This window comes from Carex rostrata, chromosome 7 (genome assembly GCF_964058835.1).
Source record: "Carex rostrata chromosome 7, lpCarRost1.2, whole genome shotgun sequence".
Classification (NCBI taxonomy): Eukaryota; Viridiplantae; Streptophyta; class Magnoliopsida; order Poales; family Cyperaceae; genus Carex; species Carex rostrata.
The window spans coordinates 10932393-11072604 of NC_135924.1; the positions used below are offsets into that span (position 1 = coordinate 10932393).

At 34.4% G+C, this 140212-nt stretch overlaps 9 protein-coding genes across 21 annotated transcripts; 4 read left to right on the forward strand and 5 right to left on the reverse strand.

Annotated features, from left to right (window-relative positions):
- Positions 1-11779: 11779 nt before the first annotated feature.
- On the reverse strand, positions 11780-40254 carry LOC144556778 (aspartyl protease family protein 1-like). Of its 5 annotated transcripts, XM_078305217.1 has the most exons (11): positions 18137-18255; positions 15957-16186; positions 15119-15251; positions 14757-15004; positions 13883-14107; positions 13372-13507; positions 13214-13284; positions 13033-13132; positions 12745-12811; positions 12441-12512; positions 11780-12120 (listed from the first exon to the last, which is right to left on the reverse strand). In XM_078305217.1, exons 1-11 carry the CDS (start codon positions 18203-18205, stop codon positions 11888-11890), a joined length of 1584 nt encoding a protein of 527 aa, XP_078161343.1. In that variant the 5' UTR covers positions 18206-18255; the 3' UTR covers positions 11780-11887. The 5 variants fall into 5 exon arrangements, with proteins under 5 accessions (XP_078161343.1, XP_078161342.1, XP_078161340.1 ...); XM_078305216.1 differs by lacking the exons at positions 15957-16186; positions 18137-18255 and adding an exon at positions 39693-40171; XM_078305214.1 differs by lacking the exon at positions 18137-18255 and having other exon boundaries at positions 15957-16702.
- Positions 29399-32733, forward strand: LOC144557528 (uncharacterized). Of its 2 annotated transcripts, none has more exons than XM_078306108.1 (2): positions 29399-29528; positions 30200-32733. In XM_078306108.1, the coding sequence occupies exon 2, from the start codon at positions 30281-30283 to the stop codon at positions 32417-32419; it is 2139 nt and encodes a 712-aa protein (XP_078162234.1). In that variant the 5' UTR covers positions 29399-29528; positions 30200-30280; the 3' UTR covers positions 32420-32733. The 2 variants fall into 2 exon arrangements, with proteins under 2 accessions (XP_078162234.1, XP_078162235.1); XM_078306109.1 differs by having other exon boundaries at positions 29499-29528; positions 30203-32733.
- A 25141-nt stretch (positions 40255-65395) lies between the features above and the next one.
- Positions 65396-69990, forward strand: LOC144556494 (putative protein phosphatase 2C 60). Of its 4 annotated transcripts, none has more exons than XM_078304859.1 (5): positions 65396-65662; positions 66045-66481; positions 66943-67310; positions 67659-67895; positions 69584-69990. In XM_078304859.1, exons 2-5 carry the CDS (start codon positions 66169-66171, stop codon positions 69836-69838), a joined length of 1173 nt encoding a protein of 390 aa, XP_078160985.1. In that variant the 5' UTR covers positions 65396-65662; positions 66045-66168; the 3' UTR covers positions 69839-69990. The 4 variants fall into 4 exon arrangements, with proteins under 4 accessions (XP_078160985.1, XP_078160986.1, XP_078160987.1 ...); XM_078304860.1 differs by lacking the exon at positions 65396-65662 and adding an exon at positions 65673-65768; XM_078304861.1 differs by lacking the exon at positions 65396-65662 and adding an exon at positions 65778-65841.
- A 1917-nt stretch (positions 69991-71907) lies between these two features.
- LOC144556986 (Pseudouridine synthase family protein) lies at positions 71908-74326 on the forward strand. The gene is made up of 7 exons (XM_078305505.1): positions 71908-72293; positions 72374-72517; positions 72602-72868; positions 72989-73188; positions 73276-73354; positions 73766-73941; positions 74058-74326. The coding sequence occupies exons 1-7, from the start codon at positions 71958-71960 to the stop codon at positions 74170-74172; spliced, it is 1317 nt and encodes a 438-aa protein (XP_078161631.1). The 5' UTR covers positions 71908-71957; the 3' UTR covers positions 74173-74326.
- A 921-nt stretch (positions 74327-75247) lies between these two features.
- Positions 75248-78907, reverse strand: LOC144556495 (Sept9 (DUF616)). Of its 2 annotated transcripts, XM_078304863.1 has the most exons (7): positions 78438-78907; positions 77944-78114; positions 77665-77736; positions 77233-77429; positions 76637-77052; positions 76090-76274; positions 75248-75739 (listed from the first exon to the last, which is right to left on the reverse strand). In XM_078304863.1, exons 1-7 carry the CDS (start codon positions 78514-78516, stop codon positions 75366-75368), a joined length of 1494 nt encoding a protein of 497 aa, XP_078160989.1. In that variant the 5' UTR covers positions 78517-78907; the 3' UTR covers positions 75248-75365. The 2 variants fall into 2 exon arrangements, with proteins under 2 accessions (XP_078160989.1, XP_078160990.1); XM_078304864.1 differs by lacking the exon at positions 77665-77736.
- Positions 78908-81223: 2316 nt separating this feature from the next.
- Positions 81224-84799, reverse strand: LOC144556781 (Zim17-type zinc finger protein). Its single transcript, XM_078305223.1, has 4 exons — positions 84547-84799; positions 84375-84469; positions 83502-83753; positions 81224-81576 (listed from the first exon to the last, which is right to left on the reverse strand). The coding sequence occupies exons 1-4, from the start codon at positions 84644-84646 to the stop codon at positions 81418-81420; spliced, it is 606 nt and encodes a 201-aa protein (XP_078161349.1). The 5' UTR covers positions 84647-84799; the 3' UTR covers positions 81224-81417.
- A 2496-nt stretch (positions 84800-87295) lies between these two features.
- LOC144557407 (uncharacterized) lies at positions 87296-90728 on the reverse strand. 3 transcript variants are annotated; one of them, XM_078305974.1, is made up of 5 exons: positions 90467-90728; positions 90132-90383; positions 89482-89619; positions 88647-89288; positions 87296-87997 (listed from the first exon to the last, which is right to left on the reverse strand). In XM_078305974.1, exons 1-5 carry the CDS (start codon positions 90578-90580, stop codon positions 87722-87724), a joined length of 1422 nt encoding a protein of 473 aa, XP_078162100.1. In that variant the 5' UTR covers positions 90581-90728; the 3' UTR covers positions 87296-87721. The 3 variants fall into 3 exon arrangements, with proteins under 3 accessions (XP_078162100.1, XP_078162102.1, XP_078162101.1); XM_078305976.1 differs by having other exon boundaries at positions 90132-90386; positions 90467-90624; XM_078305975.1 differs by lacking the exon at positions 90132-90383 and having other exon boundaries at positions 90467-90709.
- Positions 90729-94566: 3838 nt separating this feature from the next.
- Positions 94567-107398, reverse strand: ATR (Ataxia telangiectasia-mutated and RAD3-like protein). 2 transcript variants are annotated; one of them, XM_078305112.1, is made up of 17 exons: positions 107167-107398; positions 106500-106644; positions 106146-106258; positions 105730-106064; positions 105137-105261; positions 104899-105043; positions 104151-104660; positions 103986-104061; positions 103221-103515; positions 101859-103112; positions 101036-101552; positions 98211-100955; positions 97272-97841; positions 96557-96874; positions 95943-96248; positions 95306-95500; positions 94567-94845 (listed from the first exon to the last, which is right to left on the reverse strand). In XM_078305112.1, exons 1-17 carry the CDS (start codon positions 107324-107326, stop codon positions 94678-94680), a joined length of 7977 nt encoding a protein of 2658 aa, XP_078161238.1. In that variant the 5' UTR covers positions 107327-107398; the 3' UTR covers positions 94567-94677. The 2 variants fall into 2 exon arrangements, with proteins under 2 accessions (XP_078161238.1, XP_078161239.1); XM_078305113.1 differs by lacking the exon at positions 106500-106644 and having other exon boundaries at positions 107167-107290.
- Positions 107399-133738: 26340 nt separating this feature from the next.
- LOC144556821 (transcription factor BHLH3-like) lies at positions 133739-136581 on the forward strand. Its single transcript, XM_078305275.1, has 4 exons — positions 133739-134407; positions 134784-134945; positions 135251-135418; positions 136042-136581. The coding sequence occupies exons 1-4, from the start codon at positions 133901-133903 to the stop codon at positions 136126-136128; spliced, it is 924 nt and encodes a 307-aa protein (XP_078161401.1). The 5' UTR covers positions 133739-133900; the 3' UTR covers positions 136129-136581.
- Positions 136582-140212: the final 3631 nt, after the last annotated feature.

Consider the following 140212-nt stretch of genomic DNA (forward strand, 5'->3'; position numbering starts at 1 on the left):
AGAATATAAGATTCGAATTAATATTTCTCTTTCTAGCTGATTCCAATAAAAACTGAATTTTTGATATTTCCAAATCGATACTAATGGTGGACCCTATTTGATATTATTCTCATCCAAATATGGAAATTCACTTTCGATTCTAAAAAGTATGAATTCGTATCCACTGCGCTAACTCAAAAAAAAATCTTTTGAGTTAATGCATTAGAACTGTTCGATCCGCTTTAAGATTCATGTGAACTAGATTCACACTAATATTAAAAGAATCTCTGAATTATAGATTGTAGCTGGATTGGTTTTGTTAAAATCAGACGATCAAGATAGGTTAACTCAAAAGTCGCTGTGTATTGGGTGCTTCTGGGAGTGAGAAGTCGGAATAGAAGAATTAATAAGAAAAAGAAAATAATAATAGAGAAATCAAGCAATGGCGACAAGAGCGACAGGAGCGAACTTCCAAGCGACAAGGGCGATTAGGAGGAATTTTCAGGAAACGCACGACAACCGCCAGGCAAGACCTCCGACGGGCCTTAATGACAAATGGGAACGAAAGGGGCTACCAGCTGCAGCGCTGCCGCGTGGAGGGAGACAGTATTTAAGGCAAAACCACCTGCAGAAACCATTCAATGGAGCGACACGTACCACTCAACAGCAACAAACAAATGGTAAAACTCATAACATTAATGAAGAGGGAGGGTGGCACACGGTGGGGCCACGAAAGGTGAGAGGACTAAGGGCACCGCAGAGGCACGTAAGCGGGTACAGTAACCAGTATCGTAATAACTCAGGAAAGACTGATGGGCAAAAGAAAAGCTTCAGATCAGAGGAAACTGAAAAGGCTTTTGCCCAAGCATTCAATGAAAGGCGTTGTTTTCGCTGCCTGGCAAAAGATCATAAGAGATCTGAATGCAGGGAACCGATGAGATGTTTCAAATGCAATAAATTAGGCCATACAATTGGTAGATGTGTCTTTAAGGAAAACAAGCAGCCTATAAAAGAGATGAAGGAACAACTGAAAACACACACTAGAGTCTCTCCAGAGATCACTTTCAAACACATCGTGCAAGCAGAGAAAGGCAAAGAGAAACTGCCAGAAATGGAGCCCTTTTGGAATGAAAGGCCAGAGGAAGTGCAGATATTCTTGCCGCAAAGGCAGGTGCTAGCACCACAGACAGAGCACTTACGCAGAACAGGAATGGTGGTCATGGTTCAAGGCCAACCAACACCAGACATTCCCAGAATTCTGGCCAGAAGGCTGGCGCAGGAAGTGGGATGGCAGCCTAGAGACTATGAAGTCATGCCAGGGAATGAGGAAGATCAAGAAGCGCCTTTTCTGGTAACATGTTTAGGGGAAACCCATCTCAGAAATGTAGTTTGGAATAGTCCTTATACCATTAGACCAGGGGTGCAAGTAGGAGTTATACCATGGGACCTTGAGTGGCACACACACTATGACCCACCGCCATTCCAGGCGTGGGTAAGGCTGAGAGGATTGCCATATGCCGCCTGGAATGATACTGACATTCGAAAGGTAGGGATACAGCTGGGAAGGGTGACAGCCATATTGCCGTATGGTCGTCAAGTAGGGCATTTCCGTTACATCACTGTTAGAATAGCCTGTGAACATCCAGAAACCATCTCGAAATTTGCCAAGTACCATGAGGGAGTTAGATCAGCCAGGGTTAGAGTCACCTTACTGCATTGGCGCCCGTACCAGGAAGGGCCATACCCGTTGCCGGAGGTGGGATGGGGTAATGGACCACAGCCACCGTTTCAACCCCAACCACCTCAGCAGCCGCCTCAACAGCATAACCAACCAAATGGTCAGCAAGACAATCAACAGGGAGTAAACCAATCTGGAACCACCGAGGAAGACCCAAACTCTAGTAGTAGCAATGCATCGAACAGTGTCAATATGGTGAGAGGGGAAATGAAAAAACTGAAATGGGTGTGCAAGATCAAACCAAAAATCAGGCAAGAGTGGATGCACAAGAAGAGAGATGAAGTTGCACGAAAGGTCACACAGAGAATGGGCCATACTGAAGCCGCACAGATGTGGCAGCAGTTGACATTCCAACGGTACAGGGGGAACTTTCAAATTTTAAGAGGAAATCAGGTACTGGCAACGATAAAAATGTCACTGACAAACGCGGCCATGTCCAATCCGACTGTAAGTCGTCTTAAATGCAAAGGACTGCCTAAACGGTTACCAAGGAACTTTTTGCAGGGAATGATGGTAGTTGGTAAAGATGCAGAACATGCGGGGGTTCTCCCAATGCAAGGCAAAAAGGCAGTACAGATAGTGACCCATGAAAGTACGGACCAGTACGAGGTTATTAATGAAGGGCAACAGGATTACCATGATGGAGGGCACCAGAATTATTATGGGTCGTTTGGTGAAAAAGCCCTCAATCCCCTGCAGAAAATGGAAGGCCCAGTGAATAAAGAGGAACCTCTCCAAGTTATACAAGGAACGGTTGGGTCCTTAGAAGGCCCAAACGAGAAAATAAATGGGGGGGCCGAAGATGGGGAATGGGCGCACCCACCTGGTTTTCCTGAGCCCAAATACAAAAATCGTAAGCAACAGCAGGAGGTGCGCAGAAGCCCAAGAAACCAACCACGTAAGAAGTATGCAGAGGAGAGAAAGCCTAGGAAAAAGAAATTGAGAGTCAATTTTGAGGAGAGGTCGGAGCCGATTGAGGCAGAATTGGCAATACAGCTGGTCAAGGATTCAGGAGCGAAGGTTAACAGTGACATAGAAGCGATGTTTATGGAGGCAGCTAAGAAAGGAGCAATAACCATTCCTACTGGAGGAGCAGCCATACTGGCCGGTATCTTGGCGCAGCAGCCCCACTCCTTTGATGTATGAGCAAAAGGAGAATCAAGGTACGGAGGTACCGGGGGAAGGGTTTAGGGAAGTAGAGTTAGTCTTTATGTATCTTATGTTTTTGTATTTTCTAGTTTCGGCCAAAAGAGTGCCACCAAGGGGGAAAAAAGGGGAAATGTTTTGGCTTGTCAGTAGGGGAGTGTGTAATGAAACCTGCAATGTTAGATGCAGGGAATCCGAAAGTTATGTTTATTTTGTTGAGAGGGGTCACTGTGTACGTGGGTATGGCACAGCGCTCCAAGATAGTCCACTGTATGATGACGGCTTCAAGGGAAGCTTCATATACAAACTCTCGACAGATGTATCTTTAAGTTTTTAAATGCAAGGAAAACAAGTTTATAAGTTTTTCTCTTGGAATGTGAGGGGATTAAATGATAGAAATAAAAGATTGTTAGTAAGGCAGCAGATTAGGGCGGAAGCACCACATGTGATTTGTTTACAAGAAACCAAGTGGGATAGAGAGAATGCAGTACACATCAGAGAAGCGCTGGGAGCTAATATGGATAGCTATGTTCAGGTGCTGGCACACAACACACCCGGGGGATTACTGATAGCTTGGAATAGCAGTGTTTTCACAAAAATTGAGCACACAAGCGGTACATACTGCTTGTCGGTGGACCTCGCACTCAATCTAGACAACTCAGTCATTAGAATCACAGGAGTTTACGGCCCAGCCACATATGCGCAAAAGCAGTCATTCTTCAGAGAAATCTCTGACTCCAAACCAACTCTGCAACTACCTTGGATACTAGCGGGAGACTTTAATGTCACGCTTAACCCGGCTGACAGATCCAACGCAAACTACCCACCGCACCAGATGATGCAATTTCGAGAATTAATTAGTAGGTTAAGCCTCATTGACATGCAGTTACAAGGGCGACAGTATACATGGTCAACAGCTCAAACACATGTAAGACTAGATAGATTTTTAGTCACTGCAGAATGGATGGAAGTCTTTCCAAACACCACTCAAAGGGCTATCTCGGCAGCTGTGTCAGATCATTGCCCGATTCTTTGTCTGTGTCAAACAAAGTTCCCAACAGCTAATGTTTTCAGAGTGGAAAACACTTGGCTAAAAGAGAGCCAATTCAGGCAACTAGTAATCAACTGTTGGGGGTCAATGCAAACAGCAACCGACACAACTCTCCTTAACAAAAAATTTGCAGCACTGACGAAAGAGATCACAACTTGGAAAAAGGGGTTTAAACAGAGAACAAACCAACAAAGGAGGCTGTGTATGGAATGTGTATCATGGTTGCAGCAGCAAGCTGAAATTAGGGTGCTAACCGAGGTAGAGATATTGTTACAGCGCATAATGAAAACCAGACACAACCAATTGATACTAGATCAAGAGGAGAAATGGAGACAAAGATCAAAGCAAACATGGGTCAAGGCAGGTGACAAGAATACCAGATTCTTTCACCAAATGGCATCCTTGAGAAAAAGGTCAAACCATGTGGATGTGGTAGTGGAAGGGGACCTACACATACTGGAGCATAAGCAAAAGGCAAGGGCATTTTTTCAGCACTTTACAAAACTCATTGGGACACATCAGGAGCAGCAAATGAGTTTTGATTACCAGACACTCTATGAGAACCAGTCACAGGCACTACAACATTTGGAGGCACAGATAACACCGCAAGAGGTCGAACAGACTGTGAAAAAATTACCCCACAATAAAGCCCCGGGACCAGACGGTTATACGGGGGAATTCTTCAAAAGCTTCATTGATTTGCTGCTGCCAGATCTAATGGCAACATACAATCAAGTAATGGAAAATCAGACACCATCTCTCTACCCAATGAACACCTCCTACATAGCCCTTATACCAAAGAAGAAGGGTTCTTGCACGGCAAATGATTTCAGACCAATAAGTCTCATTCACTCGGTCCAAAAGATCTTCTCAAAAGTAATGGCAAATAGACTGCAAGGGGTGATACAGCAGCTAATCTTGCCTAATCAAACGGGCTTCATCCAAGGCAGGCATATAAATGAAGGTTTTCTATACGCTCAGGAAGTGGTTACGATGGCCACTAGACAAAAAACTCAGATAGGGCTATTTAAAGCCGACATATACAAAGCTTTTGATACCCTATCGTGGGAATTTCTGATTCAGATTTTGGAGGTTAGAGGTTTTCCCAGGAAATGGATCACTTGGATGAAAGGGGCAATACTACAAGGAGCTTCAAGGGTTATACTGAATTCAGTGGCAGGGAAAAGAATTCAGCTAAGGAGAGGACTGAGGCAAGGGGATCCAATTTCACCATACCTCTTCATTATAGCCATGGATTTCCTAGCCAGATGGACAAACAAGCTAGTTCAATTGAATCTACTTGCAGCACCTTTCCCACAGTGCCAGTCATGCTTGCTTTTTGCGGATGATACATTGTTCATACTCCATCCAACGCAGCAGCAGGTTCAGTTTCTCCGAATTATACTCAAAATCTTTGCAGAACTGTCAGGATTGAGAGTAAATTTGCACAAATCTGAATTTCTTGCTACAAATATGGATGAGGAAAGCATATCACACCTGGCATAGATAATGGGATGTAAAAAATCGAAATTTCCAATTGAATATCTCGGCATGCCCCTTTCAAACAGGAAACTCACAAGGCAACAGTACACACCACTGATACAAAAGATTGAAAACAAGTTGACAACATGGAAAGCATCTATGTTGTCAATTGGAGGAAGAGTCACACTACTCAACGCCTCACTCACTGCCATGCCAGTGTACATGATGCAAACATTTCTTTTACCAAAATGGGTAATTGAAAAGATAGACAAAATAAGAAGAAAGTTTTTGTGGCACGGCCATAAGAACCAAGAAAGCCGATACATGAGCCTAGCTTCTTGGGAGCTGATAACTACCACCAAAGCAATGGGAGGTCTGGGTGTGAAAAATCTTCACCTATTCAATCAAGCACTGCTTGCCAAAATAATGTGGAGCTGGATAAACACGCAACAACCAACCTGGATGCAGTTACTTCAACCTGCAAACCAGGCTCTCAGACCATGGGACTTAGATACGGCAACACCTTTTTGGAAAGCATTGAATGGAATAAAGCCTTTTTTCCAAATCTCTGTCTCCTTCACACTCGGCTCAGGGAACCGTATCAGTTTTTGGCATGATGCATGGCTGGACACTCCACTCAAGTACAGTTATCCAAACCTGTATAACCAGCTGCAGGATAAAAGCATATCGGTGCAGCAAGCAGTACAAGAGCAGCAGTGGAATATACAGTCACAAGAACCCTTGGCTGAGGAAGAAAGGCAAACCCTATCCCTAAGGATGGCAACCATTGTATTGCAACCGGGGAATGCCGATACCCCCTACTGGAAATGGACCAAGAATGGAGAATTCACAGTCAGGTCTTTCTATTTTTCAAGAAAAACAACACCCCATGTTATCACAAACCATTGCAGAATCTGGAAGCTTAGAGCACCTATGCGGGTAATGGTTTTTACATGGTTAATGATGCATAACAGGATACTTACAATTGACAACCTCATGATCAAGGGGTGGAACATGGCCAACAGATGCTCTCTATGCATCAAGCAAGAAGAATCGGTTAAACACATCTTTGGAAACTGTCAGTACACGCAGAAGGTGAGAGCAAGATTAACGGAAATAATTACAGGGATAACATGGGACAGTGCATTTAGTGCAGGAGAATTTGGAAAAATCATTCTGGAAGGACATGATTGGAAACTCCGAAGGATACAAACAACTTTGTGTTTTGTCATCTGGAGAGAGAGGTGTATGAGAATATTCACAGAGAAAAGGAAAACCCCCACAGTTCTGGCGGAAACGATCAAGGAAGAATTTACAAGCTGGTTCTCTGAAGTAGGCGAGTCAAGTTTGGCATAGAAAACCATTAGGGACAAATGCAGCACTTAATTTAGGAGTTACAATTATTTTTTCTCATTTTACGATTCAACTTTTCAATTTAGTTTTATTTTATTTCTTCAGACTTTGTATTTTTACCCGACACCGCTGGTGTCCATTATATGAAATATGGGAGCATGACTCCCCCATTTCTACTTCAAAAAAAAGATAGGTTAACTCAAAAGATGCTCTTTTGAGTTCATGCCAGTGTTATCAGAATCAGACCGGACTGGTGGTTCAACCGAAAAAAATCGGATCAGGTCATCTGCTCGGTTCGGTTCCTTAAAAGGATCGTTTATGCTCTTATACCGGTCAAAACCGGTTAATTGGTCGGGTTTTATTAAAAAAACAATGAACCAGACCAACAAAAAACGGTTCAAATCAACTTTCTTTTACGGTTCAATATTTTCGTATATTTCTCTCTTTCAACCATATCACTTTTTCTTCGCTCGTAAAACAACAAGATCCTCTGTATTATCCAACAGAAGTATAGAATATATGTGATTTCTTACTATATTCTCAATTCTCGATTCCTCCTACGCAAGTTTTGTACAGCTCAACCTCACACCTCAAGGATGCATATTTTTAAGGCATAGTTTGATACGAAATCACAAAAGTAGCTGTCAAGATCAAATACTCGAAGTAATCTCATGTAATCACATTGATAGAACACTTGAAAGGTTGTTACTTGAGTTGATTTTATTGAATAAATCTATGCATTTAATTAAGGTGTTTGATGAAATGCTCAAACGAAAATGCATTTCTGAACATGCATGGATTGACTTTTGTATTTACAGCGCATTTCTAAACGTCATTACTTTTTGCTTGATATACATGGGTTGATAATATGTATGTCTTTAATCATGGGTGCACGTGGTGTGTTTGCTACATTTTGTGCTTGTATTTTGATTTCCTCCCTAAACCAACTCAAGATTTTGTTGTTCCTAGTTTTTGATGGATAATGGTCTTGGATAATCCTCATAGGAACACTTCCAGTGCTACTATGGGGATTATCAAAGACCATTATTTTTAATTTGGTGATCTAGTCACAGTTGTTGTAATATAAAATACAGAGTAGATAGGTTTAAAAATCAAAGCTCACTTTTCCTTTGTTTACTTTTCTGGTTCGAGTTGTATAATCATGTAAAGAAAACTTGCATTTGAAAATCAACCCAAAATATAATGTATCAATACTAACTTTGTCTATGTTTAGGCATCAATGTTTTTATTCACACTTCCGGATTATAAATTATAACTGTTTTAAAAAACCTGCAATTGAACTGGTTGATCCATCGGTTAGACCAGTGAACCGTTAACCCGGAGTTCTGATAACATTGCTATATGCATTACAGCTTCTAATAGGAGCTTAGATTTGAATACATGGGCCAATATATTTTCTTATTTAGAAATATAAATCACTAAATTATAAGTTTAGAATGGCAATACTAGAAAATCACAATTATGGTTGTGAACATGTTAAAAAATTCAGAATTGAATCTCATGACAGGCTGATCCAGTTTGATCCAATAAATTAATATTTTAAGTTATACATGGCTCAAAATATTAATAAAAAGTTATTACTTCTATAGAGCTATACTCGTATTCTCGTCAGGCGAAGTGTAATCCTATATTTTAAAAAAAAAAAAAAATCAAACAATAAGAATTTGTCAGATGTGTGCATTTTTTTTTTTTTTTATTAGACAGGTTATCCGGAATCTTACCACTAAATTTGCTTACCATATATAGTTAATTACAATGTTCTAAATAGCTCTAGCTATAGCGGCGCTATAGCTTTTCTGGACCATAAACGCTACGCTATGAGATAAAAGTGCGCTAACTCAGCTACGACCGCTATGCGTGACACGCTATAGCTACCGCTATGCTACATGGACTTTTTTTTGCAATTTATATGGACTTCTGTACTTCTATTCTTATTTCTAATGCTACATGATCTACTACGATAAATATACTAAACCAAACTATGTGCTTCTATTTTTTATTTGTGATTTATTCTCTCATTCTATATCGAGAAATATTCAAATATTAATTCTTCCTTTTGATTGCTCTTCGTATAATATTCATTTGTAAAATTATTATCATTCGTTTCAATTGAAAGCTGATTTTAATTATTATTATAATATATAAAATGTTTAAATATATATACTGACTTCATTTACCTTATAAAATTAATTGTTCTTCGTCTATTATAATATGTAATACTATGAAGTATGAACTATTAAATGATGTTACTTTTTAGGTTCTTTTTTTCCTTCTTATTTACGTAATTGATAAAAATTATAGATTTAGATTAGTTGTCATTTAATTGTTACCTCAATTCTTTAATATTGATTGTGTTGATAATTAATAGAAATATAGAATATAAAATTTGAAAAGAAAAAAGCGCTATGTATGATAGCTTCCGCTATAGCTACGCTATTCACAATAACTTTTTTTTTCGCCTCCCTACTATGCCGCTATAATCGCTATTTAGAACCTTAGTTAATTAAGAATGTAAGTATAAGTTTTGCAATACAAAGTGATCTTAATATGTTTGTGGGAAGTTGTTGGATCCATATCTAGGAAATAAATCTGCTGTGATCCATAGGAATTACAGGGACCTGTAATTCTAAATCCAACCTTTCATTTGTTTTGAGATTCGTGCATAAAAACAACTTCGGTTAAGATTCGTGCATTTAGAAAAATGAAAGGTTTGATTTGGAATAACAGGGACCTGCAATTCCTTTTAGATCGGAGCAGATTTATTTCCCCATATCTATGATTCATATATGTAATGATTTTTTTTTATTTTTTTTATTTTTTTTATTTTTTTTGAGAAAGGAACGAGGGTCAAGTCTTCTTTCATTCATTGATAAATATATGGAATGAGGGATTTCTCTTCTTAACTAGCATGTGAGGTGTGACTATCAAAAAAGAATGGTGGGATGGGAGGGACTAATTTACTGATTAAGGAATTGGTCATTTCTTCGATGGTGGTGACGCCTATACAGACTTCTAAATTCACTCTGAACTCAAACTGCAAGGGCAATAAGGTCAATTAATGAGAGGCATCAACACATAGAATTTAGTTGATTAAAGTCGAAATTTTTAAAAATACCATAATCTAAAAAAATAAACTAAAAAGCCGTTGATTCTGATAATTCGAATTTTGATACGACCTCATTCCTAAAATGCGGACTCATTTACTGCAGACTGCATTTAAGAAATGCAGACCATTACTAGGGTCTCCATTCCCTAGATGCGGCCCCTTTTTTTTTCTTTTTTCTTCTCTCACACAGAAAATGCGGTCGAACTTTTTATTATATTATTTTTTAGAGTTAATTTCTTGTGTGCCCTTCAACTCTTCCTTAATTTCTTATTTATCCTTCAAGACTTCAATATATTTTATTTATCTCTCAACGCTTCTCATTCTTTCTTATTTACCCTTTACACTTAGTCAACACACTTTAATTTTAATATTTCCGATTATACCCCTCCTTTATTTCTTCTTCTTCAATTAAAGCAAATGAAAGACATGTGAGAGAGACAATGGTGAACTTAGTCATTTTTGAGCTTCTCCTTCGCTTCTCTAGTGAAGCTTTTTTATTCGCAGCAATTCGAATCGGAGTGCGAGTTGTAGTGTACAACTTTTTTATTAGCAACAATTCGGATCGGAGCTTTTGAAACAGATACATTATTTTTTCTTGTGCAGTTTTGATTTGTAGTGCTCCTCTCTCACATCGTTACTTTAAAAATTTGTCAACTGAAAAATAGAAGAAATCAAATTAAAAATTCATTCCTTTATTGCCTACTAATCAATGAAACAAATCCCTGTCTCTACGCAATTCTCATTTTATTTGATCCAAATTTTTCAGCATAGATATAATATATCAAACTGACAAGCTTTGCATCTAAAACCTAACTTAAACCCAATTATTATATATCAATCTAACAAGCTTTGCATCTGAAATTCTAACTCTAAACCACCAATTATCTCCATTCGAAAGCATCAATTGCCCCTAATGTAGTACGTGAACCACCAAACTCGTAAATATTAAGCAAAATTATAAAGCCAAAATTAAAGAAATTTATTGAGAAGTAATATTAAAATTTTATTTATACTGCCAACTTCGCATCAATTTGGATCCAAACTTACGCTACAACTCGCACTCCGATCTGAATTACTGCGAATAAAAAAGCTTTGCTAGAGAAGCAAATGAGAAGCTCAAAAATGGCTAAGCTCGTCATTGTCTCTCTCAGATGCATTTCATTTGCTTTAATTGAAGGAGAAGAAATAAAAAATGGGTATAATCGGAAATATTAAAATTAAAATGTGTTGACCAAGTGTAAAAGATAAATAAGAAAGAATGAGAAGAGCTGAGAGGTAAATATAATATATTGAAGGCTTGAAAAGGTAAATAAGAAATTAAAGAAGAGTTGAAGGTCAACACAATAAAATGGACAGCTTCTGAAGTTGCTTTAATTTTAAGCCACTGATTTTATCCATTTACAATAAAATGGACAGCTTCTGAAGTTTGTCAATGCTTCACTTAATCACTTTACGCTCTCCTGCATGAAATTACCTTTCGTGACACGTGTACACCGGCTTCTCTCTCTATAAAAAAAAACACAAAGAAAGAAAGTGGCTGCATCTAGGGATGCGGACCCCAGTAATCGGTCTCCAGTAAATGAGTCTGCATTTTAGAGATACAGTCGTGTCAAAATTCGAATTTTTCAGAAATAATGGTTTTTTTTATTTTTTTATTTTTTTATTATGATATTTTTAAAAAATTTCGGTGATTAAAAGTTCATTTTTCTATTATGATATTTTTATTATGAAGTTCTTTAAATTAAAATTTCTAAAAAAAAAATCAACTATCGGTGGCATGATGCATGCTCTGTTTGCACCATCAAGTTAGTAGTATGGAGAGCATGACAAAGCAAGACTATGAAAATTTCTTCTTCGGCTTTCGTTTGATCCATATCCAACTCATACGAAGAAGACAAAAAAATAAGATGAAAAATAAAACTAGATAAAGAATTCAATTAATCTATAAATTAATGATAACATTCAGAAAACTAAGGATAACAGAGATACAAATGAGCCTGAATAGAAAAGGTTAACACCAGTATCCATCAATAACAAAAACCATAAACAAAAGACTTAGTACAATATTCAACATGGTAGAGGGGCAGAATTTTGGGGCCCACGATTTTGTCCTTTTAAACAGAGTTGTCCCTGGGGCTGGAGCTTCAACGGCTGGTGGCGGGGGAGAAGCATTCTTGTCTGTAGGAGGAGGGGGAGAAGCGTTCTTGTCTGTAGGAGGAGCTGTCGAAAGCTCGGTACCGTAGCCTGTAATTTTTTTTTTAGTAGGGAATTTGTACTATAGAACAAAAATATGAAATGGTGATGCTATGCTGTTAGTTTTGTACACAGGATCCGTATCCTCCCAGGTACCTGATTCAACACAATTGAAATGGACGGACTAGATTTATTCTCAGCCGGTTCTTTCCCGGAATGGCACAGGGGGGCAGTATTATTTGTGCTTTGAGATTCGTGCCAAGTTAAAAAGAATAATTTTAGGCCGTCCAATTCAATTGTACTCAGTCCGGTAACCTGAGAGGATGTGAATTCCATTAGACATATCACATATGGAAGGAAGGATTACTTACAGTCATACTTCTCCCAACCCAAGACCATCTTCTCTCGATTGAAGACTACGCGCAGACCCGTTAGAAAATTTTCTGTGCCAAGCAAATGGTCTCAACAAAATTAATTTAGCCTATTCAAACTTGATGGCTAGAACGAAGAAGTGTTTTTTTTTTTTTTTATGTAGAATATGATTATGAAAAAGAGGTAATGTTACTAGAAGTCTCCAAACTTTTAATTTGTGAGAAATTAGTCTCCGAATTTTTATTGTTGATAATTATCTTTCCAAACAAGCGTACAATAATGCAATCAGGTAAGGCTACTCACGGCCAATTACGTTTGTGTCATTCCCTGGCACAACAGCGAGGCAGTATCCAGTTGGTTCTTGACTTGTCTGCATATTAATTTGCAATTTGTGAGCATGCAGATCAAATAATAGATTAAAAGAGGCATAGATTGTATGCCATGCTGCTATTGAGCTCAACCACTACAACCATATATTTTAGGATACTTTTCCTTGTGATAATATATAGTTAACCATAGGTTCTTCTGGGTAAAATTGGACAAATTTTTACTTGAAAAAAATAATAAGAAAAAGGTGCCAAGCCACTCTACCTTGGATGATAGATATACAATCGGATCCAATACAGGAAAGTTGCTTCCACCTTTTGTTGTGAAACTCACTTCTGGCAATACAGCTTCTGTGTCTCCAGCACTGCAAATTGTTAACTTGGATGAATTAGGGAAGTTTACTTCAATGCATTTGATTTTGTCCTATCAAAATGATGGTAATTACCTCAATGTATAGCAATATTCAAAAGGAAGAGATGGATCAGAGAGCCGGGTCTCTTTAACTTGCTCTGTGAACTATAACAATAATTAAAAAAGGTAAGAAATTAAACAAAACAAGAATGCTTGACATTTAAACAATTTTTTGTGAAATTGAACACTTACTGTGGTTGTAAATTCCTTGTAGATTTGATCACTCATATATGAACAGGAAGCACCTGAGCTAACACGAGCTGTGAAGCTAGTTTCAGTGGTTGTATTTCCTATCACCATCCCTTCTATGCTAATGTTATAGTTTGGACTAAACATACAAATTCAACGAAAGAGAAGGAAAGTTACAAATAAGTTAAAGGTCATAATTCATAGTTCTAGACTTCACATGTATTATGTGATTTTGATACAAAAGCAACAGGATATTATCATACCATACTGGCTCAATAGATAATAGAGGATTATATCAGCGACAGGACAAACATTGAAAGAACGCACATTGTAATCTGAAATTAAGCCTATTTTTTTTCTTTTTTTTTCCTTTCATTGACAGGAGGCTTAATATCGCGTTGGGCCAAAAGGTTAACCCACTATGTATTGCGTACAATTGAAAGGGATGGGGGGTCACTAAGCCCACTCCGTATAAGATAAATATAAAAGGAATTATTCTACAAAAATCTCTTACGAATTATTGTTGATATTTAATGCGGTCACAGACTGATTGGAGCTCCCTGTGTCTCCAAAGTTGAGTCTCCCAGAGCCGTCAGAGCCGAAGCACATAGAAAATGAATCTGAAATGAGACCTTTTTTCGCAAGGATGGTAGGTATTGACATATTATCTATGCCAAGACCCATCAGGCCATTTGGAGCAGCCTCATCTAGGAAAGTGCCAGTCTGGACCTCTCCACATCTATAGAAAATATGATTGCGAATTACTAACTAGAATCATTAAACGAATCTCCAAAACAAAAGAAAGGAAAAAAGCCCATTCCCAGATTAAAAACAAATTTTCTCTTGATGAGTAATTAAAAAGTTCCACTTCTTTGTCTCCAGCTAAAAGAGCTGCTTTTTAATTTCTGTATAAATATTGACAAATGATACTGTTACATGGAATTTTACTGGGAATCTGCTGGGTAAGCATATTAATATTTTAATTAACAGCCCTTCTAGGAGGAGGGTCGTGATAAGGCGTGGCGAGCCAATGGTAAAAAAAAAGCCTTTTATGGAAATGAAACCCGCAAATATGACTACGGTTGAGTTTCATTTCTAGCCTACCCAAACTTGTTTGGGATTAAAGGCTTGGTTGTTGTTGCAGCAGTACTTCAGTAAAATGGTATAGTTTTTTTTTTTTTTTTTTTTGAGTAAAGTTGGAGATCAAGCCACTCAATTATTTAATACTCTTGCTATTACAATAAAAGATTGTTTCCAATTTGGTTTCTACCCATGACCTCTCACATAGAGACTGTGTGTTTTTGTCACTAGATCAAAGGCTAGTTCTTGTAAAATGGTTAGTAACTAGTAAGAACCAAGAAATAGAGAAAAAAAATAAAGCAACATACCCAAATACAATTGGAATTGTCACAGTGTCTACACCAGTATCTCCTTTAGCCAAGTATAGAACATCTTCTACTAAGAACCCAGAAGAAGAAGTATTATTCGATGAATACATGATAGAATAGGGGCAGTTGTTGCTCGTCCCTGTGCAAGTTCCACCTAGGTTGGTAGGGAGATTGCACTGGCTGCTGCCGCATAAGATCTCCTTGCTTGTGCTAGATTCATTGGTGTTGTATGTACTCAAAGTCAAGTTCTAACCCAAATTCCAACAATGCATATTAGTCATTAACGAGTTAATTGTAAAATGAAAGTACCTTGTTGATAAGTATTGAAATTTATAATTGAATTTCATAAAAAAGAAGTTTACTCCGTATAAGGGAGAGGTGTCGGGTGCACATTGCTTGCAATTACAAGGCAACCAGAAGAGTTCACTGCCAGTACTCAGTGCCACCAGAAATGTTTGATTAGGGGTCCCCACCGTAACAAGAGCATAATGCAAGCTATTGTTCCCACGTTAGTTATCATATAAGAAAAACAGTCAGAAAATTTTAAATGATCAACATATATGGGAAATTGGGAACATATGCCAGAAAGTGCAATAATTAAAACTTAGGATAACCACACTACAAAATTACCAATCATTGGTGACAAGTTGCACATTGTTGGAACTGTGTGGTACATTTGTGTCTTAACAACACAGGGACTTCCCACGATGTCACCCATCCTAATACTATTCATGCCCAATTCGTGAGGGTTTCATTTCCATAAAGAGGCTGTTTTTTACCGCTGGCTCGCCAAGCCTATCACGAACCCTCCTCCTTTTTCCTGACTTGGGATAGTTTTCTACACATGCGAAGTTGTGTGGTACATTTGTGTGATTTATTTTAATTAATTGTTTGTGACTTTGCGTGACTTTATGGAAAATCCCAACTGTTTAAATACTCTCTGCACGAATCTCAAAGCAAACATAATACTGACCCCCTACATCACCCCCGAATAGGCACCGGACACATCGGTCATGCAAAAGTTGAGATATCTCAGAGGATACGCACTCAGAAGACACCACACAGATAACTGTACTAGAACTATCTAGAAATGTAGAGTTTGTGACCTCCTAGGGACTTCGTTTCGATTAAAATAAAATAAGCCGAGATATAACCGTAAAGACAGATCCAATTTTGAAAGGAAAAACATTATATCCTTACTGTCCCAGAGAAGGTATTTCCAGGGTTTCATTGCCCTCGGCAAATGTGTAAACATTAGTGTCCTCAAGGAACCGACCATGTCGGCTAAGCAGTGCTCGGTCATGCCTTACAAGCTCCTTATAGTATTCTACACTTCCTTCCGGTGCCTCGTCAGGGTGCCATGTTGCAGGGAGCCCCTGTGACTCAGCCCACTGGCGAACCTTGTCAGAAAAACGATGATGGAAATCAACCTGAAATGTATCTCCAGCCACAAGTGTAAAAGTTGTGGTTGTGAACATAAGTAAGAGGTGGAGAAAACTGAGAGGCGCCATTGAATGATTGTTGTGATTAAAATTTTGATTAGAATAGGTTCTATATATAGTGGTGGTATTTGAGGCTGGACGCACCGCAGAATTTGAACGAGTCATGTTACCATTTTGAGTCAATGGAGAGAGAATAGATCAAGTGAGGAGAGAGGCGTTACCTGGAGTTAATGATAGAGGTACTGTAAAGTGGAAGAAACAAAAGGTAGTTTAAATGGTAGAAGATCAGAAGAAGATTTGATTAATGATTAATAACATTGGAAAAAGAGATGATGACCTTGTTGCTACAGCCTACATGAATATAATAGTGAAATGGAAAGACAATTTGCATGAAGTCAATTCAAGTCATTAATGAATTAACTTCTAAAAACAGTGAAGGCTGTGAAGCAGGGTTTACCACCTAATTTTCAAATATTAACGGAAAGAAGACTTGCATGGAGTCAATTCAAGTCATTAAAGAAATAGCTATTTTTGTTGAGAAATGTTCTTTGTCCACTAATGTTTGTCCACAAATTGTCCACCACCTTATCCACTCTAACTGATTTTAACGACTATACTTTCTTTTTATAAATCAGATCTCTCTCTCAATCCTCCGCCTCTCTATTTTTTCCTTTCTTTCGCTACTCTAGGCTGCTTCGCTCCTTTCTTACCTAAAGACGAAATTGCTGTTATTGCTTCAAATCAAGTAATTGCGTATATCACTTCAGGCAGACAAGAGTAAGTCAGGGCTTTAGTACTACACTAGTAATTGCGTCTTTCCTTTTCTCTCTCTCTCTCTCTTTTAAAAATCCTAGCGAGACTCTCTCTCTCTCTCTCTTCTCTTCTGCTCCGGCAGAGACGGTAGCGACGGTCACAATGGCAGTGACGGCCGCGACGACAGCAACGGCTGCGACGGCCGCAGCAGCAACGGCCGCGACGGCAGCAATTGAAAATCTACAGTATTATTTGAAAATTTTACAGTATACAAGATTCAATTGAAAATTTTACTGTATACAAGACTGAATTTTACAGTATACAATATTCAATTCTAATTTTTGTTGTGTACAAAATTCAATTTTATAGTATACAAGATTCAATTGAAAACTTTACTTTATACAAGGATCAATTTTATAGTATGCAGGATTCAATTTTACAGTATACAAGATTCAATTTTACAATATACAATATTCAATTCTAAATTTTACTGTATACAAGATTCATTTTTACAGTATACAAGATTCAGTTTTACAGTATACAAGATTCAATTCTAAATTTTACTGTATACAATATTCAATTTTACAGTATACAAGATTCAATTTTACAGTATACAATATTCAATTCTAAATTTTACTGTATACAAGATTCAATTTTACAGTATACAAGATTCAATTTTACAGTATAGAAAATTCAACCCAGTGGGGAATTTAATAACTAACTCTAACTGCCAATAACCGCTAATAACCGTTAATAACTAACTCTAATTGGCAATAACTTCCTGTAACTGCAATTTTCGAAAGTACAGTTTGAAAGTACATTTTTTTTGTCATGTTGTGCAAGTTGTAATGTTTTTCTAACTATAATGAGACTACTTCAAATAGTTGTTGTATGTTTTGTGATTAACTGATAAGTTTTATGTGATATATTGTATAATTTTACAGTATTCGCGCAAATCAAAGCTGTGGACAAATGATGGACAAAAGGCTGTGGACAATTAGACGCTTCCATTTTTGTTATAGAACGTAATTTGCGCAGTCAGTTCAGAATTCTGGTCAAGTGGCCCAGCCCATATGACAATAACTTGTATTACAGTCAATTTGGAATTTGAATTCAACAATATTATAACGTTACAACTTACAAGTATAGGCAGTAAATATATCTATGTCAACTATCTGAACAAACCTGGTTTGAAAATTCCCTCTTTGGCATAAGAAGACTTGCCCAATAATAAGAAACGAGGTTGCTTATCATTTCTCCGATAACAGCTCTAAATAGCGAGGAAACTTCATTCAGGCATTTCGTCAAACACATGCAATGCTTGTAATGGGGGAGGGAGGATAAGATAGAGGAACACAAAATGGAGCTTCATTGATATAGATCAAATTCTGGTGAGAACCCGAAGGGAAAAATATATAACGAGACAGAGAAAAATTAATTACCGTGATTCCAGAATTGAAATCTTAAAAATAAAATGGTTCAATAAACGCAGCATATTATATTTATATATGTCAAATGACAAATGGAGTCCCGAGTCCGTAAGCTCTCAGATATTTCAAATTTTCATTTTTATATAAAGCCGTGCTAAATTTTTTTCGTGTTTATTACTCGGAAGACCACTATTACAGTGCTTTGAAAGTCGTGCAGAATTCAAATGATAAGTGAAGTCAGGTGCTTCACCGACAATTTTGATCTAAATATATGAAAGTATAGGTTACTCAATGTGTTGAGAAAAGAGAATAATAGGATCCAGTTACCCTCAGATCCATTAAGAATATTCATTATGGGGTTTACTAATTGTAAATAAAAAACAACTTAATCTTTATGTACACTTCATTCAATCTTCACAAGCATAAAAAAATCAAGTTAAACTAAGATTTAACGTAGCAAAAAATCAACTTTATCTCCAGCATTTATAGTATTTTTGCGGGTCCAGTTGTAGCATAGCGGCTCCGCCATGTTATCCAGCTGCTCTATCCTTTTAAGTATAGTTACAAGATTCGTGAATTATTTGTGAATTAAATCTGAATAATTCGTTTTTTTTTTTTTTGTGATGGTGAACTAAATGTCGAATTATTCAGTTGACTGAACTTTGACCGAATTAAACTCGAATAATTCGTGAATTTTACGAATTATCTCTAATCCGGATAATTCCGAATTATTCCCGAATCATAAATTTTTAACTTCGGTGAACGGAATCCAAATAATTCATTTATCACTATGGTCTAAGAAGGGCAATACATGCGCTCCTTGCGGCCATAGCCTGCACCATAATGGAATGTGTATCCCCTCAGGTTACCTGACTAAGTAGAATTGAATCAGACAGTCCGAAAATGAATTGGTACGCATCTCAAAGCACAAATAATCCTACTCCTCTATAGTCAATTGCTAACGGGTTACCCGTGACCCGTTCCGGGTTACCCGTTACGGGTAACGGGTAGGACGGGTAAAGGGGTAGGTCGAGTACGGGTAAAACCCGTAACGGGTAGACGGGTAATTGGGCCAAAACCTATATCCGGTCCGTTTATTACCCGTACCCGTTGCGGGTTGACGAGTACGGGTCCGGTCCGCCCGTTTTTTTTTTTTTTTTTTCTGTTTTTTTCAAAAAAATTTAAATTTTTTTGAAGTGAAACGGGTCGGGTACGGGTACGGGTAACGGGTACTGGTATGCGGGTAGATGGGTACGGGTAACGGGTACGGGTATGCGGGTAGATGGGTACGGGTAGGCGGGTACGGGTTGGCGGGTAGACGGGTACGGGTACAACGGGTTATTTTTTAAATCATGTTATCTGGTCCGTTTATTACCCGTACCCGTCTACCCGTTTGTACCCGGGCAACGGGTACGGGTACCACAGGTAACGGGTACGGACCGGGCAAAACGGGTTCTACCCGTTCCGGGTTTAGCAAATGTCTACTCCTCTATCATCCTGGATCCCGACCGACTGAGAGTAAATCTGAGCCGTCCGTGTGTTTTTGTCTAATGCATCACTGTTAGTTAATTTGCTTTAAAAAGCCAAAGCCCAGAAAATATTAACTGTTAGTTAATTTTTTTTATTTTTCCCTTTGTTTTGGTATCAGCATCATCAGTAAAATGAAGAGGACAAATTAATTTAGAAATCAAATGAATGGGTGCTTAATTGGTCAGTTATTTATTGAGGAAAATAGTAAATAGTAAATTACATAATGGTGCTTAAACTATCACTTAGTTCATGGTTAGCTAAACTAATTTTCATCGGGGTCCCTATTGGCATCTTTCATTTTTTTTTATTAAAAATAAAAAATTTTGGTCGCTGTGAATGGGGCAATTTCGTAAGCCTTCAAGTAGGATACGCATGCATGTTATTTTGACTAATAATAATGATGGCTAGCAGAAAAAACCGATTTTTTTATAAATACCCAAAAGAAATATAAAATTACGAAATCTACCTACTGTCTGATTGAAATTCGAAAAATACCCAATCCGGTTAACCAATAACCGGATTTGGGAAAAACTTCCGGTTAACCATTAACCGGTTACCCATTAACCATTCAAAACAATATATCCGGTTAATGGTTAACCGGAAAGTTGTTGGTTTTTTTTTTTTTTTTGTAAAACAGAAAAATTTTAATTTTTTTTTTGTATTGAAATATTAGAAATGTTGAATATATTTCTTTGAAAATAGATGAAATACAATATAATTTGATTTATTAGAAAGACTGCAACAAATAACCGGATCAATATTTTTCAGGCCGGATTTTTCGCGGCTGTAAGAAAAATTAATATATTTCTTTATGTGTTATTGGAAAAAAATAAAAATGCTTAGATTCTGAGTTATTGATCCCGGTTCAAAAGTCACTTCTATGTAATCCAGAAAATATTGTGATCCTTCTAGGACATTTAATTTATGAAAAGTTGTATCTATTTTTGAAAAAAAAATATAAACTTTAAGTTATTTAATAATTGTTATTAAAAAAGAATTATCAAAATAGATACAAGTTTTTATAAATTAAATGCCCTAGAAGAATTACAATATTTTCTGGATTACATAGAAGTGACTTTTGAACCGGGATCAATAACTCAGAATCTAAGCATTTTTATTTTTTTCCAATAACACATAAAGAAATATATTAATTTTTCTTAGAGCCGCGAAAAGGCCGGCCTGAAAAATATTGATCCGGTTATTTGTTGCAGTTTTTCTAATAAATCAAATTATATTGTATTTCATCTATTTTCAAAGAAATATATTCAACATTTCTAATATTTCAATACAAAAAAAAAATTAAAATTTTCTATTTTACACAAAAAAAAAAACCAACAACTTTCCGGTTAACCATTAACCGGATATATTGTTTTGAATGGTTAATGGGTAATCGGTTAATGGTTAACCGGAAGTTTTTCCCAAATCCGTTTATTGGTTAACCAGATTGGGTATTTTTCGAATTTCAATCAGACAGTGGGTAGATTTCGTAATTTTATATTTCTTTTGGGTATTTATAAAAAAATCGGAGAAAAAAATCTTAACGGTGTGCTTCAGAGAGAGGGAGAACTCTCCCATTAAAAAGAAGGAAGGGAAAATTCATTGATTGTCGAGCTCCTCACGTTATTCATATGTTTCAGAAGAGGGGAACAGAGGGGAGAAGAGGGGAGCTTGGTATTGATTTTTGACGAAATATGTCACTCCGATTCGGGGTGTAGAAATTACTGCTCAGAGGGAAAGAACCCTCGTTTCTCTTCCTCCTCGTCCCTTCCCCTTCCTCTACGGGCGGCGGTTCTTGAGCATAGCCTAAGGGGAATAAAACTTCCAAGGGCCAAAAATGCAACAAGGTGATACCTTAAGGACCTATTTGTAATTCTACTGAAAAAGGGAAAAGGGGTAAAACTGTAAAAGGCACATATAGAGATAGGCAAAAAGTCCATTATGTATGGATCACAGGAGAATTTTCAAAATCATATTCATATTAGATGAAAGCATTTCATATTCATATAAAATTAGTAGATAACTGTTTGCGAAATAAATAATGAATAATTTAGTGAATAAATTGATAGCTTATATACTTTAATTCAACATAAAAAATAGAAGCATCAGGAACAGAAAATCATAAAATAAAAATTATATTTTTTTTATCTCATTAATTTAAAAAATATAAACCATTGATTCAATGAAACGATATAAAATATTGTATAAATCATTTTTTTCTAAATTACTACTCAAAAACCCTATAAAATATTAAATAAATCAATTTTATCATAATTTACTAAATAAAAAATTATTTAAAATGTCTTACAAACCAAACGAGTCATCGTAATAAAAATTATATAGTTATATGTACAAATAAAAAAATTATCATATATAATTTAATATCAATAAGCTAATAAAAAAAATCTTACCCGTATTTATAGCCATTAATTTAACGAAAAAAATTCTAGTTCGTATGAATTAAGTAGACATACAAAAAGATTCTATTGACACCCCAATATAATCTAGAGGGTTCAAATGCCTCCATGTTTTTGTGCCTCCATCATGCCTCCATCTCTCTCCATCATTTTCAAAGTTCAAACAGTCGATCCGAACCGCTCAATCTAACCTCCATACTAAAATATGTTTAGAGACCAAATTTTATATTTTTAGGATTTTTTTTACTATTTTTTTAGATGGGTACAAAATCAGTAAATCTGAACCATCTAAAAACAGTATTTTTGTACCTATCTAAAAAAATAGTAAAAAAATTTCTAAAAATATAAAATTTGGTCTCCAAACATATTTTAGTATGGAGGTTAGATTGAGCGGTTCGGATCGACTATTTGAACTTTGAAAATAATGGAGAGAGATGGAGGCACAAAAACATGGAGGCATTTGAACCCTCCTCTATAATCTAATACCTACATAATTGTTAACCCTCGGTTCCCGTTCATAAAAAAAAATATGAATTGTATGAATTCCGATTAGTAATGTACTCTAATTGTGATTTTCACAAATTAATTACCAATATCTATAAGTAATTATCTTCTAAAAGAAACCAATTTAAAAGTTGTTTAGGGGAAAAAAGGAAAAAAAAAAGGGCAACAAATCTTTTCAAATTGATCTTTGTTGGAAAATTGGAATTAGTAATTCTGAATAAATTTATATGAAACTAGTTAATTATTTTATTTTGTTCATCTATTTTTTTCTAGTCATAATACTAATCCAAATTTAACTTAAAAGTAATTTCATAAATTAAAAAAAAAGTTACAAAATAAAAACATACCGTATTCGTGGAGCCACATGAGTCGCCCTCATATTTCGTTCTTCCATTATTTTTTTTCCTCCAATAAATCTTATCATCAAACATTTAAAATCAAGCTAAAGAGATTTATAAGTTCATGTTTTTTTAGAAATAAGTATATATACGAAGTTCATAATAAGTTTGCTCACGATATTTATAAGTACATATACACAATTTTAACTGTGGGATGATATTGGTACAATCAGAGGCGAATGTAAGTACATCAAATGAGGGTCAATTGACTCCATTCATTTTCAAAAACTAATTATTATATATAGTATTTTTGTATATTTTATAGTAAAATGTTAAAGGTACCTATAAAATGACCCCCATAAAATTTTTGAAAATTTTGTTTAGCTAACCCATTCATTTTTCAAGAAAAAAAATAGATGATTAAATGTATACAAATTGGGGACTTATAACAATTTATATTATTTTTTTTCCAAAAGATGAGAAGCTTCACATTATTGACCTCCATTATTCAATATTTTGCCTCCGCCCCTGGATACAATTCAAGATGAACAAAATCATCTTCAATGTCTAAAAAAGTCTAGTTTTCAAAAACCCGTGCAGAAAATAGTGTAAAAATGAGATGAGACGACTTTCAGATAATTAATGCACACTTAGTTAAATTGATGTGTGATGCTAACTTATTGAACTTAATAATTAATATGGATCATTATTTTTTTTACAATACAAATGTACGTACATTTGTCTTTTAAATTGTATATATTGTATGGTTCAATTCTATTATTTTGTTTCTTCACGTGATTAGGCTTAACAGTACAGTCACATCTTTCTCAATTATATATTGATGAAATAATAAAGGATGAATGTTTTATTTTTATTTTTATTTTATTTTTCATTTTTTTTCCCTGAAGGATCTGTATCCCATAAGATCACCCGAAGAGCTCCCCAAATTTACAATTAATAGTCAATGTCAACTCTAAATTAGGATTAAAAAAAAACTGTTTGGGAGATCCAAGAAGCACAGATCGTTCTATGAAGACAAAAGAATTCAAATATTAATGTCAACTCTAAACTAAAAAACAGAAGAAATTATTTGGGACAATGAAGAAGCACATATATATGTTTTATGAGGTCTAAATAGAGATAACAAGTTGATATTCGTTAAGAGTACATGTCATCTAATCAAGTCTGATTAATCAGGATCAGATCTCATCACACAATCAGAAGACTGCTCTGAAAATGTCTTCATTTCTATCGACATGATCGACTTCAACAAAACACAGAGCATGATTAACAAAGGCATATGTACGCCGAAATTTTTATTAATAGGAAATAAATTAAATAAATATCGATATTAGATAACGGTTTTGATTTTTTTCGAGATATAGAGAAAACGTGATAGTTTATCACGGCCTCTGACCGTTATAGACTATCACGGTCAGAATTAACACCTAATTAATCCTCTTATTAACTAACTGAACCGTGTAGAAAAAAATTGAAAAAAAACCTGGCCGTGATACTCCATCACGGCCTAGAGATTTGTGAAAAAAATAATGCTGGCCGTGATGGAGTATAACAGCCAGAGATTTGAAAAAAAAAAAAAAATCCAAATATAATGCATTGCCTCGGCAGCTCAGAATATAATGCATTTATTGCTGACTCATTCCTTACTTTGGTCAAGGTTGAAGTCAAAGCCTAATGCATCCTAACCCATCGAGACGACTGCAGGCCTAGTGGGCAGAGATTTGGGTCCCACTTGAGCTGATGAGGAAGGATGACTTAACTTAAATCTCTGGCCGTGATAATTTATTGCGGCCAATTTTTTTTTTTTTTATAAATATCTGGCCGTGATGGAGTATTATGGCCTGGGTTTTTTTTCAATTTTTTTGTTGTGCGGTTAGTTAGTAAGGCAATTAATTAGTGCTAATTTTGGCCGTGATGGTCTATAACGGTCAGAGACCGTGATAATCTATCACGTTTTTCCTATATCTCGAAAAAAATCAAAACCATTCTCTAATATCGATATTTATTTAATTTATTTTCTATTAATAAAAATTTCGGCATATGTACGTAGTAGATTGAGAACGTCAATTCATAGGCTCGGTGCATCAGAATTCTCCCGAAAATACGGTCGTGCAAGTTCCTCTGCTGTTGCTGACAAACAATAGAGTTCTCCATTCTAGTGTCCCGTAACAAAATGCCATCTCAGTCTGCTAGTGCGGCCAGATCACAGAACAGTCTTCCCAGCTTGCACTACTACAGAAAATGATCATTGTACACTGCACATTGAACACGGATTTTGCAATTTTATATAAAAACCGTGTAGAAATTGTAATTTTTTGGAAGCCTGAAATATATGTGGGATCTCTACACGGATATTTATCAAAGAATCAGTGTAGAAAGCCATGAGAGAGCTACACGGACGTTTATAAGGAAATATACACGGCTTATTGTTTAAATAACAGTGTAGAAAGCCTTGATAGAGCTACGCGGATATTTAATTAAAGAACCGTGATTCCGTGAAGAAAAGGTAGGAATTGTACATGGATGTTTGTTTTGATAACAGTGTAGAAAGCTTGTGAGAGCTACACGGACGTTTAATAAAGAACTGTGTAGAAAAGTAGGCATTGTACACGGATTGTTGTTTAAATAACTGTGTATAAATCCTTAAGAGAGCTACACGGATATTTATTAAAGAACTGTGTAGAAAGATAGGAATTGTACACTGCACATTGTTTAAATAACAGTGTAAAAAGCCTTGAGAGAGCTACATGGATTTATACTTAAAAATCCGTGTAGAAAGGTTATTGTAGGGTTTTGGTTATATAAAAGGCATTCTTCTTTTAGCGCCGTTTTGATCAATTAATACTCTCTCTGTTGGTCTAATTTCTGCACACAAGGAGGTCAGATCTGAGATCTTTAAAGCTAATTTGTATTTCTCCTCTCTATCTTGCTAAGGTTAGTCACGTATATATATATATTTCTTTTTTTTTCTTCTAATTTTCTGTTACTTATTATTGCTTACTTGCTAAGGTTAGGCACAATTTTTTTTTTGTTTTTTTTTGTTTTTTGTTTTTATTTCCGGCACTAAATCATTTGATGAAAATTTTGAGTTCTTACTCTCTTTTTTCTGTGCCGAATTCTCACATTTATATTACGAACAAAGGTCATCTATTCCATGATTTATATTAAGTTGATTTTATTGCAGGAAACTCAAGTGAGCTAGAAAGATGGAATATATAAGTCACTTCAGCAGACAACGAGAAAATGGATTATTTGAATTTTCGTCGTCAAGCAGCTTCTATAAACCTATTACTCTCAGAGAATACGATTGTGCCGAAATAAAATAAGTTTCCTGCAATAAAATCAACTTAATATAACGTCGGACCGAGATAGTATTTCGGCACAACAAAATAAATTGGAAAAAAAAAAAAGATAATTCTACACGGATATTTAGCTAAAAGTCCGTGTAAAAAGAGGAATCGTACACGGAAATTTAGCTAAATATCCGTGTAGCTCGGTTATATGAAGAGTGACACTGGCAATCAATTGTACACGGCTGTTTATGTAATAATCCGTGTAGCTCTCTTATAATCGCACACGGGTAAATATCCGTGTATATTTATTCAATGATTTCTACACCCTCACAGCGTACACGGCAGGAAATCCGTATAGCTCCTCCATTTATGTCCGTGTGCAATCTCTTTTTTTTGTAGTAGTGTTGTCCAGTAGAATTCTCAACCTCCTCTCCTTCAAAGGAGAGCGCCAGGTCGTTTTGTAGACATTTTGTGTTTGCATCTCTGTTTGCCTTTCTTAGCTTGTCACTTTGTCACACATCTCTTCTTCTTTGAAGAGTTGTTTTTCCCGCTTCGTTTCGGGCATGAATCGGTTTACCGGAGACAGAGCAACTAATTTGATTACCCTAAGTTATGTATAATTATATAAAATTACAACAATCAGCCAGATATTTTTATAAATTTAGTACAAATATATCTTCATTTTAATATCGAGACAAAGGACCTGATTAAATTACAGATTTATTAGAGAGACTTTCAAACCATGTAGTAAATTATACTCTATTTCATGAGCGAATAATGTTATGAATTATGAAATTTAGAGTATGCTTTGTGTAAAATCAAAAGACTGAAAATTAATAGTTTTCTTGGAATTAATCATGACCCATTAGACCAAAAGGCGAACTGATCAGGATTTGACACCAAAAAATAAGCATTTGATATTCATTTCTAAATAAAGAAACCATCCTCCTCCTTTCCACTTAACAAAGGAAGAATATTGTTAATAAACTTCTCAGAAGAGGCCATAAAGAAAAAGATCTAGTAATAGACACTTCACTCCAAGATTATAATTTCTTTACTGTGATTTTTCTGAGTTAAGATTCTCTAGAGTCAGTCTTAAAAAGAAAATGTTGATATTGAAGTCTTTGGGAAATCTCATCAGAGAGAAGGACAAATGATTTTGAGTGAGTCTATGGTACTATGCATATTACGATTTGGCACCGTGCTATGGCTCTATATTCGAGTTTTTAAATTCTAACGGTCGATCCGGACCGTTCATCTTGTTCTCCATATTAATATGTGTTTGGAGACCAAATTTTACATTTTTTGAAATTTTTTTACTATTTTTTTAAATTTATTGAAAATCACTGTTTTTGGATGGTCCAGAATTTTCAGATCAAGTGATTTTCTAAATATCTAAAAAAATAGTAAAAAAATTTAAAAAATGTAAAATTTGGTCTCCAAACACATATTAATATGGAGAACAAGATGAACGGTTCGGATCGACCGTTAGGTTTTGAAAACTCAAATATAGAGCCGTAGCACGGTGCCAAATCGTAATATGCATAGTACCATAGACTCACTCAATGATTTTCTTAAAAAGTTCAAAAGGTGTGGTAGTGTTAGAAAAGAAAAATTGATGTGTGAATTTTAGGATCGTTTTAACAGTTATTTTAGGAATAAAAAATGTGAAAAATTACGTATTCAGAATTATAAGCTATGGTGGAAAATTACGTATTCTGAAAATTTGATTGAGATTAATTAATGTCATGCAAATGAACAAAAAGTATTAGCTGTAAATTAGGAATGCAATATAAGCTATGGTGGAAAAAATGTGCCGTGGCGTGTCGTCTGGTGACTAATACGTCGTGATTTTAGTTTTGTGTTGTGCCGTGCTATGATTAATTTAATTTTTTACGTGCCATGTTGTATTGTGATCAAAATGTCAATTGATGGTCATAGCATACGAATGGTCATGCTGTACTCAAACGTACCATGATCAAACATGACTCGCGTGACCTTTTAATCATAATTTAGGTTAGTTTATTCAAGATTCACCATTTGAACAAGATCTAATGGTATAATTACACGTGACTCGCGTGACCACATGTCATGCCGTGTCGTAATTAAATCTTGCACGTGTTGTGCCGTGTTAAATTTTCTAAAAATAATTACGGCACAGGACACGTGAGTCAAGACACGTAACTGACACCTGTACTCTGCTGTTCTGTACCGTTATGTGACAGAGCCGGCTCCACTATGCTATTTTTCTCACTCTAGCTATAGCTTTCATGTGCATAGTTGAAAATCACAAAAATATTTTAGATGGGGAATAAAAGTGACTTTTCTAAGATGTTCTCCGTCACCAGTTCAGTAAGCATTTCAGTCCAGAATATATGAAAAATATAATTTAAAGTCTACGGAGATCCTTATTTCACATAATGTAAGCCTACTCAAACACAATACCGCATCCAAGAATAAATGGAAAATATATTCAAAGCCCATTGTAGGGCCCAAAACCCAATTTTGTAAATAAAGTTAGACTGGGTTAGAAAATGTCACTGTGTATATATATCAGAAATAATAAAATGAACCATTTGCTTAAAAATCCAATCAAATATAAGATCTACATTTTTATAAAGATATTACAAATATTTTACGGTTTCATAAAGGATAAAATGAATATTTTATAAATTTAAAATTACTTTTAACATAAAAGACAATAAAATGGATAAATTTGTGAATTTTGATGTTTTGATTTAAAAAAATTAACTCCATCACATTGACACTACGGACACCGTCCGATCAGAAATGGAGCAAATAAAATGTACAGATTTCTTAATATTGGTGTCAAAGCAAATCGAACAGTCCGATGTACAGTTAAAAGCCTTATCCATTTCTCTATCCGCTAGCTAAAAACCTTATCCCTCAAATCTCAATAGAAGCCCCGTCTTTCTCTCGCTCTCTTTTCCCAGGTTTGTTTATACTAATACATTGTTTTTGCTTTCGCCTCTTGCAGGCGACTTCCTTCTCTCTCGCTCGCCCCCTTTCGTTATCTCAAGGTTAAGGTTAGTTATCTTTCCATTTAAGTCTATGATAGGAAGAAAATCGATAAATCTTGTAAATGTTCTAAAAATTGAGATTTAACATGGCCTTGCCCGAGCTTAGTTTAAGGTGTCAAAAGGTCCTTGATTTACTTTTATCCCCTTCTATTGTTCTGTTGTGATTTCATTGAAAGGGTTCTCCTTCAACATTGGACCCGGCCGCATAATTTTTTAAATTATTGAATTTCCTATAAACGAGCAAATCAAAATGATTGAAAAAACAAATTGATCTATTATGATTTGTGGAGCCTGCAGTTAATTCGTCAGCTGAACAGTTTTGGAATTTTCCTTTTTTTAATATTTATTCAAATTCATTAAACAAAGGGAGGTAAAATTGTTTGGTGGCCTGTTACTCACAGAGTATGAAAAAATATATTTGTCCAAACAAAACAATAATATAAATTATCTGCCAAGCATCTTTTCCATTGGACCATGCCACCACGGAGCTTCAATATTACGAGCAACTGAAAGTCTGAAACTCATATTTGAATGGGAGTAGTGTCTGAAATTAGTTATGTTCTCAATTTCAACAAAACAGTTTAAATTCATTAAAGCCCATGTTCTTTTTCTCATTTTTCATTTTGTTTTATTGCTCACAATCTGTTTTAGTCATGTGCTGTTATTCTTCAATGCAGTAGTTGAACTTGGAAGCGAAACTCAACCGTGTTAGATAAGATTTTTAACCATACCAAATCAGTCTAAATAAGAATAATCAGATGGTGTCAACCTTATCTCTTGCCCCCTTCCTTTCATGTTCACCTTCACCTTCCCAAGCCCAATCCCAATCCCCATCCCCATTTGCTTCTCACCGAGGCCTCTCCCTTATCTGCTACGCATTCCCCCAGTCTGAATCTCAACCCGACAAACCAAATTCACGGCGTCAACCGCATTGGAAGGGTAAGCTCCAGAAGGAGGAGAAAAGGCCGCGCCGGATAACAAATGCCATTTCTGACCAAGAGGTGGTTAACCAGTTTGACCAGCTGTTGGCTGCCAAGAACCTCCGTCAAATCAATCAATACCTCAAGGACTACACCAAAACCTCCAACAACCCTTACCCCACCGTCTTTTCCCTCTTCACCCGCTTAACCCAAGCTGAAGGAATTGGTCCTGATGAATATACCTATGCAATCTTGATGGACTGCTGTGCACGAATGCTACAGGTCAACCTAATGTTTGGTTTTCTGGGACGGTTTCTTAAAGAGGGTCGCAGAGCTCATGCCAATATCTTCAGCCCAATACTCAAAGGCCTGTGTTGGGAGAAAAGAACTGCTGAGGCTGCTACTATAGTGCTCTACAAAATGGCTAAGCTGGGGTGTATACCTGATTTAGTCTCGTATAGCATTCTTATAAATGGACTGTGCAAGAAAGGTGAAACTGAGAAGGCAATGGATATTGTAGATGTCATGATGTCCAAAGGATATAACCCAAATGTCGTGACCTACAGTACTCTTATAGATGGGCTTTGCAAGAGAGGTGAAATTCAGAAGGCAATGGATATTGTAGATGTCATGATGTCCAAAGGGCTTGATCCTAATGTTGTGACCTACAATACTCTTATAGATGGGTTTTGCAAGAAAGGTGAAATTCAGAAGGCAGTGGATATTGTAGATGTCATGATTTCCATAGGGTATAACCCAAATGTCGTGACCTACAGTACTCTTATAGATGGGCTTTGCAAGAAAGGTGAAACTGAGCGGGCATTGAATTTTCTAGATGTCATGATTTCCAAAGGGTTTGACCCGGATGTCATCACCTATAGCACTTTTATAAATGGACTGTGCAAGAAAGGTGAAATTCAGAAGGCAATAGATATTGTAGATGTCATGATTTCCATAGGGTATAACCCAAATGTCGTGACCTACAGTACTCTTATAGATGGGCTTTGCAAGAAAGGTGAAACTGAGCGGGCATTGAATTTTCTAGATGTCATGATTTCCAAAGGGTTTGACCCGGATGTCATAACCTATAACACTCTTATTGATGGGCTTTGGAAGAAAGGTGAAATTGAGAAGGCAATGGATTTTGTAGATGTCATGATTTCTAAAGGGCATGAGCCTAATGTCGTGACCTACAACACTCTTATAGACGGCCTTTGCAAGAAAGGTGAAACTGAACTGGCATTGAATATTCTAGATGCCATGATTTCTAAAGGGCATGAGCCTAATGTCGTGACCTACAACACTCTTATAGATGGGCTTTGCAAGAAAGGTGAAACTGATAAGGCAGGGGATTTTGTAGATGTCATGATTTCCAAAGGGCTTGAGCCTGATCTCGTGACCCACAACACACTTATAGATGGGCTTTGCAAGAAAGGTCAAACTGAACGGGCATTCAATTTTCTAGATGTCATGATTTCCAAAGGGTGTGACCCAGATGTCATCACCTATAGCACTCTTATAACGGGGCTATGCAAGAATGGTGAAACTGATAAGGCATTAGATTTTGTAGATGTCATAATTTCTAAAGGGCATGAGCCTAATGTCGTGACCTACAGCACTCTTATAGACGGGCTTTGCAAGAAAGGTGAAACTGAACGGGCATTGAATATTCTAGATGTTATGATTTGTAAAGGTTGTGAACCTAATGGCGTGACCTACAACACTCTTATAGACGGCCTTTGCAAGAAAGGTGAAATTAAGCGGGCATTGAATTTTCTAGATGTCATGATTTCTAAAGGGCATGAGCCTGATGTCGTGACCTACGGCACTCTTATAGATGGACTGTGCAAGAAAGGTGAAATTACAAAAGCAAAGGAGTTGTTTGATGAAATGATTTCCAAAGGGCTTGATCCTGATGCAGTGATCTATTGCACTCTTATTGAGGGGCTGTGCAAAGAGGGTGGTGAAATTGAATAGACATGGGGTTTACGGTTTATCTATTATTGATATTTTGGAAAATTATTATATAATGTTTTTTGTGCTAATTAATTTCAGCATGTAATTAAATTGTGATGGAAAAGAGTTTTGGGCATGGAAGTTGATTTATATCATAAATAATATATCATAAGAATTAATTTGTGCTTGAAAAATATTCCTGTACTCGAAATTGATTTATGTCGTAAAGCATATATCTTGAGGATTTGATTTGTGTATTTTTAAAAATGGTTTGTATATTGTGTGATTTGCAGCAATATATTAAGTGGTTTTAGATTGCAGATGACAACGCGCCATAACTAGTCGGATTGCTTCAAAATAAAGGATAATTAAAATGACAACTATATTTGGAACAATGTGTGCTCTTTTCCTTCATGTGCCTCTTCATTTAATTGGATTACACATGTGAAGTTAAAAGCTTAGTTTTTGCTATTAATTGGAAGAATGAGGCTACGGTACTGTGCATAGTGCACTTTGCTTCGTACTATGGATCTATATTTGACCATTTGACCTATCCCTTGATTTCGAGCATATGAAAATTTACTTGAAGGTCAAATTTTACAGTTTTTAGAATTTTTTTTTTTACTGTTTTTCTAAATAGGTCCAAAATCACTTGATTTAAAAATTATGACCATCCTAAAGATTACGGTACTATGATTAGCAGACAATAGCGCCGTGGTTTTTAATAAGTACGAAACTTATTTCTAACATTAACTTTGTCCATATATATACCTAATCCTATTCATTAATAATTGAGATTAAAGATTCCACAAAGGACAAAAAAAAAGTAAATCTTAGTATAAGTGGATTAGTTGTCATAATCTATATTAATGAGATTAATCAATTGATGTCACATATCCAGCAACCAATTGGAGATGACAGTAAAATTATGGAAAAAATAAATGTTCCCATCAACACAGGAAGTTCTCGGCATAAGAGAATGCATAGTTCAGTTAGGTTGCTACTTATGTGACTCTAGCGTGACAGAGTCAAGGAATCACCTCATGTGGGAGTGTCCTTTCGTAAGGAGTTTTCGGAGGGGAATCTTACAGGTTTGGATCCGGGAACATTGTAACCTGACACAGAGGCAAAGGGTTCGCTGCGATGTTGTTTAAGCGGCTGGAGCATGGGCCCTCTGACGAGAGAGAAATAAAAGACTATTCTCTAACAAAAGAAAATTAGTACATGGACTTATAAATGATACGGCTATGGAAATTATCCTTTACACGAGTTCTGTGTAAATATTGAGAGATCACTGTAGTAATTTTGTAAATATTAGTTAGCTGAATAAGAGTAATTTAGAGTCTTATATATAAACTTTTTTATCAATGCATTTGCTAGTGTAAATTTTATGCCAACCATAAAAAAAAAAAAAAAAAAAAAATGTTCCCATCAAAACTTCAATTTGGAAAAAATTTCATCTAAATTTCACATTATAACATTTGGCTATCAAAGATTCAACTCGTTTCTTATTTCCCCGCAAAAATATATATCTTTTTAAAAAATTATATAAAATTTATAGGACTAAAATGAGTTTTTTCCAAAGATAACATATGTTATTTTTTTCGTCTTTATCCTTTAAACGAAAATTAGTGGCCACCATCATTGTTTTTCGAGTGAGATAATTGACTGGTGAAACATTCCGAAAATTTTGATGATCTTTTTGCCCATTGAGAATTATTCTCAATGTTGGATCGGTTTAAAATACATAAAATAAAAAAACTCGAGAGTTATTCTGAAAAAAAAAATAGAAATTATGTTGGTGCTATATTCCTATGCTCTATTGTCACTTGTCCTAATTCTGTATTAGCTACCACCTCCCTCTATTTGATTTTTCAAGGGCAAAAATAAAATGAAACTTGCTTAGGGGTGTCAACGTGTACAGGTCGAGTGGAAGTATTTTTATATCCGTACCTGTTACAAATTGTTTTTATTCGTATCTTACTTTTATTCGCTACAAATTATCTTACTCGTACTCTATCCTTACCCATTATGGTTGTCACATAACGAAACGATAGTGGGTAAATAACGGTTAATACTAATACAATAATTATCTTATTATTTATTAAATAAAATATTAAAGCATATACATTCATTTCAGAAATATATAGTACTTTATTGAAAAAAAATTATGATCATGCTAAGCGCAATTAAACTAATTAAAGTACTCTTCTCATTGCTTATTAATATATATAATTTTTTTATAATTATGCGATCGGGTAACGGGTACGAAATAGGCTTTACCCGTACTCTTACTTGTTTAGATAACAAAAAAAAATTCTTACCTATATCCATACCTAATAAGTTTATGAAAAATAAATATTACCCATATCCATCTTGTCGGATACGGTACGGGTCAGCTAATCAGGTAAAAAATGTCATTGACACCTCTAAACTTGCTGCTTAATTTCCTATGAAATTTTATATTATTAATCTTTATTCACGTGTTATTGACTATAGGTGTGTTGGTTTGGCCGAACAGTTCTTTATGTTTTTTTTTTTTTTTTTTTTTTTCCTGTGAGTTAATTTGGAGGAATTGATGAAAATAAATGGTACGTTGATACACGTTTTTTTGGTGCATTGAAAAAAAAAATGCACTCGTACCTGTTATTTAGAAATGAATTTTTGAATAAGGCTACAGTAATTTACAAAGTAAAGAATATGACTTTGTATTTTTGTTTTTAAAGTATGAACAGTTGATATGAACTACTCTATATAATCGTCATATGAAAACATGTTCAAAGATCGAATTTTACATTTTTTTTTAAATTGTTTTACTAGTTTTAGATACATAAAAAATATTTTGATTTAAATATTTTGGATAATCCGAAAGTAGAGATTTTGTACGTATTTTAAAAATAGTAAAAAATAATTACAAAATATTAGTACGTTTTCATTTAAAAATCATATTGAACATGAGCTTTACAAATTACAATAACCTCCCTCTTTTTGAATTACTTTAACAAAAAAAAAGGCTGCTAAATCCTCCGCAGCTTTTAAGGAATAAGAAATTAGGGCCAACGGCCCACAACACAACTTGCTTTTTCATATTTGATAAAATATGATGTCACAGTGTTGCATTGGAACAAATTTCATATAATAATCGATTGCAATTTAATTGAAAGACCAAAAATATGAAGCTAACAATACCATTTGTTGATACTCAAAGAGGTACTATATGTTGTTTAAGTCAATCTGAATTTCCTATTACATTAAAAAAAAATGAAAATTATATCTTATCATCCATATTTATATCGATCTATATACATGATCTCAGGATGAAAAACTAAAACAAAACTAAAGAATAAAAAATTCTCTTCTATTGTTGTAGTCCTGTATAATTGAGTATAAATCAATGAATAGAATAAAACATAACAAAAACCCCAAGGAAAAGACTCAATGCAGAATTCAAAATTGTAGAGGGGCTGAGATGTGGGGCCCATGATTTCTTGCTCGGCAGTGGAGTGGCCACTGGATCTAGTGTCGCGGGAGCTTGTGCAAGTACTGAAGGGGCAGAAGCTTTCTGAGTTGTCAAATTCTCGCTGCCGTAGCCTGTGACGGTTTATATTTCATTAGTTGGTCAATATATATTATGAGAACCATATAGTCACTGCAACTACATTATGTGAGCTAATTGCTTTATGTTGATTCTATATATATCAGGAGTACTTACAGTCAAAGTTCTTCCAACCCAACACCAATTTCTCTCGATCAAAGACTATGCGCAGGCCCGTTAGATAATTTTCTGCACCACGCAAATCATCTCAACAAAATTAGTCAATTTGATAGAACAAAGAGACACTTTCTGTTGAAAATTGATCGTGGCTTTCAAGATAGACAATCTCAACAGTGCGTATTTCAATAAAGAAAAGAGGACGCGTAGACACAATAAAGTGAAAAGGGGGATCAGGTAAGCTACTTACGGCCAATGATGTTTATATCAGTGCTTGGCAAGACAGCAAGGCAGTATCCAACTGGGTCCTGACTCGTCTGCATATTGCGCAAGCAGATAAATTAAAAAAAAATGGTACATTAGAACTGGCATGGATTGTGTGATATGCTATGCTGCTTTTGGTCTCAACCAACCACTACAACATTAAAACATTCAGACACATATATATCATAGTCCGTTTCTTTGTGATAATAGTTAAATATAGGTGCTAATTGGTAATAATTTGATGAAATTATCAAGTCACTCTACCTGGGTGTATAGAACTACAAATGGATGCAATACAGGAAATTGACTTCCGCCTTTTGTTGTGAGATTAACATTTGGAGATACAATTTTTTTTTGTCCGGCTCTGCAAATATTAAACTTAGATGAATCAGGGAAGATCTTCAACAAAATTGATTCGATCTAAGAAGAACAATAATAATTACCTCATTTGATAGCAATATTCGAAAGGAAGATTTGGATCAGACAGTTGGGTGTCTGTAACTTGTTCTGTGAACTATAACAGCAATAGAAGAGAAAATTAAACAACGCAAGACAAGCTTAAGAATTTAACAAATTGCTCAGAAAAGTTATCCACTTACTGTGATTGTAAGTTCCTTGTAAATTTGGTCGGCAAGTATTGTGAAGGAAGTGCCCGAATCAACCAGAGCTGTGAAGCTAGTTTTAGTTGTTGCATTTCCTATCACCATCCCATCCAAGCTAATGTTGTAATATGGACTAAATATACAAGTACCAACCAAGAAAAAATAAGTAACAACCAAGTTAAAATGTCATAATTCATAGCCTTGTATGTGTTATTAAATTCCGATACCAGTTATCAGTTGTTCTGCAAAAAGCACTTACTAGTTATTACTGTCGACAATTAATGGGGTCTCAGATTGATCAGAGCTTCCCTTGTCCCCAAAATTGAGCCTTCCGGAGCCGTCACTGCTGAAGCACATAGAGAATGAATCTGAAATGAGACCCTTTTTCGCAAGCATATTAGGCACCGACGAGTTATCCATTCCAAGACCCATCAGACCATTTGGCGCACCACTCTTTAGGAAAGAACCAGTCTGGATCTCTCCACATCTAGAGAAAACATAATTTTCCATATTTTTAAGAATTCAGAAACTACAAATTACTATAACCAGAAATCATTGACAATTATTCGCTTTATAAATAAGAAATTTTTTTTTTTTATTTGAGTACAAAATTTGAATAAATTTAGAATGTTAAATTTACATTTTTCAAGGAAGTTTGTGTGTATTCATATTGATGTTCCAGTAAGCGGTAATTCTACAAAATGGTAATAGTAAGAAATAGAAAAATTAAAACAACATACCCAAAGACAATTGGAGTTTTCGTGATGTCTTTACCAGTATCTCCTTTTGCCAAGTATAGAATATCTTCTACTAAGAACCCAGAAGTAGAAGTATTCGCCGAAGCATACTTGATAGTGTAGAGGCAGGTGCTACTCGTCCCGCTGCAAGTTCGACGTAGGTTGGTTGGGATGTTGCAATTGCTGCTGCCGCATGTGACCGGCTTGCTTGTGCTAGATTCATTGGTTTGGTATATACTAAACTCCAAATCCTACCCAATTTTCAAATATGCACACTAATTAGTGCATGTGTAACAAATAAATTTCTAGAATGAAGGTAGCTTGTTAAATTAACAGGATTAAATTTCAGAAAAGAAGCGTACACCGTACAAAGGAGAGGTAACAGGTGCACATTGCTTGCAATCACAGGGCAACCAGAAAAGGTCGCTGCCAGTATCCAACGCCACCAAAAATGTTTGATTTGGTGTCCCCACCGTAACTATAGCATAATGCAAGCTACTCTCCCCAAATTAATCATCATAAATGAAAAACAGTCAGAGAATTTACAATATGTAGAAATATGGGTCATGCCCAAAAGATCAATAGTTAAATTTAAAACTAACCCATATTTACAAAATTACCAATCATATGGTCACAATTGCACATTTTGTTAAGCTGTATGTACTGTTTTGTTATTCATTTCAATCATTTGTTTCATCTTAATTAATGGTGAACTTTTGTTTATGTTAATGTGTGCATTATTATTAGAGTGAGTCTATGGTACTATGCATATCACGGGTTGTTACCGTGCTACGGCTCTATATTCGAGTTTTCAAATCCTAACGGTCTATCCGAACCGTTCATCTTGTTCTCCATATTAATATGTGTTTGGAGACCAAATTTTACATTTTTTGAAAAAAATTTACTATTTTTTTAGATATTTAGAAAATCACTTGATCTGAAAATTCTGGACCATCCAAAAACAGTGATTTTCAATAAATCTAAAAAAATAGTAAAAAAATTTCAAAAAATGTAAAATTTGGTCTCCAAACACATTAATATGGAGAACAAGATGAACGGTTCGGATCAATCGTTAGGATTTGAAAACTCGAATATAGAGCCGTAGTATGGTAACAAATCGTAATATGCATAGTACCATAGACTCACTCTTATTATTATAATAAAATTATTTTGAATTCCTAGTAAGTTAAACCTTGTAGAACAAATTTAACATGTAAATAAATTATATACCAATGAGGATATTTTCCGAAAAAAATTTAGTTAGCATCCCAGAAAATCAAAATTAATTGATTACCACCCTACTGGTTGTTTCTCAATTAATACCACCCACGCGGACTGGGTACGCACACCAAATTCGATTGGTATGCGGACTAGGGATGCGCACCAATTCAGTGTGCACATTGGGGAGGCGCACCACTCAGTGTGCATACTGGATTGGCGCTCCATTTCGATTCAATAAAAATGTGATTTCAAATAGCTAGGGAGCTATCAAATTATAACAGCAGCTGACAGTAGTCAAAGTTGAACGGTTTAGAAAAGCTAAAAAGAATTGAGGAGGACACACCATCATAATATCACATAAAATTATATCACCACCTTCATGTCACTGTTTTTTCATTGCAATAAGCTCATAAATTATATCACCACCAATTGGTGCGCCAACCCAGCATGCGCACCAATTCAATTTGGTGCACTGACTGGGTATGCGTGGGTGGTAGTTTTTGAGATTTGACTAATTGCGTGGTAATCAATTAATTTTGATTTATTAGGATGCTAACTAAAAAAATTCGGGGATATTTTATGGGACCAGTAGTGCGGGTTGCTGTACTAGACCTGTCCAGAATTGTTCAGACTCTTTTCTCTCCATAAAAAAAATAAGTAGCCAAAGAAAAATATTCTAATTACAGAAACAATTCTAATTCGAATTGTTCAAAGACACAATTGGTCCAATTTTTAAAGGAAAACAGAACAGTACTTACTAGCCAAGAGAAGATATACGCATGGTATCATTGCCAGGAACAAAGCTGTACACGTCATCAGTGGCCGCAAGTGATCGGCCACGTCGGCTTAACAGTGCTCGGTCGTGCCTAACAAGCTCCTTATAGTATTCTGCACTTCCTTTTGGTGTTTTCTCAGGGTGCCACGTGGCAGGAAGCCCCTGTGACTCAGCCCACCGGCGAACCTTGTCAGAAAACCGATGGTGGAAATCGACCCGAAATGTGTTTCCGGCGGTGGCGGCGGCGAGTGTGAAAGCTGTGGTACTGAATAGTATCAGTAGGAAGGGGAGAGAAGTTAGAGAAGCCATGAAGTAAGTGCTTGTTGTGAGAAATAAAGTAAGATTTGAATTGGTCTGTTTATAGTGAGAATGAATGGAAATTTGTAACGAGTCAATGGAAGAAATCAATAGAGAAACGACTAGAATTATGAAGAGAGAAAGAGGGACGCGTTTAAAAGTCGTCGTCTAGTCTAGAAGAAAAGGTGTATAAAGTGGAAGAAACAATACAAAATTGTTGTTGGAATGGTCTGTAATGGAGGAAAGATGGAACAAGCATTGAATAATGATTGATTGATACTAGGGGGAAAGAGAAAGAGATGACGTGGCCTCTCGCATCAGGATATAATATAGTGGAGCGGCAAAGATGACCTCACCAAAGTCAATTTAAGTCATTAAATGCATTAAATTTTAAATTAATGTACTATTGCTTAATAGCAATTAAAGACCGTTTATTTTGAAGAACCAAATTAATATGTACTGCTTAATTCTACTTGCTACCATAGTCACATAATTTGCAAATTAAATCCAAATTAAATCTTAATAATTTGATTTTTTTTGGTGATGTCAAATTGAACGCTGAATTGTTCGGTTGATCGAACTTTGACCTAATTAAACCCGAATAATTCGTGAATTTTACAAAAAAAATTCCGAATTTTACAAATTATTCGTAAATTTTTTCCATAACATTTGCTTTTATTTATTTTTTTGCTATCTTGCAAGACTGAAATATCTTATCCGGATAATTCTGAATCATTTCCAAATTATTTCTGAATCACGAATTTTTTATACTCGCCGAACCCAATCCGAATAATTCATTCGTCACTATGCTTTGCTAGTTCTGAGAATGAACCAAAATCTCAAGTAAAAGCAATGAACTTTTACCTATTTAATTTGAAGAAAGTTTAAAATATTGTTAGATTCTCAGTAATGGGTAGAATAATAATATATACCAAAACAATTTGACTTTGGTATAATTTATGAGACAAGCGATCGACACAAATTAATAATTAGAACTCAGAATACCAACCAAATTTATTAATGTTTGAGCTGTCATTAAGTAGTTCTTGATTCCGTAGAATTTTATAATGCTTTCTCATATTTTTAGCAAAACTTATATTGTAAGAATGGCAACAAATTTTTTAATTTAGATTTTAAAAAATAGAATGAGAAATGTTATTTGTTTTTTTTTTCTAATTTTGACGAAAAATTAAATATTTAGAAGTTTTTAATGGGTATGAGTATGACAACCATTATTTTGTTGATGAACTACGGCAAAAAAAAATTTACAACAAAATTAAAGTATTTTGTTTTTTTTCAATATTTTTTCAATCAAATTTTATTCTAGCGTGTACTACTAATCATCTCTTTTGTTTATGTAAAAAGGAAGTTTCTATGTTCTTTCATTTTGTGAAATTGTTATTTTGGGGTAGTTGGTGGAAACTGTTTGAGTTAGGAGCTGTGGTGGGGCCTTGTAATCTCTTTTAAGCTATATCAAATTTTAAATCAGGCTAAATTTCCTTTCAAACCTGTTTAAACAGTGTATTCTAAGATAACTCCAGTCTTCAAAAAGAGTTCTTTTTCTGTAGCCATCTTGTGGCGGGTCGATGTGAAGTGTAGTCTCCATCTGTTATACGAATTGCAACATTACATTAGCAGTAGAATAACATGGACAAGCTCTTACTATTACTAGTCAACTACTCTGAATTGCTAGTTTGAATTGGATACTATGTTTTAAAGTTTAAACCAGTAATAATACTGCCTTCAAAAATGTGCAACCCACTAGGCTAATGTAATCCGATTTGAAAGAAACCAAAAATGAGATGTCTGTAGTAATTAAAAAATTTAAATAGTTGTTGAACACTAAATAAAAATAAGTTAATTTTATTTTTTAAATAGTTGTTGAACACTAAATAAAGTTGTTTTCACTGTGCATAAACTCATGGTTGTAAAGAGTTTTTTCAATATATATTAAAATTAGGGAAAAAAAATATCACTCTAAAAATAAATTAAGAGCAAGTAGACCACAAACTCAAATCTAGAGTGGAAAAAACGTGACGTGTCGTAATTTTGATCTTGTGCTGTGCCGTGATCAAGTTAATTTTTCGCGTGCCATGATTAAATTATAAAGGAGTAGTCACGGCACGCGAATGGTCACACCACGTGAGTCATGCCGTACCCAAACGTGCCTCGCGTGACCATTTAATCACAATTTAAGTTAGTTTATTCAAAATTCATCATTTAATCAATATCTAATGATCCTAATTACACATGACTACGTACCGTGCCGTGATTAGATTTTTTACGTGCCGTGCCAAAGTTTCAAAATATGATCACGGCACTCAAATGGTCACTATATGAGACACGCGAATCATAATATGTAACTGACACACGTACCGTACTATTCCGTTCCGTATTGTAATCATACCATTCCGTACCATAACCATACCGTTCGGTAACAGAGCCGGCTCTGCGTTGTCCATTCTTCCCACCCTACCCAAATCAACGCTTGAATCTATTAATAATTGACATCTGCCGTGTTGAATTTGATCCACTAAATTCTATTCTGTGTGGTAGCCCGGTAGGTTGACTGTACCTTTCATGAGACCAATTAGAGAAAACAGTGCTGAACAAAAAGCTGCCTCTGCTCACATCAGACTATCTCTTTCTCTCTCAGGCCTCAACAACTGATTTGGATTGGATGCAGCAAAAGGTGCAGATACACGGTGTCGGTGCGGATATATGTACGGTCATTGTTACTTAGGATTTGCACATCTCCATATTTTAATTGGATAATTTTATAGTACATGGGGGTCTCCCTCATGAATGGGACTTCACCTTAGGGATGCAAACGGCTTGGATAATATTCAACTGTATTTGTGTCCGTATCTAAAAATTAGATACGGATATATGAATGTTTGTACAGATATGGATATAGATACATATATAGTTTTGAATTTTTATTATTTGTATTCGAATAATATATATATACCATATAGTTTAATATATTTTATGAAAATATTTATGTATATATGTACGGGAATCCGTTATCCGATCTGTACCCGTATGCATCCATCTAATATCTGATCGTATCTGAAAAATAAAAACAGATACAGATATAGTTTTACCACTATCCGATCCGTATCCGATCCATTTGCATCCCTAACTTCACTTCTTTTCAGCTAAGCGTTTCAAATGGATAGTATTTAAAGTGTTTTTCATATTTTAAAATGAGGAGGTTTAAATAATTCATGCTTTTATGTCTTATCATACCTTATAATTTGTATTTTGTTTTTAAAATTTAAATAGTTAATATGAACTGTTCAATATAATCTCCATATTAAAATATTTAGCTTGATATATCTCAGATGTAATATAACTTCTAAAATAATATATTATTGTGTTTCTTTGTTTAAGTTATCAAGCGGTTAATTATGTTGTTTATCATTGGATACGTCTTTAATTTTTTGAAAGAAATATTTATCTGTGCACATATTTTTTTTAAATTTCTATACAGATTGTTTTTATTTCAAAAATTGGCGCTTCCTTAAAAAAAATTCCGAGGTGAAAAAACAGTTCTAGCCAATCCCTACATACATATGTTAATTTTATTTGTTGTTCTTGACTAATTATACAATATTTTTTAAATTAAGAAATCAAGTTGGTCCCACTTTAAGTTGGACTTGAGTCTAATCAACAATATGGAAAAAATTAAAAAGCTACCAAATTAATTAATAATTCAAATGAAGAAATTAAGTACCTGAGCTCAGGAATGTTCAACAATAATGATAATTTTAATTATTTTCTTCAGATAATATAAAATGCTATTGCTTGTTAGTTGGGTCCTAATTTTGCTTAAGAACCGAATCTCCAATCCATATGTGGATAAGAAAATATGGCCAATAAAGTCCATCCGTCCATCTATTTATGATCTGGACGGTCAAGATTTAAGATGGATTTTGTCTTCTCAAAATCAAATGTTTTCTATACTTAAATCTAAACAGTTAAAATCATGAATAAATGGACGGATAGATCATGTTAGTAAGATTTGGATAGGAGATTTGGTTCCCAATAGATCTCAAAATCTCTCATGTATGGTTTTTAGTTTTTTTTTTTTTTTTAAATTATGTCATTCATTTGTCAATAAATAGAGTATTTGGTGAACTTAACTCCAAAATCTATTAGATTGGCTTTAAACAATAAATCCAAGCCGTTGAAACCAATTTATTTCACGAGTGATGAATTTACATGTAAAGTTTTTAGAATTTTAAATTAATTTTGTATAAAATCAAATGGTCAAAAAATGTTCAAAATATTTTACTCACCATAACATACCATTTTCTGAGTTTTGGAATACCATTACTAAAAATCAGCATTTAGGCAATCTTAGTGTATCTTATGAACCAGGTATCAACTCCCAAATTTCCTTTTGGAATGACATTTGGTTTCAGCAGTGTGCCCTATCCTCTAAATTCTCATCTCTTTACAGTATTTGTAGCAATCCAGATATTTTATTTCAGTCGGTTGTTAATTCACAAGGAAGTGCTTTAAAATTTAGGAGACAACTTCATGGAGTGTTATATGTTGAATGGATAGAACTACTTGATCTTATCAGTCATATCTCCTACACACACTCCATAGACAAATTGAGTTGGAGATGAGAGGCTTCCGGAAAATTTACGGTCAAGTCCCTATATAAACTACTAAACTTTCGAGGGCTCAAACCACAAAATGCAATGCTGTGGTGGACCATCCCTGTCCCTCTTAAAATCCGAGTCTTCATGTGGCTCACGGCCAAGAACAGAATTTTAACTAAAAAAAAACTCAGAAAGAGAGGTTGGAAAGGTGATTCAAAATGTCAGTTTTGTCATTTACCTGAAACAGTCAATCATTTGTTTGTTCAATGTCGCTTTACTAAGGTAATATGGTTCTGGATGGGTTCATGTCAAGACATTAGTCAAACTTGGAACTCTTTTTCTGATATTCTTCATTTTGCTAACCAACTACCTTCTTCTCACAGGACCTCTATGCTTTTAGTGTGTAGCGCTCTCTGCTGGACTATATGGAAATATAGAAATGAATTGTGTTTCAACACAGGTAAAGCTAAAAATCCTAAGCAAATTATCTTACTAATAATATCCCTTGTTCAATATTGGACAGGTACAGTGAAAGAACAGGTGAAGATTTGTACGGCTCTCTGGCTGCCATCAGTGCTGGATGAAATACCTTTGGCTAGTTGGCATCCAGATGATGAAGATGCACATATGGAGATAGAGGCTTATGCAGGGGGGGAATGCACCACGCACCATGAAGATTGATATTCAAAGACCCAAGCAATGGATGGACGCATTTTCTGACGACTTTATTAAACTCAGCCCCTATGAGCGTGGCTTAGATTATCTTATGTGTTTTTCTTTCTTAAATACTTGGCTGTTTATGTGCTTTTGTTTTTTGTTGTTGGGATTCTATTTGGTTTATCTTTACGTGGTTGTGGTCTATGATTGTTGACATTTTTGCTCAAACTGGGTGTAATTTACCTTTGTTTCAATGAAACGGGCTTTGACCTTTTTAATCAAAAAAAAAATGTTCAAAAAAATGAATGCACTAAAATGAATGTATAAACCTTATAATTTTGACCGCTTGACTTTATACTAAAATAATTCGAAAACTTAAAATCTTTGCATGTAAATTCATCACTCGTGAAGTAGATGGATTTCAACAAATTGAATTTGTTGAAACTGATATAATATATTTTGAAGTTAAGCGGAAGAACACCCTAGTTTTACTCAATAAATAACACTTGCCAAATACCATGTAGAAAAGTTTTTGGCAGCTAAAAGAAAGGTTCGTATACAAATAAAGGGTTTATTAATTGAGGAGGGTTCAAATGCCTCCATTTTTTGTGCCTCCATTATGCCTCCATTTTTAAAAACTTAAATAACTCAAAGTTTAAAACTTAAACGTCAAAATAAAACCGTTAAATGTGATCTATGTTATTTTCTCTATGTGCCCATAAAAAATTATCACATTTTGATTTTGCTTTTATATGAATCAATAAGTTGAAAAATCAACGTCTAGAAATTATCCATATTTGTATACATTTTTACAAGCTCAAGATGACAATCAAAATAAAGTTGAAATGCCATAATTTTTTACATGTGCATAGATAAAATGATATAGTTCATATCCAACGGTTTTATTTTGAATTTTAAGATTTAAATTTTGAGTTGTTAAAGTTTTTAAAAATAGAAACATGATGGAGGCATAAAAAATGGAGGCATTTGAACCCTCCTCTTATTAATTACATCACATCTCTATTATTGAAACTAATTAAGAACTGTTTCAAAAAATAATAATAAAGAAAATCTTCTCTATTAACTGTACAGATAAGTTTGTTGCATACAAGAAACATGTGAGAAAGCATTTCTAAAAGCGTGCGACAATTGTGGCCTGGAAAGAAGTTTCGTGTCGGCTGCTTTTACACGTTTCTTGTATCATCAACCCATCAAACAAGTGAATAGGAAAGGCACACATGCATTCTATCTATTTTAAGCAAAATAAAATAAAATGGATTCTATCTGGTTTGGTTCATTTTAGATGGCAGGTAGGGTAGGGGTAGCAAAAAAAAGCTCTCGTGAATCGATTGTGGCTTGTATCTAACTTGCTCGCTAACAATTCGTTTGTTAGTAGACTGAGCTGTTAACGAGCTAGCTCGATTCAAAATTAACAAGTTTGAGCTTGGACCTAACTCGCTCGTGAGCTGGTGAGTCAGCTCGATCCAAGTATGAATTTGTGTGAATTTAGTATGCATGAATTTATTTTGTGAACTATGTTTGTATGAATTTGAAGATTTAGTATTTTAGTATGTATGAATTTAGTTATAAACTTAATTTATGGTAATTTACTTTATAATAGATTATCAAATACATTTGGGCTCTTGGCCCACGAGCTTTCACAAGCTGGTTCGACTCGCTCGTTGTCAAAACAAGTGAGCCACGAGCCATCTTTTTCAACTCGAATTCAAATATTGGCTTGCTCATGACTCGTTCGTTGCTAAAACGAGCGAGTCATGAACTTGGTCTAGCTCGAACCAAATCGGCTGGTTGCCAGCCCCTAATAGCATGCAAACACTAATTATGCAGTGTTTACAATGACCATGAATAATTTGAGATATTTTATACAAGTATTAATTTATCTATTGAATTAATTTTATTGGAACAAATATATAAAATAGATAAGTTTATGTTTATTTTGTTTCTCCACTTTCATGACTCAAGGCACTTCAAAGTTATTATGAAGCTGTTCTATTGAGTTGTTATCGTGTTCTTAAAAAATATATTTATTAAAGGATGATAATTTTTAAAAATAGACAATTTTGAAAGGTAAAATTGGATTTAAAATAATTCAAAAAATTTAAGATTTGTATAATAATAAATGACACAGTTACGCACTTAATAATTCGTGCAACAAATTATAAAAAATTATATTTTAAGAGTTATATTATATCTGAAGTACATTAAACACATCATTTACAAATGAGGAAAGAGATACATAATTCACGAGTCATTCGATTAAAATAAATAAAGAGATTAAAATAAAATTCAAACAGATAAGAATTAAAATGTTATAACATAGCTTTTAAAAAACATGAAAACTTAGCATAATATCAAATTATCAATCCAATCATAATTCTCCCATTTGTTGTTTAATTGCGCCGGTTCAAAGGCTGGGATACATTTCCAAATAACTCAAAAATACTGTCTTAATTCATAGCTAAGAGTCTAAGAGGCACAACACGTTTCTTTTGAGGAGAACAGGAAAGAATTTTTTTTGTAAACCATAATAAAAAAAAAAAAGATTTTTTTTTTTCGGGACCGAAGTAGCAATTCGGTTCGTGATATTTTTATAATTTTTCAACATATTTTTTCTCGAAATATGTGTAAACGACTTGGACCAAATTGTCATTTTGGTTCCCAAAAAAAAAGAGACCAAAATGACATCTCGGTTTTATGGTTTTTGTAAAAAAAACAAAACAATCAAATTAGTTTGATAAAATATATTTTTTTATTTATGGTTTCTAAAAAAATTCAACATAAAAAGCGATTTTTTAATAAATAAAAAATTGGTTATGGATTGATGTTTTAATTTTTCTTTTTTCTCTGTACAAATTTAGCAAATACCTATCAAATTTTCATTACATCTCTCCGGGTACTGAAAAGTTTGTGCGCTCTTACGCTGTACCAAATCAAATTTTCAGTATACCTAGTAGTGACAAAAAAAAAATATATTCGGTACGCCATTTTTTTTTTCAAAAAGAAAATCTCTATTAAACGTAAGAAAGAAGAAAAAAAGAGATGTATCAGATATTTGTTGGGTCTGGATCCCCTAAAGTAACTTAATCTTTGGGTTTTGAATCGGGACCGTCCGATTCGAATCTGTCGTTTGAGATTATTTTGCGATTTGAATTCATCTCTCGGAATATGTACGCTCTACTTCGGATAAATTATCGTAAATTCGAATCGGATAATCCCAATTTAAAACTCAAAGATTGGATTACTTCACTGATTTTGAATTCATACTTTGTTTGGGGATATCATCCTCCTTAGAAAAGAAAAAAAAATCAATATTAGACGTAAAGAACAAGGAATACATATTTGATGCGGACATGCGGTACATCTCCTTTTTAGATCTCCTGTCTGATGTACTGTGAAAAGGTCGCAGGAGTGTGACAGATCAAATTTAAGAACTATTCTTTTATTTGCTAAAAGAAAGTTCCATAGAAAGTTATACTTCATTTGCAAAATAACGGATACGTTTGGATGCACTCTCGAATAGCTAGAATAGCTGCTATTTGAAAATAGTAGATGAGAATGGTGATTTTTGGAAAAGTGTGAGAATAGTATTGATGTGGTGCTATTCGGAATAACAAAAATGTTATTTGAATTGAACATTTAGAATAGCGATGAAGACGATTAAACATTTGAGAGAATACTAATCGTTATTCCGACTTTTTGTAGGAATAGCAGAACGCGCTATTCTCGCTGTTCCGAATAGCAATTGAGTATGTTTGAATGGATCGGAACAACGCTATTCTCGTTATTCTCAGTAATTTGCGAACCGATGGACATTGAATCTCGGTCTTATTTCCAATTGAATTGTTTTATCTATATCAAGATTTATGTGTACTTAATTAATCAAATTTTAATTTTGTGTGTAAATTTTAATACGAATCAGACAACTTCAATCTGACATTAAACTGAAATTGATGGGATATTGTTGCGCTGGCAGGAGTTTTTAGAAAAACAAATAAAAGCAAGTTTGAAAATCCAGATGATCGGATGGCAGTATTGCAAGCACATATTCATACAAAAATTATGTTGAACGGTTCGAATCGACCGTTAAAATTTTGAAAACAAAAAAATGAATCTGTATTACAGAACAAATTGTATTATACATAGTACCATAGACTAACTCTATGGAAATGGTCAAACTAGGGTTGCACAAAAAGTTTTTAGTTTGTGATTCGATTTGAGTTTGATTCGAAAAACGTTCGTAATTAATTTGATTCGAAATTAATTGGTTCTGAAACAAATCAAATCAGTTTGGTTCGAATCTTATTCAAACTCAAACTGAGTATAATTCGTTCGAAATTGGTTCGTGAACTATTTAGATTTGAATCTCAAATAATGCAACTAATGACTTTAACCATCAATCTTTAATAATGCATGAACCAAACTTATATCAGAGCTCAAAATTGTTAATATAATGGTAACTTATAATAGGAAAATGCTTCAGCAGCGTAACAAATTAATAAAGAAAATAAGTTCCGTTTGACTAGGCTTATGTCGTGATTTTAATCAATCTAACAGCGTAAAAGGTAAGAGAATTTTGGACTTGCCCATAATTCATCAGTGTGAATTCGTGAAAGATAACAGGAAAAAGGAAACCACGTAAAAAAAACTAATACATAAATTACATGTGGCTGCCAAAAAAATCCGTAGTTTGTAATTTGATTGACTTCAATTTGATTTGAAAAAAATCGCAATTAATTCGTTCAATTGAAGTTCGTTCTGAAATTAATCAAACCAGTTCGGTTCGAATCTTATTCAAACTCAAACTCAAACTGTGATAAGTTTGATTTGATTCGATTCGTTTGCAGCCCTAGGTCAAAGCCTAAGGGCTTTTTTCTGCGGGCCCACGAGCTATTTATTTCTTATAATTATTATTTGTCGTGGGATTTTTTTTTTTTTTGTATTACAACCATATGTCATAATTTATTACATCATACTTGTTCTGTTTTGATCTACTCTCAAATTCCCTACAGCTCATGAGCCAAGTTGTTTCCTTTTTTTTTTTGCAAAATCTCAATCACAGCCTCGCATCCTCTCATCCTCTTTCTGCTCTACTTGCCACTATCTGAGCAGGTAATTTCGTGTCTCGAAAAATAACTTCATTGCGCTACCTCCAAATGAACCAAACAACAGTGGGAAAATATTAAACCAGGCAAATTCAAGCCCCCTCCCAGCAAAAATTCATGGCTTAAATTAATATGACAAACATGCCAACAAAAATTAGATCGTTGTATAAATAAAATAGAGCAGATTTTAATGGAAGAGTCATGTAACATGTTGTAAGTATGGTTCGGCTGCTTGATTAAAATCTGCTATATTTTAAGGTACATTAGTTCAATTAATTCATAAAGTACTTGTTGAAGTAAATAAAACTTAAGTGGAAATACATTGAAATTAATGGAATATTGAACTTTTAATATTAAAAAAAAAAAAAAAAAAAACAAGAATAGACACTATGAGATGGGAATAGACTTTAAAAAGAATTAGATGTAGAGGTACCTTCTTAGAAAGGGGAAAACCCACTCCAGCATAGCCACATGCAATAATCTTACAACAATCATTCATCTATAATTCTATATTATATTATGGTTAAGAGCGTTGACGCAGCCAGGATGCCATTCATTAATTGTGCTTGTTTATGTTATCATCCTCACATTTTAGCAAGGGTGTTAATAATATTTTTATCTGTTATTAAATAAAATGGGTATGGACAAAAAAGAAATTATTCGCTTATCAGATCTAAGTATGAATAAGAAATTCTCCTATAAGAATATGGAAAAGAACAATTATGTACCCGTTATCTTATTGGTTGCAATTTGTTATTGTCTGAGCATAATTATTTTTCTTTTTTTTTAAATTAAGAATTAGGATCCTTTTCTGAAGAAAATAACTTATTGAGTAGTGTTATTATTCGTTAAGAACTTAACTAATATTATTACATATCCATTAATCTAAGCGCAGCAAAGATATGGGTTAAAGGCCCAAAATAAATTTTGGGCCAGGACAAATTTCACAAGAGAAAATAATAAATAAAGTTTGATACTGAGCGGAAAATGAATCAAAGCCCAATTTTGGGCCAAGCCCATTTAATGTTTTCTTTAAGGCCCAGATAATAGAAAATGAAATAAAATAGAAAAATCTGGATTTGGCGTCGCTTTCACGACTGGTAAGCTTCGTACTGTCTGATTATACGAACCACGAATTCTAGACAGATCTGCGCTGTATGAATCAGATTGGACGGTGGGGTGTGTACCAGGAGTGCGTCTCCTCTGAGATATCTCAACTTTTGCGTGACCGACGTGTCCGGTGCCTATTCGAGGGTGATGTAGGGGGTCAATATTTGTGTGCTTTGAGATTCGTGCAGAACGTATTTAAACGGTTGGGATTTTCCATAAAGTCACGCAAAGTTTGAGATATCTCAGAGGATACGAATTCGTGTACGAGATTATGGACCGGTCGTCAACAGATCAAATGAGACATGAGTAGTGCTACTGCCAGCGTGTCCAATCTTACACGTGGCACAAGGCTTCGTGCACATGCGTGCGTACACGCCGGAGTCAGATCTGATTAAATAACGTAACCATCAAATACTCCAAATATTCAAATTTTTGAATGGAACTGTTTTACAAAAAGAAATGATCAGGCTAAGAAAGAAAAAAAGGGCAAATATCACGCTGAAAAATTTAATATGTCGTTGACCGTTGATGTGATGAAAATTGAATGTTATTTAAATTTTAGTTTGCATCCTTGACTTGATATAGAACTGTTTAGAAGAAAAGTCTTCTAACTATTTGCTTTCCGTTTTGGAAAGTGAAAGCATTGATTTTTCCAAATAAAGGTGATTTGGAAGTGACGAAAGCTTTATATTGTCTATAATTTTCCGAAATATAATAATGGAATTATTTCATTCAAGGAAGACAAATGCATAGAATAGTAGAAGAGTGAAAAAGAAGGAGGCTTTTATTCTATGCAATTTTAATCATGTTCGGTATATTTGGAATAGTAAAAGAGTGAAATTTAATTAATTTTTACATGTAAAAAAGTCACTATTTTTCAATTCCACCTCTATCATGAAATAGTATAATAGAATAGAGAGGGGTTAAAGTGTAAAAAATAAGAGTTTGACTGCATATTTCCGTCATAATTCTATTTTTTTTTCTCTATTACATTCAATTTCACTCATGTTCGACTACTATTTTATCATAATTCCTCAATCTTTCTCTATTCCATCACAATTTCTTTGTGCCGAACAAACCCAAAGTCTATTTGCATTAATGAAGAATGGAAATGGAAGTATGGAACTCTTTTGCAGCAAATGATGAATTAAACATCCACTTTGATTTGGTCTGAGTCAGTGTTGTAAAAAACATCTGTTTAGGCTGATTAATCAGTCGATCAGTCGTTAGCGATGACCAAACCGTCATAGATTTTTCCAATTAATCGGTCAATTATTTCTGATTATGGCCGAATATTTTTTATTATTCTCAATTAATCGCTTGGCTGTACTCTATCCGTCCGACGACCGTATACCGTTATTTACAACACTGGTTCTGAGTGTTTATATATATTTTTTTCTATGGGCGTCATTTTTTTTTACTAGGTTCATAAAATTGTGAATAGCGATAAGGTAGAAATGTTATAAAAAAAATTATAATGAATAATAATGGCTACTATCAATTTATTGTTCTATTATAGAAAACTTATAACCAAATTTAGCTCTCATTTTCAATGAATTTGGTAAACTGAAAGTTGTTTTCAGTTTTGACAAATGTTGAATAGAAGCAAGGTGAATTGATTACTTGATTATGACAAAATAGAGGCTGAATGCTATAAGTCCGGGTAAAAATATTTTCGTATTATCCGTCTAAAATAAGATTTTCTTGTATCTACCATTACTAAAAAAAAAAAATTATTTGTATCGGTACATTTTTATTAATTATTCGTTAAGATTAACTAATAATGACTAATTATCAAATAAATTGATAATTAGCATAATATAATTTTATCAAGTTTCTCTGTGAACTTAAATCTAAAATCTATCAGATTGACTTCAAATGATGATTTAGACTGTTGAAATCCATCTACCTTACGAGTGATGCATCTATATGCAAAAAACTTAAAACTTTCAAATTAATTTAGTATAAAGTCAAGCGATCAAAATTAGAAGATTTATAAATTATTTTTAATGCATTCATTTTTTGAACGTTTTTTGACTACATGACTCCATACAAAATTAATTCAAAATTTTAAAAATTCTACATGTAGATGCATCACTCGTAAGGTAGACGGATTCAATAGTTCGGATTCATTATTTGAAGTCAATCCGATAAATTTTAGAGTTGAGTTCAAAAAAGACTTGGTGAACTTAAAAACACCCTAGTTCTACTCAATATATTAAACACGTCAATATCATAAAATATATATGATTATTGATTTCATTATTTAAAAAAATATTAAGTTTTTGTTATAAAATATTGTATAAATCAATTTTATTAAAATTAGTAAATAAAAACTATATAAAATGTTTATAAATTAATTCATCATAATATAAAAGTTATATATAGTTATATGTACAAAATATTTTTGTATATAAATTATATTTATCCATTATTGAATAGAGTAAGAAATAACTTTACTACATATTATTATCTGATAAGCTAACAAATTTTTTCTTACTCTTATCTTACCTATTTGGCTAAAAAAAAAAATCTTACTCATACATATCTTGCCGAAGATGAGACGGATAGTGTAAACGGATAAATTTTTTTTTTTTTGTTCAATGGAATTCTAGACAAACAATTTACAATAACAACTAATTAATTTCTCTTAAGAACCTAAAAAAGTAAAGTATATATACTTTGAGAAGAAATTTTCATAGTATTATAATGAATTACTTTATTTGTATTATACTTTTATATTTAAAAAATAATTTTATCAGTATTTTACTTATTATCAGTTAAGGCATTGACAACAACAATAGTTATCGAATTATAAGATATAATAAATTAAACAATATATTGATCTAAACCGAAAGAACAACAATTTTATAAATACACTAATGATATACAATACATGTGTAATATTATTACCGTAAATTATAACAAAATTTTATAAAATTTAATTGCCCCATCACTTAGAAGTTACTATTACGTTTTCTGGAAAAATTATACATGATCGAATATAATTGTAGAAAATCTATTATTACATAACTGATTAGATAAGTTATTAAATATTTGTAAAAAAAAATGTATTTAGCATTTTCATGGAATAATAGATATGAAATTGCTGTTATTAATTTTTTCTATTACCATACTTTAACTGTGGCAAGTTCGCAAAAATAATCAATCATGCATACATATTTCACCAAATATAGTATGAATCTAATAATATTTAAGTTTCACTGACATTTCTAATTTCTCAGAAATTCAACCCAGAATTATTAGCTCCGATTTAATAAGAAAGTTCAAACATATGTATTGTCTTGAATTAACATCTGCTGAAATTCCAACTAGAATTTCAGAGATCCTGCAATCCATTCTCTGTTTATTTGTCTCTGAAATCCTCTGTTTTTTCTCTCTGAAATCCTGTTTGAAATTTCAACAGATTCAGACGCGTATTGTTGATAAGCCGAAATTGTATCTATTGAAACCTAGGGTTTGTTATGTAAATTAAGCCAAGTTTTGATTAAATTAGGTTTAATTAGGTTAGAAATGTCCAAAAGTTCAAGTTACTGCCCTAGTTATGTTTATTTTACAGGTAATCAAGTGTTTGGAGCTTAACGAAGCAAAACAGGTGAGTCAGCACGAAGATTTGAGCAACTGTCAACATTCATTGCGGCCCGCAACCAAACAAGTCAGAGCCTCTTCATTTCCTGCACTTTCATTGCGGCCCGCAACCAAATCCATTGCAGCCCGAAATGACTTTTACAGATTTTCTGCACGACAAATTCTTAACTGCCTCCACTCATTGCGGCCCGTAATAGATGTTATTGCGGCCTGCAATAAGGCGGTTCAGAGCCCGAGTTTGCTATTTTTAGGGATTTATTTCTAGGTTTCGCTAGGGGGTATAAAAGGGGACCTGTAGAATAGATTAAGGACGTTTTTTAGGAAGAGAATTTCTGGTTTTGAACAAGGAAAAGCAAGGAAGAGAGAAGAAGGGAGGAGAGAACACCATTGATCAACCGGTTTTATTATTTTCTTTCCTTTGGAACTCTTTTATTCTTTTGATTTCATTTGTGCTTTAGCCATGACTGGCTAAAGGCTTTTCTAGGGTTGATTAGGACTGTACTTGAAACTTTTGTTATGATTTAGTTGGTTTTAGTTTATATGTTCTTGTTCTTTGTTATGATCTATTCTTTATTTTAATTGATTGTGAAAACTTAATCGAAATCACATGAAATCTTAGGATTTGGTATTTGCAATTGAGAAATTGAATATTAGGTCCAGACCATAAGGAATATGGTATTTGATAGGTTAAGTACCGAGAGGTGATGCTTGTCTTATACGGGTTTTACCTAATAGTTTAGATAATTGTGCCAAGTACCGAGAGGTGAAAGATAGTTTTCTAGATCAATTGGGACAGTAAGAACTTAATGACTTTAGATTAGAGTAGCCAAGTACCGAGAGGTGACGTTTATTCTAATTTAAAGATGGTATTAATATAGAGATATCACTTTGTACCTACAACATCCAACTGTGCCTTCATAAATATAAGAACAAAATCTATAAACCAATTAATTGTAACACTAGTGGATAGGAACCCTAAGAAACCCTAATTTCTCATACTTGTTAAAAATCAGATTTTGCTTTAAGACTTTAGTTTAATTCATTTTAATCGAAACCAAACCAACCTTTGAACAAACAAAAACCTTTTTACTTTCTTTTACTAAACTAAATTGTTAGGTTAGACTTTGATATTCCAACTTGTCCCTATGGAGACGATCCCTAAGTACTACTAGACAAGGTTGTACATTTGCAACCGAATTGAGCGTGAATTAGGATTTATTACTTGTATTATAATAAACACATCAATTGTCTTAATCAAGCATATAGTGAACGGTGATTCTTCTATTTTTCTATTCATTTGAAAGGGAGAAATTTGACACTTCCCTTTTAGTTTTGACATAATTTTTTCTGTGATAAATTAAAAGAGTTCTAATTCTACAAACCATTAACCTGAAAAATGACTAATTAGCTCCAATTTAATAAGAAAGTTCAAACATCCGTAATGTCTTATTCAAGCATACAGTGAACGGCGATTCTTCTAATTTTCTATTCATTTGAAAGGGAGAAATTTGAAACTTCCCTTTTAGTTTTGACATAATTTTTCTGTGATAAATTAAAAGAGTACTAATTCTACAAACCATTAACCTGGAAAATGACGAATTAGCTCTAATTTAATAAGAAAGTTCAAACATCCGTAATGTCTTATTCAAGCATACAGTGAACGACGATTCTTCTAATTTTCTATTCATTTGAAAGGGAGATTTTTGACATAATTTTTTCTGTGAGTACTAATTCTACAAACCATTAACCAAGTTTCTCATCTCACCATTACTTTTTGGTAGATTATGATATATAAAGCCTTGGGACCCACCGACTTAATGAAATCTCAGATCCTTTTATGGAATTATGCGTATAAAGAAAACAACCAAACAGTATTCAAAGCATTAGTTTGAATGAAAGCAAACATTCAAAGCACTTGGATACCACAAAGGGGGTTTCAAGCTCCACCACTTGTTCTCTGAGTAATGCCTTAAGACCCACCTTACCTCAGTCTCTGCTACATTTTCCTCCTCATTCATGGCATTTTGTAGCAGCCTTTTTTTATTTATAGAAAAAATATATATTACAAAAACCTGAAAAATAACAGAATCTTTTACGATATAAATATACAGTTTCTTTGGTAATTTGCTAAGAAATTACATATTTGATGTGATTTCTTAGCGTGTCATAAAAATAATTTCCAAATAGAACCGGGTTATATTGTTATTTTGTGAAATTTCTTCTCATACCATCGAAAAAAATCATCATTGTTCTAGTTCTTTAAAAAATATATATCTATTTCTTTTCTAAATATAAAAAACCTGAAAAATGACGAAATCTGTTATGATATAAAAGAAACAATATTAAATATACAATTTCTTTAGTAATTCGCTAAGAAATTACATATTTGATGTGGTTTCCTAGCGTGTTATTGATGTGATTATTACAATACAAGTAATAAATCTTAGTTAATACTCAATTCGGTTGCAAGTGTACAACATTGTCAAGTAGTACTTAGGGATCGTCTCCACAGGGACAAGTTGGAATATTAACTCTAACCTAACAATTTAATTTAGTAAAAGAAAGTAAAAATGTTTTGTGTTTGTTCAAGTGGCTTGGTTTCGATTAAAATGAATTAAACTAAAGTCTTTAAAGCAAAATTAGGTTTTTAACAAGAATGAGAAATTAGGGTTTCTTAGGGTTCCTATCCACTAGTGTTACGATTAATTGGTTTATTAAATTTGTTCTATAATTATGAAGGCACAGTTGGATGTTATAGGTACAAAGTGATATCTCTATATTAATGCCATCTTTAAATTAGAATAAACGTCACCTCTCGGTACTTGGCTACTATAATCTAAAGTCATTAAGTTCTTACTGTCCCAATTGATCTAGAAAATTATCTTTCACCTCTCGGTACTTGGCACAATTTTCTAAACTATTAGGTAAAGCTCGTATAAGACAAGCATCACCTCTCGGTACTTAGCCTATCAAATACCCTATTCCTTATGGTCTAGACCTAATATTCAATTTCTCAATTGTAAATACCAAATCCTAGGGTTTCATACAATTTCGATTAAGTTTTCACAATCAATTAAAATAAAGAATAGATCATAACAAAGAACAAGAATATATAAAATAAAACCAACTAAATCATAACAAAAGTTTCAAGTACAACCCTATTCAACCCTAGAAAAGCCCTTAGCCAGTCATGGCTAAGACACAAATGAAATCAAAAGAATAAAAGAGTTCCAAAAGAAAGAAAATAATAAAACCGATTGATCAATGATCTCTTCTCCCTTCTTCTCTCTTCTTGCTTTTCCTTGTTTTTCCTTGTTCAAAACCAGAAATTATCTCTCTAAAAACGTCCTTAATATGTTCTACAGATCCCCTTTTATAACCCTTGTAAAACCTAGAAATAACTAACTAAAAATAGCAAATTCGGGCTCTGAACCGCCTTATTGCAGGCCGCAATAAAAGTTCAGAAAATGCTGTCTGGAAGCTGGCTCTGTCTGATAATGTTGCGGCCCGCAATAACTTCATTTCGGTCCACAATAAATGTGAAAGATGCTCCAAATTTCGTGTTGACTTGCTACAGATCACCCGTTTTGCTCTGTTAAGCTCCAAGTACTTGATTACATGCAAAATAAACATAACTAGGGAAGTAACTTGAACTTTTGGACATTTCTAACCTACTCAAACCTAATTTAATCAAAACTTGGCTTAATTTACATAACAAATCCTAGGTTTCAATAGATACAATTTTGGCTTATCAGTTATAAAAATATTTTCAAATAGAACCGGGTTATATTGTTATTTTGTGCATTTCTTTTCATATCATCGAAAAAAATCATCATTGTTCTAGTTCTTTAAAATATATTTATTTCTTTTCTAAATATAAAAAATGATTTTGCAGAATATTTGACTTGCATATTGTAAAAGCTACCCAAGGCAATTTTGTAAAAGGCTAGTTCTTTAAAAAGTATTTATTTCTTTTCTAAATACAAAAAAATGATTTTGCAGAATATTTGACTTCATATTTTAAAAGCTAGTCAAGGCAATTTTGTAAAGCCTTTTGCAGGATTATTGGAATTGTGATTTTTTTTATTCCCTTGTGTTTATCCAGACGCCTCATTATTTGTGTATTCATTTGATAATTTCCAACTTGATTGGTTCCTTTGACCTTTAGTCTAGACACAAGTAAGGCAAGCGTCGATTTAAGTTTCTAGAATGAATCAGTTGACTCAATTCTTCCTTTCCCATTTTGTCCTTTCTAAAAAAAATATTTTAATATTTTTTATTTTGAGAAATTATCCAGTGCTCTCGCATTCAACCTTCCATTCTATTCTCCAAGTTCAGTTTCTTTCTTTGAACTTATTGTTCTACACCTAATTTTTTTAACTTACTTTTTTTTTCTCTTTCTTCCGTCAAAGAAGAAATTATTCATTTTTTTCTATATCATCAACCACTCATTATATTGCACGTTTTTAAAGGATTTTTTTCTCCTTCATTCAAACTTGTTCATATTTTCAAATATCTATAAGAAATTTTATAATATAAAATTACAAACGTTTTATACTCGATTTTCTCTCTCAAATGAGGACTGTATTGAAGTATTTTTTTTATTCATAATCAAATGTAGACAAAGATCCATATTTTTTTTCAAAAGAAAAGTGGTTGTATAATATATTTGCTCCCTTTTTTTGTATACTACGTATAAAGACTTGTTATGTTAAATATAAATATTTGTATATATAAATATAAGTACTTGCATGCATCAGCTGTAAATACGCTAGCAACTTTCTAAAAAGATGATCTCATTCAAAAATTATTAGTTGAAAAATTGAATTGAAAAATTCTTTGACGAGTGACGACTATTACCACGTCTTCTTATCAATTCTCCAAGTTCAGAATCTTTCTTTGAACTTATTTTTCTACACCTATTTTTTTTTAATCTTACTTTTTTCTCTTTCTTCCATCAAAAAAGACATTATTCATTTTTTTTTTCTATTTCATCAACCACTCATTTTATTACATATTTTTAGAGGACTTATTTCTCCATCATTCAATGTTGTTCATATTTTCAACTATCTACAATTTTTTTTATAAATATAAAATTACGAACGTTTTGTATTCGATTTTCTCTCTCAAATGAGATCTATATTGAAGTTTTTTTTTTTTAATCAAATGTAGACAAAGATCCATATTTTTTTTCAAAAGAAAAGTGGTTGTATAATATATTTGCTCTCTTTTTTTGTATACTATGTATAAAGACTTATTATGTTAAATATAAATATTTGATATATTATATATAAACATTTGTATGTATAAGTATAAGTACTTGTATGCATCAGTTGTAAATACGCTAGCAACTTTCTAGAAAGATGATCTCATTCAAAAATTATTAGTTGAAAAATTCTTTGACGAGTGACGACTATTACCACATTTTCTGATCAATTCTCCAAGTTCAGTATCTTTCTTTGAACTTATTTTTCTACACCTATTTTTTTTTATCTTACTTTTTTCTCTTTCTTCTGTCAAAAAAGAAATTATTCATTTTTATTTCTATTTCATCAACCACTCATTTTATTACATGTTTTTAGAGGACTTATTTCTCCTTCATTCAATGTTGTTCATATTTTCAACTATCTACAATTTTTTTTATAAATATAAAATTACGAACGTTTTGTATTCGATTTTCTCTCTCAAATGAGATCTATATTGAAGTTTTTTTTTTATTCTTAATCAAATGTGGACAAAGATCCGTATTTTTTTCTCAAAAGAAAAGTGTTTTTATAATATATTTGCTCCCTTTTTTTGTATACTAAGTATAAAGACTTGTTATGTTAAATATAAATATTTGATATATTATATATAAACATTTGTATGTATAAGTATAAGTACTTGTATGTATCAGCTGTAAATACGCTAGCAACTTTCTAGAAAGATGATCTCATTCAAAAATTATTAGTTGAAAAATTCTTTGACGAGTGACGACTATTACCACGTCTTCTGATCAATTCTCCAAGTTCAGAATCTTTCTTTGAACTTATGCTCTAATTCGTAAATATAATGAGAGAGAAGAAGAGAATGACAGTGAAACATATCATTACAATTCTAAAGAAATGGGTTGGCAGAACTTTTTGAACATTTTATTATTCAATAGATATATTTTGGTTAAATTTTTATTTAAGTTTTAACTTCAATTTGCTAATTTGCTAAGAACAGTTCAACTTTAAATTGTGCCAAACAAATTTTTAATTAACATAGAAAAAATGTTTCAATACAATGTCAATCGATTTCATGATTATAACATATTTTAATAAACATAGTTATAGGGATTGAGTTGCAATTGTGTACTCGGTAAATTAATGAGTTTGAATTCGATTAGCTATTTAAACTCAATTGGTGTCCTATCCTGACAAAAATTATGAATCCGCACCTGTCTACATTTTAACCTATAAAATCTAAAAAAAAAAAAATTAACTGCACATGTGGTTGTCTACATCTTAACCTATAAAATCTAAACAAACAAATTAACTGCACATGTGGTTTGACGATTAATCCACCTCTGTATATTGATCTGATATAGAAGTCAATGTTGATTTGAAGCTTGTGTCGTTATATTCTTTAAAAATTAAGCGGCGTACAGGATAGATAATTTTTCTTTGATATGACTAGCAGTCTAAATCACGTAAATAATATCTATAACCGAAAAGATGATGGAACCACTTGCATCTTTTTTTATGACACCATATTACACCTTACATTTTAAAGTTTAAACAGTTGATCTAAACCATTCAACGTGATGAATATATTAAAATGCGCTTGCAGATCAAATTTTACATTTTTCTGAATTTTTTTTACTATTTATTAAGATGAGTACAAAAATTAAATGGTAAAAAAATAACGATTTTGTAAAATGCTTAATAAATAGTAAACAAAATTCAGAAAAATATAAAATTTGATCTACAAGCGCATTTTAATATATCCATCACGTTGAACGGTTTGGATCGATTGTTTAGACTTTAAAAACTTTGAAAATGCAATGTGTAATTCAGTATCACCAAAAAAGAGTGTAAGTGGATCTCTCCTCTTATTATATTAGTATTATTCATTATTCACCCGCTACTGTTTCATTACTGGATAATTTTAACGGGTAAGGATCGAGTAAGATAAGGTAAATTCTTAATGGGTATGAGTAGAGTATGAATAAGATTAATTCTTAGTTGGTATAGATATGAGAATGCTCCCATCCTACCTGTATCGTACCGATTGACACCCCTACCCGCCTCCAGGCACTTATCCAAAAAGAAAAAGAAAAGAAAGAAAGAAAAATCTCATCTCACACATCATCATAACAATTGCGTTGTTGTCGTGTAAATATATTTTTATCAATGCAAAATTGTAAGATGACAACTTGCCATTAGGGGTGTCAATGGGTACGATACGAATAGGGTAGAAGCATTTTTCATATCCATACCCTACCCTTACCCATTAAGAATTAACCTTATCATAACCTATCCTTACTAGTTAAAATTATCAGATAACAAAACGGTAGCGGGTGAATAACGAATAATACTAATATAATAATTAGTTTTATTATATTTTACAAATAGAACATCAAAACTCATTTATTTCACACATATACAATGACATTACTAATAAAAAAATAAAAATAAATGTGCAATTAATTTCAACTAAATTGTATTTTTTTATAAAACAAGAGAATTAAAAAACAAGAATATATCTTCTGACAAATTTAATTATTTAATTAAAGAACAAGACATGCAAATAAAACATAATGTTTAATATTTTTTTTTTTTGCAACAAAAACAATACACTAAATAACAAAAGTACTAAGTGATTATTGTTCAAACATCATTATATTATTATATTTTATATAATTACTATTGTTCAAACATCATTATATTATTATATTTTATATAATTACCCCATAGGGTAACGGTACCCGTTTAGCTAACAAAAAAAAATCCTTACTCGTACCCATACCCAATAAACTAACGAAAAAAAAATTACCGTCTTATCCAATACGGTACAGATCAGATAAACGGTATAAAGGATATCATTAACATCCCTACTTGCCATCTTACCTTAAAAAAAAAAAAAAAACCGCGTTGTTTAGTGTGATCATATAATAGTAGATATGGAGCTTTTGTCTTTTACTATATAGCTATAAAAAACATTATCCAATATTTTGGAGCTTTTTTCTTTTAATATATTGCTATAAAAAGATTTTATCCAATATATAGCAAGACATACGATACGAGTATATGACCAAGTAAGAATGGACTTAGCCGTCTAAATAATATATTTTTTTCAATGGCCATATATATTATTGCAAGCTATGTCATATACAAAGTAAGGCTTGGGTGCTATGGATAGCATAGAGGGCTACGGTGCTACGGCTCAATATTCGAGTTTTAAAAATTCTAATGGTCGATCCGAACCGTTCATCTTATTCTCCATATTAATATGTATTTTGAGACCAAATTTTACATTTTTTGGAAATTTTTTACTATTTTTTTAGATAGGTAGAAAATCAAATATATGAATGGTGTAGAATTTTTTAGATCAAGTGATTTTCTACCTAGCTAAACAAATAGTAAAAAAATTTCAAAAAAATATAAAATTTGGTCTCCAAACACATATTAATATGGAGAACAAGATGAACGGTTCGGATCAACCGTTAGAATTTTGAAAACTCAAATATTGAGCCGTAGCACCGTAGCCTTCTATGCTATCCATAGCACCCAAGCCTTACTCGTCATATACAAATACTTATGAAGAATGGACCAAGTAAAAAAATTACAAAAAATACTTTATAAAAAATTGATAAAATAGACGAGATTTTTCAATGGGCATTGTTTATTATGAAGCATGTCATATAGAACACGGTTTACGATAAATTTATATAAGTTTGTCATATGCAAGATCTGAGGGTCTATTCGGCTGTCAGATGAGAACATAAGAATTTGAATTCAAGTCCAATTTAAATGACATAAATAGAGAAAAAGAAGTAAGAAGTATATAAATGTATTGATACTTAATTACATATAGGAAAAATATACACTCCAATATTCAGTTCACTAAAAACACATTTTTAATTTTTATCTACTGTACAGTTAGCATATATTATAATGAATCATATTTGAATTTCATTGCTTAAATAATTAGCATATATTACTTAAATATAATTTAAAAGAACGAAAACAAGAGCTAATCGAAATAATTAGAAAACAATTTATTTAAAATAAAAAAATTAAATTAGAAATTATTTTACAAGTTTACAAACCAAAAAAAATGGAAATAAATCTGCTGCGAATTTTTGGAATCGCAGGGACCCTGTCTTTTCAAATCAAACCATCCATTTGTTTCGAGATTCGTGCTTAAAACCAACTATTTTTAAGATCTGTGTATTCTAGAAAATGAATAGTTTGATTTAAAAAAGCAGGTCTCTGCGATTCCAAAGAATTGCAGCAGATTTCTTTCCACCAAAAAATAGAATTGAGAGTACTAGTATGTTTCTAGAAAGAAAAAAAAAACACACAATTTAAATGCTCTCCGAACTTATTCATCGTGTAAAACTTTGCATCGCTTCTATTGACCATGTTACAAAGAATTGATATTTTATTTAAAAACTATAAATAAAAAGATTTTACTAAACCAACTTAATTGCTTTGTTTTCTAAAAAAAATAATAAGAGATGTCATTTCAGTCTCTCTTTTTTGGGATCGAATTACCATTTCGATCCCAACTGTTTTTACAGATTTTAAGAAAAAAATACGTTGAAATATTGTGAAAATACCTCGGATTGAATTGCCATTTCGGTAAAAAAAAAAAAATTCAGGACCGAAATAGCATTTCACTTCTTATGATTTTTGTAAAAAAAAAAAAAGATAATCATGTTGCTTTCATAATTTTTTTATTTTTCAATTATGGTTTATAAAAAAAAAATTCAAGAACTGATCTCGTAATAATTAATATTTCAATACATACACCGCACGCCAAGTCGTTGCGAATCCGTATCACCCCAGGTACCTGAGGTGCAAGCCACAAATCTAGATCGTTCTTTTCATGTGGCACGAATCTGAGAGCAGACCCCCACAGTTCCAACCTGTTTTGGATTGAATTTGATCCAATTGGAATTAATCTGGACCGTTCATGTTTTTAAATTGTACTTCAGGTACCTGGGGGAATACGGACTCAGTGATTGCTGGGAGATTTTTAGTGTTGTATAAATCATAGAGGCATAGACACAATTACCCAATCTAATCATCAGGGTAATATAGTCATTTCATGTCTGTGGAGATTTTCGGAGTTATTTGTTCGCTGTCTAAAGCAAACCCGACAGCCCCATCTTTGTTTCTCCTCCTCCTACTTAACGAGAAAGACCTCACGCTGCCCCCAAATCTCTCTTCCGATCATCACTCAAAGCCACCTTTCTCTGTCTTTGAATAATCGAATTGGTCAAAATTCAAATTTGAAGAATCAGTGCTTCACAACGCAAACTACAAGGACTAATCAGCGTAACTCGGAAGGTGAGTCTGCTGATCTTTCTCCCAAAACCAAAACGCAGCCAGTTGGGTTGAAAAATCGCTTAGGAAACGATCGGGGCTGCCTATAGATAGATTTTCCAAAACTATGGTATGGTAGCAACAATGTACTGACTATTGCTTGCTAATTGCAATGGTAAAAGATCCTAATTTTAGTTTTTAAGGCATGGCACTTCACAAACCTATAGAATTGGGGGTTTTGTGCACTGGTTATATATAGTAAATTAATACTTACCATTTTAAATATAGATGCTTTCTACACCGACAGTATCGATCAGGTCGGTATCTGTACAAAGTACAAACCAATAGCTATACTGCTCTATACTATGTATATTCTCTGAAAGTATGAACTTCCATCTTTTATCAGGAAAACATTACATAACACTGGGAGTGAACTGCGACGTAACAAAGACATCCGAGAAAACAAATAAAGTATCTACCTCTGAAATCACATGAGAAACAGCAGGTGGGTCGCAGTAGGATGAGGAGATATGTGCACGTCACTCTTAAGACTCCTCAAGTCCTGCTGGCTGCCATCCTCAAGCCGGCTCATTGGCTCAGATGGGGCCGGTCATCAGGACGGCCTGCTATGGTACAAGGATACAGGTCAACATGTTAATGGCGAGTTCTCTATGGCTGTTGTGCAAGCGAATAGTTTACTAGAGGATCAGTGCCAGGTCGAATCGGGCGCACTCAGCTTTATGGATTCGGGCCCGTGCGGAACGTTTATTGGGGTCTATGATGGGCATGGCGGTCCAGAGGCAGCTTGCTTTATCAATGACCATCTTTTTAACAATCTTAAAAGTGAGCTCTTCGTTATGTTTCTTTATACATCATTGAAAGATTTTTCACCTAGTCCAAGGGTATTGTCGCAACCTTACCTGTTTATTCGCAAAGTTTTTTTTTTTGGGAAACATGCCACTTAGGCTGATTATTTGCAAAGTTATTTACATTTAGCTAAATTTGGTATTTATAGTTTGGAGATGTTATGACAATTTTGGCCTTCTCCTTTCTTCTTCTTGTTTTTTTATTTTTATTTTTTCAAATATCATTATCTAGCTCTTTGGTTTTGACAAATCAAGTCGAATGCCATGTCATAAGTTGGATATTATTTTTATGTTATATTGCACCTTTCGGTGTTAATGTGTATGGCAGTTGCATTCAAACAAAGGGACAGAATTTATGTTATACTGTCAAAGATCAAACACGCCCTTCTTAGCTAACATAACTTCATAACCTAAATTTCAAGTTTTTCCTTCTGGCAGGATTTACCTCAGAACAGAAAACCATGTCAGCAGAGGTACTGAAAAAAGCATACCAGGCAACTGAAGATGATTTTTTGTCTCTGGTAACGGCAGAATGGCCGGTGAAGCCACAGATAGCAGCAGTGGGGTCGTGCTGCCTGGTTGGCGTGATTGCTGGTGGGGTCCTCTACATCGCTAATGTGGGCGACTCCCGTGCTGTTCTCGGTCGGGTCGTGAAGGCCACCGGCGAAGTCCTCGCCATGCAGCTTTCAGCTGAGCATAATGTTGCGATTGAGTCAGTTAGAAAGGAGCTCCGGTCTATGCACCCCGATGATGATCAGATTGTCGTGTTGCGGCACAATGTTTGGCGTGTCAAGGGCCTTATTCAGGTAATAATGAAAGAGTTTTAATGCATCCCATATATTCCGCATTTGTATACCACAGTAAGTGTGTTACAAAACTGTATAGGTTATTGTGAATGACGTATAGGTTTGGATTTGTACGACTTGTTTACAGATAATTGGGTGGTTGATGGGTAGATTTCATGTCAATTTAGTCTTTTCTTTTGCTTCACTGACCTTTGTTTAGCAGTTCGGCTTTAGTTAAAAATAGGTAGAGCTGTTGGTGCCTTTTTGCTCATAATACCAAAGAACTGTACAAGTAGGAAATTGAATGCATTTTGCAAAGAATCCTAAACTAAGCATGTTGGCTTAATTGTAATCACTTTCGTATTACAGGTTTGTAGGTCCATCGGTGATGTATATCTAAAGAAGCCAGAATTCAACAGGGAGCCACTGTATTCAAAGTTCCGCCTCCGTCAGACTTTCAAGAAACCGATACTAAGCTCGGAGCCATCAATAATTGTGCAACCATTGCAACCGCATGATCATTTTCTAATATTTGCATCTGACGGCCTATGGGAGCACCTTTCAAACCAAGAGGCTGTTGACATTGTTCAAAATGGCCCTCGCAATGTAAGTTCTTAGATTTCTATGGTATGAACAAATCAAAATGCTTTGAGTGGGAACCTTTAACATGTTATTGAAGGCTTTTGCAAACTGACCCAATATTTTAAAAATATTTCTCAATTTTTACTGCAATAACAAATTGTAGCCCTAACGACCACATTTAATATTCTTTAGGTTGTATGCAAATTACAAGTAAGGCCAAGTCAAAATCATTAAAATTCTTGGCCTTTTCATACTAACAGCTTGTTTGGATGGAGAGTATAGGAAGGGAGGGGAGGTGAAGAATAGAAGGGAATGGAATGGAATAGAATGGAAGATTAATATACTTAACATTTTTATGTTTGGATGATCAATGAGGGAAAATAAATTTAACTTTTCTTTCCATCTTGTTTCTTGTTTGGTTAATTAAAATTATAGAAGGTTAATCAAATATTTTTAGTATATTTGACTATTATACCCTTTACAATAATGTGTAAAAAGAAAGAAGAATATAAATATAAGTTTCTGTGGTATGTACCGCATGGCCTGGTGTGTCAAGAACAATGTTGTACCAAAAAAATACATATGTTATATACATCCTCTGTGTGAATGCTCAACCCTGCAAAATTAACAGCTGGGAATAGATACCACATCAATTGTTTGTCGAACTAAAACTGGTCTTGCTAGAAATGTATGTTGAACTTCTCATGACCAAAAAATTTGTTCTTAATGAAACCATATCCAACTTATTTACTGAATTTCATTCTCTGGTATAAGTGTTGAGTACAGAAGCTTCAAATTGTAAAAGAAAAAAAATAACTTGAAATATTAAAGTAGTGCAACAATAACAATTATAAAAGAAGGTCAGATAACAACAAAAAAAGAGAGCAAGGCCAAATATTAATTCTGCAGATCATATTTCACGGAAGACCAAACATTTATCAGATAACAATAGTATTTCGTATTTATTAGGTTTTGACTTCCCCTCCCCAACCCACCACGAATCAATATTATGGATCATACTAAAGTTCGATATTATAATTAAAAAAAAAAAAAAAAAACTAACCTGACCAGTCAACTAGGATGGCTATGGTGGCTGCTAGCTAGGTCTATGGTGAAAAAAAGTTGAATGATAATTATATAGAAATAAGATATACAAAGACAGGGCATTTGTGTCATTTTTTGTGAAAATATTTGCTACACAATTTCTTTCCATCCGTTACACCCCAATTTGGTAAATCGATTCTATTAATTACAGTTACACAAGGTTAACCCTTTCCCCTTCTGTACCCCTCACCTCCACCATAATTTTGTCAACCAAACACGATTGGAGGTAAAGTTTTTTATCTATTCCATTCCCTCCCCTCCTCTACTCTCCATCCAAACATGGTGTAAGTTAATCAAATTGCTTCGCAATGTAACTAACATCTAGATGCTTAGCTTGATGTTTTGTTCATTTAGTTATAAAAGGGAGATTTGGTTCTGCAAATTTATTAGACTTACCGAATGTACCTTTGCATGCTACTCTGAAATTGGTCTTGTTGTGAATTATCTGAATAATGATGGTTGTTATATAAAGACATCAAAGTTATGGGTACCATTTGCACAAGAGCCTTATATGTTAGCGATAGGCTAATTTGACCATCCTGACAATATTTTAAAGCAAGTAGAAAATTTGCAAAGCTAGAATTGAATTGATATATATAATCATACAGGGAAGTGCAAGAAGGCTTATAAAAACTGCAATGCAAGAGGCAGCCAAGAAAAGAGAGATGAGATACTCTGACCTTAAGAAAATCAATCGTGGGGTCCGCCGGCATTTCCATGATGACATAACAGTTATTGTAATATTTCTTGACTCAAATCTCATCAGCAGGGCCAACTTGAACCGGGGCCCGGTGATCTCAGTCAGAGGAGGCGGTGTAAACCTATCCGCTAGTACAGTTGCATCTTATTCCACGTCCATTTGACACTTTTTTAGTAAATTATGTTTTGGAAAGAAAGCAGAATCGTACATGGAGGAGTGGCTTGGCAGTTATGCTTATGTTTGTTTTAATCTTATGCTTAGTGTATCCAAATTTTTATGGAGAGAAATAGCAAGTGTATGTGTTGTTTATTTGTACTTCATACAAAGCGCTAGTTTCCGAATCCTGCAGTTCTTTTTGAAGGCCCTTGAATCAATTTAATGGTTTTTAACCCAACATGGCTGTTGTTAGTAGTGGTAGCAATGTAATCTCTTAACAAATTTAGTTTACTTCTTTAACATATAAAAAGAGGGTTGGTGAGGATAATTTTAAAATCTCTTTTCAAATGACGTGTTTAAATCACTTAAACTAATTTATTTTATGAGTGATGTGTATACATGCAAAATTTTAAATTTTTTGAATCATTTAATACATAGTCAAGCGGTCAAAGAAATGAATATTTAAAAGTTATTTGAGTGTTTTTATTTTTCATTATGTTTTTGGCCATTTGATTTTATAATTTATACTAAATAAATTTTAAAATTTTGTATGAACACAAGTTCGTGAAGTAAATTGATTTTAACAATTTAGATTTATTATTTTAAATTAATTTTTCGAGAGATTTTGAAATTATGTTCATCAATTATTCTTACTAAGCATAGCATATATTAGCTTATTGGAATCACTGCTCATTAATTGTGAATCTACAGTGACGAGTCAGTGACCCGTTTCACCTATGAATTAGACCATTGCGCCACAAGAGATCGTCTAAGATATAAAAACCCACGGTATCAAAGTACCAACTTAGAGATTTTTTTATAAACCATAAATAGAAAAACAATTTTGAGGGAACCAGCATGATTGTTTTTTTTTTTTGAAAAATCACAAAGACCGAGTGGAGCATTCGGTCTCCACTTTTTTTTTTCTCCAGACTGAATGCTCCACTCGGTCTCACTGTTTTTTCAAGTTTTTTCAACTTTTCCGTGCGGCAAACGGTGTGGCATATGTTTTATGTATATGTATAGAGAGTGACTTGAAATTTTAAAATCTAAAAAGTCGATCCGAACCGTTCATCTTGTTTTCCATATTAATATGTGCCTGGAGACCAAATTTTACATTTTTCTGAATTTTTTTACTATTTATTAAGTCACTTCGAAAATTGTTGATCCAACGGTGGCTTAACAAAACAGTAAAATTAGCAGCCACCGTTGGATCAACAATTTTCAAAGTGGCTTAATAAATAGTAAAAAAATTCAGAAAAATGTAAAATTTGATCTCCAAGCACATATTAATATGGAAAACAAGATGAACGGTTCGGATCGACTTTTTGGATTTTAAAATTTCAAGTCACTCTCTATACATATACATAAAAGGATTATTCGGATCTTATGTGGCCGAATCTGTGAAAAATTGAAAAAAATGGTGAGACCGAGTGGAGAATTCGGTCTGGAGAAAAAAAAAAGTGGAGACCGAATGCTCCACTCGGTCTTTGTGGTTTTTCAAAAAAAAAAAAACAATCATGCTAATTCCTAAAAATTATTTTTCTATTTATGGTTTATAAAAAAATTTCACCAACTTACCAAGAGTTAGTACATTTCAGTATTTCACATTATCCAATGCCAAATTAAATCAGCAAATCCACTCGTTTCTTCATTAATACTCGTCGAATCCAATGCGGAACCAGATAATTCGAAACAGCCTTCATAAAATAAAATCTGAAATACAACCAGGGTGTGCCACTTACTGAACTCAAGTCTAAAACCCGTCAAATCAGTTTCAAATGAATGAATTCGAAACGTTGAAACTCGTCTATCTTACGAGTAACGAGTTTACATGTGAAAATTTTAAACATTCAAATTAATCTAGTATAAAGTCAAGCGGTCAAAATTAGAGTTTTAATAAATTCATTTTTTTTAAAAAAAATACTACTTAATTCTATGCAAAATTAAAAAAAAATTATATGCAGACACATCACTCGTAAATTAGATGAATTTTAACGATCAGATTTGTTATTTGATATCAATTTGGATTGATCTAACTTAAGAACACCTTAGTTCTACTCGTTAAATAAATAAAAAAATGGCTTTGCGACTTCCATCTCATCCCTCAGTCACAGAGGCCTGAGATGGCACAATTCCTTCTTACAAAGCCGATGCTCTCTTTTCAAACCGCCGCTCTGGTTTCTCTCCCTTTCTCGCTTCCCTTTCTCCGTCGAAACACTAGAATCCGCATTTCAAACTCCCTTCTCTCATCTCTCGTTTCTACCTCTTCAGTTGATTATTCGCCTCCAGTCAGAAGCAAGTATGGGGGAATTCAGCTGGAAGAGACGGTTGAGACTGGGTCGGAGAAATCAAGGCTCGACGCCTGGATCTCCTCTCGGATGCATGACGTCAGTCGTGCTCGGATCCAGTCCAGCATCCGATCTGGTCTTGTCACTGTCAATGGCCGTGCTGTAGATAAGGTTCAATCATCTCTCTTAATTCTTTAATTGATAGGTTTTAACTTAGTAGGTATAATTTGTGTTCCTTTTCTCTTGAGAAGGTTTCATATATTGTCAAGGGAGGAGATATTGTAAGCTGTACTGTTTCTGAGCTTCAGCCTTTAAGAGCCGAAGCTGAAGACATACCTTTGGATATAGTCTATGAAGATGAGCATCTGATTGTGGTGAACAAACCTCCTCACATGGTAAAAAATTTATGAAACTTTTTGTGACTTCTTAATGGTTTGCATTTGTGTTAAATTGACTTAAAAGTAGCTTGTTCTGTACAGGTAGTTCACCCAGCACCGGGGAATTTTAGTGGAACCTTGGTGAATGCAGTTCTTCACCACTGTAAAGTTTCGACCTTTACTTGGCTGACAAATAGTGGAAGTCTTTCTGAAGAAGGTGCTGATTGTTCTGATGAAGAATTAGATGTTTTCCATGTTGATCAGTTCCCAACTGAAGGTAATGGGTCTCGGGTCAGTGAAGCCCTAGTTCGACCTGGTATAGTTCATAGGCTTGATAAAGGGACTAGTGGGCTTCTCGTAGTAGCCAAGGTAAGCACTGTTTAACCAATTGGTTGAATAATTATGTTCTCTGAAACCAAAATTTGATTGAAATTCACATATAAAGTACTTATTTGTGCGGCTCGATTAATTGATGAGTATAGTTGACAGGATGAGCATGCTCATGCACATTTGGCAGAGCAATTCAAGCAGCATACAATTAAAAGAGTTTATGTCAGCCTGACAACTGGTGTACCTAAAGGCCATTCAGCGCGGGTTGAGGTACCGATAGGCCGTGACCCAAATAACCGCCTTCGCATGATTGCTACTCCAAGTTCATCTAATAGAAATGCACGCCATGCCGCTAGTAGGTGATCCATCTTCCTGTCTATGCAAAATTAATGTTATCATAATGATTTCAAGAATAAATTGGACTGTTAATTTTTAATTGTTTCAAGGTATAAACTAATGGAAGTTTTTGCTGGTGGTGCATGTGCATTGGTTCAGTGGAGATTGGAAACTGGCCGTACACACCAGGTAATTGAACATAGTAATCATCCTTTGGGTAAAAACATTTCAAGATTTGTGTATTTATGTTAATTATAAGCTAGCATTGATAGTAGGTATAATATATATGGACAATTTGCTTCTTTCAAGTGGGATCTAACCATTGAATCATATTGCTTTAAGCTATGAGGAATTCTTTTGATTTGTCATATTTTCAATTATTTTTGCATTGTTGTTCTTTTCTTTTATATCGCGATCAATTGACCAAACCCTTGTACAAGCAAACCCAATTTGTTCATTTGGGCTGTGACAGCTTCAAGTCTAATTAGCGTAATAAACTAAATTTGAGCTCATAATCTTTATTGTCGAACGCCATAATCTAGCTTTTGAGAATATACATTGCTGTTCCTTTTGGTAATAAATTTGCTTGTTAAATATTAGATAAGAGCACATGCCAAATATATAGGAGTGCCATTGCTTGGAGATGAAGTGTATGGAGGGACCAAAAACATGGCCATATCTCTTCTCAGAAGGAAAAACCCTTCTCATTTCCATGATAGCATCTCGGAAATTGTATCGAAGTTAGACAGGCCATGCCTTCATGCTCTATTACTTGGGTAAGACAAGTTAATTCCGATATATAGAATTAGTGGGTTCACCTGATTATATCCCCCTGCAAAAGTACGTCTATCTAATAACTTAATGTTGGGTTTAACCAATCTGCCTTTTTCAGATTCAAGCATCCTTATACTGGAGAGTTCCTACAGTTTTCACGGCCCCCACCTGATGATTTTTCTGAAATGCTTGATTTTCTTGAAAGCATAACAAAAGGTGGAAGTGAGGGATGATAATTAAGCGTGTCCGAAGAAGGTAGAAATGATTCAACATGAAGCTGAAGTAACTTAGATGATAGTTTCTGTTGGCACATGATACAAGAGCAATAGGGATCTAACCATGATCTCTGAAGAGCTTTTTTTTACTTTTGAGGCAGTTATGTTAGGGGTAAACAGTCAGATACATATCAGATAGTGGTCTTACTGTATTTGTATCTGTTGTAATTTTTTGGATACGGATACGGATCGGATATCAGACGGATACAAATATTTTTCATAATTAGTTTGTTGCTTACAAAACATCTATTATATTATTAAAATATTAGTCACTAATTATGTCATAGTGTTATATTGTTCATCAAAATATATATTTATATGCAATTTAATAAATTATTGGTACAATATGCAATTTAATAAATTAATTTAAGAACATATAGCACATTTGTTGTGGTTTAAAAGTGTAAACGGTCGGATACAGATTGTTAAAAGTCTTATCGTATTCTTATCCGTTATAATTTTTAGGTAATTTTCTGTCGGATAGTTTAGGTAATTTTCTGGATTCAGATCCAGATAAAATCGGATAATATCCCAAGTTATATGGAATGGTGCTCGAACTTCGCGATATACTTGGCTCTATGCACCTCATTTTTCATCACTTTTGGTGCAAAGCTATTCTTATTCCCATGTGACAGGTCTAACTGATGATTGTTTTGAGTGGAATTAATCTGATATCCATGATTATTGCATGTTAACTTTTTCTGGACGGTATTTAATCGTGCATTGGAGTCCGTGCATTCTAGAGAATTTAATAGTGAATTACGGAAAGGTAGCATTGAGCATTCTCGGTTTTCACAACAAAACAAGGGTATGAAAAGAAGGAAAATTATTCACGACTGCCGACTAATAAGAACGCACCATTTCAGCACGCAGCAAGCAATGAAGTGTTAATCATGTATAAATTTAAACACAATTCACACTTGTCAATATAGCTTGTACAAAACTCCCCAACGATTTGTTAATAGGCCTCTAAAAAACACGCTCGATCAAAATATGGAAGAATACGAACTGAAAGTCCCTTTTTAAGTTCCTATGTTAATAGTTTGGACTAAAGCAATAATCATAACATACAATTAATTGAATAGTAGTTGGCCAAGATTTTTACAAGACCTCGTAAGAAAAAAAAAAAGAACTTCCAAACAACAAAAAGATCAGCCTGCTGGTGATGACCTAGTAACTGGTGGCAGTTTCACCGAGGTGAGGTCACCCGGGTACGGCAGCCAAAGCCCTAAACCTGCTTTACTTTCCTTCAATTCACTATTATTCCCTTTAAATTCATCGAGGGACTTGACCCATTCAACTTTGGACGAGTGCTCTCTCATGTGTCTGTGAAGTACAAACAAGGCATTGTACTCGCAATTTGGGAACATGAAGAACTTGAAAGCCTCTCCTAGCCGGTAAGCTACATAGCCAAAACTAAGCTGATCTCTTGGTGTGAGAAGGTTGACCTCATTGAACCAGAGGCAACTGAACAAATTAGTCATAGTTGTGTGTTCCCTTATCAGCACCGCACCCTCAGGCACATCTATATTTAATATGCATTATTATGAGCAAATAACAAGAGTCTTCCTTTGTTCACTTCATACTATAATATTTCTGTATGTATTGGTACCAGGAATTTGGTAGCTATGCTAGTAAAACATTTCTGTTTCAATGAAACAGGTGGAAATGCTCCATTTTTATATAAAAAAAAAAGAATTTATAATATTAGGGTTATTTGTAAAGAATTATTATCATTAGGAGGTCATTGAAGACCTATTCTGCAATAGGGACATAAATTTTTATATCAAGAAGAATATATTTGTAACTAAAAGAAGATCATTTCTTGAATTCCATAATATAGGGGCTATGCAGCGCATTTTAGAGAGGGCTCACCACCGAGTGTCCTTTTGTTTGGGCTCCAAGGTCTCATCCCCTCATAGTAGTATATTTTCATGTGGAGGTCTATCAGTGGCCGAGCATATCTCTTTCTACGCTTTATTGCATCACCTTCCTCGTATATACTCTTGTGGTGCTTATGTTGTGCCACTGCAAAAGTATGCTTCCCTCTCCATAGATACCTGCTAGTAGCATAGTTAAATTTCAAAATTTTGTAGGGTGAAAAGAATTGGTATATCTAAACAGACTTGTAATTAGGAGAGAACTTGGGGAGATATGTTAGCTTACTGTGGAGAGAAATGACAGCATATGGCACCCAACTGGTCCCAGAAACCACATATATTATCTGTTCTATTTTGGGCTTCCTGCCCCATTTTAACAGTTTAAATTATTATTCTTTGATCATTTTGCCTCATTTATGCAGAAATACAGAAAAGGAAAGGAGGGGCACTTTTGTCAATTTTTGATCTGAATAAGAAAGCGTATAAAGGATACCTTTTTGAGGGTACAATAAAATCATTCCCTTAAAATTTAAGGAACCCACCTTTCAAGAATAAGCAATGGATCAACAATAAGCTCCATCTTGCCATCAATCCAGATGCTATACCGAGCTTGCGGGAACAACCTGTGGGTCAAAATTTTGGGCACTTTGCCATTCCTTCTAGGCTCGTCAAATGGTAAATTATGCAAAGTAACAAGGCGCCAAATTCCAACCCATTTACCCCCCTCTTTATCTACTCTTATACTAGCATTTTGTTTTATAAAGTCTAAAGATACCTCATCTACAACCATAAGAAAGCAAAAAAGTTTCTTTGAACGCATGCTTATGTTTGATGGCTGTTGAGGTACATCATAGCCATCAAATATGCCTGATGCGACAACAAATTTGCATTTTTTTACAAACTTTTTGTCGGCTTCTACCATTTCACCCCCTCCACCTTTAATGAACCCACAATGTACCTGAAAAGAAATATACAAGTGAATAGAAATATTGTATTCTTTATACTCTACACGTGAAAGGTAATGCAGAAAAAGATAATATAACTGATAGAAACCTGGTACTTAACCATACAGATTGAATGGTACAGTTCAATACTGCATCTATAATTGGTACTGAAATTCTAAACTATGAAGTTCTACCTTCATCGAGCTTTTAAGCTTGAAACTCTCCTCTCTTTGTTCCCAGCTTTGATGGCCTCCAAACAAAGGAAAAGACTCTTCTTCTCCATTTTGCTTATTGTCGAATTCTAAATATGATAATTTCTTAGGAATTGTATCAGGTGTTTTCTCAGGAATTACAACAGCATTCGGGTCATCTAAAATGGGTATTGGACAACCTGTTTTGCAAATTCAAAGGAAAAGAAGAGAGATTAAAACACTAAAGAAAGAAAAGAAATCTGCTGGTGCTGTTGGCCAGACAGGTATAGCATTGCATTAGGGTGGTAAGCAAATCCGCACATAACACTAAAGATGAAGTTAAATTAAAAGAACGCTGCAGTGCAATACATAATCCTTGCTTGAAAATATAGAGAAAGTATCTTATATTAAATGAAGTCAGTTGAAAGTTCTTACGATGGAGTGGTTTTGGTGTCAGCCCCATCGAGTCTAATATTACAAGAACTTTGCTATCTTTTCTACAAAGAGCTGCACAATTACAATAATAGAACATGCATCATTTAGTAGTTAATAGAGGAAAATGTCAGGAAGAAAACAAAAATCCAAAATTTTTAGTAGCAGAACTAATTCAAAAGCTTTGTAGAGACAGTTCATGTTCAATCGTGACAAAGCCACAACATATTATCAAACTCAAAGCCTTTAAAATAGATGCTACACAGTGATGATTTGAGATACCTGAAAGGAAGCTGATAGAAGAATGGCAAGACCAAAGGTGAAACAGCAATGCAAAGAGAATAAGCAATACCCATATAATTGAACCTACAAACACTAATCTGACAAATCCATTTCTCCAACTTATTCTCGCCGGGTCTCCCTTACCAGAAGAGAAAGTATCTGTTTCGTCATCTGTTCAACAGCAAATTTAACAGCATAAGCACTTAAGCAGTTGTGCAGAAACACTTAATAATTCATTCTTCCATCCTTAATCATTATTTTGAGGATTTTGCGGGGATTGAGGCTCAATGGAACCTCAAACAGAAAGTTTGCAAAGGTTTCCCGAATGCTAAAAGGGGATAAGATGAAATTAGGAGATTTGAAAGGAAATTTGACATCCACATTTTTTTTTCCAATTCCAAAAAGTTCATTGCTAACTGGTACCATCCAAAGTTTCATAAATCCTTTCTCCACTTGGTTAAAGTGTAAGAAATGCAAATTCTCTTCAAACTGACCTTTGGCGCGAGATTTCTGATCGGCCCGATCAGACTTTCGGTATGCCCTCAGGAAGAGAGATCGCGCTTGTGCTTCCATTCTTTGGATTCACTTTTCTTTCATATGTTATGTGAAACTTGAGAAGTTAAACGGGAAACGCCTCCCCTTTTGTCGAAATATTCCTCTTCAAGATGACTCACACTCTGATCGAAATCATATCAAATGAGATCTCAATTCAGTTCAATCGAAAAGAATTCAGTAGAGATGATTCAAAACTGAACTCTGCTGGTCGAAAAGTACTACACACTCAAACCCTAGTTAGAATTTCAACAAATCCAGCTCTATACAAAACAAATCTCGAAACAGAAGGGTGATTGGGAGAGGGAGGGAGGAAGCGAGAGAGAAAGAGGCAGCGACGCTAAGCGCGAAGAAGGTAAAATGGGGGCAGCGAGAGCCAAATTCTATGCTTGGCTGTGTGAGCGAAAGAAAGAAAAAATGATGTTTACGCTTGGCGAGTCTGTATCCACCCAGGTACCGGAGGTGCAATTGAAAAACATGGACGGTCCAGATCAATATCAAACTCAATCCGGTGCATGTTGAGGACTTGAGGCTGTAGGGGTCTGCTTTGAGATTCGTTCCAAGTGAAATGAACAGTATAGATTCACCACTTGCACCTCAGGTACCTGGGGTGATGCGGATTCACGATTGGCTGTGTTCAGCACTTCAGCGAAAGAAAGAAAACGAAAAAAAAATGGGGCAGCGCGCCTTGAACAAGCATCCTCTCCATTACTGTAAAAGATTCTCTTCACTTTACGGTTTAAGATTAACTCCCAGACGCTTTAGGATCGGGCTAGCGCAGGGTGTAGACTTTGAGATTCGTGCCAACTTAAAAAGAACGGTCCAGATTCACTAATTGTAAAAAGATACCTTATTACAGTACCGGGGAGGATGTGAATTCGCGCGGCTTTGGAAAGGTTCTACTAACTCAAGGCTGTAAAAAACAGCCGTTTAACTCGACATTGGTTGTGAACTTGTGATCAACCAGTTAGGAATCGTCCGTTTTATATTTATACGGTAGATGGTTTTTTTTTTTTCTATATTTATTTATTATATATATTTTACTTTGTTTTGTTTTGTTTGAGTTTTTTTAAATAATAATTTTATAAAATTATATTAATTAATAATAAAATTAAGTTAAAATAAATTTATTTGATAAGTTTAATGAGTTAAATTAATTATTTTTATAATTACAACTATATGTACATAATTTTAATGAAAATATAAAATTATTCGTAAAATTTTGATTTATTAGTCTCATACTAATTAATCTCTTGAGTTTTAACTTTAATAAGCACATACTATTACTAGTATCATACCCGTGCGTTGCAACGGGACATATTATAAGAAACAAATATATCAATGAAATAAATAATTATCTAAAAATTAAAACACATGTTAATAGAAAATTTATATGATTATGTATTTTTAATTAACTTTAATCGTGATCTCTGATAACAATTTGATGATGTGATGATTTTTTTATGTTTAAGTACCAATGATATCAAATAATAGCTCGATTCGAATCTAATATCAAATATCATACAACAATTCAATATCAACATATAATATGATATCAAAAAACATAAATAAAAAGTGTTGTCGTGTGTACGTATAGGATATATACACACACACGCACATTATAAGAAAAATATATATTCACACACACGTTCCAATTTATATTTTTCTTTGTTTCCAATTTAGAACAAACACACACACACACACATTGATATATTCTATATCGGAAATATATTCTAAATTGCCCACACCAATATGTATAGAAACAAAGAAAGAGAAATAAGGAAATAAAAAAAATGATTTCCATTGTGATCCGTATAGAAACGAAGAAGTAAGGAAACAATAAATAAGAAAATGGAATGTAGAGTCTTCTCAGTTGAAGATGAAAAATATGGAAACAAAAAAAATAAGGAAACGGATAAATATATCGCTAAATTTCAGAATTTATTCAATTTTAATTGTAACGTATCGTGTGGCAGCATATGTGGTGGGTATGTTTTTAACTAAATTTAGACTTCTATACATAAAACAGATGCATTTAATCAAAAGAAGACAAAATATGTATTGGAGAGTTGAGATCAAATCCGAAGTTTCATCTCTCAATCGTAACCGTTGGCGGATCGGACACCCAACGTGCTTAATAATAGAATAGAGAAATAGAGATTTACAATACTTATTAAATCTGAACCGTTCAACAAAACGAATGATGGAGATGCCAAAATTTGAGTTATTTTAGGGAATTCGGATTCAACTTCCTATTCGTTGGATCTTGCTTTGTTTCTGAATCTCTCTTTCCACAAGCGCGCGTACATAATAGAGTGAGAGAGGTCAGATGTAGGAGTTCAGATCCAGTGAAGTGAACTCAATCTTTGCGTTTTAAATTGGGACCATTCGATTTGTATCCGTGATAATCTATCCAAAGTAGAACGCACACATCTCAAGAGATGAATTCGAATCACGAAACAATCTCAATTGACGGATTCAAATCAGACGGTCTCGATTCAAAACTCAAAGATTGGGTTACTTTAGGAGATCCGAACCCCAGATGTAGTAGGTAAGTTGAGCTGAAAAAAAAAATAGAAGTTTTGATTACTGTAACAAATGAATAGTTCGAATTCAGTTCAGCGGAATTTCACATTTTATTTGCGTGACAAAATCTAGCTAATTCTCAAAAAATCTTAAAACATTGGGCTTTAGCCAAGCTTGTAAAAAGGAAACATCAAATTGTTGTGTGCAAAATTCTCATTTCAAACAGACTAATACGCTAAAGACATTATATATTACATATTTATATATACATCTGTTCAGATAAGTTAAGAATATACATGAACCAGAACACACGACAATTATTGAAATTACATTATTATTTATAAACAAGAGATCCTAGAATAGAGAGATCAATTTGGAGTATGCAAAGCATCTCTCTCAAAGTTTCGGGAATGCGTTATCATCATCTTCCTCTCCTCCAATGAAGCCGAAACTGGAACTTCCGTTGTAGCGAAAGCTAGGGTTTACATAACATTTCATCTCGTGGAAAAGGTTCAAATTATCTACCAGCTTGTGGAAAATGTTGCAACCACAGCACTGCATGAAAATAAAAAAAATAAAACCATGTTTAATGTAATTATTATAAGACGAGAACAGCAAGAGTAGGGATAAAGATATCCATTAAGGTTATTAGTATCTGGAATTGAAACTACAATAATCATGGTGTAATACTGGACAAGCAAGTCTGGTACAGCAGCAATTGCTTATCTGTTGCAGTCCAATTCTTATTTTCTTGCAACATTTCTTGTGCTTCATGAATATATTCAGGATCACTAAAAAAGATTTCTGCTCAGACGCTCGACTTCCCTCTATATATTAAGTTCTCCCTTGATCTGACTTCCAGAGATGCTAATGATAGGTGGCAGCTAAGTACAAGCCAAGAAAACCACCAAAATCCAAACAAAAAAAACTCTGCAAATTAAAGGATAGTTTGAAGGATCCAGAAGCAAAGGTCGTTAATCTATTTAACAGTTTCCAGCGAAGAACTCTGTGTGCGCACACACGTGTGGCATATGTGTGCATACGCATGCCAGTGTGTGCCTAAAAAGGCAGTCTTTATAGGTTCTCGCTCCAACAATGAAAAATATTCCTGCTCAAAATCCCTACTTTTCCACCTGCAGCTGTGGTCATTAATTATGTTTTTTTTTCTTGTTCTTCTATCCTTCTTCCACTTCTGTTCCGACCAATAGAAAAAGAATCCAACTCTTATAAATGTCATAAGAAAATATCTTCTGAGTACCAAATGGAAGGGGAAGTGAAACCACAACTCACGAGTCCTAGCAAAATGGTCAAATATAAACTATTTCCTTTTTAGGAACAATAGTTAGCAATTTAGCATGTTAAAAAAAATTTGCTATGATTATCTAGAAAAAGCCTGCCATACTTCCGTACTGCATGAATTCTTGATGAAATAAGCTAAAATTTGCTCCAAATATAATGCATGACCAGGAATGATTTCCAAATTCACACTCCTTTTGGTCAATGATTCAGGGTTAAATATTTTACCTTTATTAATGCATTATATTAACAACATAAGATATGATAAAGCAAATATGTGTCAGTTCATTTTACTTTTCTTTCACACTTATGGTATTAAGCTAGTTCTATAAGTTGGCTGCCAAGACATAAATCGATTAATTGTTATTTTAATTTTCGAAAAAATTAATAACCAAAATGTAGGATATGCTTTTATTGAAAAATGGAACCTAGACTCTACTCTCTAGTCTGGCTATTCATCATCAATAAATAAGTTGCACATGCTTGGAAAAATAAATTATAGAATGCCATTAACAAACTCTTTTCCATTGTCCTATGTTAAACTAAGCAAGAATAGCTTAAAGTCTATCATTGTTGCTAGACAAGCAAACAAATATATGCTGCAAGGGAAATCAACAAGGAGATAGGTGTTAAGCTTCTGGAAAATTAAGTGATAGAACTCCTAGGTGCTAGCAAAGGAATTGTTTGGAACACTAAAGTTCCAGTCTCACTTTTGGTTCAACCAAGAGTTTGAAATCAGGGACTCCGACTCCTCTTAGCTGCCAACTAATTAGATAAATGTATACAGTTTATCCACCTATTAAAGATCTCTTTTTCTGCTCTTAGTAGTGACAGATGCTATGTCAGGATAAGCCCTTTTTCTGTTAATTTCCTCCCAGATGAATCAGCAGAGGATACACACCCAAATTTGAGGACACACAGATCTTAAGAGTACTATGACAGTCAGTTCAAATAGGTACCACCAGTTTTTTTCCTGAACCTGAAAAACTTGCTTGGAAATTGGTACAGAACCAATGAAGTACATATTAATCAATAGAACCTAATTTTACCTCAATTCGTCATAGAACCAACCAAAAAACCAACAACCTACATACTATTCGATGGAACACTAATCAAACGACAAAAACAAAACAAATGACATATGGAATTGAAATTTGATACTATAGTATAGTGCAAGTTTGGACCTGAACAAACACAGTGCCATCAGTGTAGGCATGGGGGTTGATGGCACGTGTTGTGCGCTGGCCGCACACATTGCATGTGAAGGCAACCCGCATCCTCCGACGAGGTGATTTGGTGAAGAGGGACCACGGGAAGGTTGACACCATCTGGTTGGTGGAGTCTGACTCAGCCGGTGTCGGCGGGCCCTCCATTCCTGATCCAGTTGTCCAGCCTCGGCCAGTTGCTGCACTTAGCACCAATCCCATTGCCGCATCCTATCCACCAAAAAGAAAATAGTCTTACATTTTTAGTGATATTCCCTTGTTCTTTTCTCATGTCATATTGCAGTAAACCGTTATGAATTGTTCCTCATAATTAATTATTTTAGCTCCCAATATTAAATTATCAGGGAGGGGAGAGCAGGAGTTAAAAAACTTGCTTCTGAATCATATCACAAGGGCCTACAAGGAAAGGAACAGTTTGGATTGTGTAAAAATTGTATAACCCAATTTCAGATCCTTTCCAATTTACGTAGACAAAATTGTAGAATCTCAGGGATCTTGCCGACCCTTTTGGATAACAATAGAGCTAACCAATCTGAAGTGTCTAATCCGAAAATGGATGGTCTGAATGTGCCTTGAACTCTGCAATTGCATGGTACAATTGAAGAGGATGAATTTCTCAATTTCAGGGCGCTAACTCCCTCTAGAAATGTTCTTTCTAGAACTACAGCCAATTATGCTAGTTTTCACCACATGAACCGTATGGGATTCAGTACTAGTATCAGGTAACAATACAACTAGTACTATTAGTCTATTATCGAGTAAATAAACATTTTAGATGTACTTGTCAGACTGATGTTAGCTCTCAAATTTATGCATGCAATTGAAGAGTACCTTGGAGAGGGGGGAGATGGAGAGTTGGCGATTGAATACAGGCACGATGTCTGTGGTTTTTGACTCCGAGTGAAGATCCGGATCATCTTTTTTATCTGAAAATATATGGAGAAAACATAAATCAGCGATCATTTGGAAAGACGATAGATCAGAGAGAGTGAGAGAGAATTACTCTTGGAGGAGATCGGGAGGAGAGAAGAAGCGCGCTTTCCGAGGTTAATTCGATTGGGAGAGAAGAGAGAGAGAGGCGAGGGTGCACCAATGGCTTCCATTTTGCCCGAGAGATACGGGGAGGAAGAGGGGGAGAGAGAACTGAGATTTTTCTTTCCTTCTTTGCCCTGCTGGGTATTTATTGTGTCCAGAAAGAGTCCGGTTGGAAACGGAAAGGTTAATGCAACTTGTCTCCATTTTGGACCAAACTGTTGTTTTCCTTCTTTGTAGAGTAGAAAAAATCTATAAAAATAACATTTCAGCTGAAATCTTAGACTATGTTACACAAATACTTTATTAAAGAAAATAAAAGAGACAGAAAGAAAGAAAAAAAAAATCAGGTTCACCACTTCTGCATTTTAAATAAGACAATAATACAGAGCTCATTTTGTTTCTATTAAAATTTGCAATTTTAAAGCAAGTAACCTGGTGTGATTGGATCTGTTCACACATTCACTCTCTTTATTTTCCATCACGTAATCTTTATTGAAACAAGTTCTTAACAGTTGTTTTGATGGAAATTTTTTCTTTCACAGCTATATTAGATTTTTTTTTTACAACAATTATTAACGGAGCTTTTTTGAAATACAACTGACTACTAAAAATATTGTATGGAAATTATGTATATCAATTATTAATTTATTATAGATCATGGTGAATTGTTTGACAATAAATTGTAATCCAAATGAAATAAATCGCGGAATTTGCAAAAGTTTTAAAAAATTTAATTGATACGAAAATGATTCTTTTTTATACCATTAGTATTTTCTGAAAATAAAGTATAATTCTTACATTAACAATCGATAATAACAAATCAGTCCATGTTAATTCAACTTCTAAATTTTATATTTATATTATTTATAGTATATGTTGTTTTCTCATTTATTAATTTAATATTTTATCACTTATAAACGATTATAACTCTATAGTAATATTCAATTGATTTTCGTATAAAAGATTTTTTACTCAATTTGTCAATCATAACATGTACAGTCTACAGATGTATTTATATTTTTAGTAGTGTAATTATAACAATTTTATATAAAAAAATAGAATAAGTTATCATTAATTCAAAATACATGGTAAATAAGTTTTAGAATTTCAAGAAAACCTGTCTTTAAAATATATAATATTTTTAAGAAAGAAAATCTTCGACATAAAAATAAAGTAGTTGGGTTTGTGGTCTGTAAAATTTTTAAAAAAATTTAAAGAGACATCGCCTAACTAAATCAAGCTGGTTATGGGTTTTTTTTATTGCTCTCTAAACTAGTTTAAAAATATTTAAAAATATATTGGCTTCAGTATAGACAGCTAATTGCTAAATACAAAAGCCACGAAGATGTCCAGTTTTTCAGGAATGGAGAAATTTGTAGCGAGCGTAGATAAAATGAACGGATGGGAATTTAAGGATCATGGAAAAACAAAACAAAACGACAAGGCGATAACGGTGGTCAAAATACCCGAAACTTTTATTAATACCCTTCTCAAAAAAAAAAAAATAAACAAAAAAACATTTTTTTTCTGAAGAATTCGAAATATATTCAGGTCACAATGATAATTGATGTCTCTATTCTTAGAAGCTGCCAATTATCATTGCGGTCCCTTTAATTTTTCTTTTTTTTAAAAAAAATAATAAGTTTTGTTTTAGTTTATGTGTTTATTTTGTTGTAGTATATGTTAAAAAAATAATAGATGTGAGTTTATTTTGTTTATTTTGTCAGAATATTAATGTCATAATGATCTTGATCTAATTCCAAATTCTAACAAATAACAGTCTGAATTCTCAAATAATCAATACCAGGCATTATTGGAATTACATCAACATGCCCGAGACTATAATAAACCCCATTAGAACCTTGTAAAATCTCACAACCAGTGTAAATGGATACCATAAGACTCATTTCGAGCCAATTACACACAAATCTAAAATTAAAAATTAACTAAATTAATTATTAATATACTAAAAATATAAATAAAATTTAAAAAAAAAACTGATGAGAAGAGAAGAGAGAGTTGTCTGAGGAGAGAGAATGAGTGAAGATGAGAAATTAAATCCTGCCTCTAAAATCAAATATATAGAAAAAAATGGGCCACAACGATACATGGCAGCCTCCAAAAATAGAACTGCCAATTATCATTACAGCCTATTTCGAATTCCTCATAAAAAGGGAATTTTTTTTTTAGAAGGGTATTAATAAAAATTTCGGTCAAAATACAGACAATATTGTGGCTTAGCCCGTAAAAGTAATCTGTATTTGTATGGCTGTATGGGAAAAAATGCCTAACATCAATATTCAGTAAAGTTTTGAATTGATATTTTAATTAATTAACTCTTTTCTATTAATTATTCTTGTCCCATTTTCCTTTTGTGCTTGGTTTTCTTGCCATTGAAATTTAAAAAAGATTTAAAATTAGGAAACCGGATTTTATTCTTGTCCCATTTATTAATTCTGACAAATAACCAAACAATGAAAATCACTTCTCAGTATTAGTAAGGTACAACTCTAATTGTGCCAGCATCCTTCAGCAGTTAAAAATTTAAGCAGAAGACACCGGAATCTCACTCAATTTTAAGTGTAAGATTTTCAGATTGGTTAAATTTGAAAGCACCAATTAACATGTTCATAATTATACAAAATCCAACGTATTAGAGATCCATTAAAATCCGAAAACAGTTCACTCTTAGTGAAGATTTCAGGTGCAATGATGTAGAGAAAAATTTGTTTTGGAAAAACCATGCAATTAATCAGGCAACCCATCTTACAAAACTCGAATTCACTAGAAAAAAGAAAATCACAGGACATACTGTATCCGCTACATCCACCTATAAATTGAATTCGTATCCTCTGGGGAATCCAAGGAAATCCTTTGAGTTAATGAATCTCGACCATCCAATCTGTTTTAAGATTCGTGCATACTAGATCTGTACTAATATTAAAGGCCCCTCTATGTTATAAGCATGGATCGGATTGGCTCCGTTTAAAATTAGACAGTTGAGATTCATTAACTCAAAAGATTCCCTTTTGAGTTAATGCAGAGGATACGCATTCCTATAAATTGAGCAGAAGGGAATAATGGAGACTTAAGGATATTAACAAGGCTTAATTCTATCCTAATTGCCCTATTGCATCTCATCTTCAGATATAAAAACCCACCTTACCTGTACCAGCACCAGCACCACCATCATCATCATCATTACCACTATCATCATCATCATCCTCATCATCATCATCATCATCATCATTGTGATCGTGATCATGGTCGTGGCCATCACTGTCCTCATCATAATTGTCATTCTCATCATACAGAGATGAAGAGGAACCGTCTTCATCGTTCACCAAAGAAAGAAACAAGTTGCTGTATTCACCATCACTGCTTGAATAACTATCCATTGTTTCAGCAGCCATCTCAACCTTCACAAAAGGACCATTTTGTCAATCAAAGGTTATAAATGAAATACTTGGAGGGTAATCCATATTTTTCTCAATCCATGCAAATGATCAGGGTTTTGAGATGAAAACCGCACCAGAATGCTATTATTATGTATTCATGTCTCCCCTCAAGTTCTATCCATATTTTGGGCTAGAATTAAATTTACTACATGTGAGCTAATTATAATAATTTAACCACATTTAAGAGCTTTAGCTTCTAGAGCAAATTGTCCATTTATAGGAGCATTTGCAGTGAAAGTTTAAACAGAATAAACAAAGTGAGAAATAACAAATACTCCCATCAAATATCATCATATCATTTAAGTGGAAATAAAAATCAACATGAATAAAATTTCTTTTAACGAGTAACATAAGATACCTTTAGGTTATGCAAGGACACACGGGTAATTTCTCTTTGTTTTGAGCTTCAGATTTTCAAAAGTAAAACATATTGGACCTTATTTATATTTCACTAACTCAAAGCTGAGAAATAAATAATAATCAGGTTGTGCCCTTGACCCACGAAACCTCTAAAAATCTGTGAACCCTTAGAATTCCAGTCACCACTACACAACAGCACCCAAAAAATGAGAAATGCATACATAAAAATAAATAAAAGACACAAGCATACCTCTTTCTTGCTGTGCTCACATTCGAAGGATTGTGGGCTCCACACCTTCACATCCTTGTCAATCCCACTGGTTGCAAGTACTGAAACTAAAGGATGAGGCTCAATGCAATTTACCACAAATCTATCCCCCTTCAAGGCCCGTAAAATCACTCCATCCCTCTTTCTCCATATAAAAGCATGACCTGAATCAGACCCACTGGTCACATACTCACAACTAGGCCCAAGAAAATAAACCCCCTTCACTGTTTTCCTGTTTGAGTGCCCTTCATAAACCTTTAGTTCAGATCTGTCAGAATTGTTGAAACCAGACACCTGCTCTCTGGGGAAAAGGTAGATATCATTGCGGGAATAAGATATTAGCAATTCGCCCGTGTTGGAATAAGCCAGTCCTGTAATTCCATCCGCATTGCTGCTTGATATTTGGGTTGGTGATACGCGGCCAACCTGGCTATTTGAAGGTGTTGAATCACTGCCACCCCACTTGCGGATATCATAGATGTGAGCAAATTTTTCAGTTCCAGCCACTGCCAAAAGATTAGGGTTTGTGGGGTCTATTGCAATAGCATACAACTCAACAACATAGCCAGATGAGTCAATGATGCTGCTGAAGAGATTTGTAGGTTCATTTGTTCTCAGATCAAACTGTAAATAAAAACAAAACTTAGAAATGGAGCCTCCATGTTTTAGTTTACCATAGGATCGTAACTCTACAGTATGAATTCACATGTAGCCTGGCCTAATTAGTGCAGATAAGTAGTTAACAACAGTTGCATACATAACTTTAGGAAATGGAACATAAAGGGACTGTGAATAGGATATTAGAGTAATAACTGACATGTGTCACGAGCCCTAATTCTGAGCAGGCATAAAATGTATTGGCGCTTCCCGGCTCAATGGCCATTTTATGAACAATTCCCAATTGCTTGGCGAGCACCTTTACAGTTGCACCATCTGACAGATGAATATGCCTCACCTAATTTTTTTAAATAAAGAAAAAAAAATAGATAATTGAAACAACTGAGAATAATCCAGCAAATTTTGATACCAACAACTGTTACCAGATATAGTAATGGTACATGTTAGATGCGGCATCACCCTAACTACATTAAAACATCAAACATATAGCAAAAGAATGATTCAGGAATGTCAATTTAACCCGCAGACAACCCAAATTTATGTGCATCACTTAAGTAATCAAACAGATATTAGTTTATACATTTTAAGTAAATATTACCAACAAAGATGTTTTGCAGTGATTTTTCAGATGCTGTGAATTTTACTTTAAAAGTTTGAATGCCAGCAAAAGTATAAGCTAGTATCTTGATTTCTTGAATAATGTTGGCTGGACCAAAATTTACCCCAACCATACTGGTAAGGCAGTTGCATTGGCAACAGAAAACCTTACGGACCAATAAGCATCCATACTAGATGCTATTTTTAACACACAAAAAAATAAAAAGTTCCAATTATCAAATATTCACTAACCTGCCCATCAGCAGAACAAGTTATTATGCTACTGTCATTACTCCATGGCATGAATTGTGCATTGAGAATGTTGTCATCATGGCCAGTATGGAAAGAAAATTTGGATGAACCAACTTGCCAATCCCATAGAATTATTTTCCGATCATCAGCACCTGACAGGAGAATATTTCCATCTGTGCTGAAGCACAAGGTGTTCACACAGCCTAGGTGCTCTTTAAGCCTCCTTTCAATCACTATACTCCTAATAATTCCCTACTAAGAGAAAAAAACACCCAAAATATAAGACTGAAGAAAAAACAGGAAAAAAAAAAAACAGCAATTCAACGAACGCTCACCTCTGAAGCACGAACTGAATCGGCGAAGGTTCGAGGGGAAATACTACCGACCTCCCTTTTCCACAAGTTGGCGATACCTCTCCTAGTATCATTCCTTGGGCTGATGCCTTTCATCCCCGCACTACGCCTTAGTGCCTGGAAGGTGTCTGATGAAATGCCAGAGAGGCGAATATAAGATCGGATTTTTATAAAGGATCATAGGAAAAGACGAAGTAGAGCCAATCCGGCGCGGTAGTTATCATATATCAGAATTTAGAGAGAAGGGGTAACAATGGAGGAATTCACATCCCCTCAGGTTACCGGACTGAGTACAATTGAATCAGACGGCCCAAAATTGTTCTATTTAACTTGACACGAATCTCAAAGCACAAATAATCCTGCCCCTCTGTCATCCCGAATCCCGACCGGATGAGAATAAATCTGAACCGTCCGTTTCAATTGTGTTGAGTCAGGTACCGGCAAGATATGGATCAATGGAGAACGTGGTAAGCGTCGGTGAATTCGGATCACCTAAAGTAACTCAAAATTTGAGTTACTTTCCGAACCGTCCGATCAATTAGTTCGTAATCGTAACGAGCGAATGATCCAATTCTGATCCGGCGGTCCTGATCTTAATTCAAATTTTGAGGTACTTCAAGGAACCTGACTCATAGTCGGTTGGTTTCTGTTTTGGGCTTGAACTCTTTTTGTCCAAGTGGGTCCGGACAAGTCGAGTCAATTTGGGTTTGATATGGATTCGGTTCGACTTCCGTCTAGTTTCGTTGTAGTACAGGGTCAGGTCCAGATCTATGACCTGTTGCCAATCATCTTTTTATTTCTAACATTAAAGAGCTGTTCGGCAACACATGAATGATTAAATAATCCGTGCTAAGGCGAGATATTTCAGTAAGCTAAAGAAAGAGACAAGATATTAAAATAGCTAAAGAAAGCTAAAAAAAGGAGAGAATGTATCTTAAAAAAAAAAGCAGGGAATTAAGATCCAAACAAAAAGAGATTAAAGGAGGTTGTTTTAATTCTCACTAAGGAATCGATATTCGGTAAACTTAAGCGACTAAGGAAGCTAAATGAGACTTATTTAGCCTTAAGGAGGCTTAAAAAGACCTTCACCGAACAACACCTAAAAAAATTAAAAAAATTAAGAGTAAAGATGTTGTCCCCCTTGAATCTGTCCCCCTAACAACCTTTTTTGTTCCCTCACGTGGTCAAAACCCACCCTCTTCAATCTTCTCTTAGAAAGAAAGAAAAAATTCAGCACAACTCAAAACTCACCATATTCTTCTCCTCTACTACTGGCCACCATCTACCCACGCCGACAGTTGTGATGGCAGTCGAGATTCGGCGAGGCGAGCGTGGTGCACCGTCGAGATCCGGCGAGGAGAGCGTGGTGCACCGTCGAGATCCAACAAAGAGAATGTGGTGCACCGTCGAGATCCGACGAGGAGAGCATGGTGCACCGTCAAGATTCGGCAGGGAGAGCGTGGTGCACCATTTGAGGGGGTCCATGCTAGCCCAGCAAAGATTGTCACAGTGGAACATATGAATATTTTATTAGTTAGATATGAATATTTTTATTTGTTAGATATGCATACTTCATGTTAGATATGAATACTTCTTGGAAGAGGTGGGGTAAGAGACGAATCTGACTTTTGAATGTTGAATTGTATAAATTATTTCGAACATGTATGAATACTTCATTTGTTAGATATGAATATTTTGTTTGTTAGATATGCATTCATGTTATTAGATATGAATATTTCTTAGAAGAGGTGTTCAAGAAGAAGGGTCTAACTTTGAATTGTATAAATTATTTCAAACATGTATGAATACTTCATTAGTTAGATATTAATATTTCATTTGTTAGATATGCATGAAGAAGGGTCTAACTTTGAATTTTGAATTGTATAAATTATTTCAAACATGTATGAATACTTCATAATCGTCAGTGTGAATACTTCATTTGTTTAGATATTAATACTTCTTTAGTTAGATATGAATAATATATAGATTTGTTGTAGTGGTCTTCAATCTTGACAAATGTCGCTTTCAGACAGTTGCGGTCCCCAATCTAGGCTGTCAGAAGACGTCAACGGCCCCCCTAATCGTTACTGGTCCCCTCCAGCTTGTGTTTACATATGACGAATGGTTCTGATAATAAGTATGAATACTATACATTCGTAGGTATGATGAATACTATATGTTTTGACTATTAACTCAGAGTATAAATATCTCCATATCAGATGTTGGAGTCAGTTAGTGGTCCCCTGTCAAAAGTTGTTTGTCTTTTAGTGCGGGGGACATTTAGGGAACTGATATAGGGGTACTGTTAGTCGTCCCCAAAAATTAAACTGTCGGCTTATTTCGGAAGACGTTGAGACATAGACCGACAATAATAAGGGCCGCAGTAATTCATTCCGGTCTAATTCATTTTCGGACCAGTACTGTGAATTTGAATTTAGTCATAGATGATATTAGTTTATACATTATATTTTTGGCAAATAATTTTACTTCTAATTTTTTTTTTTTAAATCTAACTAAAAAAATAATTATATCTGAATTTGTTTTCCTATCAACTTAACTAGACAGGTTTACATTAAAAAAAAAATTCAGAATGATTCATTAGTGTCGTACTATTTTTCAATATTTTCCCACAATATAATTTTTAATTTATTTAATGTTAACAGCTACAAAAATCGGGACCTGTTGACTTTCGAATTCCAATCACCTTAATTTCAGAGGTGTTTATCTTCATGGATTAATTTGGAATTGCAGTTGTTTTTTGGGGGAAAACTGCAATTAGTCTATGAAATTTGTCTGTTTTATGTAGTTTTCCTGTTGCATAACCTTCTGTTAACAAGGTATTTCATGTTAATTAAATATGAAAAAAAAATGCTGCAATCATCAGGTTCTGCTTTGAAAAGGAGGATTTCCGATCAAAATAGGCTTCTAACTTGAGATTTCAGTTTTTTTCTCTTGTACTGGTCATCTATGAGAAAGGATATTTCATCTTATTCAAAATGCGAAAAATGCTACAATTAGGTTGCACTTCCACAGCAAAAGATGAATTCCTAACAAAAGTTCTTGGCATAATAAGCATTGGGCAGCTGTTTGTCGGAGCAAGACCCAAGGGGGGCTTGGACTCCTTGATTTAGAACAAATTAACAGGTCATTATTATCCAAATGGATGTTCAGGTTTTATGATGATTCCATGAATGGTACTTGGAAAATTTTGTTGATTCTTAAAGTTGGTATTACATGTACTCATGGTCAGCCCTCTCCTTTTTGGAAGGATGTTAATTGAAGTAGGTATTTTTTTTTTGAGATAAGTAGGTATATATCTCAAATTGAAGTAGGTATTAATTGGTAGGTATGATATGGTCTTACTGTGAGGTTCTGGTTGGACAGATGGCTGGACCTTGTGCATTACATACTTTATATCCTCAATTATTTTCAATAGTGTATGATCCAAATATCTTATTATCTCAGGTTTTTCAAAATGGTAGCTATCATATTGAATTGGCTAGACAATTTTGGTTGGTAATTATCATGAAGAATGGTGTGCTTTGAATTTGAGGGTACCAATATACAGGATTTATGGGACCTTGATAGGTGTATCCTTCTGAAAGATCCTAATTTAGTGGAGCTTACAATGGGTGCAGTGTTGTGGACACTGGATTGAACGCAATTAATTTTCAAAGGACATATTAGAAGTATTAGGAACATAGGTTCTCCGATTATTGCTACTGCTAAATTTTGGAGTAGCAATCAGACCTATGATACATTGGCTAATTTAAATTGTATGCTTCTTTGTGAGGTAAAGGACCTACAAGAAAAATTTTATACCATTACCATGGAGGATACAACCCATAGGCTTGGGATAGAGAATGGTTTTATTGAAGACAGCAGGACAGGTACAGATAGTTGAGCTTGATATTACTAGTTGTTCGGGGGTCTTTATGCGTATGTTTTGTTGGTTGTCAGTTTGTTGTTTTTTAGTATCTCCTGTTAGAATTACAAATTTGCTTTGTTAGTTCATGTAATATAGATATTTGACTTGTAATACCTATGTAGGTTTATTTCTGTTTTGTAAATTGCATGAATTGGTACCAGAGTGGTGGTACTGGAACTGAATGCTTTGTATGGTGGCACTGGAACTGATTTCTTGTTTAATGGAAATCGGTGGGTTTACCCCACTTCTTTTTAAAAAAAAAACATTAAAACCAAGGCATCCACCATATATACATTTTGCCAAGATTTTTGTGCGAAACCGCTTCAGCTATGAGGCGCCGAGCCTGTCCTTCAACTGATAAAGGCAAAGAAGGTGCTGCTGCAACTCCAACCATAACTCCCTGTAACCTGGCTTTGATGTTGCTTATGGCCCTCTAGAAATATTATCAAAAAGGCATTTATCATCAAACACTGAACATATTTGCAAAAATTTAGAAAAAAAATCAGGAATTAACCCCAAGCAAATCCACATATTTGCAGAGAAAGCTAATTCCTTCACTCCTCTATCCATAAATTTTAAGGGTTATTGTATACAACAACCCACCTTCCAAGTAACAGGACAGAAATTATATTCCATAAATTTACAACAATTTTGGCCCCTAACAATGATGATACCCTCTTTTTTCCTTTGCACGAGCACACATGAGCTAGAACCAAGTAGACTAGATTTGAATATTTTTACCATCCTTTAGACAGGTCAGCAGTCAAGTCATTTCAAAGTGAACTTCTATATTTAAGTTTTATAAAGGTAATTTATTAGCTTGTGCTTGAGTAAAACACCGGCCATGTTTTGCAAAAAGAACAAATCAATTGAAAAGGTTGTTGTTACAAGACCTGAGCATGAGGGTTTTGAACTTCAACTCCGCTGGACTTGTGAGACTTGGTCCACTCAACAAGCGGGTCATGTATGAAGGTCTCAAGAACACTCATCAAAGTCTCCTTATGCGTCCTTAGCACTGATAGTGTTATCTCGCATACCTTCAAGTATACACCTTCATATCCAGAGATCCCCAGACCATCAATCATGTTCTGCACCGAATTTTACTTGTCAGATATAGATAGATAGAGAGAGACAGAGGGCATGTTATACTAATTAGTAACCAAAATTAAGGCTGTTATACAACCCATATCTCAGTTGAGTGCTAGCTCACTCTCCTGCTCTATTTAAAAACACTATAATTTTGGAATAATCAATAGGCCCTTCTATCTTGCCATAAAAGAAAGGTTCATCTTGGGTTAAAACATCAGGCAATAGTGACAGTATCCTAGTATCTAAAAACTACAATGCATACCTATGCTTACACATCATGTCAGGTACTTGTGAGAGATTGTTGGTTTGAAACCTAGCACCATGTGGGATTTATAAAAAAAGGGAGCTGATCCCTAGACAAAAAATGAAAAATTCAGGTACTTGTATTCATTTCTAGAATTTTCTTTTTCATACAGCCATATTTGCAACGTAGCTTCTGACCTGTGTAAGCCTGAAAGGGACCAACTCGGGTTTATCCAGGAGCAAGCCTCTATCAAACAGGCAACTGAAATCTACATGAACACAATCACCACTTGTTGAATCAAACAAGATATTCTCTCCATGCCGGTCACCAAGCCCTACAATATGCCCCACCATTGACCACACAGCTGTTGTGTGTGCATATGCTATCCTGGCACGAAACCATGCAGCTGGTTCAGAGAAAGTGGTCAAAAACCATTTGTGGAAAACCGGTGGAAACATGGGCAGGATCTTTGTTTTAAGCATCTCGTCTTCTGGCATCTTACCCTGGCAATATGAATGTCAACATGTCTGATCCAGTTGATTGACTTTTGAGCATTAATTAACCATGACATAATCTCAAATAAACTTTTCTGATCCACAAAATAATTTGAAGTATAGATTTCTTGTGCTTATGAGAAAGCATTAAAGAGACATATTCTGCGCTATAATAGTTTCTGCTCTGTTCTTTCAAAAAATATAACATGTTAACAACTTTTACCAATACAATACAGATGACAGCTGAAAGAAAATACAAAACCATGATTTAAAGAATTCTCAATTCTAGTACTATCATCTAGTATTGATATACCTACCTGGCATTGGTCGTAAATTTTCTTAATTATCAGGTTGGTCCTCTGCCGGTCAAACTTCCCGCATGTTATATAAATATCCTGCAAGATGTGTCGAAGGCCACGAGTATGTGGGACCCACTCAACCATGCCGCAATCTTCGGTGAGTGGGACCACAGCAAAGGTGCGAATATAAAGCTTTCTACGGCGGCTCTCAGGATACTTGGAAAGGAGGCGGTTGATCATTGCATTGAACTCCATCATACGCGCATCTTTCCTCAAGTCATCCTTGGGTTTGCATAGGAAAGGCCGTGCCACACCATCACTTCCAAGAAAAACAACCTGATATTTTCAAGAGCTTTTTGTTGTCATCAACATTTTGAGAAATACATTTTACCACCAACAGGAGCTGTTGTATGCCCCAAGAGACCTTATTTTTGTCAAATATTCCTTTGTTGAGATGGGATACCTGAACGCAACTTTTTGGCTAGAAGGATGCAACATTTTTTATCCAAATGCACAATCATAACTTTTCTAACTTTCTATTGAGGATGAGTTTAGCTTTCTTTTCTGACTTTGAGACCTAGTTTATCTTACATGACCAATCAGAGGTATTATTGATGCCCAAGGTAATGATCCTGGTAGATCTATTTTGTAACTATTATTGTTTAAGATCAAATAAAAAAAAGTTGCTTAGATAATCTACTAAAAAGGTGATTAAAAAAATATATAAATTAACCTTTTTGGGTTTTTGGAGAGAAGAAAGGATCTCCGCCTCATCAGCTATACCAGCAATTGTGACATGCTCAGAAGCTGAGAAAACATTAAATTTAGGCTGATCTTCTGAATCCACATCATATGATGGCAATGCAACAGTCAGAGACTGCTGAACCGGCAGAATAATCCCAAGTGGCATCATCCTCTTCAGAGAACTGAACTCTGTCGATATATTAATGCTCCTTGATTTAGGCTGTCCAGGGTGGAAGCACAACCTGATCAGATGATCTACCAGACTTGCAAACTGTGAGAATAAGTTACTGTTTTCACTTCCGTGGCGGGACCCCTTTCTTGCAGCTTGGATTATCTCGTTAGCTGCTTCACGCCGAGCAGGAACCGTTGATTTGGAGACAGCAGCCATCATCCAGAGGGCCTGTTGAGGGTATGCTTGTAGAACAGATGTAATTATGTGCTTCACGGTTCGCACTATTTCATCATTCTGATGGCAAATGCGAGAGATCAGCTGAGATAAGACTGTAAGCCATTGGTATGTGGGGAGATCTTTCAAACAACCTCGCATGACGCTTAATACCTAAAATATTGCTAATTAGACTTCATTTTAAGGGAAAAGTTGCACATTTGTGTTAACCTCCAAAAGGAATGAAATAGAATGAAAGTAACAGTAGTGACCCTCTTGGACATGGATAAAACTGATGGTGGACCTGCAGATTTATTGTCATTTTATTTGTTTGACAGAATATTTTATCTTAAGACCTTTCTCCATTCATCCATTTATTGTATCTTATTTTATTTTGAACATGAGTGAGAGCAGGGGACACCTACATGAACCAAACTGGGGCTGTTATCAACTTATAGTACAAAAAATTTGAGAGGTACCTAAACCAGCTTTCTAGAGGCGAATGCACAACAAGAAAAAAAAGCTAAAATAAATTATGTTTACCCTAGTATGAACAGCTTTCATGGGCTTGTTCGAGGCTGATCCTTCTCTTTGGTAAACGCTCCCAAAGTCAAACCAGAGGGTCAGCAGTCTTGGCAAAGCTTGGAAAAGATACTTATGGCCTCTGTGGAGACCCTTTGCATAAAAAAGCAGCACATCAGGTAGATATGTCCACCACAACTTCTCTTCAACAGATGTGCTGCTGGAGCCAGAAGTTATGGGGCCCACTTTTGCAGCAAGCCTGTCTTCTTGCCTTCTCCTTGCATCAACCAACAGATCATCACAGTATTTGGCCATGTAGAAGTAACCCTTCTCCCACTTGGGCTGCAACTCTCTAACCCTAGAGTAAAGGGAAATGATATCTTCCTTCTGTTTCTGTCCTGTTTGATGAATCCATCTGGTGTAAAGGAGAAGAGTTTTAGCCACATCTGAATTATCCTTAGAAGCCTGGCTGACAGAGAGAGGAGCATTTGGTAATGCAAGCGAGAGGCTGGAGAGAGATGATACAACTGCAGGCCCCAGCACGTCAGAAGGCACATTTAGCAGAGTTTGCTGTAACTCAGCAATTGCACCATCTGGTTTTCTCACATCCCACAAGTACTTGGCCCTCTCCATGTGCACATTTGGAGCACCTGAGGCGTGTGCTTCCAGTATCGCATGATGTGCGGTCTCATAGTGACCGGCTGATCGGCACAGCTTTGCGTACTGAAGCCAGCAGTCCCCAACCTGGGAGTTTAAACTACTCAAACCGTACACCAGCCGGCGAAAAGCAAGTAATGGTTCTCTAGCCCATAATGAAGGTTGAGTGATTCTGAGGCGGTTCTCCCAGTCTTTTGCCACTTTGACAAAATCTGGATCATTATGAGTGAAAGCCTTTTCAAGGAAGGAATCTTCACCAAGCAAACTGTGGAAATCCTCAAGCTCACATAACATGTGAAGCTTAACAACGTATGGATAAGCACGCATGTACGAGTCCATACCGGCTGCAGTCAATGGCACTAGCAAAGCCTGCTTTGATTGAGCAATTCGCTCTTCCACCAAGAACTGATCTTTCTTGATCATTGCCTGAAATATTTTGGCAAGACCCATGTCAAAAGAGGCATTTGTTTCAGTACCAGAAAAAGTTAAGCCCTCCTTGTCAACATTTGAAAGGTAGTCATCCATCAAGTCCCAACGACCTAATCTCCAAGCAGCTTGCACCCCTTGCGTGCACCAAGTTTTTTTGTATTGTGGTATCCGGCATATCAGACCATCTACATGTGCAACCATAGCCTGAAGGTGGCACATGTTAAGTAAACAGTTAAGCACATCAGAATGCCTTTGCACCGAACAGGGTTCCATTTGTAAAGCCTGTTCACAGAATGTCAAAACATCAGCCCAGTTACCAGATTTCTCACTAATGAGCAACTGGTCCTGAAGGTTGGATGAGTCGCGTAAATTTGCCAAACCAAGAAGGCCATCAGGTTCGTCCAATCCAGAATATATCTCCATCAGAAAGGATATGTCATTGTCAGAGAACACCCCACTAGTCTCAGCAGCTGGGTTGAACGAACCAGAGTTATCTCTCACATGCGATTCAAAGTACATTAAAGCACGCGCATAAGCCTGGCAATGGAAAGAAGCTCTAGCTAAAGTTACCTTCGGAACAGCAGATAACAACTCAGACACATTTCCACACTGCACCAGGTGGTCCTCATTTTTGGAAGCAGAAACAGAAGCAATTTCATTTTTCCCTTTGACAGGCTGAGAGAGTGCAATTTCCTGCTTCAGATCATCAACCCACTGGCCGAGATTGTCGAGCAGAGTAAACACAGCTTGGATACACACCTCACTCTGGCCGCTAGTTATTCCATGAACAGCAGCACCACTATTCTCTGATGCAGCTGCTTCGAGGACTGACAGTATCTCCTCTGTAATCCTTTGACGTGCCTCTGCTGTGCCATGACAGACAGCATTTAGCACAAGGTATGGTAGAAGGTACAATGCAGTTTGCATGTCAAGCCTCACTATCCCTCGGCATGCACTGAATATGCTGAAGCGGGATCCAGTGGCATGGGCTGTTAATTTTCTTATCCATAAATAAATCCACCGCCGGAAGGACATTTGTGGGCGGTAAATTGAACCAGTATAAGCAGAATCAGTCACACTAGGGAGTTGGTATCTTGAGGTCAGACAAGGCGCAATTGTTTCCTTGATGTAATTGGAAAAACGGCTCCACAGTTTCTGACCTCGATTGTTTAAATCACCACCAGATGCTTGGCAACCAGCTAGTTTTAGAAGCTCTTGAATAGCCAAAGCTGCAGAGTCATGCACGACTGTGTCAGAAGCTGCCCGAAATGCCCTTGCTAAATGCTTGTTTATCAACTCAAAAATGAGATCATCGTCAGAACACTCAATCTTAAACCGCTCAGAAGAGGTGCCCTTGAACTTTGCTGGGTCCACAGCACCAAGTGCACCCAGACAATCAGCACATACTAATTTCAACCTCTGGCCAACAGCAGTACGTGACTCCTCAGCACAGCCCCGTAGCAAGGTGGCAATTAGAGAGCTTATCACATCTAGATCGGCTGCATGATCAGCCCCAATTAATGCTGTAATGCCTTCTCTTTCAGCATTAAGTAGCTTTTTTAGTTCACGTGCCACAATGTACCTGGCATTTAGGCTTTCATGGTTAAGACCATCAACAGCACCTTGGAGTTGATCCCTTAGCGTCCTTGAACCCTTCGCCTCTCTTATCAGCCCATTAACCTGTCATGCTAAAATATTATTTTAATCCCAAATTGAAATATAATACCATGCAAAAAGTTCAAATCAGATTATTAGAGTACCTCTGACAAAGCTGGAATGCTAGGCAGCAGTGGCAATTTACAAATCTCCTGCTCCACGCGGGCATAGTTCTTCACAATAATGTACCGTAAAACTTCAACAATCTTATCCAGGTGTTCAGAGGGACATTCTTCACATATCTCCAGGGACGGTATAAAGGCCGCCACGACCTGTGACATCACATGCTTTATACTAGACGGAGAAAGTTCAGCCAATTGTCTAATAAAAAAGTGCAGTGCATCAAGGCCGTCACTCTGAAGGGCTTCTTTGTCGATTGTGTAGATCAAGAGAACCATGATTTTGGGCACATGTGTGTTGAGGTAAGGCCCCATCATCTCAATTAGTTTCTGAATTCGGTGCAAGGCCTGGCACTGCAATTGTGGGTCATCACTATGGAGCATCTTCTTATTAATGCTGTTTAGAAGACCGGCAAACTGATCCTTCAAGAAATCAGGCAAGTCTTCTGACCCCGTCAGAATTCGAGCTACCTTCTTAATTATCAGAGGGATTCTAGTAGTCCTGGTACCAGAATAATAAATCATAAGACTTGGAAGTTGTAAAGGGGTACACCAAGAATATGCAAAATTTTCAGAACTAATGGTCGTGGTTGGTAGCCTGTGTCTCTTTTAGGTTACTTTAGCAATACACAAACATATCAAGTCATCACCTACATTAGGTTACATTAGGTTCTCCTTTTTAGAACTACATAAGACATCTTAAAAATAAAAGCAGCTGCCTCTTTGTGGGACTCATGTAAAATAATAATGACATCTCTCATTTATATCAGATGATAGTGATAAATTATCTCCTCGAAAGTTGTATTACCTGCAATTTGTTTCATCCTGATCTGTGTCCCCATGGAAACACAAAAGCTCATCAAGCAGTTCGGGCAATGCTGCAGCAAATATTTCTTTGCTATCCGATTCCGCCTCTTTATGATAGAACTCCAAGACAAAGGAAAGTTCTTGCGGAGCTTCATGAAACAATGCAGAGGCAACCACCTTTGGCAACCAATGCACTGCCAGCGGGGCTGCCTGTGTGTCAAGTTGGTTCGCCAGCTCATGCAAAATCAGGACCGCTTGATTGTTACTCTTGTGCGAAATAACAAGTTTTGGGATGACGATTGGGACCATGCACTTTACTAGCTCATCAATTTTAACCCCCAGAACAGCCTCAGCAAATTCTTTTACTACGGCCAGGTGACCAATGAGCCGATCAGATAGAAAATCATATAGTGAGTTGCGAAGAAGAATATGTTTGGTCAAGAAAAGTTCAAGGCCTCCCTTGAAGCATGTCAATCTCTGTATCAGCCTAAGTGCCGTCCATCTGACAATTGTTCTGTGGTGGCCAAGTTGTGTGATAAGTAATGTAAAACATTCGAAGAAAACTGGGGCATGAACATCAACAGCTTCCATGATTCTAGCAACACTTTCTAGAAGTGTTAGCAAAATCTGGCGATTCTCGTGGAGATTCTCGGTTCTGGCAATGGCACTTTTGATGCGGTCAAAGAATTTCAGTTCTCCATCTGCATCATCAGCAAATAGGGCAGCCAGAATCTCACTTTTCATGAAGCAGCTTATCACCCCACAAAATTCTTCTCTAACTGCCTTAACTTTATGAGATAGCAGAAAGTCGATGCATTCCATCCAGCGCAAACTATTTTCATCCAACACAACCTGACTACTGTGTCTCAGGATTCGGGGCAATATCTGTACACACGAAACAGCCACTTCTTCAGAATAGTCTCCAAAAATGAATTTGAAAAACAGAGAATGTATCCCCACAAAGGCACCTGGCTGGCCATCTATCTCACTTTGCAACGTCGGCATTTGCACAACAGCAGACAACAGTACTTCTTCACTATCTCTTGCTTTGGATTCGCATGTGGAACAAAAGAATCCTTTTAACAGAAGATCCAATGTTGAGACACCAGTTTGATGGTAATTGCCTAAGAACAGCTTACAGGCATTTCTCCCATTTACTTTTGAACAGCCGGAGAATCCAGTCAAGCATGACAAAAAACCAAGAGAGAAAACTATCCTTTTATTGACTGATGCACTTCCACCTCCTTCCACTGACCTGAAACATAGATAAATAAATTTTAAAAGCATCATTTACCCTCTAAACAAAAAAGATCAGTTCATATCTGTCAGTTTGACATGCATAAAACAATAACAAGATACTTACTTGAGTCGATTGACCATGTGTTCAAGCAGGCCAGAACCAGAGAACAAGACAAAGATAGGCAATGAAATTACAGCTTCACACCTGACCTCTTCGGACTCATCATTCATAGCTAAGTCCAACAATTCAAAATCGCGTGTCGAATTTAGTTTAATCCCAAGCTTCGAGAGAACTTGTATCATGAGGCACTTTAGATGCAAAATTGACTGAGAGGGACTTATAAGGTGAGTGTTGCTCCATGAAAACATTAGCACATTTAAGAGATTGGCATAAACTGAAGAAATGCAGTTTCTTTTATCTGCATCAATGAAGAATGGTAGGGATTAAGAAGCTAAGCTAGTGCATGCAGTTAACTGAGGTATTGCAGCACCACAAGATATCCACCACAAACAGGCTAATTTGTGCCATTGAAGTGCCCAACAGGTAGCAGGGAACTACATGTGAACTTCTATTTCTCATTATATGTATTCAACAATTTGGCAAAACCTTAGTAACATGATAGGACCTTGACTTCCACACTAACCAATACAAGCCCAATTAAACCAAACATAAACATAAACAAGTAACAGAAACGTCAGTCGAAGCAATACAGACTGATCTTGCATCCAGGCTGAGAAAACCTACTTCTCAACCAAAAACTTTACTTGCCGAATAGGCTAATTGAAGAGGGAGGATTGTTGATATAAAACTATCATGAAGAAGTACAGAACATATACCTAGGGAAAAAGCCACAAATTAGACAGAGAGAGAAATGGGCTAAATCCTTACCTGGAATGAGCAATATGCTTTGAACTGCTTCCAAATACAACGACATATTGAACAAAAGGGAGCCACCTTCCTTCACCTAAGTAACATCATATATGAGATGCCAAACAAAAGAAAAGTTGAATATATTCGATTGGTTTGCAATTTATTGTTTCTATTCCTACTAACCTGTTTGCAGATCCACGGTATCCAGGAGACGACATGCTCAAAAATACTACCACTCAAACTTGTATTCCAGTAGGAAGAAAATGCACAGCACAGCACACTTAAAGCATTTATAGCATTCTCCGGTGTCATGGAATTGTGTAGTTCATTATCAGGTTTTAAATATGCAACTAACCGAAAAAGTAATCTAGGAAAAGGATTAGAGATTTTGCTTTCCTCCTGCTCCCCATGCTTCAAGAAACTTGTTCCGGTCATTTTCTGACGCTTTGAGGAGGTGATTTCTCTCTCCTCAGTTTTTCTCTTTTTGCCAACTCCAGCCAAGTCAGAGTCTTCAGTGGCACCACCCAACTTGTTGAAACTTTCAGCACCAAAAGTGCCTATAGCCAGGCAAATGCAATCAATGAGCCAAAAGCATGGGTTTGACGTGTATAATACCTTAACAAGTACTTCGGGCTTCCACACAGAAGGAGAGCATAATTGGGCTATTCGTTTGTAAGCAGTACACATGGCTACCTGAAATTGACAGACAAATTACATTTTATTGTGTAAATAAATGCTTGTTAGGACCTATCATGGCACTACATCAAAATCAGCAGAAATGCTGTTCAATAGGAAAAGGGCTTAAGAAAAACAAGTGCATCAGGGTAGAATTTGATCTCTGCAAAGGATATCAATGATGTAGAATAACTTTTTGCATCTTGATGTTTGGAAGGATACATCTCAAGTGTTGTTTGTAATTTAGGTTTCTGACCTGAAGTTCTGGGCAATTGGTGGTTTCCAGTGCTTTTGGAAAACTATCGATTATATCAGTCGCAGTAGATTCAATAATTGAATCGTGACAAGATGAATGGAGCTCATGAAAGCACATCCCCATCGTATAGTCATAGTTGACATCTCTGTGTTTAAAAATTCAAAAGTTAAAACATTTTTTTGATGAAGCAATAATATAGTACTTATGAATGACAGAGCAGCAGTATTAAAAAAATCACCTGAAATGAGGAAGGCTGTTCTTATCTTGCTCCAGAATACATGCAATTGAGCGAATAATTTTCTCAGCTGGAACTCTATCAACATCCACAATTGTTGCAGTAATTCTTGCGAAGTCAAAGCATGCCTACTCAATCACAAAGAAAAAAGTAAACTCACGCCAAGAAGGGGCTGAGATAGTATAAAACAGTGGTTAGACAAAGTGTTACCATGCCAGATTTTAATACCATTTTTGTTTTACTGGCACCTAGCACCAAGCATATGTCATAAATGCCCTTTAAACCAAAAGTATTTCTTTCAAGTTTTTTACTTGGCTCATTCAGTGCTCGGTGCTCACTGAGGGTAAATTGTTTGTTGAGTCTAATTTGAGATAGATTAAGAACAATTGAAGCTTGATTACATCACAGTTGCTCCTTCAAGAGTTATTGAGGCTCCTCTGGGTATGGGGTTTTATTGCACATTAGAGGCTTGTGCAGGGTTGTTAGTTTGGTAACATAGTACATGCTGGTCAACTCAATTAACAAAATCTAATACCAGTACATTAGAAATTCTTGAGATAAACAGATTCACACAAGTAAGCTACCCACCAACTCACCATATGCAAATCAGTATCGTCGTAGCAAAGTAGAGAACATGCAGCAGTAACAAAAGAGATGTCAAGAAGCCCTTCCACATAAAGAGTCCCTTCTGTCAAGCACTTGCTAATGAACTTAATAAGTGATGCTGCAAAAGGCCTCCACCTTGCATCCCCGGTCAGATCAACCAAAACACCTGGCCCACTCCTGGGACGACAACTAGCAGGAAGCTCACTGAAAATCATTGGTGAATTTGCAACTAATGCGAAAGTGCCAGACAAACACTTGACCTTTATGGAACCAGCATGTGCTGCACTGAGCTTGTTTCCATGGATGGATGCCACGTATAACACATCTGTTGATTTACGAGTTAGGTAATAGTCAGCTCCTTTCACAACTAACAAAACTGAAAAAGCAATAAGTTTGCAAGTAGTACCTTCTATGGCAACCATGGTATCTAGGAAGAATTGGCGGTAAGCTTCTCTCTCCTTAGTGCGAAGAAGTGACAGGAGAGAAGAAATTGTCTCAAAGATCACTCCATGCCGAGAGCTGATGAAATAGAAGTTAATTACAATCAAATTAAAAACAAAGACAAGAGTGCTTGATTTCTCCTATAATTGATGCAAAGTTCAGCATTGGCTATTTTCTAGAACTACTAAGTTGGTGGCAAGTAAAGCATATATGACTCCAAGTCTGTTGGATAGTTGGATTTTACAAAACTTTGCCAAACTCATTTTTAATTGGTTACAAATAAGCACTAAAAAGATAAACCTAGTTTAATGTACCATACCAGAAGGAGGGGTCAGCAAGAAAGGGGAGAAGGCGGCCAATAACTGGAAGGACTGCTGCAGCACAACCATGAAAGAAAACTCCAGGGAAATTTCGGGCAGTGTGCGAGAGAAGTTTCAGCACAGCTGTCACCTCCCTCTCATTTGCTTCAACAAAATATATATCAACTTTAGTTCTATACTAAGTAAATTAATTTATGTAGACCATTGGAAGTAGATTTTTTTTTCCTTCTTAGGGAGAAAACCCTTAGCCTACAAAACCCCCAAAAACAAAAACAAAAAAAAAGAAAACACACGAAGAAGCACCTCCCAAATGCTCAAAAAGCGAAAAGGTAAACATATAAGTACAGTGATTAAACGGATATGACTATATGAGCACTGCAGCCCCCTCCAGCTCATACGCCTGAATAAATTTCTCCCTTATAATTTTATTAATAAATTAACAAAAGAGTCGCAAAACCTTCCTATTAATGAGACAAATCAAAAGGTTCCAAAAATTTGATATCAACATATTAATTTATCCGGAAGTAACATAGTCAACTCGCTGCGTATCATACAGAAACCCTTTCTCCTACCTAATTTACCTCTGAAACACATACAGAAATTCTCTCCACAAATTAAGCAATAAATGCAAGAAAAAGTGTGGAAGTAGAGCTAGAAGCGCGATACCATTGGACGAAGGGACAACGTACGCATGGAGGAGGTTAAGCAGTGCAGTACGGAAATCGACCTCGAACGGGTCCTCGCCGCCGCTAGAGGAGGCGCCGGAGGATGTGGAGGAGGCGATCCTCTCCCGGAGCTTCTGTAAGAGGTTCGATATGTTTGCCATTTTTCATCGATCGAGCTCACTCACTGTCTCTTGTCGTTGTCCCGCCTAGCGCCATTGTTGCAGCACATTTCTAATTTTTCCCTTGTACAAGTTTCCCTCCTTTTGGTTATCGGCTTTGTGGGCAGCGCCTAATACTTTATTGGGCCTGCGAATTTTATGGCTGGGCCTGAGAGCAGCGGAACAAAACATAAAGCTTTAGGGATGGCATGTTTACTCTGTTCATCGGTTCGGTTCGGTCCGAATTAGGCAAATCAAAGTTATAAGTTGGTTTTAAAAATAGAACCAAACCGAACTGATTTAGCATTGCAACCGAACTGAACCAAAGTTTAATTTCGATTTGTTCTGTTCAAACCGAAATATTTTAATTTTTTTATTTAAAGCAATTGATTTATAATAAACCGAAGTATATTAAGAAATAGACCGGAGTATTAAGGAATAATTTGGGATATTAAGAAATAAATCTAAGTATTTAAAGAAATTAATTAAAAAATAAATAGGGGTATTAAGAAATAAACCGGGGCGGTCCGGACCAAATTCATAATATATAAAAGTTTCAATCAGTTCGGTTATTTTGGTTTTCAAAATTTCTAAACCGAACCGAAGTTATAATTCAGTTTTAAACAGCAAACCGAACCTAAGCATTAAACCAAAAAAAACTGAACCGAAATACTAAACCAAAAAAACCAAATCATTTAGTTCAAACTAATTCGGTTCGGTTCAAAACCGACTAAACTGGACCCAATGAACACCCCTATTTACTCTCTCTCTTTTTCGTTTTCCTTTTTTTGGATAACTATTCTCATATCCATCAAAATTTTTTGAGTATTCAATTTTTACATCAACACTTAATAATTATTTATTTTCCCACTAATAAGAATAAATAACATCTCTCATTTTTCTAATTTAATGTAATTGTAAATTGTTTATTGGCCGGAGGTCACTAAACTTTGTTCTTTGACATGAATTGATCACTCAACGTTGATTTGTCCCAATCCAGTCACTCAACTTTTTATTTGTCCCAAATTGGTCGCTCTATAAATTTTCAGTTCAAAATGCTAACGGAATATTCTCATTCCAAACGCTAATAGAATATGCTCATTTTGTTCAAAATTCAAAACGCTAACATAATATGCTCATTTTGTTCAAAATTCTAACAAAATGATTATATTCCGTCCAAAATACTAACGAAATGAGAATATTTCGTTAACATTTAGGATGAAAAGGTTATAAAGTGATCAATTTGGGACAAATAAAAAATTGAGTGACTTAATTGAAACAAATCAAAATTGAGTGATTAATTCGTGACAAAGTATAAAGTTTAGTGAACTCTGAAAAAATTTACCCTTGTCTATTTCCCCACTATGAGGGCGTGTTCGGATGTCACGGGATTACGGAATGGAAATGAGAATGGGAATATGAATTCACTTTTGAAAAAGTGAGAACCCATGGGTACAGAATGCACGAGATTAATTATGGGAATATGTGTTTGTTTGTATCATGGGATTAATTGTGGGAAATCTTTATTTACTTTAAAATATGTATATTTATTTAATTATTTTAGTTTAGTTTAGTTTAGTTTAGTTATAAATGATTTTTATTTAATTATTGTTTTTGAATAGTATAGTGTTCTGTATTGATTTTAACCAGTTAAAAAATATGTATTAAAAAATATGTGCTTGGAGACCAAATTTTACATTTTTCTGAATTTTTTCACTATTTATTAAGTATTTTACAAAATTGTTGATCCAACGGTGGCTGCTGATTTTACTGTTTTGTTAAGCCACCGTTGGATCAACAATTTTGTAAAATACTTAATAAATAGTAAAACAATTTAGAAAAATATAAAATTTGGTCTCCAAGCACATATTAATATGGAGAACAAGATGAACGGTTTGGATCGGCCATTTGGATTTTGAATTTTAGATTTATGGTCCAATGCACAAACCCCTCCATACATTGCAATGCACCATAGCCCATCTCTCTCTCTCTCTATATATATATATAATTAAGAAATGTTCAAAAATAATTATTAAAGTTGTTGACTTAACATAATATTTATTACAATTAAAAAAAATAGAGATGATATCACAACCTTTTTTGTATGCTCACATAGCAACCATGTTATCTAAAGAATAAAATAAATATCAGCAAGTCATCGTTGCCACGGATTAATATTGTGATTGTCTAATGAAGAGAGAGAGAACAATAACATTTGGGAAAGAAAAAATGCAGTCAGATCAAATTTTTTTGTTCCCACCAAATAACGAAGAGTTGGGTTCAAAAATGGAAACAGAACTCAATCCCATCTCTGTAGAAATATGCAACCGAACGGTGCAGTGAAATTCTTTTCTACCGGCCTCAAAATCCTTTCAATTCCTATAGGTTTAGAGGCATCCGAACAGGCCCTGAGGTTGTGAAATTTCTGTACACAAAAAATTGCAACGTTAGAAATTTCTCTCTCTTCTTTTTTTTGTGCACATATGTGCTTATATTTGAATTGTTTACAAACTTTTGAGTTGAGCCATGAACTCGTCAAAAAGAATCCACTGATATATATTTGCATAAAAATTTGCATCAGTTGAGAAATTTATGGGACGTTGTTTATTATAGGTATTAATCAATCAGAGAACAATCGAAGCTATGCTACATAATTTTGGTAATGATTAGTAAAACCGGTTAACTAATATACTTCAGTTAATTTACAAACATTTCATGTTACAAAAAGAACAAATTCTTGTAGCTTTTATGTATTGTCATTTGGTGCTCTCAGACTCTTTTTTATATACCGCTTTATTAAAATCTCTATCTAAGAATTTTTTAGGTCCTGTTCGGCCATCACTGTTTTCCGTAGAAAAAAAAAAATCACTCAGAATAATTTTTTTTTTCCACAAAAACAGCATTTTGATCATTCAAATTAAATCCATTTCCGTTCCCACCTGACATCCGAACAAGACCTTAGTCTTTGAATTCTACTCTTAAACAGCGTTACTGAACCTTATTCATTGAGACTGGATACAAAATCATTCAGATTTCTGTCTCGGTGTGTCAATGTGTCATTCCGGGGCCGGTACAAAAAGCACGGGACGTCTGAAAACTGAAAAGAGATTCTGAGCGGGGCACTAATAATGGGATACTTCACGTGGAAATAGTTAAAAACAGATACTGTTGTGGTTTCAATAATTACAAATTAGTCATTCTTTTTGTGAAAATGTTGAGGCAAGGTATTTAAATTTTTTTTTTTTTACTAATGTTTATTTATGGCCTTTCGAGGTTGTTCGGAGTAGGACTTTACAAAAAGTTCGTAGTTCATGATTCGATTTGAGTTTGATTCGGAAAAATTTTGTAATTATTTCGACTCGAAGTTAGTTCATTCTGAAATAAATTAAATCAATTTGATTCGAATCTTATTCAAACTCAAAATCAAACTGAGTATAGTTCGTTAGAAATTGCCTCGTGAACTATTTAGATTTGAATCGCAAATAATGCAACTAATGGCTTCAACCATCAATCTTTAATAATGCAAAAACTAAACTTATATCATAGCTCAAAATTGTTAATATAATGACAATTTGTAATAGGAAAATGTTTCAGTAGCGTAACAAATTAACAATGGAAATAAGTTTTATTTAATTAGGTCCATGTATGTTGTGATTTCGATCAATCAAGCAGCTTAAAAAATTAGATAATTTTAAACTATTTCATAATTCATCGGTGTAAAATAATGAAAGGTAAAAGAAAATTGCGTGAAGAAACCAACTAATTTTTCAATCTACTATCATATTTAACAATTTATAAAACAAGACAAAACAGTTGAGCTTTTGCTCTCTAATGACTCAGTTCTACCTTTTTCATCAAACTGCATGCAAAAGCTCAACTGTTTGTAGCTTTTTCATCAAACATAATTAAAGTTGCCACAGTAGCAACTGTTGCGACTAGGGATCTTTTCCTATCAAACCACGTGGCATATATATATATCACTGGAGATGATTCAAATTTAGGGTTTGTGACGCTAAGAAAAGATTATGCACTTCGCATTCGGTTCACAGTATTTCTTTTTTTTTTTGAGTAAAAGCCCTTAGGCATGCTTGATTTAATTGAATATAAAAAGTTCATATTACAATCGTACCCTGCAAATAACAGTAAAAAACAAACAGGAAAATAAACTATGGAACTGGGAGATAATTAATTGCGCCCATTACAATTTACCAGTAACTCTTAGTATATGAAATGCCAAATATGATCCAACTTGCCATAATGAAATGCCAAATATGATCCAACTTGGATGTATTTAATTTATACTATTTGCAATAATGAAATGCCAAATATGATCCATGCAACTTGCCATATATGTTCATGCAATTCTTTGCTCTCACAACACGGATTGATTGGACCCACTTAATATTGAAATAGCAAGTTTAATTATGTTTGTAAAGTTTGCGTGCAAACCGGTAGGAGCAGTCATCATGGGCATAATTTTTTTTGTTTTTATGAATATATATTAAATATTTTGAAAAGTAGCAGATAGATGAAAATTGGAATGAACTCTGCTGACCCTCCTATTCTCCAATCCGAACCGTTCAAAATCAATCAAACGGCTTCAATTACATCTGATTTGTTTTAATATATTATATTGATATAAAAGAAAAATGTAATTGAAGCTGTTTGATCGATTTTGAACGGTTCGGATTAGAAAATAGGAGGCTCCAGACTGGCTTCCATGAAAATTGGAATTGTTGGTTTAGCTTCTTTAGATATTTTATGAGGAAAAGATTCTACCTATGAAACATTTTACGTGACTAAGAATTGAAACAAATATACAAATTTTGAGGAACTGAACTAATAATTCAATTCTCTACAAAGTACTTAAATGAACGAATTAATACTTCAAGTCCTTCTAATGCATTGAAGAAAAAAATTCCATCTCTCCAACAAACTATTTAATATTTTTCCATGATCAATGAATCAGTTATATTTTCTGATTGAATTTTTTTTTCTAAAAAATTATTCTCATTGTTTTAAATTTTTAGAAGGCCTAATTATATAAGCAAAGTTAGGGTGTGATATGCAAATCAAAAGAGTTTGGTGAGTACAACTCCAAAAGTATATCGAATCGACTTCAAACGAAGTATCCAAACCGTTGAAATCCATGTACTTCACGAGTAATGCTTGTACATACAAAATTTTGAAAGTTTCAAATTCATTTGTTACAGGATCAAGCGGTCAGAGAAGTGATGAAAAATTAATATATAAAACAACTTATAAAAAATTATTTATTTGACCGCTTGACCTTGTAGCAAATGAATTCGAAACTTTTAAAAAAATTTGTATACATACATCACTTATGAAATACATAGATTTCAATAATTTGAATTCTTCATTTGAAGTCAAATCGATATATGTTGTACTCATCAAACTTTGTTGGTGAGCACTGAGCACACGACAGCCTAACTTGCTGAATTCACATCCCCTCAGTTGACCGAGTACAATTGAATCGGACGGTCTGAAATTGGATTTTTCAACTTGGCATAAATCTTAAAGCGCAAATAATACTGCCCCTAAAGTTCTGAAATTAAATCTGAGCCGTTCATTTCAATTGTGTTGAGTCAGGTACATGTGAGGATACTGAGCCAACTTTGCTCATGGTCATATGCATGTGTCGTGTACAATGATACAGTAACCAACTTTTTTAAAATTCCAACAATTAGGATTTAAAAGTAAGCGATGTGTCAGATTTGTACTATTTCAGGTAGTGTGTGGCCGTACGACACGGCATGTTGCCAGACAGACTATCCCACAAGCGCTGAACTCTGCTGCTCTTCAAGTAGGAAAGCAGGAATCTACTATTTAAAACCTAACCGTTCATCTGTACTAAAACTTGTACATGAAAAAAATTAATGGTTAGATTTTGAATAACAGAATTCTGCTCTCTTACTTGAAGAACAGTGAAATCGAATCCATCCCACAATTAAAGAACAACAAAAAAATTCTTGTATAAGAATATAAAAATACAAGCATTGCACCGTTCAAGAATTTCTCAAATCTCAATTTCTTAATTAAGTAAAGCTGTTTGGCACCTTCCTTTTGTCACTTTGCTGCCTGCCCCCTCCCTTGGTTTTTTCTCCCTTTTGTTACTTAGTAATGGTTCAGTGCATGGCAATTTTTGTTTCATCCTCTCTGCTTGTAGGAGAGCCGTAGCAGTCTCTCTCAAAAATCAAGGACCGGAGAAAAATTGGAAAGGCAAAATATGAAAAGGGACAGGGTTTGGAATAAGAGTTTAGGAGATTTTTTTTTTAAACCATAATTAAAAAAAAAAATTATCAAACCAACATTTTTTTTTGAGTAAGGCTTGGGTGCTATGGATAGCATAGAGGGCTACCGTGCTACGGCTCAATATTTGAGTTTTCAAAATTCTAACGGTCGATCCGAACCGTTCATCTTGTTCTCCATATTAATATGTGTTTGGAGACCAAATTTTACAGTTTTTGAAAATTTTTTACTATTTTTTTATTTAAGTAGAAAATCACTTGATCTAAAAAATTATGCACCAAGATATTTGATTTTCTACCTATCTAAAAAATAGTAAAAAAATTTCAAAAAATGTAAAATTTGATCTCCAAACACATATTAATATGGAGAACAAGATGAATGGTTCGAATCGTCCGTTAGGATTTTAAAAACTCGAATATTGAGCCGTAGCACCGTAGTCCCCTATGCTATCCATACCACCCAAGCCATACTCCATTTGTTTTTATACACTGTTTCTTGACCCGTAGATGCTGACACGTAGTTAGTATTTATAGCTCTTCCAAAATGGTATCTCACTGATAGCTCGGTCCCCCCCCCCCTCCCAGAAGGGGGCCTTCTTCGCCTTCCACCTAAGCTGCACTAGAAAAGGCCCAAAGCCAATCCCAGGGAACAGTAAAGCTTCATAGGGTCTTTTTGTCCAGCAAGATTTAGCTCAGGACCCCACTACTCTTCGTATTACAAAAAATTATAAGAACTGAAATATCATTTCGATCTCATTTTTTTTTTTTGGACTAAAATAGCATTTCGGTCTCAAGTATTTTTATAATTTTTGGATGTATTTTTTTCTTTAAATTTGTGAAAACGGCTGATACTAAAATGATAATTAGATTAAAAAAAAGAGGGGACCGACATGGCATCTCGGTTCTTATAATTTTTATAAAAAATAAAGCAATCAAATTAGTTTGGTAAAAAAAAATTTCTTTATCTATAGTTTATAAAATAAATTCAGTTTAGGAGCTAAGTAGGGAAAAGGAAGGAATGGAGAGGAGATAATATAGGATCTGTTTTGTACGGACCGGAGGCTAGCTACTAGTCTTTCCTTTTCATTTCCTTTTTATCTTGTGAACTCTAGGTAGGGGCTTAATAAGACCAAAAGGGATTGTAGGTAACTAGGTATTAGATGCCCTCTAGCTTAGGCTCTGTCTCTTGTACTGTAACAAATTTTGGTATAATATAATATAATATAATTTATGATTAATTTATTATTTTATAATACGAATAATATGTTAAATTACTCATCTTTTTGTACAAAACAAACAAAAAGTTTCGTAATTTCCCCCAAATTGTATAGAATAATTTAGAATAATGATATCTTGTTGGTACGATTTGTCAAATTCAATAAAGATTCTGAAAAGAAATAATAGGATATTATTCTTTGACTCATATTTGTAAGGGTGTAAACATTGCGGATTCGGAGCGGATAATGCTAATATCATATTTGTATCCGTTTTTTAATGAGAAAATACAAATACGGATAGTAAAACGGATATCAAAATTTAAAACTATATCCGCCTTAAACGGATACGAAGCAGATAATCAACGGATACATATTCGAATACAGATATGAAACAAATAATTGTCAAATAATTGAGTTATGCACTTTAAAATACAAAAAAATAATTCGTTGTTGTCTTGAAACAATGACTAAAACCAATTTAGCAGAGACTAAAAGCATACTACATTCATGGACTAAAGTCTTGAATAAAAAAAAATAAAGAATAAAGAAATGGAAGTAAAAGGAAAGGAAATTGCGTTATTGTAGCATCCTCACCAGCAAAAAAGATGTTAAATTAAAAACCATATCGTATTATCATTTATAACACAACCAAGACTAAAATGAATATGAGATAATATATAACAACTTCTATCATGAGCAGTAAAGTTAAAGCTGGTTGAAAGTAATTTTGGATCCGGATAACTGCGGATACAAATATAAATATTCACTTTCATAAAATTATCCGTATCCATATTCGCCATTTTTTCACCATACGCAAAAATTATCTGTATCCGTATCCGCAATTATCTGTATCTGTTTAATATGGATACGGATAATCTTCGGATATGAAACGAATACGAAGCGAATTATCCATATCTGTTTACATCCCTACATATTTGGTGGTATTTTTTTGTTGAAAGCCGTAGACAATTGTATTGATTAAAATAGTTACAGACTAGCTGTTACATAAAATTAGACAACGAGTATCTGTGAAAACATACAATTGTAAACAAGTAAAAACACACAGGGGTATGTGTATCTTGTGAACACACAATTGAACTATTATTTCTTAATTGGAGTGATAGGAGTCTAGTGATTATTGTCTCTGTACGCATATCACAACTAAAAAGGCACTGAATCCAAACTGGACCGGAAACTAAATCCACCGGACTACAACAGTCACCAATCAGTCGGGAAGGCACTAAATCAAACCGAACCGATAACTGAATCAACCAGTACATAACAATCACCTCTAAGCAGAGAGAGAAAAAAAGAAGCAAAAGAAAAGGAGACAGAAAACAACACAAAACATCACACAAACATACAACTAAAAATGAAAGGTATACTTATTGTACACAGACGGAAGACCACTCGCCCTTCTGTCACCGAAGAGAAGGCACCTGCAACTGATCTATTACTTTAGTCTGACACTTAACACGATGGAACGAGCTCAGGAAGAGGCGTAATACTTTTTTCCCTGTTGATTTTGCCTCTATTCGACTGGCAGGTCACAGCGTTCAAGCTGACGCTTTTTATTTCTTATTCGGTAGATTTGTTAGTATTTCATATTCATACCTATAAAAATTGGCATTATTGATACTTTGTATGTATTCATTAAAAATTATATTTACCCTACCCAACTCATATCTGTTAATATTAGTGAGTTACGAAACGGTAGCGGGTGAAGAACGAATAATATTAATTTAATAGTTTTCTAAATTTTATAATAGACCATCAAAACTTATCATTTCATACATTAAAAATCAATACAAAAGCGTTATCAATTCTAACAGTTTATTTATAAAGCAAACAAAATTAAAATCATGAATATCTCTCATATCAAATTCAATTCGTTAACAAAATATTCAAATAAGAAATAATATGTTTGACGTAATATTTTGCTTATAACAAAAGACATACATTTTCTCATCGTATCATTTTCAATAATATATATTACTAATTATTGGTCAAACATTATCCTATTAAATACCGTGCAAATTAATTTTGCCATCAAGAAAAATAGATTATTTCCATCTTAAACAATTTGAGGAAAAAAGCAACACACAAGAAAAAAAATATCACTTCAGAGTTGACATAGCTGTGAAAAAGAAGTGAATTGAGCATAATATTTACATATCTATATATAATTTTATTTTATATAGTTAGCTTATAGATAATGGATAGAAAATGTCTTTATCCGTATCCATATTGTTTAGCTAGCTAACAAAAAAATCCTTACCCATATCCATATCCGATAAGATAACAAAAAAAAACTCTACCTATACCCGCCTTATCGAATACGATACGGATAAGATAACTAGTTAAACGAATGCCATTGACACCCCTAATTAACACACCTCTCTTTTGGCTTAATTGTTTAGAGTAAGAATCTGAATAACATTGTTAACCCACCTAATTATTTAATATTTACAGAAAATTTCATCATTTAAATTTTAAACATGAAACCTTTCATACAAAGAAAATTGCTTTTAGCACTGGATAATTATAAACAAAAGATGGTGAATAAAACTGATTTTCAATATCAGAATAAAACTACAAGACAAGGGAAGGAACCTCAAATGAAAGATGTCAGTTAGATAATTGTTGGCAAAATCAAAAGTTACGTGGCTATTATTTTTCTTTTGAGTAAAGATTGGTGATTAAGTTACCTAATTATTTAATATAAATACATAATTTTTCTATCTGGATTTTAAGAGATCATTGCCTTTACCATTAAATTAAAGGCTAATTTTCATTACGTGCTATTATGAAAACAATAATATTAATAATTTCAAAAGGTTACAACTCTTATTATTCAAATTGCAATGTTGTTGATCTCAACTTTATTATTAATAGTAGTTTTTCTTTTTCAAATTTATGTAGTTAATTCAAAAATTGTCTTTAAAGTTTTATTTGGTAATAGATGGAACTGTGGTGGAATTTAGAATCGCATTGCAATGTGGTTGATCACAACTTTATTATTAGTAGTAGTTTTTCTTTGTCAAGATCATGCGGTTAATTTGAAAATTATTTAGATGAAAATATTAAGATCTCTAAAGAAAATAAAAAAATAATGTAGCTGACTGCTTCATTCCTGGACGGTTTGTTAAAAAAAAATGAAGTTAACTGCTCTAACGCGGAGCGGTTTGGTAGAAAAAGCTGACCGACATTGTAAAAAAATAAATTTCAGAGGGCAGATTTAATATTTTCTTTATTTTTTAGGGTATTAATAAAAAAATGGGATCTTTTAGGTGTTATTTGGTAATGGATGGAACTTTGGTGGATGGAGAATCGTATTGTCTCATAAAATATTATCTTTTTTAATAGAGAGCAATTCCATCTTGAAAACCCAACCAGTGGATTTGAGCTGTTTGTACTTCTTGGAAAAAAAAAATCAACCATTCTAGAAGAACAAAGGGAACTCAAGTGCAAAAACGAAGAATCCGATTGTAAAATTTTAATTCAATTTTCGGATTCCAATTAAAAATGTACATATTCACCTCATGGAATACACTCTGCAACTGAACAGAGTCACATTTCCACCTTTTGTTTAGTGAATACATAATCTTCAAAGAAACAAAAAAAAATGAAAATAACAAGCTATATTTTGAAATCGGACACAAATGGACGACTCCATTTCCTAAATAATGGAGAAGGTATAAACGGAGAACTGAAGGAGTCAAGAGGCTAGGAAAAGAAAAAGCCTGTAGCGAATCTGGGCCTGTCGTCTCCCATCGACCGGCCCAATTCTGAGCTACTGTACAAAACAAGAGACGGGACAACGAGCCGTTGCGTGAGAGAGAGAATCAAATGCCGTGAAACGAAATCAACAATGATCAAATATTGTGGGCGGGAATCAGAAGCATGGCGACAAATCTCAAAACCGGACTACAATCCTAAATTCCCACTCTGGTTTTCCTTCCGGGGATATGCTAAATGTATCCCGCTCTTTCCACACAGTAGTACATTGATGTGCTCGTTTAAGGAAATTTTTTAGATATAGAAATTATTAAAGTCACTCATACGGAAACATAAATAGTACATGGTTTACAATAAATCTAGAAAGATCTCGTTCAATGAGTCCGATCTAAATATATAAAAAGTACATGGTTTATAACAAATCTAGAAAGATCTGACTCAATGAGTTTGATCCAAATATATGAATCGGACTTAATGGTCCGAATCCATTGATATATATGTATATATATATATGAGGAGGGTTCAAATGCCTCCATGTTTTTGTGCCTCCATCATGCCTCCATCTCTCTCTATTATTTTCAAAGTTCAAACAGTCGATCTGAACTGCTCAACCTAACCTCCGTACTAAAATATGTTTGGAGACCAAATTTTATATTTTTAGGAATTTTTTTACTATTTTTTTAGATTGGTACAAAATCAGTAAATCTGAACCATCTAAAAACAGTATTTTTGTATCTATCTAAAAAAATTCCTAAAAATATAAAATTTGCTCTCCAAACATATTTTAGTATGGAGGTTAAATTGAGCGGTTCGGATCGACTGTTTGAACTTTGAAAATGATAGAGAGAGATGGAGGCACAAAAACATGGAGGCATTTGAACCCTCCTCTATATATATATATTTTAATGGTTAAAAAGGAGAAATTTGTATGTCACATTTCATCGGATACTAATTTTCATTATGGCAACCGATCCACCTAGAATTGAATCTTCATCACTGAGGCCGATCCACTTAGAATTGGATTTTCTGTGGCATCTATATTCCAAATATTTTCCATCGATGTCTATATTTCTTTAAAATAAAATATATTGATGATCTAGACTATTGAGTCAGATATTTCTAGATTTGTTAAAAATCATGTACTTTTTCTATTTCCGCACATATTAATTTAATAATTTCTATAGATAAAAAATTTACTCGTTTTAATATCACGGGATGTACAGTGCTACAATTTCATCATGCCATGCAAATATGCATGTTCTCCACGGAGGAGGAAATGACACGCACTTTTGTAGAAATAGACGATTTAATTTACTGCTGCACTGTTAGTGCATCCACAGATCCCATCACAAGTCTCTGGGTATTGGGATTTAATTCTGTACGGTATTTCTTTTTTGTATGGGGCCCGACCCGATCCGAACCTTTTTTGTGATAACTCATTCGGTCTATTTATATGTCAGAACAAAGTTGATTTGGTTCGATTTCTCTGTATTTTGTAGATACATGGGCTGGCCATGCACAAACAAAAGTTTCTTGGCACACACATTTCTTTTGCTGTTGGCAGATTTGGATTCAAATTCCTTCTCAAATAAGAACAGCAACAACCAAAATGAACTGATTGTTTTAATTATATAGGTCCCTTCTACACTTTATCTGTATTTGAAAAATCAGATGTGGATATTCAATATCTAAAATACTTGTAGATATGGATACACATGTATAATTTTACGTTTCAATTATTCATATCTAAATAATACATATATACAATGCAGTTTAATATATATTATGAAAAAATTATGTTATTCACCATTAAAATTAAATAAATATTATGAACTTTAGTATTTTTAATAAGCATATGATATTCGATTCGATTCAATCCAATCTGAATTAATTTGTACTTGAAAAATTTAAAAAGAATATAAATATAATTTTACCACTGTCCGCTCTGTATCCGCTTCGTTTTTCACCCCTATTGTTTGATGCATGAGGCATTCATTGCTCACAAAGAATTTATACATAAATAAGGAATTTGAACAGGGGTAGTTCAATCTTTGTGTAGGCTGACATTTGAATCGTGCATCGACAAATTTATAGCAAACAAAAGCAATAAAAATAGGATCCTCGTCTGCTTTGTGCAGTCGATCGATGCAGCAAATGGAAAGTTGGTTGTAGCAGATTGGCTGCGTTTACACATGTGCCATTCACCAGATCACAAATATATCCAATGATGATGTTCTTGACGGTTTGGTACGAAGTTGCAAGCCGACGTTTGCTACCATACCAGACTAACTACTGTACCGCACAGTATGTTCCTTGGAATGGAAGGTGGACTGATGAAAACTGTTTGATCAGTGTCAAGATTAGTGCGCACTTGATTTGCACGAATCATGAATTTATACGCACGAATTTCGATGCCGATCAGACGGCTCTGATATTCGACCGAATTTTCTCAAATGTCCATCGGACCGTTCCCGATTCAAGTCCACTAAGCACGCGTAGTGTTGATATTTCAAACATACGTGTAAAATGACCGTCGTAAATTAAATAACTCTGAATACATGGTAATTAATTACAAGCATATTGTCAGAAAATAAAATATAGCAGCAAAATACTATTAAATGACTTGAACAAAGATGATGATCACTGCGAACCAGCAATCACTTTCATTACTTTAAATCAAAGATTTAAATAGCGTTTATTGCGTCATAGCGGACTGATTAAAAAAACAACGCTATACTCAAATAGCGCCGCTATATCTCAACTCTGATAGCGCCATAACTTTTATAGTCTGAAGATGCTATAACGCACTATTTAGAACTTTGCTTTAAATACTAACATGTAAAAGATTAATTCAACCAAGAAATCTTATAGGTAGGTAATATTGCCCTCATGATAAACAGTCAATAACAAAAAGATACAAATGTAATAGAACGAACTAATGAAATAAACAAACAGATGAAGCCAGCTACCAGTTTCTTAAAACGAATCAGAGTTGAGATCGATCCAACCGTAGACTGATAGCCAGGTGGTTCTACATCAGCTGATCAGAGGCTTCGCATGCTTGCCATGTGCACTGGGTTTCCATCTTATGTCTACACGCAATCCTCGTCAGAGATCATCGTTAGGTACTATTCGACTGCCATTGTGTCCGTGAAAAAAAAAAATTTGCTCAAGACCTTTAGCTGTTACTGTGTTCGTGAGAAAAAAAAATATTTCACTCAAAGTGAATTCTTTTTGTTTTCACAGGCACAGTATTTAGGCCAATCAAATTGAACCCTAACCCAAGCCCATTCTCATTGTTCCCACTTGGCAGCCAAAGATGCCCTCAAAGAGATTTTTTTTTTCCACGCACAGTGTTTCGACCATTCAAATTGAACCCGAACCCATTCCTGTTCCCGCCTGGCAGCTGCACAGCCTCTAAATTAATTAATATTTAATCATTTCTGGTACGGTTACTGTAATTAATATTTAATCGGAATGCCCTTTTTTTTTTTTTTGAACTACTAGCTGGTAAAGAAAATTGTGTAAAAATAATAAAAAAATAGATTAAATCTATATTGACAGAAGGTAATTTATTTAATTTTAATGGAAAATTAAACCATTTCCTTACGTGGTCATAGATTAATGGAAATATATTATTTCTAGGGCTACTGGCTAACTAATGATATTAGTACGGATCTAATTTGCACGGATGTTAACACAAATTGAACGGTCCAGATTCATTAACTCAAAATATTCTTTTTTGAGTTAATGCAGAGGATACGAGTTCCCCTCATTTGCATATTCGTTCAATCATTTCCTCAAAGAAAAAAAGAAAAAAAAAAAAAATCTTTCAATCATTCTTCCAAGTATTTCTCCTAATTCCAAAAGAATTCGTCGGCGAACCCAAAAGAACGAGTGCTTGGCGCGTAGCTGTGACTCATTCAACTTCTTCCTCTTCCTTTTTTTTCGTCGGCGTCACAGGAGAGCTCTTCCACGTAGATAGTAAAATATGTCTACAGAGTACAGACAAAATACAAAAATTTACCTAGTTCGACATGAACCGAACAAGAAGACCACAACACGAGACGAGACGAGACGAGGGCTGGGATTCTCTCTCTCTCTCTCTTCTTCGCTCGATCTCGCGCCAGCGCCGCAGTTACTGTTCGCCTTGGGTCGATTCACGGGCCGGGCCCACTGGAACTTCGGTATTCGCAAGTCCTTCTAACCGCAGGCGGGGCCCACAGTCGCCAGTGAATCATTTCCCGAGTCCGGTCTACCACGTTGCTGTGGACCTGCTATCAGAACTCAGAAAATGCTGTAAGCTAGAATTTTTGTTGGAGTTTTATATCTGCCTTGCTAATTAAACATCTAATAATATTAATATTATTATATCAATTATGAAACAGCTGTTGGTATTTTTCTGAGAAAACATTGGAACATTATATATATATATATATATATATATAGCAGGTACAACAATGGTTGATTGTTTGAAGAACAATTCTAGAAAGCAACATATATAAAACAATTTGTTATTGAAGACCTTGCTTCGCTCCATCTCTTTCCTTCCATTTTTATGTCAAGACAAAAAATTACAATAAAAAATAAGAGTGTACATGAAAAAAAAAATACTTTAGTTACTGGTACTGGCTTGGCTTAAATATAGATTGCCTGTTATATATGATCCCTTAAATAACTTCTAAAAGGTATACAATTAGGGGTGTAAACAGAGCGGATTCGGAGCGGATAATGTTAATATCGTATCTGTATTTGTCTTTTAACGAGAGGATATGGATAATAAACGGATATCAAAATTTAAAACTAAATCCGCCTTAAACGGATACGGAGCAAATAATCTACGAATATGAATTCGAATACGGATACGAAACGAATAATTGTCGGATAATTGTGTTATACACTTTAAGATACAAAACAATGTCTTGTTGTTGTCTTGAAACAATTGCTAAAACCAATTTAACAGAGACTAAAAACATAATACATTCACGGACTAAAGTTTTGAATGAAAAAGAATGGAGACTGAAGAAATGGAGGTAAAAAGAAAAAAAAAGTAGTGCTATTGTAACATTATTATCAGTGAAAAAGAGATTAAATTAGAAATCAGATTGTATTATCATTTATCCTACAATCAATACTGAAATGAATATGGGATAATTATATAACAACTTATATACATAACAGTAAAGTCGAAACCAGTTGGGAGCAATTTCGAGTACTGATACGGATATTCACCTTCATAAAATTATATGTGTCCGTATCCCCCATTATTTTACTATATGTAAAAACTATCCGTATCCGTATCGGTTTAATCCGGATTCAAATAATCTCTACAGAGCGAATACGGAGCGGATTATATCCGTATTCGTTTACACCCCTATTTAATACAATACAAGGGGGTAGCATTGTGTTGCTCTATAGTTTTTCTTATATTAAATTGGGAACGCTATTGTATTGACATGGACAACACAGTTATTTATATTCCTACAAGGACACCTGGTATGATAGAAAGGAGAGGTCGGGTAGGTGGCCGTGAACCCTCTTTCGGCTCTTAATTAAAAAAACAAAAAAATGTCTTTAGAACCAACCAAAATATGACCCATTTATTGATTGATCCGTATAATTAGACCTACATTTGTCAAATTCCAGTACTACATTTTCTACTTCACAAACTTTTGTCCATTCTGAAACTATAAGCGAATCTTTCCTTGAATTTTCGATGTTTGTTTGGTTCTACAAAATTTAACACAATCAGTTTGATTTACAAAAATAAAAAACACATTGCATTCAGGGGAGAATCTACTTTAGCACAGAGAGGCGGCCGTTTTTCTGAATTTTGAGTTTTAGTGGCGATCTATTGGTACCGATTGATTTTGCTTCTTTCTAAAAAAAATTTTGCTCTCTTTTAAATGTTTGATTTGTAATTGAGGTTAATTTAGTGTTAAAATCATAATAAATTTCTTGAATTATGATTGGTAATATTAATTATAAATTATAAGATCAGAAATTATAAGTCAGGGTATTGGAAAATATAAGTCAAAATATTATTTTTTATCGAGTATCTAATTAGTTAATGAGTTTAAATCCGATAAGCTATTTAAACTCGATTCGATATTTTTTTGCCCCCTGACGAAAATCCTGGGTCCGTCCCTAATTGCATTCATTTTTTTTACGAAAAATATTATGTATTTAGTATATTGCATTTATCTTTTTTGGGACCCTTGAATCTTGAGTCCGAGGCAGTCGCCCTGGTGCGGGCCGGCTATGGTGTCAATATACATCAAACGGTCCAGATTCAAACTAAAAATTGGGATACTTTAGAAGACCCGATTTCCAATGCTAATACGAGTAGGATAGCATGTGATCATTTTTTTATTCCTATGTGCAAAATTTTTGGGTTGTTGTTTTAGGTTACTTGAATTTTTGATGTCTCAAGTAGTGTTGTGAAAACGGGTCGGGTCGAGTCCCCTCGGTCCGAATTCGTTCGGGTCACGGGTTCTGTGGTTTTCAGGTCCGGTGGGTCTATGGGTTCGATCGGGTCGGATCCGACGGGTTTAATTTTGGAGAAGTTAGACCAAATCCATGCTAGATTTTTGGTCCAAAATTAGTATAGGTCGGTCCGAGTCAGGACTGGGAGGTTTCTGAGGGGTTTTTGGGGGTTTCTGAGGGGATTCTAGGGGTTTCTGGGGATTTCGGGGGGCGGGTCGGATTTGGTCCGAGTCTGGTCTAGTCGGGTCAGAGTTTGGGCGGGTCGGATTTATGGGGGTCTAGTTCAAAAACCGGACCAAATCCTTGCTAGACCCGACTCTAGAGTTGATCCAAACCGGTCCAGAGGTCTAGCTAGAGTCGGTCCGGGGAGGATGCAGTTCCCGATTCGGCCGGATCGGATCTGACATGTTCAGATTTTTTCAATACACTAGTCTCAGGTGCACATTGTCATTTTATTAAAAAAAACATTATAAAAGTTGGACTCGAATTTGATGTAATTTCTTCGATTCTTTTCAATGGGCTGCGACAAATGAGTTGCACTGTAAATAAGATTATCGAATATCGCTGCAAAGCTCGTGTTGTTATCAAGAACGAATCCAAATTCGTTGCAACGGTTAGTGTGACTTCTGGTGTTGGTAACAGATGGATACTGCTCAGGCTGCTGTCGTCGAAGGGTACGTTTGGTTGTAAAACAAGAATAACTAGAATAATTAAATCACGAATAACTATTGTTTGTCTTATTAAAATAATTAAATTTCAAAACTATTAGAAATAGTTTATTCTAATCCAACCAAAAAAATTGAATTCTATTTTTTAACTATTTTAATACAACCAAATACCAAATAGGCTATTCCGAATAGTCTAACTTCAAAAACAACATGTTCTCAACTCAACCAAATATACGTGAAATAAATGATATCACTGATGATCTGAATTGGTTCTGATCTGAACAATAGAAGTTGCCATTTGACATTTTGGTGAGGTTATTATAGGGGTTTTACTAAACTTGGACTTAATGGAAGAGAAGTAAACAAGAAGCAGAAATATGTAATTTGTTTTGGTTTTTGGAGGCTATTTATTCTATTATTTTTTTGGCGAAAATGAGTTGGGAGTTGGTTCGGCTTTGATAAAGCTAGATTATTTTTTAGAATTTTTTTGATAATAACATAAAAGTAAATTGTCCATAAATGTATGTATACAAACTTGATTTATATTTTTCTTAGTAAAGAATCTCATAAACCTCGGTATTGATAAAAATTGAATTTGTATCTCACGCAGAAAGAGGAGACATATCACCTCAAATAATAAATGAGCAAATTTCGAGGCACATTACGGCGACAAAGAAGCACCTCAAATAAAATTCAGTTTTAAATCAGTATAGAGATTCTTCACAAGAGATACAAGGCGGTTCGATGAACATCGATAAAATATGGTTTGACGTTTTGTTTGATCCTTGTTAAAAATCATGCATGCTAGATTCGTACGAATCTTTAAACTGTCAACGAATGGTTCGACCAGATGTCAGAGCAAATTTGATTTGATCCGCTTCTAATTCAGTTGAGCCTAATTACTGATTAGGCATATCGTTCCACTTTGTGATACATCTGTAAGAAGGTGTGTTATCAAAATTTTTGATTAGGCATATCGTTCCACCTTGTGATACATTTGTAAGAAGGTTCTAAGAAGGTGTGTTATCAAAAATTGAGAATATTTCTGGACTGGTTGATTTAGTTCCCAGTCTGATTTGATTCTGTGTTTTCTCAGCTAATGGTTGACTGTTCTGATTTGGTCGATTCAGTTTCCGATCTGATTTAGATTCAGCGCTTTCTCGGCTGTGACATGCTTACAGAGAAAATCATTGTTAGGCTTCTATCACTCTAATCAAGTAAGAATGATGAATTTGCGTTCACATGATGTACATGTCTCTATGTGTTTTTAGTTTTGTTTAGTTGTATGTTTTCCGCAGATACTGATTGTCTAATTTTATATAACAGTTACTTTATAACTTTCTCAGTCAATAAAACTGCCTGATTTTCAGCCAAAAAGAAAAAAAAAATTGAGAATTCGATTTTCTATCAAGATTTCGCAAGGCTTGTATAGTTTTTTTTAAAAAAAAAAAATTACACTTGTATTAAGACGTGACACTTTTTTTTTTTTGCCACAAAAAATCTAAAATAAAAGATAAGTATTGTTGCAATAATTTTTGTTGTATTCGTCATGCGAATCATATGATGCATCTGTGCATTCTGACAGTCTCTGTCTTTTACAGGGAGCCAGGGATGTAATCTATCACGAGAAATACAAATATGAACTTAGAATTTAATGAAGGTCCATCGTCAATTCTAGTAGACAACTTACAAGTATAAGAGGGAGGAGATTCGCGCGCAAACTTGATTCCTGACATGGTCTTGTCCTTCACAATCGGACACTCTGTGAGTCAAAGTTCTTTGCTCTCTTGATTTTATTTACCTCCAGTGAAGACAATACTGGAGATGACAAGTTATTCTACGTTTATGAAGAAAATCAGAATCTTTCTGGTAATTCAGAAATGGAGATTATTAAAAGAGGAGGGTTCAAATGCCTCCATTTTTTAAAACTTCAATAACGCAAAATTTAAATCTTAAAATTCAAAATAAAACCGTTGGATATGAACTACATCATTTTATCTATGCACGTGTAAAAAATTATGGCATTTCAATTTTGTTTTGATTGTCATCTTGAGCTTGTAAAAATGTACACTAATGTGGATAATTTCTAGACGTTGATTGTTTAACTTATTGATTCACATAAAAACAAAATCAAAATGTGATAATTTTTTACGGACACATAGAGAAAATAACATAGATCACATCTAACGGTTTTATTTTGACGTTTAAGTTTTAAATTTTGAGTTATTTAAGTTTTTAAAAATAAAAGCACGATTGAGGCACAAAAAATAAAGTCATTTGAACTCTTCTCTTATTAAAATTCCTATTTTTTATTTTTGAAAAATCCGTTTCCAAGATAACAGGTTTCTGACAGACATTGACATAGAAATTGACGCTCCCAAGTTCCCACACCAAGTTCTTCTGTGTCTCCCTAAGTGTAGTCATCCGTGTGGTTATATCAAAATAGAAAGTTCTGTTCTCGCTTTCTGTATGTTTCCATGAAACGCTTCAGTATATCGGTTATTAATTCTTAGATATTTTGTTTTGCTTTAGATTGGTTGTTTTAGAAAACAAATACCACTCTACTGCAGCAATGGATACATAATTTTGTAAACACCAAATCGGAAAAAAGTTCCATTAGGTATAATAATACGGAAATGCCCCGGCGGAATATGTCAGGAGAAGTCAAATAAGATATGGAAATGATGGCTATTTATTATTCTCTGTATAGTACATTAGTACTCTAGACGCATATAAAAAATATGGATAAGCTTGAAAATACAGAATACCAGGATCCGAAATTTTTATTAATAGAAAATATATTAAATAAATATCGAGATCAGAGAACGTCTTTATGTTTTATCGAGATATAAGGAAACCGTTATGGTTTATCACGGCAAGAGTTAGCACTTAATTAATCACCATTCATTCTAACTGAACTGTGCAAGAAAAAAACCGGAAAAAAACCCTGGCCGTTACTATCTATCACGGCCAGAGGCAAAAAGAAAGAAAGAAAAAAAAAGGGCTGGCCGTGATAGCCCATCACAGGCAGAGGTGAAAAAAAAGATTTTTTTATTTATTTTCAAACCTGGCTGTTACTGTTCATCACGGACAGAGATTTTTTTTTTTTTTCCTCTGGCCGTTCCAAGCTATCGCGGACAGGGTTTTTTTTCCGATTATTTATGGTTAAATTAGAATGGTTAATCTTGTTAATTAAGTGCTAACTCTGGCTGTGATAAGCCATAACGGCTAGAGGCCGTGATAAACCATAATGGTTTCCTTATATCTCGATAAAACACAAAAGCGTTCTTTGATCTCGATATTTATTTAATATATTTCCTATTAATAAAAATTTCAGATACCAAGATCCCCGTACTCGATAGAATTTTTTTTTTTAGAAACCATACATAAAAAATAGATTTTATCAAACCAACTTAATTGCTTTGATTTTTACAAAAATTATAAGAACTAAGATGTCATTTCAGTCGGAAGTATTTTTTTTTTTATCGGATTGCTATTTTAGTCCAAGCCATTTTCACAAATTTCGAAAAAAATGATTTTGTAAAACTTGTGAAAATATCTCGGACTGAATTATTATTTCAGTCTAAAAAAATATTCAGACCAAAGTGACATTTCAGTTTTTGTGATTTTTGTAAAAATAAATAAATAATCATATTGGTTTCATAAAAAACCTTTTTTTTTAAATTATGGTTTATAAAAAAAAAAATCAACTCGATAACATCTGAACAAAAATTTTTTTTGGATTTGCCGCTATTGATCGGTTATTCAATTTATAGATCGAATAAAAGATTTGATTTTGAAAAAAAAAAAACTTATGGTTTGTTATTTATAATAAATATTGGAACATCGATCGTCTTAATATTTATACCCTACCTTGTGGTATTTATTTACTTCGCTCTCTTATTTTTTTTTGGGCTGAAAATCAGTAGGCGCATGGATTCAAAAAATTACAAATAGCTGTTACATAATATTAAATAACGAGAATCTTTGAAAACATTCAACTGTAAAATAAATAAATAAAACACACAATGATATGTGCATCATGTGAATACAAATTTGATAATTCTTGTTTGATTATAATTATAGAAGCCTTGTGATTGTTTTCTCTGTGCGTTTATTTGTCTTGTTTCTTCTGACAAACTACACCGAATCAACCGAACTATAACAGTCACATGCTGATCAGAGGAATATGCAGCCGAGAAAGCACTAAATCAAACCGAACCAGAAACTAAATTCTCACCTCTCAAGGAAACAGCCAGTGTGAAAGCTAGAAAAAGAAACTTGAAAGCAGGAGAAGAAGAATGAGATGAGGGAAGGAGACAACATTTTAACATTAAAACACCAAAACACGTACCATATTCATATATAGCTACAGTAGATATTACTGGAGTGGAACGAATTTACAGCATCTTCAGTCGAACTCGGAATCGAGATGAATGAGAAAACAACGGTCAGATCAAGTAGTGAAAACACATGTTTGAGCGGAACAGAGGAATAGAGAAAAGAAGGGAGGTGGGATCCGATTGGACTAGGGGGGTGGTGGGGTGGGGGCGGAAGGAATCGTCTTTGTTTCCTGAACTCTCAAAGCAGCTGGGATTAGCAAAAAACCGACAGACAGACTAATCACTTCGCTTTCTTATTTGTATGAACACCTTTTATGTCTCCTCGTATTTTGGGTATTATTTAAGATAATAGTATGTTATGCTAGTAATATCTCAACACTAATGTTTTGTGGAATTATTATGTAATAATATTTGAGGTCTTTCAACAAAGAAAAAAAAAACACAAGAGGAAAATTTAATTCTTTCCATTGTGATCTTTTTACTTTTGAGCATCAGATAACGATAGCCCTCTATGGCTCTATCCACGTCATGACGTCAATAACGTGCAAATGATTTTAAATTAAAGTTCAACCTTTCAATAAATTAATAATTGTATCTTAAATTCTTAACTAATTAGTATGATAGATGTTCTTCTCGAGTGCAATAAGTGAGCGGTGACTGCGTCCATTAATTAGAGTTGTCTTGATGAGACGTTTCACATCTCTGTTTTTAACTTTTTGGTTAATTATAAAAAATTAAAGGTAGACAGACAAATTGTTTTTATGTAGATTACAACAATTTGCAGGCAGATCCATATTCAAGTTAAGATGTGCTTCGCTTTCCAATATATTTTTTTAAAATTGTGAATGCTGAAAATAAATTTAATTTTTTCGAAGTTTTTATGTAGTAAAGTTATTTTCATAAAAACTTAAATGTGAGCATCTAATTTAGTGGTTAGAATTTTATTTGTAATTGTAAAGATTTAAATTCAATTTCTAGTTGCCACATCAATGTTGTCCTCTATGTGTGGAAGGTTACATGTTTGAAATTCAAATGAGAGAATCCCTTGTGGTTATTAAATAATTTGGTGACTTAACTTCCAACTAAGGGTCAACGGGTACAGTAAGAGTCGGGTGAAAGCATTTTCATACATGTATCCATTACAAATTGTTCTTGCATGTACCCTACCTTTACCTGCTAAGAATTAGCTTACCCGTACCTTGCATACATACAAAAAAAAAATCAAATAAATGGAGCAAGTGAGGGTCATATATACAAGAAACTAAGACAATGAGCAATCAAGCACAATAAACAAAGAGAAGACACGAGATTTATATAGAAACTCTTTCTGGAGAAAATAACGGAAGTACGTGACGCAAATATACTAGATCAATAAGTACAATAGAATAAAGAGTCTTGCAAATATAGAAGATTAACAACTACAATAGAACACTCGCTTACAATTTCAAAATAAAAAGAACAAAATTAGAGGCGGATGTCGGTCCATATAATTTATAGTAAAATGTTACAAATACATAAAATTGACTCTCCATTCTTAGCATGAAAATTATATATAATTGATTTCCATTTACGTTTGACTTTCATAGTTTAAAAGTCAGGCTCCGCTACTGAACAAAATCTAAAAAAAAGCTTGGTGAAGAAGCTTAATTAGTTTTAGCAGAAGGAAAGCTGCTTAGGAGACCCACCAAAAAAGAACACTAAGAAAGGTAATTTAATTAAGAAGAGACCGTCACTGACTGAACATTAATAGCAGTTTTGGTCTAAATGACAGCCACTAAAGTTTAATGGGCTGCTGATCCAAATTCTCTGTCTCTTGATATTCGACAACTTATATATATATTTTATGTTTCAATCTTTCAAGCTAAATTTTCTAATTCGGACATTACTGTATGCTAAAAAGTTACAATCTTTTGACTCTCTACCGTTTACTGTTGGAAGCTTATTATATTTTACCTATGTTTGCATATTCATCTTAAATGATCGAGTCTGTTATCTGCAAGGCGGATATAAATTTTTTATCGGGAACAAAAAAATATCGAATCGGATTTAAATCCATTAACTAATTAGATACTCGATAAAAAAATAATACTTTGACTTATACTTTTCAATTTTCGGACTTATAATTTATGATGTTTTAACTTATAATTTTAATTACCAATCATAATTTAAGAAATTTATTTTGATCTTAACACAAAATATAACCTGAATTACAAATCAAACATTTAGAGGGGAGGAAAAGTTTTCATAGAAGGTAAAGTCGATCGGTACCGATAGATCATTACTAAAACTTAAAATTCAGGAGAGCGGCTACCTCTTTTCTATGCTGGGTCCGCTTCTGATTATCTGTATTGTTTTTTTTTGAAAAAAAATATGGGTCTAACCGGTGTTATCTGTATTGCTAAGTTTTTGTTTCTAACATATATAGAATTAGGATCAAAATTTACAAATAAGCTTAAGTTCTATAAGAAAAAGATACGGCATAGCCACGCAAGTACAAAACGAAAGGACAAGGACATCAAAATTGAGCTCCATATTTGATTATGTTTTAAACGTTTAATCAACGTATATATAACATTATTTCAATTTTTAGAGTTTTCTAAAAATTAATTTAAAAATATTTCAAGAAGACCATCAAAAGTTCGAAATATTTATTGTCAAAACCGTTATATTGCATTCACAAAACATAATTAGAACTCTATTCTTATGCTAATCCAAAGAGATGTGTTATGCTTAAAAAAAATCTTAAAACCAATCACAGGCATTTGATGGACATTAGACTAAATTCAGTCTGACAATAGATAAAAACCGTTCGATTTCATGTCAAGATTCACACATCCACTTAAATATTCGTTCTGAACTTCTATCAGTTATACACAAATCGAGATGGGAATCAAACGACTCTGATTAAACATCACACCGCTCTCCCCTCTCTCAACAATACGGGATGTTAACGGTGAATCCTATAAAAATGATGCGCGTAGATGCGTAAACACTGATTTTTTTATTGATAGAAAAAAATAAAAATAAATAATTGATTGTGGGGTACACTTTCGTGAAATGTTGAAAAATAGAAAAAACGTTATGGTTTATAACGTCCAGGACACTGTAGCTGGACGTTATAAACCATAACGTCAAGTTAATCCGATCGTTAATGATCACTAATTAATTAAAAACATTGTAGCTGGATGTTATGGTCTATGAAGTCCAGCTATGATGTTTTTTTGCTATAGTTTGTTGTGCCAAAAAGAAAATAAGGGAAAAAAAGCAAGAGAAAAATACTGTAGCTGAACTTCATATACCATAACGTCAAGTTACAATATTTTTGTTAATTAGAAATTATTAGCGATCAAATTAGCTGGACGTTATGATTTATAACGTCCAGCTATAATGTCCTGAACATTACAAACTATAACATTCTTCGTATTTTTTTAAATCTAGCAAAACGGTTTTTCATTATCAATATTTTATTTTTATTTTTTCTATAATAAAAAAACCGGTGCGTAAACGTTGGTACCACCACAAAAAAAGTTGGTACCAACCAAAACCCATGCTATCCTACGTCGCTATTTCACATCATATAGGCCATCTTAGCATTCTAGCGTCTAACGAATAAAATAACATACATCAGTTTCATTTATTACAAAGGAATAATTGTCGCTCCTTGCCTTTATATATTACTTCCCTTTCTAGCTTAGCTCGGCGTACAACCATTCTCTCATACTTGCTTTCTTCTTCACTTCCCTCGTTCCCTCGATAAAAGAACCAAAACCAAAACCAAAACCAAAAACAAAAACAAAAACAAGCTTCCTTCCTTCCTCCGGCCTGGCCTTTGGTTATCTCCGGTTCATCTTAGTCAATGGAGCTAGATGACCATAGCTTCTTAGAAGAGCTCCTCTCTCTTAGAAGAGACACATGGGAGGCCTTCCCGGTCGGAATGGGGGAGCTCTTCTCCAGTGATGGCGCTCTCGATTACTTCCACGAGGCCAACTCGACAGTTGTTCTCCCCAGTTTCCCGGCCTACGAGAACCCTCCAGTTCAACCAGCGGTGTCGACCTTTGACTGCCTCAGCGAGGTTTACTGTCCCTTCGGTGGAGACCCGCTCGGGCTGGTCAATGGAGGGGACGGTAGAGGCTTGACTGGAGAGGAGCAGCAGGGACAAGTGCATGGTGTTGTGTGCAAGGTGGAGTCCGGGCAGAGCGTACTGGAGTCTCCAGTTTTGTTTGGGATGGGGGTGTGTGGAGAAAGAAAGAAGAAAAAAGTAGAAGGGATGCCATCAAAAAACCTCATGGCCGAGCGCCGCCGCCGAAAAAGGCTCAATGATCGCCTATCAATGCTTAGATCCGTAGTACCTAAGATTAGCAAGGTAGTCTTAGTGTTAAGCATTCTTAATTTTATATCATTTATAATTGATTTTGGTTTAAACTAATTGTGCATGACTGATAGTTGAAAATGTGATTGGAATTGTGGTTCCCACTCTAACAAGAGGAATATTTCTGGCACATTTACTATTACTAGAAAATACCAATACTTCTTTACAGTTTAGACTGATAGATGAATAATACATTACTATGTCAAAATAAGTGTACTAGCTCAAATAGTATAATGAATAGAAAACAATTATTTCGTAAAATAATGTATTATTTTTCTAGAAAATGCACATTTGCAACCCAAGGTATAATGCTGAAATTTGTAACAAAATAATTTTCTTTTGTTAATAATACATTTGTGTGTATTTGCAGATGGATAGGACATCAATACTAGGGGACACAATAGATTATATGAAAGAGCTGCTTGAGAGGATCAAGCAGCTACAGGAGGAAATGGAGATCGAATCAGATTCGCCGAACATGCTAGGTCTGTTCAGGGACTCAAATGAGATGCTTGTTAGAAACTCTCCCAAGGTCCGATCAATTTTCAATCTTATTTTATTTTCCCAAAGTTGAAACAAGTATTTTTGCACATTATACCTGTAGAGTAGTGTATTTTTGCACATTTTCCCAAAGTTTAATTATATTTATATTGATTATGTTTGTGTTATTTTCAACTAAGATCTAATTGGTCACAACTCCCAAAAGGTTTGGTCAAGTGAAATTGACAACACCCGGAGAAAATGGTGGAGTAGATTTCTTGCTTTTGTTCATCAAAACTAATAAAGTAAAAAACCCAATTTGTCTTTTTTCTTATGTTTTCTTTGTTACCATTGTAGTTTGATGTGGAGAGAAGAGAGGGAGATACTAGAGTTGAAGTCTGTTGTGGGGCAAAACCAGGCCTCCTGCTTTCTACAGTGAACACGCTTGAGGCTTTGGGGTTGGAAATACAACAATGTGTCATAAGTTGCTTCAGTGATTTTGCTATGCAGGCCTCCTGCTCTGAGGTATTTAATATTTTATGCCTATGCTTCATTTCTTTTTATATGTAGAACCTGTTAAATCATTGTAATAGAGGACAATAGTCCCTGGCAGGTTTCTGGGGGCTGTGGTATCTATATTCTTTTTTCAAGTTTCCATGGAGGGGCCTAATGAGTTAGTGTAGGATAATTTCAAATTTATGACATGTTATCCTTGACCTGGAAAGTATTAGCCTTACAAAAATTATGAACTTTAAAGGGCAAAATTGCTAATTTTCAATTTATAGGGCCCACCTTTGGCTACCTTTCTCTCCACCAGTGTTTTTTGGTGAATGTTTTTGTCATTTGTGTTCTAAAATCAATGTCCACTGATTTGAACAAAAGAGTAGTGTTATGTGTAGTTTTCTGTAATAGTTGATTTGGTGGAAACTCAGGATAAGGTAGTGAGGGATATTATAGCTGTCTTAGTTATGTACAATATGGCTTATTTTTCTTTATATGGAATTGTTTCCAGAAAATGTTGGGTTTCTTTTGCTAATGAGGGGAATGTTGGATGTTACTTGTGAAAAGGTTTTAATCATTGAGTGTGTTTTGCAAAACTAGTACCCCACATTGGTGACATTTTTCTCTTGTTTACGATCACTGATCAGGACATGCAAAGGAGGGAATTGGTGAGTACAGATGAGATAAAACAAACGCTGTTTCGCAATTCCGGCTATGGAGGCAGGTGCTTGTAGAAAAGCCGGCACAAAAAGAATGGGGAGATGATTGTAGACACCGTAATGCCTAAGAAAAATGGTTTACCTCGCACCTGGGTTCGATCGCCTCCTGACATGCAGTGCATGTAGGTGTTCAGATTAGTATCTTATGACCCTACACAAAATTCAAGCTCCTAAAATGATTTTGTATCACCATCTGATGAATTGCTGACATGTCATGGTGCGACCGTATCTGGATGCTAGCTAAACCATTTACCTCTCTGCTTGATGTTTGATCTCCCCGTATTTCTACGAGACCACTTGATTTATTTAACTAACAACTGGTAGCTAGTTTCAGAATGTATTTCTACTTGAATCATCAAATGTGAAGTTGACCAGTCGGAAAACTTTATTGGTTTATATTTTGTAGGTTTAAATAGCTGTTAACTCAAAGATTTGTACTTTGTTTACATAAATGTTGTTGTTAATTCATGGCAGATCTATAAGATATGGTTGGTATCCAACTTCGTATCTAAAAAATTCTTCTTTAGGCCCACTCGTGGTGATTTTTTAATTTCTGGATTAAACAAAGAATGACAATATTTGATAGTGCAATTAGTACCACAGGGTGGCTAGTACAGCTTGTACCAGTGAATATAATATGGTAACAACATGTTGTTTTAAAAAAATGTGCCCCAATAATGTACTTGTAAATTAATTTCGTTTAAGCAATTTATTATTTGCTGTGCAATTAAACTTGCAAGTAGGGCCGACTCCAATTTGAGTTTTGAGTTTGAATAAGATTCGAATTGGTTTGATTTGTCTGAGAACGAACTAATTTTGAATCGAATTAATTGCGAACTATAATTTTTTTGTAATTGAAGTCAATCGAATTACGAACTACAATTTTTTTGGCAGCACTAGTTATATCGATAGTTTAAGCATTAGTTTCTTTCGAGCGGAACAAAATTCACATAGTTTTCTTTTTACCTTTCACGAATTCACAATGGTAGATTATGGGTCAGCTCAAGAATCCCTTACCTTTTACGCTGTTGGATTGATTAAAATCACAGCATAAATCTAGTCAAATGAAACTTATTTCATTGTTAATTTGTTATGCTGGTGAAACATTTTTCTATTATAATTTACCATTATATTAAAAATTTTAAACTCTGATATAAGTTCGGTTCCTGCATTATTAAAGATTAATAGTTGAATCCTTTAGTTGTATTATTTGAGATTCGAACCTAAATAGTTTGCGAATCAATTTCGAACAAAATATATCCAGTTTGAGTTTGATTTTAATAAGATTCGAACTGATATGGTTTGATTTGTTTCAGAATGAACTAATTTGAAATCGAATTAATTGCAAACTTTTTTCGAATCCAACTCAAATTAAATCACGAACTAGAGACTTTTTGTGCAGCCCTACTTGCAAGCTCCAGAAAAAGCATGCAATTGGATTCCTTGTTGCATTATGTTGTGGTATCGACAAGAAGACAACAATTTGGTGAAGGACAACAATTTGGTGTACAAGTTGGTCACAACAGTGTAAGTGAATTGATTTTACATTGCTCCTTTCTGAATTGCTTCTAGATTTAGAAAAATACATTTGAAAAACTACGTTTAACGCTTTGTTTATTCAAATGTCGCAGTACTTACCAGACAGGATGTGGGGGGTTGATTAAGACTTCATGGTTTCCTCTTTATTTTTTTTTATTTATTTTTTAATCTTTTTATCTTTTTTGCCTCATATTTAATAGCAATGGCAACTTAATCCTCTTATTGATAATTATTACAATATCATACCCAAATGATTAGAATCTTCATCTATGATGGATCCTTAGAGGTAATTTTCCTTTTTCTTGGTAGAGAAAAACTTTACTTTTAGCTTAGAAGTAAATAAAGCTGTTTGTTTGAAAATTAGTTGGCACAAAAGTCAAAAGGTATTGTAAAGGGATAATTTTAGTGAACATCCAACCTTTTACGATGCATATATTAAAAAAATATTATTTAAAATAAAAAGTAAAATTGTAAATATATTCTCAATTACTTAGATAGGGTGCGTATCAAATTTGGATCCATGAAAGACGTTCGACATTTCATTAGAGAAGAAAATTAGTCATGGAACGTCATTACACATCACGTCACGTGTGTCAATTATGTGACGTGACTCGTGACGTGATCGCATTCGAGCGAAAGTTACACGTCACGTCACGTCACACGAATCACTCACGTCACGTCATGTCACGGGGTTACATCACGTTGCGTCACGGTATGAAACATAGAGTATCCAACTTTTTTGATATGCATAGAATATTCATGTTTCTCTTTTAGTGTAGGTTCAATAATAGTATAATACTGATACTCATGTAGTATTGGTTTTTATTTTCTCTAGTTTAGTCTAATGTATATTTATAATTTGAATTTTTAGAGTAATATCAGATGTCAATGATCTTTCTTAAAAAAAAAATGCAACAATATGTACTTATTTTAGAATTTTTCATATTTTCATATTTTTTTTTGAATTTTCAACAATTTAAATTAAAATATAATTTTTTTTGATGTGACTAATTTACGTCACGTACGATCACGGGGTGACGTGACCATTCGGTGAGAGATATTTTGAGTAAAGTTTCTCCAAGAAAAATAGGATTTTATTTTATTTTTCAAAGATTTTTTTTTGAGTAAAGTTGAAGATCAAGCTATCTATTTAATACTCTTGTAATTATAACAAAGCATTTGCAAAGATTTATTTTTTGAAAGAAATAATTTATACAATAATATATTTTCACTTTACAACATGTAACTTCTTCCTCAGCACCCAAGCCTTACTCCCACACATATATATTACTTTTAGCCACTAGATCAAAGCTAAATGTGATCTAACAATTCTAAAATTCTAACCATTGCTACTGCATATTAACAATTATATAATTCTAACAATTTCCACTAGACCAATGGTTTCCTGCCACTGCATATTATTAAAACTTTCTCTAAAAATTCTGACAATTGCATATCGTGCCGGATGCATTCGAACACGAACAGTAGAAATTAAGTGAGCAAGTTGTAAAACTTTTTAATTATTGGTACGAATAGAATACAAAATTTGATACGACTTGATATGCGCTGTTGCCTGTTGGCTTAAATAAGACATCAATAGGGGTCAAAGATAGGTAATTAATAATTAACCACAAAATCTCCTATTAACGAGGGAAATCAGTGAAAATTAGGTATTAGGTGGTGATTTGCACCTACTTCCCCATCAAGTGGGCATGGCGCCACAAAATAAGACGCACAGTTCCCGGGTCCTCTGATTTTGAGATCCATGCATCTTTGACTGTTAAGTGTTAATTGAGTAGGTAGTTTTTGTTTTTAAAGATAATCAGAAATCAGTTCAAAATATAGATAAAAAAATATATAATAAAATCAGGATACAACGTGTGACAAGCGCACGAGCAGATGTGGAGCGATTGGATCGTACGGTACCAATTATCAATCAATCCGTGGTTGTCTTTCAAAAGTCAAGTTCATTTTCATAGAAATTTAATATAGTACCAGATGATATTTCCCCTTTCAAAATATGGTACTGCAAAATCTGTGATTAAGGTAGCATGTTCCATTTTGATTTTGATTAGATTGGATATTTATTTTGGTGAGAGCAACTGCGATTTTTTTATTATTAAAGGATTATGTATACTTTAGCATCTTTTAAATATTAATTTTAAGAAGATAATTATATTTGTGCTTCTTCGTAAAGAGATGAGAGCTCGTATCCAGTGTTGTAAAAAACAGTTTTAACGGCCGATTAAATGCCTGTTTAATCGTTAACGGTGGCCAAATCGTTTTGAATACATTAATCGGACGTCTGTTTGCAGATTTTTCCGGGTAATCGGTCGATTATTTCCGATTATTCTGTTTATTCCCGTTTAATCGTTCATTTATTTCAGTGAATATTTTTTTTCATATTTTTTTTCCTGTGACTGTGTGTGACAATAAGTTTCATAAATTTTATATTGTAATTTTATTTGTACTTGGATATACATCCAATATCTTATATATATATTTTTTCATTTTACTTATTTGAAAATTAATTAATTCTTCTATTTTTATATAACATCTA

What these genes read in the sequence shown, in the direction of transcription:
- LOC144556986 (XM_078305505.1), top strand. Translation starts at nt 71,958, where the DNA reads ATGGCACAATTCCTTCTTACAAAGCCGATGCTCTCTTTTCAAACCGCC. An exon ending in GCACGCCATGCCGCTAGTAG is followed by an intron (nt 73,189 to 73,275) that starts GTGATCCATCTT and finishes AATTGTTTCAAG; the next exon opens with GTATAAACTAATGGAAGTTT. An exon ending in CTTCATGCTCTATTACTTGG is followed by an intron (nt 73,942 to 74,057) that starts GTAAGACAAGTT and finishes TGCCTTTTTCAG; the next exon opens with ATTCAAGCATCCTTATACTG.
- LOC144556494 (XM_078304859.1), top strand. Translation starts at nt 66,169, where the DNA reads ATGTGCACGTCACTCTTAAGACTCCTCAAGTCCTGCTGGCTGCCATCC. An exon ending in TCTTTTTAACAATCTTAAAA is followed by an intron (nt 66,482 to 66,942) that starts GTGAGCTCTTCG and finishes TCCTTCTGGCAG; the next exon opens with GATTTACCTCAGAACAGAAA. An exon ending in GTGTCAAGGGCCTTATTCAG is followed by an intron (nt 67,311 to 67,658) that starts GTAATAATGAAA and finishes TTCGTATTACAG; the next exon opens with GTTTGTAGGTCCATCGGTGA.
- LOC144556778 (XM_078305214.1), bottom strand. Translation starts at nt 16,363, where the DNA reads ATGACTCGTTCAAATTCTGCGGTGCGTCCAGCCTCAAATACCACCACT. An exon ending in ACACCTCTCCCTTATACGGA is followed by an intron (nt 15,005 to 15,118) that starts GTAAACTTCTTT and finishes AATTTGGGTTAG; the next exon opens with AACTTGACTTTGAGTACATA. An exon ending in ACAATTCCAATTGTATTTGG is followed by an intron (nt 14,108 to 14,756) that starts GTATGTTGCTTT and finishes TATTTTCTATAG; the next exon opens with ATGTGGAGAGGTCCAGACTG.
- LOC144557528 (XM_078306108.1), top strand. Translation starts at nt 30,281, where the DNA reads ATGGTGTCAACCTTATCTCTTGCCCCCTTCCTTTCATGTTCACCTTCA.
- LOC144556781 (XM_078305223.1), bottom strand. Translation starts at nt 84,646, where the DNA reads ATGGAAGCCATTGGTGCACCCTCGCCTCTCTCTCTCTTCTCTCCCAAT. An exon ending in CCTCCCGATCTCCTCCAAGA is followed by an intron (nt 84,470 to 84,546) that starts GTAATTCTCTCT and finishes ATATATTTTCAG; the next exon opens with ATAAAAAAGATGATCCGGAT. An exon ending in ATGGCACTGTGTTTGTTCAG is followed by an intron (nt 81,577 to 83,501) that starts GTCCAAACTTGC and finishes ATTTTCATGCAG; the next exon opens with TGCTGTGGTTGCAACATTTT.
- LOC144557407 (XM_078305974.1), bottom strand. Translation starts at nt 90,580, where the DNA reads ATGAAAGGCATCAGCCCAAGGAATGATACTAGGAGAGGTATCGCCAAC. An exon ending in CTTGTTCTGCTGATGGGCAG is followed by an intron (nt 89,620 to 90,131) that starts GTTAGTGAATAT and finishes TAAAAAAATTAG; the next exon opens with GTGAGGCATATTCATCTGTC. An exon ending in AATTAGGGCTCGTGACACAT is followed by an intron (nt 89,289 to 89,481) that starts GTCAGTTATTAC and finishes TTTTATTTACAG; the next exon opens with TTTGATCTGAGAACAAATGA.
- ATR (XM_078305112.1), bottom strand. Translation starts at nt 107,326, where the DNA reads ATGGCAAACATATCGAACCTCTTACAGAAGCTCCGGGAGAGGATCGCC. An exon ending in AAGCATATTGCTCATTCCAG is followed by an intron (nt 103,516 to 103,985) that starts GTAAGGATTTAG and finishes TCATTGATGCAG; the next exon opens with ATAAAAGAAACTGCATTTCT. An exon ending in TCCCTTTCAGGCTTACACAG is followed by an intron (nt 95,501 to 95,942) that starts GTCAGAAGCTAC and finishes AATTCGGTGCAG; the next exon opens with AACATGATTGATGGTCTGGG.
- LOC144556821 (XM_078305275.1), top strand. Translation starts at nt 133,901, where the DNA reads ATGGAGCTAGATGACCATAGCTTCTTAGAAGAGCTCCTCTCTCTTAGA. An exon ending in TTGTTAGAAACTCTCCCAAG is followed by an intron (nt 134,946 to 135,250) that starts GTCCGATCAATT and finishes TTACCATTGTAG; the next exon opens with TTTGATGTGGAGAGAAGAGA. An exon ending in TGCAGGCCTCCTGCTCTGAG is followed by an intron (nt 135,419 to 136,041) that starts GTATTTAATATT and finishes ATCACTGATCAG; the next exon opens with GACATGCAAAGGAGGGAATT.
- LOC144556495 (XM_078304863.1), bottom strand. Translation starts at nt 78,516, where the DNA reads ATGGAAGCACAAGCGCGATCTCTCTTCCTGAGGGCATACCGAAAGTCT. An exon ending in TCAGAAATCTCGCGCCAAAG is followed by an intron (nt 78,115 to 78,437) that starts GTCAGTTTGAAG and finishes GCTGTTGAACAG; the next exon opens with ATGACGAAACAGATACTTTC. An exon ending in AGCTTAAAAGCTCGATGAAG is followed by an intron (nt 77,053 to 77,232) that starts GTAGAACTTCAT and finishes ATTTCTTTTCAG; the next exon opens with GTACATTGTGGGTTCATTAA.